The 132,163-nt window shown below is 44.6% G+C and overlaps 3 protein-coding genes across 7 annotated transcripts in view; 2 read left to right on the top strand and 1 right to left on the bottom strand.

Annotated features, from left to right (window-relative positions):
- Positions 1-10,848: 10,848 nt before the first annotated feature.
- LOC149305018 (potassium voltage-gated channel subfamily KQT member 4-like) lies at positions 10,849-69,644 on the top strand. Its single transcript, XM_089478461.1, has 14 exons — positions 10,849-11,397; positions 45,059-45,149; positions 49,868-49,994; positions 50,756-50,931; positions 51,824-51,949; positions 53,212-53,322; positions 54,093-54,188; positions 56,067-56,155; positions 58,625-58,780; positions 65,850-66,067; positions 66,854-66,956; positions 67,609-67,740; positions 68,179-68,314; positions 69,392-69,644. The coding sequence occupies exons 1-14, from the start codon at positions 11,060-11,062 to the stop codon at positions 69,608-69,610; spliced, it is 2,118 nt and encodes a 705-aa protein (XP_089334587.1). The 5' UTR covers positions 10,849-11,059; the 3' UTR covers positions 69,611-69,644.
- Positions 69,645-84,047: 14,403 nt separating this feature from the next.
- LOC149305017 (tubulointerstitial nephritis antigen-like) lies at positions 84,048-115,686 on the top strand. Of its 2 annotated transcripts, none has more exons than XM_089479506.1 (12): positions 84,048-84,166; positions 89,784-90,119; positions 92,672-92,735; positions 96,144-96,236; positions 98,223-98,337; positions 100,473-100,596; positions 101,789-101,939; positions 103,008-103,197; positions 103,981-104,026; positions 105,856-105,979; positions 109,315-109,360; positions 109,767-115,686. In XM_089479506.1, exons 2-12 carry the CDS (start codon positions 89,816-89,818, stop codon positions 109,911-109,913), a joined length of 1,404 nt encoding a protein of 467 aa, XP_089335632.1. In that variant the 5' UTR covers positions 84,048-84,166; positions 89,784-89,815; the 3' UTR covers positions 109,914-115,686. The 2 variants fall into 2 exon arrangements, with proteins under 2 accessions (XP_089335632.1, XP_089335631.1); XM_089479505.1 differs by lacking the exon at positions 84,048-84,166 and adding an exon at positions 85,146-85,801.
- An 11,463-nt stretch (positions 115,687-127,149) lies between these two features.
- Positions 127,150-132,163, bottom strand: part of PEF1 (penta-EF-hand domain containing 1) — an 8,047-nt gene continuing 3,033 nt past the window's right edge. For all 4 annotated transcript variants that reach the window (XM_089478423.1, XM_089478422.1, XM_089478424.1 and 1 more), the window contains exons 3-5: positions 130,899-131,054; positions 129,289-129,432; positions 127,150-128,127 (exon numbers count right to left, since the gene is read on the bottom strand). In XM_089478423.1, coding sequence (XP_089334549.1) covers positions 127,898-128,127; positions 129,289-129,432; positions 130,899-131,054 — 530 coding nt within the window. In that variant the 3' untranslated portion in view covers positions 127,150-127,897. The remainder of the gene's footprint in view (positions 128,128-129,288; positions 129,433-130,898; positions 131,055-132,163) is intronic.

Here is a 132,163-nt window from a genome sequence, read left to right as displayed (position 1 = left end):
CTTAGGAAGTGTGTAAGTTGGATTCCTTGTTTAATTTGCTGATTTTATCAGTGCGCTATAGCAATTCTCCCACAACAGGCTAACTCACCCTTCTGCACCCATTTGGAGATTCCTGCCACAAAAGGCACTCTTATCATATATACTCGACTATAAGTCGGCCTCATGTATATGTTGAGGGCAGGTTTGGGAGCCAAAATTATGGATTTTGATATGGCCTGTGGAAAAGTCGAGGGTAAAATGTAGCAGCACATAAGAAAGGACGTAAAGGCTGAAGTAAAGGAAAACGATGCTAAAGGTCTTTAAAAGTTTTGACAGGCTCAGCCTAAAGACTGAGTTTTGTGCTCAGCCTAAAGACTGGATGGATGAGATAGTAGAGGAGACTGACGCTTTTTTAAGGTGCTCCGAAAAGAGATGAAGCTCTCACCTTTCACCAGGGCATGGTTCCTTTTTTAAAAATAAGAATTAAAGTACAGTACTTACATTGACCGGTGGATAAGTCGACCCAGGTTTTTGGGGTCAGGTGTTTGACTTAAAATTTCTAGACTTATACATGAGTATATACAGTATTTTCTAGCTGCAGTTTCATCTGGTGACTCAGTTATCATGCAACTGTGTGTAATAAATTTCCTTCAGTATCCACATATCTTGTGTCATCCACTGATTCAGTCTTAAGGTATCTCATTTACTAAATGGATCTGCATTCATCTGTATAGCAACGAAACCATAAGATTTTGAAGGCACAAGGCCGCTGTGTCCACACCAACGTAGTAAATATCACAGCTCCATCTTTGAGGAGATAATTTCCACTCTTAGCAAGTGGGAATATATCTTTTGGGGTTATCCCCCACTGCTATGATGTCTTGGGTTTCTGTGATTTCTTTTAAGTCTTAAAAACCTAAAAACACAAGCCTTGCTTATAGGATCTCAAGTTTTTTTCTTTATAGCTTGGGAGAAGATCTGTTCAGGTTTACAGTTTTAATGGTCCATAGAGTCTGGAAGGTATTGTGCAAAGTATAAAACAGAGAAAATTCTTTTGAAGCCACCAGAGGGCCCAAGACTTTGGTTTCTCTTTGAGTTGGGATTTTGGATGTAGTAGCTAAGAAATAGTCTCAGACTTTTCCTGTCTCCTTTAGGTAACTGTGCAGCTCTGTGGTTGCTGAATCTCATGTTGTGAAAGAAGGTGTGTTTGTCACGAATATGTCTCATGTTTGGGATTCTTTCAAGATAAACTATCTGTCTTGGTGAGTCCAAACATGGATGGTGACTATGCCCTATCAAAGTTTGGGAAACACTGCTGTCTGTCCCAAGAAATTGTGGTGTGTTGGATGCATTCAACACCTCTACTCCATTTTGCACTTCACCAAAGCGCATTGAAACTGTATTTGGAAGGAACAGGTGATTTTTTAAATTTTTTGTGGGACCTGTAAACTACTCCAAACGCATGAAAACCAGCTACATATATGCCATCTTGACTGACTGTGAACTGGATGCAAAATGGTTTTTTCTCTCTCCCACCGAAACCTGTTTTTCTAGGGTTGGGGACCCCTTTTAATGTCAAACTGTGTTGCCAACTCACTGTTTCATTCCAAAACAAATGTGGGGTGGCATGAGGTGTTATGTATAAACTCAAGTAATGTGCAGTCTTATAATATGCATACATGGCTCATACTTTAACAGCATTAGAAGTGGATGGATTCATCGACGAGGACACGCCCCAGAGTTTGCAAGACTGGAGATCTTAGAGGTTTCTCATTCATAGGGTCACCATAAATTGAGGTCAGCTTGTTGGCAAATAACAACAACAAAGAAGTTGGGGTGCCAATAATGCAGCTCATGATGAGCCTTGGTGTTGCAGTAACCCGAGGAAATACAAGTCAGTGGTATGTGAACCTTCCACAAGTTATAGCAGGATCGGAGAAGATGATGTGCAACTCACTTGGAATACAAGGAGCAGAACTGTGGGCGATTGCTGTAGCTGCAGAATGCATTTTGCTACTTGCACAACTGCCACAAAAGTGTCTCCTGGCTGTGAGTTGTCTTATTAGTTGGTTAGCCAGATTTTACCTAGGACTCCCTTTGTATCTGTTTCTGCAACCAGTTGGTCTAAAATCCAACTGCCACAGTCTTTGCTTCCCCTGTGACAACATAAGGACCTGTCCAAGCTTAGATTTTGGACCTAAAATCTCAGGGAATGGATTGCTGGTGTCCTAAAAACTTTACAGTCTGCCCCTTAAAGGCTGGAAATCTTACTGAAATTCCTTCAAGTTCCTGCAGCTGTTTTGTCTCACGAAGGCCCTCCGGATTCAGTTCCAATTCTGAACTTGAGAAGGAACTTTGCATATCTCTATTTCCCTCCCGTCTTCTGCCCCGCGTCCATTTGTCCACTTGCGGCTCCTACAGAGAAACCTTACGTAACGCTCTTGGGCTATGCGTCCATCCTGGACTGAAATAACTTTGGAGGTTATTCCCTTTCCCCAGGGAATGCTGGGAACTGTAGTTTGTGAGGGGAAAGGACGGAGGTCATCAACAAAGAATGCTCAATATACCAGTTTCTCAGGATCAAACATTATAGCCAAAGTGATAGGAAAACCTATATAAAATAGTGCGAGCTTCGCAGTATAAATTAGGGATGGAAAAAACATGAACATGTTTTTAAAAATAGGTTTCTTTTTTAAAATTTAATTATTATTTTTTAAATTTTGGGCCACATAGTCTCCAAAACCCACAAAAACCTATCCCTCCGTTGTTTCTAATGAGTTGCTTCTAAACTTTCCAGGTCCTTTGCAACCTTTGGAATTGTGCTCCTATTGGCTGAGTGCCTCCTATTGAGTTGGACCGACTCTACTAATCCCAGAAGCGATTAGGGGCGAGCCCATTTAATTGCATTGATCTCCTTTTTTCTTGTTAGTGTCCTGTGGATATAGCCTCCCTTTTGTTCAAAGCTACCCCAGGGTCATTTGTCCACCGCTTTGTTTCTGAACTTGCAATGTTGAAATATGATTTCTCGGAGAGCGAGGGTAGCGAATTCCTTGGGTGATGTTTATGCAAACGAATATACCTCTTTGTCTCTCCTTTTTTGTCCCAGGGGTTTTTTTTATTTAAAGAATTGATTTGTGCTAAGTTGAGGAGAAATGTGGCGAGGCGGAGGAAGCGGAACGATTAAGCGATAGGGTTTTTCCCCTGAGATGAGACTGGAGCTTGAACGGGAGATCAGCAGTCTGAAAACTTTGGCCAGCGCAACATTTAGAGCAAAAGCAAAATCTGTGCTCCAAAGAAGCTTCACAATTGTTAAGATCCCCGCAGTGGAATGGCGACCCTGTCATGGGGTTTTCATAGCAAGATTGGTTCAGAGGAGGTTTGCCAGAAGAGGGGCATGAAAACTAGACTATATCAACATTTTTTGGCCTCTCCTCTCGATTATCTATTTAGTACTGTCTTTGCTGGTAGAAATATCTCCCTAACATTTTACTGGTTGAAGTGATGGGACTTAGGGATTTTGACAACGCTACCTAGATGAAACAGAGCCGGAGTGGTTTGAGCATCGGACTGCAACTCTAGAGATCCGGGTTCGATTCCCAGCTTGGCCATGAGACTCATTGGGTATCTTTGGGCAAGTCGCACTCTCTCAGACTCAGAGGAAGGCAAGGGCAAACCTCCCCTGAAGGTATCTTGCCAAGAAAACCCCATAATAGGTTTGCCGTAGGGTCGCTGTAAGTCGGAAACAACTTGAAGGCACACAACAACAGCAACCAAGATGAAACACATGGCTGCTTTTCCTCCTCTCCTCCAGCAGAGAGCAGCCTTTGCACAATGACCTATTCTTCCCATTTCTTTCATGGTCTACTAGATGGACCTTCTCTGTTCTTTGATCCTTGCAACCCACCCAGCTCCCTCTCTGGGATTTAACTTGGAGAATCAAGGCCTGGACTTTGGCCGGAGGAACTTTTGTTCCCATCCTGGTATTAGGCTGGCAAAGTGCCTTCTCACACAAGCCGGGCATATTTCCCCCTAATAACATTGGCCTATCTGGCGGGCACGGTGTAGTGGTTTGAGTGTTGGTGATCAGGGTTCAATTCTTGGCCAGGGAAACCCATTTGGTGACCTTGCATGAGTCACACACTCTCAGCCCCAGAAAATCTCATGATGTGTCCCTCTGTTGTTGTTGTTGTTGTTGTTGTGTACCTTCAAGTCATTTCCGACTTATGGCAGCCCTAAGGTGACCCTATCATAGAATTTTCTTGGCCACTATCAGTTGGAGTTGACTTGTGGGCAGTTAACAACAACAACTTTGTTGCAAGGGAACATAAGGGATGTCTAGTTTCTTACCAGTGCTGCATGTGTCAAAGCTCTCCTGAGATACGGCTGTGCAAACTGTCTCAAATGGAGAGTCCAAGGCAGTCTGTTCCATTCTCAAAAGGCCCTTGCAGTCAACGAAGTTATTCCTAATCTTTAGATGGAATCTCTTCCCTTGCCTTTAAATGCGCGGGTTTGTATTGCAATCTCTGGAGGAGCAGAAAACAATCTGGTTCCATCGACTGCATGACATTTAAAGATGGCTATCATGTCAATGCTCAGTCTTCTTTTCTTCAACAGACCCACTTCTCTCAGTTGTTCCTCGTAAAACTTGGTTTCCAGGCCATCTTGATCATCCTTTTGGGGATGTATTCCAGTTTTTCAATATCCTTCTTGAACTGTAGGGTGTTTCAGCAGATGAAACATTTCAGGGATGAAAACAGAGAGACAGGTGGCCAAGGAGCATGTGTCCCATACATAGTCAAAACGGCAAATGTTATGAATGAGGAAGAACACCCAAACTAAGAAAGGCTGCATCAGTTTGCTTTTGCCTACTGGAAAGGACATGATTCCACCTCTTCCTTTCTTCTCTGCAGTGCTGAGTTAGATGAGATGCAAACTACTTTTGCACCCTGAACTCAGTTTGCAGCAACTAACATGAAGATAAGTACTACTAGATAAGCAACTATTAAGATAAGAGCGGCTGGAGCAGTTTGCTTTTACCTCAGCCTACTGGGAAGGGCAAGATTTCCTCCCTCCAAAGTTTCATAGATGAAAACCATGACACATACAGCCAAGCAAGATCAGCACTGGCTTGCAAACTACTTTTGCACTCTGAACTCAGTCTGCGGCAACTAAAATGAAGGGCACCCAAGCTAAGAGGCTGAAACAGTTTGTCTGAGCAAGATTCCACTCTTTCCTTTCTCCTCTGCAAAGCTGAGTTAAATTACTCTGATTACTCAGTTTGCAGCAACTAAACTGAAGAACATCCAAGCTAAGAGAGGCAGCAGCAGTTTGCTTCTCCTTGAACTTACCGAGAAAGGCACAACTCCACTCCTTCCTTTTCCTTTCTGCACTGGTGAGTTGGCTGAAATTCAAACCACTTTTGCATTCTGAACTCAATTTACAGCAAATGTAAAAGGTGAAAGTGGGAGGAAGAGAGTGAAACCGGGACATTTTAAAAGCAGCTGAAAAAGTGGGAAGGCAGAGGATTATTCAGTTCTGTTCTGCTAAATTAGAACAGCTGGAAGGTAGAGAAGCAATGTTTTCCCCCTTCGGGACCAGCCCTCAAACCTGCAATGGGCCTGGGGCCATTGCACCGTAACATGACCCTGCTTATAGGAAGCTCTGAAATATTAAATTTCTGTCCTCAGTGCCATGCCAGGAAGCGGAGCCCGATTCCCAGGCGTATCGAGGGCTCCAGGCTTGGAGGACTCCCTGTTCTTATTAGCTCAGGCCTTGGAAAACCTTTTAAAAGTTTCATCAAGCGGAGGAGAGGAGTGTCCAAGCCCTCCCCAAGCAGACAAGGCGGTGGCAGCCGCCTTAAGGAGGGATGTGAAAGCAGCAAAGAGTGCGGCGGCCCAACTTCCCGAAAACCCATGACAGACCCTGATGGATACGTTGGTGCCATATTGATTCCGACTCTTTGGCTTTTGACCAAGATCAAAAAGAATGAAAGAAAGAAAGGAGGGGAGGAGGAGGGAAGCCATAACAAAATATCCATTCTCGGTTACGAAATTGATCTGCGGCGGTTTGTCCGTTCAAAAAGAGGCACGGAAAAAAGGAGTGGTGAACATTGTAAAAAGCTGTCATTCTTCATCATGGGGGTTACATGAACCTTTCTGGCAACCAGGTGCCAATAATGATGATGATGTATTTGTACCCTTCCACTCCCAGAAGATTGAGGCGGTTTACATACATAAAACATGTTACTTAATACAAAGTATTCATAAAACAACCAATAACAGGTGCCAAGGGGAAGGCATGGTATCTGGAGGTCATTGCCCACATTGCTCTTTCCCCTATCTCTCCATCCACCCTTCCTCCCTCCCTCCCTTTGTTTGTTTGTTGTTGTGTGCCTTCAAGTCATTTCTGATTTATGGCAACCCTAAGGTGAACCTATCATAAGGTTTTAGTAGCAAGATACTTCTTGCCAGAGAGAAGTGCCATGGATCGGACTTCATGTCTTACAGAGGGATTTTGAATTGAGAAACCAGTCTGTGGTCCCCAAGCCTCCCAGATTCAAGGCTGTGAACTTCTTCCTTTGGCATAGGACTTTATGAATTAAATTATTTCCCAGCATTGTAATTTATGAATGAGGCCCAGGAGTATCTCTAGGGACCTCTGGACACCCACCGGACCAGAAACACACAGCTTTGCTTTTGTTTCTTGCATCTTGTTTCTTCTAGGGACAGCAAGGCGAGGCTCAGAACAAGGGCTAAAAGCTCGGCTCTGGATTTCTGGAAAAATAAAGATTAAAAATAATCTGCGCCAATAAGGTTCATTTCTATGACCTGTATAAATTATGCACTTTAAGAGCTTTGATGTATAAAAGTGATTTTATGCAGTTGATTCTGCTGTTTTGTTTTGGGTTTTGCTAAGTTATGGAGAAAACACAAAACATGGCCTCCTGAGATGCCAGCAATCCTTATCTCTGTGCTTCACAACCATCAGGACTAGAAACTTGCTTAAATATGAAAGCTGAAACTCTGGCCAAAACCACATTCTTTGTTTTATCTTCTTCTAAGGAAACCCTCATATATATATATATATATATATATATATATATATATATATCTTCTGTCTACTGCTGCAAGAGTCTCTAGTTGTCATCCATCTTGCTTCGGCCCCAATCTTTCTCCTTCTAAACAGACCCTTGGTTCAGTTCAGCATCTGTCGACCCAGAAGTAATGTAAATGAGAATCTGGATTTCAGAGCCTGGACTTTTGGACTACAAGACCCAGAAGTATGGGACTTACAGTGCAAATAAGTGGCATTTCCAGACTCTTCTGATTTGGTGACAAATTCAAGAAGAGCCTGTTGGGGGTCTTCCCAACGCAGCAGCCCAGTGTTGCCCAAAACCTCTGCCAGATACTCCAAATGTTTCCAAATAAAATGAGGACGCCTTTGTGAGACACACCTATTCTCCTGCTGAGGTTCACCACTTTACTTTGCAGATTGCAGTAGGCTTTCCTCCTTCTGCGGTTGGCTGCATTAATTTACCATCGAACTCTCCTCCGCAGATTGAAATGCCAAGTCTGTGGGTTTGCCTTTCATTTGCAGTAGAAGATATATTAGGGGGAGACCAAAATAATAATAACAATAATTGCCTGGCATTAGGCTGTTGCAATCCATCCCAGTAGTTGCTTGACATTAGAGTCTGGGAAGTTTTGCTTTTATTTTCCTTTATGGATTCCAGAATCCTTTAGCTTGCACAGGTTCACTAGGGTTTGGAAGGGACATCTGGTTGGGAAAAGTCAAAAAGCGTGTCTCTTGCATGGGCTGGTGTGAGAATCTTTACAGGTTGGGACTTGACAACATTTCCAAAGAGGTAGTTTATGGCATCTGGAGACAAAGGTAACCAACACAACAAAGGGTCTTAACAGCCCAGCTGAACACTGCTTTGGTTTTAAGTTACCCATGCTCTGAGTTCAAGGGAAGGAAGGTGAACAAGGTTTTCTTGCAAGTCATCTCCATCATACTAAAACAAGCAAGGGAGGAAAGAAAGAAAGCCAGGCACAAAAGCTGTGTTAGTCTCTTACATCATAAAAAGGAGGAAAGGGGAAAGAAGGTAAGCAGGAGCATATTTAAGACTAACTGGTGTTTATTTTAGCATGGCTTTCAAGGATATTTTAGCATAAGGTTTCATGGCTATTTTAGCATGAGATTTCCTGGATATTTTAGCATGCATTTTTGTGAATATTTTAGCATGCACTTTTGTGAATATTTTAGCATGAGCTTTCCTGGATTTTTTAGAATGTGCTTTTCTGGATATTTTAGCATGTGATTTCCTGGGTATTTTAGCATGAGCTTCCGTGGCTATAAACCCACTGCTTCCGATGCAGAAGTGGGCTTATATCCACAAAAGCTCCTGCTAAAATAATGACCAGTTAGTCTTAAAGGTGCTGCTCCATTCCTCTTCGTACTTCTTCCTCCTTTTTAGGATTTCTCTGGAAGGAGGGTAGCCTCAGTCACTGGTAAACAAAGATGTTTTCAGATATGTGCTTCTTGATAACCTCTGTTTCCCCCTCCAGTTGTGGTTCTTTTGGATGCCCTGAGATTGCTTCTGCTCCATTTTCCCCTCCTAGCAAGCCCCTTTGCAGGGAGGGGAACGTAGGTGGCAGAGGTATTACTTATTGATGTTTTTATGGCCGGTGTTTCTAAGTGCCTTTGGAACACAGCGGTGCTCATTAGGGCTGGGCACCCGTGCCAGGTCCCCTCAACCGCGCGTTGAATAATTCACTAATGCTCAAGGCCTTTAATTTTCATTCTTCTGCCTTGTGGCTTTTGGGGGAGCGGTGGGGTCCCCGAGGTGCATTCGGAGGAAATGCCCTATGCATAGCCTAGATTGAAAGTTAGACCAGAGCCCACTTGGGACTTCTTTGCAACTAGGCAAAGGAGGGGAGTGACTACAAGCCGAGGGGAACGGACCAGGATTTAATCTGGATCACTCAATGCCCCAAGGAAGGAATTAATCCATATTCTCTTGCTCCAGCAGCTCTACTGGTTGCAGGCATACTTGCCAACATTTCACAGACTGGTGTGCCCAAGAAGCATCAGAATGTGGTCAAGAGGGTAAAAATTATGGATGAGGAATAACACACAAGGCAGGTGAGTCTGCAGCAGCTTGCTTTTGCCTGAGACAACTGGGTAGGCCAAGATTCCTTCAGCTCTACTCTTCTCTGTTCTGCCCACAATAAAAACGAAAACACCGTCTGCCTCCATATGCAACTACTGCGTGACCCTGAAAAAAAGTAAAACTGCTGGAAAAAGTAAAAAAGCACACCATTTGGACTCTAGGATTGGTATCTCAGAGGATCCAGAATCAACCCTAATGTCCTGTTATGTCAGTACTATGGAAAATCTTCTGAACTCAAAAGCAGTATCACGATCCTGACACGAAAACCCCATGCTAGGGTCACCGTTGGGCAATGGTTACCAAACTCTAGTCTTCCAGGTGTTTTGGACTTCAGCTCCCAGAAGCTACAGCTATGTTAGCCAATATAGCCTAGTAGTCTTCCAAGAGTTTTGGACTTCAAAATGCTAGTCTTCCAGGAGGTTTAGACTTTCAGCCTCAGGGGAAGGCCCTGGCAACCCCCCGCCCCCCGAAGAAATCCTGCCCAGAAAGCCCAATGCTAAGGTCACCTGTAGAATCCCCATGAGTCAGAAAGGACTTGAAAGCCCTCACTGGATGACCCTGGGCAGGTCGCACCCTCTCAGCCTCCCTCTGAACCACTCTTGCCCAGATAACATATTGATAGGGTCACCTTTAGGGTCTCCATGAGTCAGAAAGGCACCCACTGGATGACACTGGCCAGGTCACATTCTCTCAGCCTCAAGAAAAGGTGCTGACAAACCTCTCTCTGAAGAAATCCTGCCCAGTAAACCCAATTGTATGGTCATCTTTAGGGTCTCCATAAGCTGGAAAGGCCTTGAAAGCATGCAACAAGAAGGAGACCTTAGGCATCTCTTGAGTTGGAAGACAGGGGCCTTATGGAGATAAGTTCCAAAGGACTTGAAACACTCACTAGATGACCCTGGGCAGGTCCCACCCTCTCAACCCCTCTCTGAAGAAATCCTGCCCAGAAAACCCCCTGCTAGGGTCACCTTTAGGGTCTCCATGAGTCAGAAAGGCACTCAGGGATGGCCCTGGGCAACATCCTCTCAGCCTCAGGGAAAGAAAGACCCTGGCAAGCCCCCCTCTGAAGAAACCCTGTCCAGAAACACCAATGCTAGGGTCACCTTTAGGGTCTCCATGAAAGGCCTTGAAGGCATGCAAGAGGAAGGAGACCCCAGGCAGCCCTGGAGTGGGAAGAGGGAGCTTCAGCGTCCATCCATCCTATCCCATCCCTTGGGATTGGTCCCTGTCCTCCAATGCCACCTCCAGGCCTTGGAGAGGAGGGCTGGGAAGGGGTCCAGCAGGGAAGGTGGGGCTCTGGGTCCAGGAGCAGGAGCCCAGGTCCAAAAGGAGCCTGCTGCTTGGCGCTGCCTCCTCCTCCTCCTTCTGCCTTTGGGCTACGCTCTGCAAAGCGCAAAGGCAGCTGAGCCAAGGGGCGCCGGGCAGCAGAGGCGCCTGCCTTTTCTTCTTCCCTTGGAAACTTGGCCAAACAGAAGGAGGAGGAGAAGCAGAAAGGAGGAGAAAAGAGAAGAAAGCCTGCCTTATCTCGATCCGCTCCCCTTTTTATTTTGGGAGCCCCCCTAACTTGGCTACGATGGCTTGAAAAAGGGGAGCGCATCCTCCTCTCCAAAAGGCGTGCGCCACGAAGAAGGATCTCTTTTTGGAGAGGTTTTGCGCGCCGCGCCTTGAAGGAGAGAGAGCTTTTGGAGCCCCTTTGGGCTCTGGATCGGGACTTGCCCCAGGCTCAGCCTTCCTTGGGACCCTGGCTTGCCCCATGCCCAGCCTGGGCTTGGCTCCTCTTTCTTGGCTTGCCTTTCTTGGAGCTCCTCTTGGGCACCATGCCTCCGGGATGAAGGCTGCCTTCTCCTCCTCCTTCTCCTCTTCCTGAGCCTCCTCCATGCCTTGATCGGGTCCTTCTGCCCCCCAACCATGGCTGGGGTCCCCGGGGGAGGCCAGGCCAGCCTCCCCGAAGGCAGAGGAGGGGGAGAAAGCCAAAGCCGGGGGGAATTCGTGGCTCTCACCGCTGTGCGGACGGAGCAGGGCGAGAGCGCCTCTGTTGCGCATCACCATCCTGCTGCTGCTCCAGCTCCAGCTGCAGAGAATGCCAGTCCCAGGAGGCTGGGGCTCTTGGGGACCCCTTTGCCAGCCCGCCCGGGGGGCTCCGGGGCCCGATCCGCCTCCCACAAGCGCTACCGACGCCTCCAGAACTGCCTCTACAACGTCCTGGAAAGACCCCGAGGATGGGCCTTCATCTACCACGCTTTCATGTGAGTCCAAGAGCCCTCTCCAGACTCCAGCCCAGGTTCCTTTTTCCTTCTTGGGTCTCATTGGGTCTCTCCATGGTTAAGGATAGGATGGGTCAAGGGAGACCCTCAGGCACCTCTCTCTCCAGGCATCTTCTTCAGCCTTGGAGATATTGGGGATATCCAAGCAGGAGAAGGGAGAAGGAGGAAGGGCATGGCCATCCATCTGCAGAAATCTACCTTCCTCAGGGTTAATAGTATCTGATAGCTTTAGTACACTCAGGAATGGAAGTTTGGCCTCTTTTGGTGGAAGTGTATACTTTCTTGGGCAGTCTCTAGAAATTAGACACCCTGACCATCCACACCGTCCAAATCATGTCCACTCTCCAGCCAAAACTTCCTTCTTCTTGGGTCTTGAAAGCTGAGCAGGGTCCCTCTCTGGTTAAGGATAGGATGGGTCAAGGCACCCCTTTCTTCAGGCTTTCTCTTCATCCTTGGAGATATTGGGGAGCTCCAAGCAAGGGGAGGAAGAAGGTCATGGCCATCCACCTGGGGCTGCAGAAGTCTACCCTCCTCAGTGTTACTAGTATTTGATACCCAGGAACTGAAGTTTTGTCACTTTTGTTGAAAGTGTATACTTTGTCTGTGCATTGTCTCATTTCAATTTCAATTAGATTTCAATTAGATTTCAGCCACACCATCGAAATAATGTCCCCTCTCCAGCCCAAACTCCTTTCTTCTTGGGTCTGTCTTTTTGGGTCTTCTTGGGTTTTGGAAGCTGAGCAGGGTCCCTCTGTGGATAGGATGGATCAAGGGAGACCACCAGACACCTATCTCTTCAAGTATCCTCTTCAGCTAGTGCCTTCGAGTAGTTTCAGATTTATGGCAACCCTAAGGCAAACCTATCATGAGGTTTTTATTGCCACGATTTGTTGAGAAGAGTGCATCTACACTGTCAAAATGATGCAGTCTGACATCACTTTATCTGCCATGGCTCCATCCTGTGGAAACTTGGGATTTGTAGTTTGGTGAGGCACCAGCACTCTTTGGCAGAGACGGCGAAACATCTTATAAAACTCCCAATCCCAGGATTCCATATGGCACATAAAGGGGTGCCAAAGTGCATTAAATGTGTAAGCTGCTTTGAGTACCATTGTTTTTTGAGAAAATGGAATAATAATAATAATAATAATAATAATAATAATAATAATAGTAATTCTACAATATATATACAATGTATAGGGGCTTACCCATTCATGTGGACTCCTTTTAGAGAAACATTTCTAATCTGACCCATCCTTTGAGGGACAAAATGAAAGCAGATGCGCTTTAATGGAAAAATTAAGATAGCATCCCAGAGTCCTCCTGTTTCTTATAGTTATAGGAACTGGTGGGAAAAACAATAGGACAAAGGAACAAGTACATTCAATGCAGATAGGTTCTACTGAAACCTCAGGCATTTGTTACTCAGTAAATGTGGAGCAAAGATCTGTCTCTGTCCTGCAACTTTCCTACAAGGAGATTGCTATTATTCCCTCTCTCCAAACCCACTGATTCTCCACCTTGACTAGTCTTGGAAAGAGGAGAAGGAGAGTTTGGCAAGGGTGGGTCTATGTGTTTGTGTGCGTGTGCATGCAATGCATCAGATGGGTGTGTGTGTGTATATATATATATATTGCCAATGATGGCTTGGTGGATCTATGCCAAGTGGGGGCAACTCTGCAAAATGAGTAGCAATAAGCTGGAAGGGGTGGTTAATGGACCAAAGCTTCTTGTGTAGATGGTGTGTAGCTTTTGTCTTTTCTTCTGTCACCACACACCCACTTTTTGGACAAAGATACTTTGGTAGGGTTTGGGAATGTGCCATTCTTTGGACTAAACTTCCCAGTTTCCCCCACCAGCAGGGTTGGTAGGGGAAGATGGGACTCTTAGTCCAAAGGATGGAACATTTCTGCACCTGGCATCTTAGGTTCAGAGTCTTCTTGACTAGCTGATGAAGGATCGTTGTTGTGAGGTGGCTTCAAGTTCACCCTAACTTATGTTGAACCTCTCCTACCATTTTGTTGGCAAGATTTATTTGGGAAGAGGGAGTTTGCCATTGCCTCCTTCTGAGGCCGAGAGAGTGTGACTTGCTCAAGATCACCCCATGGATTTCATAGCTGAATGCAAGAGTTGAACTCTGGTCTTCCAGACTCCTAGTCCAACAATCAAACTCTGACATTATTTCATGATGAAGGATGTCTTCCTTCCATTGCAGTTGCAGGTGAGGGTTTCTCCTTTAGTTCCTCTCCTTGGTTGGGCTCAGAATGGGAGACCTGGATCAGAGAGAGATGAGTTTGAATTCTAACTGAGTCTTGAATGGCCTTGAGCTGGTCACCAACATTCAACATAAGAGCTGCCTCAATGGAGATGTTGCTTAAGATAGGATTGAGGTCCCTTCTGTGTAGACAAGATCCAGATTCAAGTCCTCCTGCTTAGTCATGAAACCTTTGGCCAGTTTCCCTCTCTCTACTTGGCCTGCCTTGCAGGACTGCTGTTAGGATAAATCAGGGAGGAGGGTAGATATATGCAAGAGCTCAACCTCTTGGAGCAAATGGAAGGGTGCAAATAGCTAATTCGCTGTCTAATTTTCAAAGGGGCAGCTGTGCCTGTCTATTGGGGCAAAACAACCAAAGCAAACCTTGTAACACCTTTAAGACTTGCAGATTTATTATAGCACAGGGGTTATAATCCATTAAAGTTCATGCTGTAATAAATCTGGTCATCTTAAAGGTGCCACATCGTGTTTGGAGACTCCTAAACAGATTTGCTTCGGTCCTTCTATGCCAGGTATTGCCATCACACGGCCTGGTATTTTCAAATGCAAATCCCATTAGTCCTCACTAGAGCTGCTGGGATTTGCAATCCAACAAAATCTGGGATGCTACGCTGGAGGAGAGTTCTGGGCATACCCTGGACTACCAAAAAGATGAATAAATGGAGCAAACCAAGCCTGAACTCTTCCTAGAAGTGAAGGTGACTGACAGTACTTTAGAGATCTCAGGAGAAAAGACAATACTTGGTAAGACTGAACATGGCAAGAAAAGAGAGAGAAGATGGAGATGCCTTTACAAGTGGATAGACTCATCCAAGGAAACTATGGCTGCCCTGAGATTGCAAGACCTGAGCAGAGCTGTTGATATCAGGGCGATTTGGAGCTGTCTCCATAAGTCAAAGGTCCAAAACATATTGCAGAAATAATCCAATTTGAGACCGCTTTAACTCCCCTGGTTCAGTGCTAGAGAATCCTGTGGATTGCAGTTCATTGTGGCACCAATAAATAGAGAAGGCTCACTGTCTCATAAAACTACAGTTCCCAGTATTCCCTAGCATTGAGCCAGGGCAGTTAAAGCCATCTCAAACTGGATTATTTCTGCAGTGTGTTTTGGACCAAAGTCAAGTTGGCAGGAGTTAACAAGAACAGCCAGAATCCTATGTCAGGGACTTAGGTCTAAAACGCACTGCAGAAATAATCCAGTTTGAAACTGATTTAATTGCCCTGGCTCAATGCTAGGGAAAGGGAAGGCTGACTGCGCTCATTAAGGTTTGCTTTTGGGAATTAAAATATTTCCAAGCCTTGGGTATTTGAATCCGCGGATAAATAATCCATGGATATGGAGATCCAACTGTAGACATCAAGATTTGCTTTGGGGAACTTAGACACTTTAGAAATATTTGCAAGCCATGGATGCTTGAATCCATAGATATAGAATCCATGGATATGGAGGGCCAACAGGTTTTTTCTAAGTGTCTTGCATATTTTATTCTTGCTGTGACTATCATGCATAGCAATGTATCAGGAAATTCTTGTTGGTGCCCTGATGCACACTTTCACAACTCAATAGTGCCTCTTCTACGTAGCTAAGGATGCATAAAGGTACGCAACATAAACCACTGTATAGAATCACAAGCCCATAATAGTAACACGACTCTGCAATTCGGATATCAAGTTTGGACAACCAAAGCCTTGAGGTTTTATCTAGCTGTAGTTCCTTTTGCCCAGCGGTGAGAATATCATAGACAATGGGATTCAGCTTAGATTTATTGTCTATGGCAAAGCGTCCATTACGAAACACTGTGTTCATACAACATCCTTGCTAAAATGAAGAGATGGCAGCTGAAACACCGAATCGTATAAGGCAAAACAATCCCAGGAAAGGTAGAGATTAAAAGAACATATTTTAACACTAATACAAATATTGCTACAGGCCAACAATGGAAAGGTCTACTTCCCAACCAGTCTCAAGAATGATAAAGTTCTTGCAGGTTTTGTTGGTTGTGTTCGCTTTTGTACCCTACCATGTCCATTCTGTTTTTAGGGTGGCTTGTAGCAATTTTTGGGAACTGAACTAGGGCTCTTTCAAATTGTTACCCCTTCCAATGAAAATTCTGCCCACCACCAATGAATTTTTTCTTCAGTCTCCAGATTTCTAACCTTGGAGAAAGTGAGACGTTGAAAACTTTGCATGCCAATGACTCTTCCATTTGCCGTGTTCACATGCCCTTGGTTGCTTTGTCTGGCTCTTTGCTTGCATGCCAAAACTATATTTCTAAATGCTTGGTGAACTTCGAAGTTAGAAATTTTGGACCCTGAAGGAAAATTTTCATTTGGAGGGACAACATTTTTGTTTTGGGGGGCATTGAGCCTTGCAGTTCCAAGACCCAATTTCCCAAAGACACAAAGAGACAGCTAGAATATTATAATGATAACAACTCTGTAACTACTTTCCAGCAAATTTATTTTAATTTAAATTTCTCCAAAGAAAGAAGTCCCAAGATCAAGGATCTTTTTGGATTGACCAAGTGCGATACTCCAGTGTGTATATTCACTGTAAATGGAAAATGCAAACTTATGCCCCTTCTAAAGAAAGGTAGAACTTCTTGACACCGAGAGGATGAGAAATTGCATTATAAGCCTTATGGACAACATAGTGGCATCTGTCTTTCATCACCACTTGCTTCATCTTAGCCAGGAACGGCTGGTGAGACCTGTAAGCTCAGAAAGGTTCTTGTTTTTCTCCTGTGTACTTTGTGTTTCAATGTTAAAGATAGTCAAAGAATGGGAGAAGGAAACTCTGAGAGTGTGCAGATGGTCCTTAGGTCTGTGTTGCTGTTTTTAAGCTATAGCGCTTCTGGCATCAGACAAAGGAGAGGCGAGACCCATTGATATTGGCACCGTTAGCCAAGTGGCACCTTGTTGCTGTTGTTGTGGTTTCAAGTCATTTTTGAGTTGTGGCGACCCTATTAGGGCATTTTCTTGGCTAGATTTATTCAGAGGCTGAGAGTGTGTGACTTGCCCAAGGTCTGGCACCTTCGGGTCTCCATTCGCCAAGGATTTGGAAATTCCTTGGTCGCAATGCAGGGAGGGTTGCAAGCCTGGCAACCATGCTTACTGTGAAGTCAAAGGCTTTCACAGCCAGCGTCCATAGTTATTTTGTGGGTTTTTCGAGCTACGCGGCCATGTTCTACAAGAGTTTATTCCTAACGTTTCGCCAGCATCTGTGGCTGGCATCTTCAGACAAAGTTTGCAAGATGCCAGCCACAGATGCTGGCGAAACATCAGGAATAAACTCTTGAAGAACATGGCCACATAGCCTGAAAATTTCACAAACAACTAACCATGCTTACTGTTTTTGTTGTGCAACACTGTTTTCTACATAGGTTTCTCAAGGGGTTGGGAACTCCAAATGTGATGCTCATCCGGAAATTGACGTTATTATCCCATCCCTATTGAAGACACGTAACAACAACAATAGCAACAATCCTATCCCATACTTTGGTCTTCCCATATGAGATGCTTCCCACTTTCTCCAGCAGCATGGGAACTGTAGTCCAGCACAAATGAGGATGCATTAGATTTGGGGAAGGCAGAAAAGTAACATCCTTTTCTGTGGCTGGGAGTAATACTCTACCCATCTCTGAGCATCTTTGAGATGTTGTGCATTGGAGCCGCAAGGATCATTTAATGTTCAGTACTTTTAAATCAGTGTTTAAAAATAGCATGCCCAGCGCTTGTGTGTTTTAGGCCGCACCAGTACTTCTATGGCTTTTACAGTCGCTGAGTTTTTAAAATTACTCGGTTTTATTGTTTTATGCTTCCATCTCGTTTGAGAGCAGCCTCTATATACCGCAAGCAAAATAAATAAAGATTAAAGTATTTGGTTAATGCTAAGCTGGTTTACGGCCGACTTGGAGACCTCAAGAATTCCCTTGTTGCCACTGATGTCTAGGATTCAGCAAAGAACTGGGTCAAAACGGGTGGCGGATTATTGATTTTCGGCATCTCAGCTTTAGATAGAACGAGTCCTCTGGTATTTGTGTATCCAGTTTTGATTTCTGTATCACACACTTCTTATTAGCCGGGGCAAGGGACATGGACTATTTATTTCCTGGAGTAAACTGATGATGTTGAGAATGCAGTTCACACATAACAGTAGACCAGGATTCCTGGTTAATCTTGGTTTATTGTGAACAAGCTGGTAGTTTATCATGACCACCAAATCCCATATCCTGATTTCTTTCCCCCAAACAAAGCAGGGTTTGAAACTACAAATCCCACAATTCTGCAGGGTAGAATCACGGCACTTAAAGTGGTGTTAAACTGCTTTCGTTCTGCTGTGTGGACACATGCTTTAGACTCTTCGCCCTGTCTGCTCTTTGAATCATGTTGATTCTGTTCTTAGCTCTTCATTTCTCAACCGTTGACTTTAGCTATTGCACTGTGGCTGCTTCTGCACTGCAGAATGAATGCAGTTTGACACTTCTTTGACTGCCATGGCTCCATGCTATGGAACTCTGGGATTTGTAGGTTTGTGAGACATCTCTGTCTTAGAGCACTGGTGCCCCAACAAGCTACAAATCACAGGATTCCATAGCATGGAGCCGTGGCAGTAGTGATGTCAAACTGCATTCATTCTGCAGTGTGGCAGCAGCCTGAGAATCTTATTATCACAATGAGACATTTACATTTTCAGATTTGCCTCTCTCTTTTTTTGGAGGGGGTGGTATGTTTCCCCCCCCCCAAGTTAAGACTGGTCACATCTAAGTTTTAATTTTGATCCACTTGGACTTTGAAAAGGCTGATTCTGGCAATGGTGGGCCTTTCTTGATATTCCTGCCCTTTGTTCATAGACACTGTTGTATCTGTGGTTTCTTGTGGGGTTTGGGGGCTATGTGGTCATGTTCTGGAAGAGTTTATTCCTGATGTTTCGACAGCATCTGTGGTTGGCGTCTTCAGAGAATGCTGGCATGGAAGAGAGTAGGGTGTGTGTGTGTGTGTGTGTGTACTATTTGACCCTGGTTTGAGAGGGAGTGATATACAGGTTAATCTCTGTGTTGTGCTGGTCACATTACACACACACACACACACTTTTAGTTCTATGCCACCATTCTCTGAAGATGCCAGCCACAGCTGCTGGCGAAACATCAGGAACAAACTCTCCCAGAACATGGCTAAACCCACAAGAAACCATGGATGCCGACTGTGAAAGCCTTCAACTTCACACTGTTGTATTATGTTGTTAGCATAATTAAAAAGAAGAGATTAGCTGGAATTATAACTTTACATATACCTAGCTATGTAACAGAGATGCTAAGAAACCCCTTTACTAAATTGTGGAGAGGTATAATGGGTCATTGTTAAGAGACTCTGATGCGCATTGGGAACTATGTGCATTGGTATGCAATGCACATTGGTGTGCAGATGCACATTGGTGCACAACCAGCATTGGTGTGCAGTAGACATTGGTGCTCATTGTACATTGATGTGCATCATGCATTTGTGTTCATTGTGCACTGGTGTGCATTACACACTGATGCATGTTGTGCACCAATGTGCATTAATCCAATATGGATCAGGCACTTTGCTGGCGCAGCTACGTAGTAGTGTAACATCAGTCCTGTACTGGATACGGAGTTACACAAGTGCACAATTTTAATTCTCACAGTCGTAAGCCCACTTACAAAGACATAAGTTCCCAACAGGATTATGAAGGTGGTTTGTTTGCAGATGATATTCTAGTCTTCAGTTCAGGGAAGAATATATTGGCCACTCCTTGTTCTTAAGAAGATCCAATTTTTCAGGTCTGAATTTGGAAATGTAGTTTACATGCTTAAATAAGATGGTTTGACAGTCTCCTGGCTTCTCCAAACGGGAAAGATCTAAGGCTTCCAAATCCAGAGCCATTTTTCCTGGGTCTCATTCCTCTCCCTCTTCAGTCAAAGACTCTCCTGACATTTCAGATAAGTTGAGGATCAACTTAAAGAGGCAAAAGTCTACTCAAGTCCAGTGAAAAATCCCCTTTAGAACGCAGGGGGAAAAAAGTCTCCTTTCGAACTCGAGGAAATGCTATTTATGTGAACGCGGCCAATGGACTTTGGAGAGGAGCTGATTAAGTTTAATAACAAAAGATTTAAATCTTAATCTCTTTCACGCTGCAAGACGTGGCTCTCTTGACTGAAAAGTTCATTCCACTTGAGGTTGTTTTTGATCTGAAGCTGCATGCTTGCAAGGTACTGTTTTTCGTGGGATTTACCTGGGAGAAAGGATATATAAGCTTGCAGCTTTGAAAAGTTTCAGTGTTGTTCAGGGTGAGTCCCAATCTGTAAAAGAAAAATCAATAAGTAATTGCCCCCCAACTCTTAAACTACATAACCTTTGGGAAGTTTCTAGATGGGTTTGTGCCTTAGAATGCTAAAAGCAGACCTTATAAAAGCAAGCTTTTAGTCCACATATTGGTGTTTTGGGCATGTCTCTTTGTGAGGCATATTGGTATACTGTGTGTCCACATGCCCTTGCAAATTTGATGGGTTTGCGCATCAAAGCAAGATTTTTAATTAAGTTTTATTCTTATTTATTTGCTAGCAATTGTGCTCTTTCGCTCTCTGTCTGTGTTTGAAAGAGAGAGAAAATCAAAAATCAAAATGAGTTAAAGACTACTATTAAAAAGGAAATGACCGTTTTGCAATATAGGCCCATTCTTCTGTCGCCGGAGAGATGCCGACACTAAGAAACAAAAGTCTTTACCTGTTTATGAAAAGACAGCAAGGCCTATACCTGACTGTGTTTAGTGCTAATGAAAAAGCCATACAGGTATTTATTAACAGTGGTCCCCAAATGCCAGAAGACTTGGACTTCAACTCCCAGCATTCCTGACCGAGTTGACTGGGGCTTCTGGGAGCAGATTTGCAAAACACCTGGAGGACCCAAGTTTGGGAACCAATGTTTCGTAGGTCAAAATCAGGAGGGCATAAACTTAGAATGCTTCAAACAAGCCAAATGTGTTTCACCATCCCGACTACATCAGCCGCATGTCTCCTTACATACAGTGGTTCCCAAACTTTGGTCCTCCAGGTGTTTTGGATCTCAGCCCCCAGAAGCCCCTGCCAGCTTGGTTAAGAGTCAGGAATTCTGGGATCCGAAGTCCAAAACATCTGGAGGACCAAAGTTTGGGAATCACTGCCCTACAAATGGCTTGATCCCTGTTAGTAGTCCCAATTAAAGCATAGGAGCAACGGGATTTGCATAAGTGGGGACTTACCATTCAACAATCGATCCAGAGTGACCATTATAAACAATAGGGTTCAGGGCCTATATCTTTTGTTGCTCCTATTGATTTATGTTATTTTTACCCAGTATTGATAAAGGCACAGCAATTAGTGTTAACTTGCCTGACTTCCGTTGCTCCAAAAGATTTAGAATGCAAATCCCTAAGCGAATGATGAAAGATTGGTAGCATCATGCTCCTGCAGCCTGGCTCCTTCTAGGTATAACAGTTGCCCACAGTTTCCATCATCCCCAGTCACATCACCGTTGGTTGATGGGAACTGTAGTCTAGGACGTCCAGAGGGCAGTGGGCCAGAAAATGGTGCCATGATGGCTAAGAGTTAGGCAAATATAATTTTATTGTGGCCAAAGACTTGCGCATAAAACGTACAATGATTATAATGATATTGTAAAATACAGTATGGGGCTCAAGGCTGGGGTTTTTTATGGTGCTCTAATCAATACAGGATTCACAGATTCACTTAACTTGCAAGGATCTCAAGCATGTCTTAGACCAGGGGTGGAGATCCTGCAGCTCTCAAACTGTTGTTGGATTGCAAGTCCCATCAGCCCCTGGCCTACCTATGTAGCAAGAGAGTAGGGGATGTATTAGCCCAGAGAGTGGGAATCTGGAAGTCCTTCAATGTTGTAGGGTTGCAAGGCCCAGAAGCCCCTGGATAGCCTAGCAATGGTGAGGAATATTTTTAGGGTCAAACTGAATTTTTTTCCTGTTTGGGACTTACTCTGCACAAAATTTGCATGCGATTGATTTGCGCAGACAACAGCGTTTTCTATGCAAGAAACAGCTTTTTCTGTAGAAAATAATATTTTTACAGACAGCAGCATTTTTAGTGTAGGGAACAGCTTTCTCTGTGCAGAAAATGCTGTTGTCTGTGCAAATCAACCCCATGCGAATTTTGCACAGAGTAAAGTCCCAACTGCAGCCTTTTCTGTTCAGGAAGCAGCATTTTCTGCACAGGAAAAAAAAAAGAAATGGATGTGTAGATATATTATTTTCTGTGTGAAAAAAAATGCTGTTTCTTGCACAAACCAATCCTGTGCAAATTTTGCATGGAATACGTCACGCATTGCGAATAGCCTTTTCAAATTGCATGGCTTTTGAAGACTTGTACAGTGGAAAGAAAATGGCTGAATTTATTTGTCACTACTTTTGAAGAATTACAGCCGGTTCTCCGCATCCACGAATTCGGTATCCATGAACTCAACTATCCATGGTTTGAACATATTTAATATATATATAAATTTCATAAAGCACACTTCGATTTTGCCATTTTATATAAGGGATGCCATTTTACCATGCCATTATATTTAATGGGATGTGAGGATCCACAGATTTTGGTATTCATGGGGGGCCCTGGAACCAAACCCAAGGGCCAATATATATCCTTAGCATTAAGTGATCTCCTGAATTGGTTTTCTACCAACAAATCACTGGATGAGTTGCAGAATAAGTTCCAAACTGTGAATATTCTGGTCTGACCTTTTTTGAATATTTCTCCAGATTCTTCCCATCGCTAATATGTAGGGCTTTATACCCACCACTTTGACTTGTGCCCACAAAGAGACTTAGTGGTGGAGATCTGTGACAGCAAGGGAGCCTCTCTCTCCACCGCTTTGCTAATGCGTGTGCCACGTACCAAGTGCATCCGCATTTGTTAATTTCATTAGTGAGCTCGTTCTTAAGCAACCTGCAAGAAAGGAGACAGGACAATTCATCAAAAGTGGCTGCGGAAGGGGAAGCAGCCTTAGAAACCTGTGCGCTAGGGAGCCTGCGAATGAGGCGTGATTGGGTTAGCGGAGAGCGGAGAGGGCCTTCCCCCTCGCATCTAATTGTTTTGTAAAGCGCACAAAAGCATCCAGGATCTATAAGTTAATCGCACGGGGTGGCATTTCTTTCTCGGGTTCAACGGAAAGGGTAATTAAACCGAGGGAAAAAAGGGGGACAGCAGGCCGAGGAACTTTGCAGGGTTCCCAGGGTGGGAGCAAAGGGATCGGTGCGTCGATGTAGGAGACATTGAGTCGAGGTACCCAAATCCACGATGACTTTCCTTCTTTTCCGCCTAATTAGATTGCTCATCCTTTTTTTGGAGCGTCAAGGTTGCGGCAGGTTTTGAAGAAAGCAGGGAAGCTATAAATCAAAGAGCAGGTGTTACGATTCCCCTGCGCTATGGGTCTTTCTCTAATCTCTCTCTCTCCATCTCTCTTGACTAGGTTATTTTCGGTGGAGGAATATATAAATATGCAAAAAAAAAATTCTACCCCCCAAAAGATGGTGCGCTGATTGTTGCTGATCTTTGCCCATTAATGTATAAACCGAGCTCCACATTGGGTGCTTGGCTTTGGTTGCTGGTTTTCAGGTGCATGAGAAGCTAAGTTTCTCTTTCACCCATTCTTGCCAAGTTGCTAGTCCTCATGCAAAGTATTGTGCATTTACAATGAGTCGCCCTTATCATCACTGTAGCTAATGGGGGTCTTCTCAATAGGCGTTGTGCCCCAAATTTCATTCAGACCCAGGGTCTTGAGATTTTTGATCTTTTCTTGTGGGCCGAGAGCCGAGACTGAAATAAAACCAGGTTGGGGCCACACTTTCTCCTATTTTGAGCAGCATTGTTCTGGCGGGATCACGCCCTTCTCTCTATCCAGCTCCTCCTCGGGTGATCGGTGATTAAATGTCAGGGACCCACCAGATATTTTTTGCCAGAGGTGCCTCTCTAATGAGCAAAAAGGTGGACCGGGTGACACGCTATTAAAGCTTTGTTCCCCTTTCCAGGGCGGCAACCTTGCTAAAAATACTGTTGCCATTTGGGAATCGATAACTCCAGTCGAAGGCTCTCGTTTCTGCTGCTCCCCTTGATCCTGCGGAAGATGTGATGAGGAGGTATTCCCCTCGTACACTTTTGCGTGAGGAGTTAATGTGGATTAAAGAGCTATTTCTCATTTGTCAGGCTGAAAGAAAGGGGCTGAGAAAGCCTGGTAGAATTATAGAGCTCTGGGGCACCTGCGGATGCGAATGAGAGTCGTGGGGCTCTCTATTGGTGTGTGTGTGTTTTTGTGAACTTTGCAGGAGCTACGCAATGTTCTACAGTGGTCCCTGCACATTCGCTGGGGTTAGGGATGAAGGATCCCTGTGAATGTGGAAAAACCGCAAATAAAAGAACACTATTCTTTTTACCTAAGAGAACACCTCTCTAGGAATATCCAGGTCCTCCAGTGCAACTCTATAGTCAACATCTGCCAGAGGTTGATCATAGAATCATGCTGGAGCACCTACAAATGCCTAAAGAAGTGTTTTCTCTAGGAACTCCTAGGTTCTCCAGCACAACTCTATGGTCAACTTCTGGCAGAATTGCGCTGGAGGACTTGGAGATTCCTAGAGAGAACAATATTCATCAAAATTTCAAATGATCAAATCCACAAAAGTCAAAGCTGCAAATATGAAGGGCTATCTGTATAGCCTACCCACCCCAAAAGGTACAGCACCTTGGATAGCTGTTTCAAATTGTAGTATTAAACCTGGAAGTAGGTTTACTACTCACCTTCTTTGGAGGTCTTTAAACCTAAGTTGGATGGCCATATCCCAGAAATGCTTTGCTTGTGTAGTCCTGCATGGTTGGATCAGTGCTTCCCAAACTTTGGTCCTCCAGGTGTTTTTGACTTCAGCTCTCAGTATTCCTGACTGTTGGTCAAGTTGGTCAAGTTGGCTGGGGCTTCAAAGAGTTGCTGTCCAAATCACCTAGAGGACTAAAGTTTGGGAATCACTGGACTTGGTGGTCTTTAGAGTCCCTTCCAACTCTATGATGCTATGATGATATGAAGCTCATTGGACAAATGTAGGCCCGCTCCATTCTCTTAGGCTGGCGTGCTTCATAGGATTGTTGGTTGTGAGGACAGGGTGACCAGATGTCCTAACCACAAAGGAGGACAAGGCACCACAAAATGTAGGGCATTCAAGAAAAACATAAGCCATTGCAAAATGAAAGCTACAAATGCTCATATAAATATAAAGTCCTGCTCAAAATGGAGGATATTTGAGACTTCTTCCTGGGAAGAAGGCTAAAATGTAAGACATGTCCTGGAAACATTGCTGCCCCATGTCCTTCCATAATAGAAAGCATTTCCAGCAAAACATTTTTTTCTGAATTTAATTTGAGATAAATATATCCCAAGATATATCCTGAGAGGCTGCAAAAAAAGTTGCCTACCCCTGGCTTACCTCCTTCCTTCTCCTTCCTTTTGGTGGAGGTTCACCTGTTGATATTATGAGGTCCTCTCTGTTCCTCAAAAATGTCTAGCAGGGTTTACTATTAATGGTTTTAAAACTGCTGGACATTGTGGCATAGGGAGACGGCCGGGGGGCGGCGGCGGTGGCGGTGAGGGGTCATGCGGAGAAAGACTTTGGCTCAGCAAAATTTCCTTTTCATTAAAAAGAGCAATTTGACTCCAAGCAAATTACCGAGAAGAGAAGCATAAGTCTTGCGACCCAATCTCCCTCCCTCCATTTCAATCCCCCCCAAGGTTTCCACGACCCCATTCTTCAGAAAGGGATTTTGTTCTCTCCCTGACTATTAGCGTTAAGGCCTGTTTGCTTTACAGTTTTTTGGCTTACCTTTCCCTCTCCTTGTTAACACTGATTTGATGCATGTATGTTTAGCGGGCCTCTTGTTAAAAAGTTCACCTTTTGGACTTTGGGCGTTCAGGGAGGGAGCAAATTAGTGGTCCCCGGGGGAAAATCTCATGCCTTTTTATTGGCGCATCTGTTACGTCGCTTAATGAAAGCCGCACACCCTCGCAAGCGCTAGCCATGCACCCGGGGGCTCGAGATATTAATGCAGCTCTGAATGGGCAAAAGTGACCAGTTCAGCAGATTTGGTTTTGGATTCTTGTGTTAAGGAATTGCTTCTCTTCGGGTAGAGAATGGGTAGGAGAGACTTGAGGATTTGTGGGTATTAAATTTTGGGCAGCATCTTCCAATCAAGTAGAAAAGCCAGAGATGAGCAATTCAGTCTGTGGGGCACAGTCTACCAAGATGTACTTTCTTCCCAAATTCTCATGGTGGTTGGTGGGAGACTGAATATTTGTTGTTGTTGTTGTTGTTGTTGTTGTTGTTGTGTGCCTTCAAGTTGTTTCTGACTTACGGCAACCCTAAGGCGACCCTATCATGGGGTTTTCTTGTCAAGTTTCAGAGAGAGTTTGCCATTGCCAACCTCTAAGGCAGTGGTTCTCGACCTTCCTAATGCCGTGACCCTTTAATACAGTTCCTCATGTTGTGGTGACCCCCAACCATAAAATTGCGGTGTCTCGGTCCCTAAGACCATCAGAAATATGTGTTTTCCGATGGTCTTAGGTTCGAGCCCTGTGAAAGGGTCTTTCGACCCCCAAAAAGGTTGTGACCCACAGGTTGAGAACCGCTGTTCTAAGGCTAAGAATAGGAACTAGTGGGGTGTGTGCCAAAGTGAGATCTAGGGACCAGACTTTGCCCACATTTGGACTAGTTGGTCCATGGGGTCCCTTCCAACCTTGCAATATAGTATAGCAGCTGGGCAATGTTCTGTTGTGAGTAGAAGAAGGAACATGCCACCTTGCAGGTGTACTGAGCCAAAGGTTCAAGCCCCATGTGGGGAAGGCGCAGCAGGAGGAAAGGGTCTTTGGAGCCACTGCACACATGCTTTTTTAGGAAGCTAAAATAAAAACCAGCTTACTCATCAGAACTGCCTTGAAAATGGAGCAGATCCTCCAGCTATTTGCGGGGAGGTGCCGCTTAGCATTGGAGGAGAAGGGTGTAAAAGTGCTGGACGGCATTGGCTCGCATGCGTTACAAGAATAGCGCGATGCTTAATTATAAAGAACCACCTGGTAGCGGCGGAACTGCCAACCGGATGACAAATGGGGCTACTGAAATCCCTTCTGAAAGAGCTATAAAAACTTTTATTCTCCTTCCATGTTCGGGGGAGACATCACCCAATGTGATCGTCCCATTGTTGCGACTTTGTACAAGATGGCAGAGAGATGGGCGCTCAGGGACGATGGTGATTAATGCCCAGAAAATTAACGAATTAATGCCCAGGAAAATGCTGGAAGTGAGGATTCATTCTGCATAAAATCTGGATATTGGCACAGAAAACAGTGTTTTCTATGCAAAACCCACCCAAAACATTTTCTGCATGGGAATTAATATTTCTGCATGGACATATTATTATTTCCCATGCAGAAAATACTGCTTTCTGGACAGAACAATCCTGTGCGAATTTTGCACAGAATAAGTCCCAGATTGCAAATAATCTTTGAATATGGTTGTTTTTGGAAATTTTCATGCATCAGGAAGAAAATTGCTGAAATTACTTCGAGAAGAAACTTAGTAAGGAATTATATCCTTAGTATGAAGTGCATGTTGGTCTTAGTCTGGAACTGAGGCCTAATATAATACATTGGCTCGAATTATCTATGTGATTTGTCCCAATGTGTATCAGTTGCAATATGCATTGATCACTTTGCTGGCTTTCCTATATAATCATCTTGGGTTTTTTGTAGTTTGGGACTTTTGTTGGTTTCCTATATAATAACATAACATCAGTTCTCTTTTGGATACAATGGTTGCAAAACTTCCCAATTCTAATTCTCATAGATGCAAGTGCATTTATGAAGACTTAATCCCCCAACTGCATTCTGGCTATTATTATATCACCTTTTCCTTGATGTCTACTTAGCTAAGTAGCAAAGGTGCAAAGAAACTCTGTACCACGCCGGTCTCCTGTGCACCTTCAGCTCAGCTAAAAATATAATAATAATAATACATTCGTTTTGTTTTATGGGGTTGACGCTTTTGATGGATGGGGGCAAGGATGAAGGAGGGAGCTACTCTGAATACTGGCCATGAAATATTTACACCGGGTGGCAGTTGGTCCCATCAGAGGCGGTGATTGAGTTTTCTTGCCAGCCTGTCCCAGGCCCTGCGAGGGAGCGTCGCTGGATGATGGATGGACGGATGAGATGCCCGACTGCCAAAGGAAAGGTTAATTTATTTATATATTTAAAATATTTATATGCCACCTTTCCTTCTGAATCAATGAAGCCACGTGGTTTCAGGGCAGCAGGTACATTTGTGGAGAAGGCTATCCATACAGTTCCCTTCTCCACACAATTTTGTGCTCTTGTGGGAGAGTGATGCCATGTCTAGCTATGACAGTGACCTCAACAGTGAAGGTTGATCTGTCCTGAAGTCTAATATTAGTCCCAAATAGAGTAGCCCATTGAACCAGTGTTGTGGACTCCCCATTCAACAATGGATTCAATAGGGGAGCATCTATATTGTAGATGTAATGCAGTTTGACACAACTTTAAACTTCAAACTGTCGCTCCATCCTATGGGATAATAGGATTTGTAGTTTTACAGGGTCTTTAGCCTTTTCTGCCAAAGAGTGCTGGTGCCTCACCAAACTGCAGTTGCCAAGATTTTGTAGGATGGAGCCATGACAGTTAATGTGGTGTCAAACTGCATTATTTCTACAGTGTAGATGCTGGTTCAGACCAGCTGAGAAGATCTTGGCCTCTGGCTTTGGTCCCCAGCATTTACCATCTTAGCATGAGTGCAGCCAGAGAGAAGGCAAAATAGCTCACTAAACTACAAATCCTAGGGTTCCATTGCATGGGAGCCATGGCAGTTCCAGTGATATCAAAGTGCATTAATTCTGCAGTGTAGATGCCACCTAGGTCTTGACTCTTGGGATTATGGCCAAGAAGGGCTTGCACCAGAGCAGAAGGCCAAGCGGCCTGCTCTGGACCTAGCCGGTGAGCACAGGTTTGCAGGTTTCCCCTTGGCATTTGGCGAACATTGGCGAGCTTTGGGTGCCCTGTCAGGCAGCCTGGAGAGGCCTGGAGTGTAACACCCGGCAGGAGAAACAACAGCAGCCGCCCAATGCCATGGTGACCGGGGAAAACAAATGCTGGGATCGTGGCAGCAGGGGTATTTATATCCTTTTGGAGCGGATCGGCTGCCTTCTCTCTGCTCTCCATAAAGGTCGGCCGAGCGAGGGATGGGTGGATTTATAAGACGTGCTGTTTATACAAGAGGCAGGCTGCCTTTCAAAGTCCTCCTGGGACTGGAGAGCTGCTTTCCAGGCAAGCCAGCAGAAAGAGAGAGAGAGAGAGAGAGAGAGAGAGAGACCCCTTCTTCTGGCTTGGGAATTGGAAAGCCAAATGTGGATTTTGGCTGGAGTATGCTTGAGCCCAAATCTTGGCCAGATTGACTATTTACTGGTCTCTTTCTGAACCACGCTTTCAGCCGCGATGGGGCTGGGTCTTCAAGGAGCCATTGACTGGCTAGCAAAGTGACCTGGTTTGTCCTTTTCGATCTAAACTAGTGGTTTTTAAAACGGTCTACCTCCAGGAGTTCTAAAGAACCATTGCATCCTAGTCCAAAAGCCAAGGTACATTTCAAAGGGTTCTGGGAATGCAGATGGAAAACTGGAGATGAGAACAGTGACCAGAATGATCAAGGAAGAATTCAGGGACACAGCCGTGCTGGTCTGGAATATCAGTTTCCAAAGGGAACTTGTCACAGCTTAAAGCTAACTATGTGAAAGAAGCTGTAGCACGAGCTTTCATAGACTTCGGTCTTCTTGCTCAGTAGACTTAGGTCTACTCCATACATCTGAGGAAGCAGACCAAGTCTACGAAAGCTCATGCTACAATGTCTTTTGCACAGTTAGTCTCCAAAGTGCTACAAAATCCCCTTGCATTAGAGAATGATCAAACCTCTGGAAACGAAGCCTTATGAGGAACAGCTTGTGGAGCTGGGTACCTTTAGCTTGAAGAAGAGAAGACTTAGGCTGCATCAACTCAAAAGCAGTTGTGATTTTATGAGTCTTGCACCTGGAAAGGTTGTGTTGTTGTTGTTGTTGTTGTTGTTGTTGTGTGCCTCCAAAGTATGGCGACCCTAACGCAAACCTATCCTGGGGTTTCCTTGGCAAGTTTCTTCAGAGGGGGTTAGCCATTGCCATCCTCTGAGGCTGAGAGAGTGTGACTTGCCCAAGGTAATCTAGCGGGTGTCATGGCTGAGCTGGAATTCGAACCCTGGTATCCAGAATCCTAGTCCAACACTCAAACCACTATGCTACACTGATGCAGAATAGAGAATTTCAGCCAGAAAATAGCAGGAAGAATTCCGTTCCTTGGAAGCTTCTGTTAGGTTCATGTTGACATCTGTGGATACTATATAGGTCCGGCTGTTCCATGCAACATGCCTTTCCTCTGACCTGCTCTTTGCCCCCGTTCCCACATAAGTTTTACAAATCTATTATGTGCTGTCACTGCTCCATAGAAAATACATCCAGATCTACTGTGAGATTAAACATTCTACCAAGTGTTCACTTGGTTGCTCTCTTTCTTAAAAAAGGAAGTTGTGTGACAACGGAGTTAGTTGGCTTTGGAAGCCGGGGAAAGCGAAAGCAGAATGTAAGAGCTGCTGCAATGAGCAGAAGGAGGGAGCTGCATTCGAGCAGTGGCCCTGGGTGCGAAAGATGCTTCATTGGTAAACTATCAATGAATACTAGGTGCTGTGGGTTTTTATTGCAGGGGAAGGAGCAGGCAAAACCACTTCTGAGTATTCTTTGCCTAAGAAAAATCCTCTTAAATTCATGGGGTCACCATAAGTTGACAGGCAACTCAAAGGTTCATACAAACAGGGTCAAAATCCCCCAAAAGCACCAGATCCTGTTGGAAGTTAAGCAGGGTCAGCCCTGGCTAGTACTTGGATAGGAGACTGCCAAGGAATGCCAGGTGCTATAGGTTTTATTTCAGAGGAGGCAACTGGCGAAACCACCTCTGACGATTCCTTGCTAAAGAAAACCCTTTGAAATTCATGGGGACACTATACGTTGCCTTGAAAGCAAATACACACATATACCCAGAAAGCACCAGAATTTGTCTGATCTTGGAGGTTAAGCAGGGGCAGCCCTGGCTAGTACTTGGATGGGACACTGTGTGTTGACTTGGTGTTTAAATAATCCCAAGGTTGTTGTTACAGCTAAATTCAACCTGGAACAACTGCCACCTCTCCAGCATCAATTCACCACTTGAGTTTGCAATCCCCTTGTATATGCAAGAGCCATGTTTAGTGTGTAACCCATCACACCAGCTTCCCAATATTTTACATCAGGACAGTTGCACTTGCGACTCCTGAACATAACTGAAGTTTGGGGGGGTCTGGCCAGAACCCAGTTTCGGTGGTACACAGAACGTAATGGTCATACGGGATTCTGCCGGCAATTCTTACAAAATCTTCTTGCAATGAAGGAAAACATGATCCAACTAATCGCTGGCTACATTGCAGCATCCCAGAGAGGGCAGAAATAATGATCTTGGCCTTGTTTAAAGATCGAGCTGATAATAAAAACTTTATTTCACCGTGGAACTTCCTTCTGGCAGCCAGATATTAATGGGAGAAATAGAGGTCATAAAGTTGATCAATGAGAAAGTTTAACCGCAATTCGAACCTCTGACATATGTATGCACCAAAAGAGACTGGTGGGATGGGCATTGGTAGAAATTTGGCAACCCCTTTTGTATCGTTTGGAAGACAAAAAAATTGAGGCAAGGCATAAATGCGCTCAATGGAGTGGTTTATTTATGTAACTTCATAACAGAACTTGAACTCTGTTTCCGACTGCTCTTCCTTACATAGAAAATAGCATGCAACTTTTTGGAAAGGTTAATCCGGGGAGCCAAGTTCATTTCTTTTAATATATTTACAGAACAGAACCTAACCGTTGATGGCGTTTTACCAATAATAATATTATACAGCTATGGGTCTGATAGAAAGAATTAAAACAAAATACCCAGTTACAGAAACATTGCTTATTTGCATATTCGATGCACAATTGTTTGAGGGATTTTTAGAGACTCAGAAGGACTTGCTTGCAAGTACTTATGCGTTGTGTGTCCGTCTGTAAAGCACTCTGCCATTGCTACGATGCCAAATTTCACAACAGATTGTGACTTACTGTGTATACTCATGTATAAGTCTAGAAAATTGGGTTTTAAAAAAGCTGGCTAGTAAACTGGGAGGAGAAGAGAGCAACTTGGACATTTTAAAAGCAGCTGGAAAAGTGGGAAGACAAATCGGCACAGTTGGAGGGAATGTCATACTTAATTTGCAGACGTTTCCATCTGGTCAAGAGGGTGAAGTGGAATGGGTTAGGGATATTCCTGTCCCATTTCTTTTGGGTTCCCAGTTCAGGAGCCCATAGATTTCACACCCGTCGGAGCAAATCATCAGCCAGCATGCTGTCTAAAACTCTGCTAATGAAGATGAATGCTAGAGACATGCTTTGCATATGTGTCATTCTTCTTCTCTTGGTCATTAGTTGTGAAAAGACCAAGGGGGAGAGGAATGAAAAGCAAACAACCCCAAACCCGGCTTTTCCTCCCCCAGTTCTTGGCTGGAGAAAGAAGGAGTGCTGGAGATCTGTCCCTTTGTAAAGTCTTTTCTCCCTATTCTGGCTGTTCTTTCTGTCTGACTTCACAGTCTCCGGTGTGGGAGGTAAGCATACAGGTCCAGAAATCTTGATATATGTACGTTTTGAACACTTAGTGCAAGATCATGAAGTGATGGTTTGGGGACACTAAGCTGGAGGAACGGTTGTTTTCCCCCACTGTAGCATGGAAATACGACTCTGGAGACCTGAGTTCAAGTCCTCGTTCAGCCATGGAGACCCATTGAATGACATTGGGCAAGTCACACTCTCTCAGCCTCAGAGGAAGGCACAGGCAAACTCCTTCTGGACAGATCTTGCCAAGAAAACCCTTTGATAGGTTTGTTGTAGGGTTGCCATATGTCAGAAATGACTCTATGTCACACAACAGCAGCAACATAGAGATATCAATTTTCTACGTATTGCTATCCATGGAGAGTAGTGGTGTCATTAAGGGGTCTGGGGATGCGGACTGCACCGGGTGACACCCTAAGATGGGGTGACACCACTGTTCCTCAAACATCTGTCAAATGAGTTAGCCCTATACAGTACATTACTATGAGCTGCCAATCTTTCCAGAAATACATTTCCTTGAAGTTGTTGTTGGCCATCAGGTTGGCTTTGACTTATGACAACCCTATAAATGTGAGACCTCCAGACTCTTGCAGACTCAGGATTGTGGTTTCCTCAATTGAATCAATCCATTTGCAGTGCAGTCTTCCTCTTTTCCTATTGCCTTCCACTTTACTGAGCCTTATTACCTTTTCCGATGAGTTACGTACAATGAGCCCAAATACTGCCGCCTCGGTTTAGTGATCTTGGCTGCTGATCAGAAGTCTGACCTGAGCTGCTCTAGGATCTATTCGATAGGGGATCCCAGATTGACATTTCATGGGGTTAGACTAGCTGCCCTTTGGGGTTCCTTCCAACCCTACAATCCTGTGCTATTCATAGATGATATCCTTAAACCTGGTGCGCGCGTTTAGGGGGCACATCGGCCAAGGTGCAGACTTGGTTTGTGTATCCAGGAGGAAAACCTTTCCTTCTTGGCATCCTTCTTTGCAACATCTGTGACTTATCTTCCTGCAGTCCACCTCACCCTCCCAACAACGCTGCCTGTAGTATCATTATTTTTTTTTCCATTTTAAGGCAAAAGTTCCCATTCGTTACCCATAGCCTCCATGTGACTCTTGGCTAAGCGGCTTAGAGTACCCTTCGCTAACTCGGCGTGCGTGTCTGCGTGGATTTAGGAGGGCGCAGTTTGAAAAGAACCACCCGGCAAAGGTTTTAGGACACTAATGCTTAGCAGGTGATCCAGTTAATGGCAGGATTCTCAAATGCCGTACTGTACTTCATGTGACCCTTTTTCTTGGGATGCTTAATCCCATGGGGCGAGGGACGAATAGACGGGAGAAGCAGAATGATGGGCGAAAGTCCAGTTTTGGGTCATTGCAGAGTCACACTGCTTGTAACTGATTGCTTTGGAAAGGTCTTTTAATGGAGGTGGCGCTCTGTTATTGCTAACTTTTATTCTTACTTCTTGTTGTTGCATGCCTCCAAGGATTCCTTATTCATGGATACCACTATCCATGGCTTAAAAATATTTTTAAAAACCCATCAACTCAACCCCCAAAAGTAAACCTTGAGTTTGCCATTTTATTCAAGGGACACCATTTTACTACCCCATTGTATCTCATGCAACTTGAGCATCCATGGATTTTGGTATCCACTGGGTCTGGAAGCAAACCCTAGCAGATACTGAAGTCCCACTGTATTATTTGTCTGTCTAAAATTATACACACACACACACACACACGTAATTGTTGATCACAAGTTGATCATGAGCAAGCAGTATGATGCTGCAGCAAAGAAGATGAATGCCATTGTAGCCTGCATTAATAGAAGCATAGTTTCCAAGTCAAGGGAAGCAATAGTCCTATTGTATTCTGCGCCGGTCAGGGCTCATGTGGAGTACTGTGTTTAGTTCTCGGTACGGCATTTTAAAGTTGTGTATCTCCACACATTGACTGGAAAGTGGCCTCAAACTGGATTATTTCTGCAGTGTGTTTTGGACCTCAGTTTTGCAAGCTGAGAATCTGCTGCCATAAACGAACAGCAGCCGGCCTGCTAAATTCAGCTATTCATCCCAAGTAGAGTAGACCCAATGAATTTAGTGGAACTTACAAAAGTGTTGACTCAATGCATGCTGCCTGGCAGTCTTCTTTGGTTTACCTTTCTGGGCATCTTTGCATTGCTATCCTTGGATATGTAGAGAAAAGACGTACGTAAAAACCAACCCTGAAATGCCAGTTGTGCCTCTCCATCCGGCGGATCGCAACAAAAATATCGATATTCTTGGTAGCTGAGTAGTGGCGCCTGAGTCCCTTTTCTTCTTCTTTTTTCATTTCCTTTCTTCCCAAACTTTGCTTACTAAGTTTTGGGATTTTCTTTATCACCTTTTGCTGCTGACGTCCAGAAGTCCTGAGCTCATCTGATTAAAAACCGAAACCGCCATTAAGTGCAATTGCATTTGCCTCTTAAACTTAACTATAAATGGAAGGCTTACCTGGCTGTTTTCTTAAAGGAACAAAAAAAACCCCCCTCATTTCTAAGAAGAGTAAGAAAAATAGGGGTGCATCTAAATTCTTCCATGCTTCATCCAAAATCTCTATCCCTAAACAATGCCTTCCCCATTCCTCTCTTTTTCTTTTGCATGTTGGCTTCGATTTTGCCACATTTTGGAAACTCTCTGTCTCATTTTAGGTCTAGAGGAGGTCTTTATGCCAAAAGTAGCACATGAAACCATCACAATTTCACCCCATTCGCATTAATAAATTATTATTATTTTATTATTATATTGAAATGACCAAATGCATCTGAGAAAGCAGACTGAAGGCTACAAAAGCTCATTCAGCCAACTTCTTTCTTTCTTTCAGTTAGTCTCAAAGGTGCCACAAGATCTCTTTACATACTGATTTTGCAGGCTGGATCTTTGAGTAGTACAATGGTGTCCCTTATACAAAACAGTAAAATTAAGATTTGCTTTTTGGAAATTATATATATATATATATATATATATATATATATATATATTCCCAAACATTTTAAAGCCCTGGATGGTTGAATCCGTGGATAAAAAATCTGTGGATAAGGAGGGCCGACTGTGCTTTTGCTCTTTGAACTCAGAACCATTTCCTGTATTGCTATGTATTGTATATGTATTATCCTACTTGAGAGTATGTATTTTCCCTGGATGAAGATTAACCTTCCATTTTGAAGCCAAGCCCTCCCTCCAGTCCATCTGCCTTGGTCCAGGCCTCGGAGGTAGAGAGGAACTGCTGGACCTCTTACCCTTTCCCTCCACCACTCCCTTCTCCTTCTGTGTCATGTCTTTTTAGATTGTAAGCCTGAGGGCAGGGAACCGTCTAATTAAAAAGATTGCATGTACAGCGCTGTGTAAATTTACAGCGCTTCATAAATAAAGGTTAATAATAATAATAATAATAAAGTTTGCAGCAATGGAAGTAAGGCGGGGACAAAAGGGGAAAGTGGAAAGCAAAGAGGGAAACCAGGACGTTTTAAAAGCAGCAGGAAAAGTGGGATAGCAGAGGATTAATTGGGACTGGTCCTGCTAAATCGCCACGGTTGGACGATGTGCAGTGTTGTCTCCCATCCCTGTTTGCACATGGGATTTCCATCTTCCCTTAATTCTTTCTGCCCACCCAGCTGCAAGTTGCCTTGTCTGCCTCCAGGCTCCTGTTTGGAAAGTGTTAATGCAAGAAATGCTGATTGGGAAGACTGAAGGGGGCTTGTTAATAATTGAAGAGGGGAAAAGAGAGTCCTTCTGCATTTCTTGGGGGAGCATTAAGCGTGCCTGGAGCTTTGGCCAAAGCTCTCGCCATGATGACGCGGATATACGATTAGGGTCCCTTCGTCTCCAGTCGTAGCAAACTATTTACAGCTCTCTCTATTAGGTAGGAGGCGAGAGGTTGTCATTTCTGGGAAAGGCAGGGTTGTCTGGAAGAAGGTGAATTTTCCAGGGTTCCTTTCGGGGCAGATCACCTTTGCTCAACTGTGGCGGGTCGAGGAGGGAAATGTCCATCCTTGCAAACTTGTGCTGGAGTTCAAGGCCCATGCGGTCAGCAGAAAGTCCAATCTGCAAGTGACTGGAAGTGACACTAAGTTTGACTGGGAGGGCATTGGCTATTTTTGGAGGCTGGTGTCTGTGTGTGTGTGTGTCTGCTGTGTGTGATTTGGAAGACCAACCACCTCTTCTGGAGGTTTCCAAGGATGAGGACTGGTTTTGGGTCCATTGGCAGGGGAGAAGAACACATCTGGTGGCTTTAAAAACGTCTCTTGTGTGGGGCAGATGTGGCCCATGGTCCACACATTCCCCACATTGGTCTTTGGTCAAACTGACTTTGGTTCTCTCTGCATTGACAGGGATAGTCTGGAGGCAGTCTGGTTTTGGAGTTTTCCAAACCCTTCCCTGTTACAAAGACCCTCTGTTCTGAAACTGGGCAGCTATTCATACCCATGTCCTGCTGTGCCACCTGGCATGTCTGCCGCCATGGCATGTTGCTTTGCTTTGAGAGGTGCCCAGCAATGATCGTCTGGCTGGGCACCTTGTTCTGACTTCAGAGAGAGCAATTGGCATGGAGGAGTTCAGCGGGACACCTTTTAAACATCTGGCGGGTGTTGGAACGCAGGGCTCTGGGAAGATCTGGAGCAAAACAGGGAGGTATTTTAGTACAGTTGAAGAGAGTTATACAGACTTAGTCCAGTCTGTTTGCACCAAAACCAGGAATTTGGGGCCATGCATCACCCAGTCTCTCCCTGATGACTGTTTTATTTGGCCCATGCAGACAGGGCCCTTAGCATTGATAAATGGTGTTGCATTGGCTTAAAGTATTGCACAAGTCACATTCAGCCTCAGAGGAAGGCCATGGTAAACCCCCTCTGAACAAATCTTGCTAAGACAATCCAGTGATAGGTTCTGCTTGGGAGGGTCACCAAAAGTCAGTAGCAATTGAAGGCAAACAACTTCAGTGGTCCCTCCACATTTGCTGGGGTTCAGGGTCAAGAACCCCCATGAACGTGAAAAAGCCACAAATAAAATAATAATAATTCTTTTTATAGGTCTTTAAGAGAAAACCTCTCTAGGAATCTCCAGGTTTTCCAGTGCAACTCTGTGGTCAACATCTGCCACAAGTTGACCATAGAATCATGCTGGAGGACCTACGCATGCCATGAGAAGTGTTTTCTCTAGAAACGTTTAGTTTCTCCAGCACAACCCTATGGTCAACGTCTGACAGAATAATCGACTCCACAAAAGTCAAAGCCGCAAATGTGGAAGGCCAACTATGCAACAACTGCATGCAGATGGTTCCAGGGATGTTATCAGACAAGGGAAATTGGAAGTATAATCCAATGGCAATCCGAACGCAATCATGGGGTTTAACATTATTGCGTGATAGACTACCACACGCAATTTTGAGCAATGGGAAGTCAGTCCGAAAGCAATCATGGGGTTTCACGTTATTGCGTGAGAGGTGATCACACACAATTTCGGGCAATGGCAAGCTATTTTCAGGCAATGGGAAGTCAGTTTGAATGCAATTTGAATTCAGGTAAATTCGCTAAACTAGCGAATTCACATGAATGCGTTCTTTTCATTCAAAATTAAGAGAAATTCCTCCCATGTGATAAACCTCCAGGATCACTCTAGGTTGGACTGGGAAAGGACCCTGTCTGAAAATCCTGCAAAATCGGTGGCTGCAATCCAGTATTGCTCAAGATATCAGGGCAGTTCTGCATATTAGGTTGAGCCATATGTCACCCTCTGAAGCCCCATTGCATAGCTATGGGGGGCTGGAAAAGCCAAGGTGTGAGTTCTGCCGCATGAGTTAATGAGAAGGTGAACCGGCTGCTGTTTTGCATCTCTTTCCACGTTTCTTGTCAAAACATAAATGCCAATACAGTCACCTCCCAAACCAACATATCCTCTGTTGCTGTTGGCGAGCCTGGCCTCTGTCTTCCCCTCTTGGTGCGTGTGCGTGTGTGTAGGTAGTTTGTTTTCCCGCAAACCATTTTCCATTGCTTCATCTCCTTCTACCATTGACACATACCTTCCCGCTACCCAAACACCTCTCATGTTTTGCTGACGTGACAAGCTCAGAGGAGGAGATCACGACCGTTTGCTTCTTTTCCTTCGTCCTTTTGGAAGCGAGAGGTGGTCTGGCTACAATAGTGCGAGGGGGTTGTCAATGCACACTCACAAACACAACACCCCCCTCACTTTACCCTTGAACCGTCGGCAAGGGCTGGAATCTCATCTCATGAAATTAAATGGCTGAGCCAGGAGAGAAACCCAAACTGAAAAGCCTCAAGCCCTAAGGGTGCAGCTAAGTTTAGTTGTGGGGTTTGTTTCTACCTAGATCAAAAGGGCTTTCCTGCTGGCGTTTAACAGATAGGATGTGTGTGTGTGTGTGTGTTGTGTGCAAATATGTGAGAGAAATATTAACTTTTCAAAAATAGATTAGGGACCAAGGAAAATAATTATGAAAATTAAGGAGATAATACTAGTTAAAATATTAATTGTAATGTGTTGGGACTCTTCTAGCTATTTGGTTGCTTGGCCTTTTAAACAGTCTGAACAGACAGGCCAAAATAAAGCTGTTTTGGATCACTTTGAGGTATGCTATTTAAATGACACACACATCTTAAGAGGTCAGAAGTTGCGCCAAAGTTCAATTCAAGTCCTTAGGACTGGAGCATAGCTTTAGTGCGGCTTCCGGCCTTGTAGGACACATGCATCATCTAAACAGCATACCTCCAAAGTGACCCAAAGCGGCTTTATTTTGGCCTGTCTGTTTGGGCCCAAACAGATGGATTCATCATCAATGGAAGATATTTGTGTAACATCGCAATTTACCTTCATATAGATGTCTTTTTTGATGCCAGTAAAGTGAATCATAGCATCATAAAGTTAAAAGAGACCTCAAGGGTCATCTAGTCTAACCTCATTCTGCCATCCAGGAATACACAACCAAAGCACCCCTGAAAGGCGGCCATCCAGCTTCTGTTAAAAAACCTCCAAAGAAGGAGACTCCACCACTCTCCATAGCCTGGGTGCAGCCACCGAGAAGGCTCTTTGCATGCTTTCCCATGTCTAAAAGTTCTGGTTAAGTCCAGAGATTTGAAAAGTTACTTCGTTCAACCACTGGCTTGGGGAAGGGGACATTGCTGGGAGTTGTAATCCCATACAAAAGTAACTTTTCCAAGCTCTCTCGGGAGTGCCAGGAGGGCTGGCACCTGAGGTCAGGAATTGTGCCGGTCTGAGCTTGGCACAAGGATGGCAGAGAGAGAGAAAAAAGAAGGGATTGGGAGAAAGGGAGCTGCCACTGGAGAGGTTTTCTCCACTCCGTCTTTCTTGCTGGGAGTTAGTTTCAGGCCCCTTGTTACTCCTGTTACAGCTGATTCGACTGGAATCCTTCATGTCAGCAGCAAAGAGAAGCTCAATGTCAGAAGAAGGGGGAGAGGGCTCACAATTGTTTTTCTTCCCATGGCAGAGGGGCGATTGGGATGGCATCTTGTCTCCTTCTTCTCCTCCTCCTCCTCCCTGCCACCCTTTCTCCCTCCTCGCCTGTCTTTTGCTATCTTTAGCAGGCTGATTGATTCATCTTGGCGGGTCTCTTTTGTTGGGGAAGCTGTTTTGGAACTCTCTCATTTCTCTCTCTCTCTCTCTCTCGGCTGAACTTGGGAAAGGGTACGGTGCAGGGAGCCTGAGGATTCTCAAGGGATGAATGCAACTACTCTAGCACCAAGCGTGTTCACTATGTGCTTCTGTTATGCTTTCTCTCTCTCTTGCTCCCATCTCCAGCCCAGAGGCAGGCCAAGTCTGGAACCCTGTTAGCGTATACACATGTAACTCTAGGTTAGGCCTGCACAACATATGGCCTGAGGGCTGCATGCGGCCCACTAAAGGATTTCAGGTGTGGAACTACTTCAAGGGTCCTCCACTGCCTGGCTTTCCCCCGAGGAAAGGATGGTTGCCATCCTGTTGAGTAACAGTCCCACTCTATTCCGCTTTGGTCTCAGGCCTCACCTGGAATAATACTGTGTCCAATTCTGGGCACCACAATTCAAAAAGGATGCTGACAAGTTGGAGCATGTCCGGAGGATGGTGAAGGGTCTGGAAACCATGCCCTAAGAGGACCAACTTAGGGAGCTGGGTATGTTTAGCCTGGAGGAGAAAAGGTTGAGTGGTGATAGCATGGCCCTGTTTAAATATTGGAAGGGATGGCATATTGAGGATGGAGCAAGCTTGTTTTCTGCCGCTCCAGAGAATAGGATCCAGAACAATGGGTGCAAAGTACAGGGAAGGAGATTCCACTTCAACATTAGGAAGAACTTCCTGATGGTAAGAGCTGTTTGACAGTGGGACACATTTCCTTGGAGAGTGGTGTAGTCTCCTACTTTGAAGGTTTATAACAGAGACAGGATGGTCATCTCTTGGAGGTGTTTTGATTGTGTATTCCTGGATGGCCCTTGAGGTCTCTTCCAGCTCTATGATTCACTCCTAACCCTAACACTAACTGGTGTGAATCTATCTGTGGCTACTGATGCATTGAGTGGCGTGAGCAAGAGTCAGTCTTCCAGCTGCTTTGTGCCCCATCTTTTGCAAAATGTCTTGCCAACCGCTCACACACGCCCATGTGCCTCCTGGTGTGGTTGCTGCCGCTGGCTCTTTGGGGGCAGAAAGCTGCCCTGGGAGATGGATGGTCTTTGCATTGCTGTTATGCAAGCCGGTGGCCCCAGTCTCTTTGCCCTGTTCCATATTTAGAATTGCTGGATCGGAGGGAAAAACTTTTTTTTTTTTGCACACATCCATTCCTTTGTCTTCAGCAATCTTTGTTTTCCTTTGTCTTTTTTTCTTCTTCTTCTCTAATTGTGCCAAAGCCTCTTCTGGCTTTTTTAAAAAGGACAATTGGGTTAAAAACAGAGAAAGAAAGAAATATTTTAAGTCACTTAGTTTTTAACACTCCTAAGCAGCCCAGTTTTGGAGTCTGTGGCTGTTTTGGGAAAGGCACCGTCCTTTCGGACAGTGTACCTCTGTTTGGCGGAGATGGTTTTACATCTTTAATTACTAATTATCAAAGATGCTTTGCGGTGGAACAAACAGTCCATGTTTCATTGTCATGAGCCAGAACAAAGCTCAGAGGTTGCTTTTTAAAGTTATTTGCTCCCTTTATGTAGTTCCAAAGGGCCCCAAACCTGTTGGTTGTCATTACATTCAACTTGTAAAAAAGAAGCAACTCTTCATTTAACAAGGGAGAGAGATGTTTCCAAGTGCTTTCTGGATGGTCTTTTTAAAATCATTTTTAAAACAAGAGCTTGTTTCAAAACAAAAAATAAAGATCATCTACAGGGCACTTGGAAACATATCTCTTGTCTTTGTTCTTTGTGTATTCCATTGCAGAGTGGTCTCCCAAATGCAGTGTGGTTCAAAATGAATTGTGCGATACAGAATAAGAACTGTTTTATTTTTGCACCCTTCTTTTCGCTCAATTGGTACAAATCTACCTGAGCTATGAGATCCTCTGGAGAAGCCTTTCTCTCAATCCCACCAATTTTAAAGGAGGGTGGTAGGTGTTGGTCTACAACCCTGGAGACCAGAGTTCAATTCCCAGTTTGGCCATGAAACCACTGGGTGACCTTGGGCAAGTCACATCCTCTCAGCCTCACGGGAAGGACATGGCAAGCCTCCTCTGGACAAATCTTGCCAAGAAAACCCCAGGATAGGTTCACGCCCAATAAGCTGGAAATGACTTGAAGGCACACAGCAACAAGTTCTGGAGCAGAGCTCTCTAGCAGGGAAGTCTAACCAGACACCTAACCAAACTCCAAATCGCACAATTTCCATAGCAAGGATGTACCCAGGATTTTGGAAATGGGGAGTCCAGAATAAGTGCCACCATTATAATGGAGCTTGGGTGCAGTGGTGCAGTGGCACACACCATTCATAGTATCTAATGGAAGGGGTGGGTCCAGACCCCACGGACCTCCCCCCCCCCCCGGCTACATCCCTGTCCATAGGATGCAGCCACAGGAGTCATGGAGTGGGATAAAACTGTTATAACCGGGTAACGTAGACCAGGGTGACCAGGTGTCCTAACCGCAAAGGAGAACAAATGCACTGCAAAATGTGGGACGTTCGAGAAAAATGTAGGGCCTGACCAAATAAAAGATGAAAACACTAATACAAATATAAACTTGTGCTTTTGAGTCATGCTCGAAATGAAGGACATTTTGGCATTCCTCCTGGACAGAAGGCTGAGATGTAGGACATGTCCAGGAAAAGGAGGATGTCCGGTTGCTCTGATGTAGACACACTCAAAGAGGAGAGGACTGTGTATGCTTCTCTCGGTCTGAACCCATCACCACAATCTTTTGAAATTTTCGGTAGACACTTAAAAAACAACAACCCCAAACACCTCTGTTTTCCGCAGCTTTGTCGCTGAGAAGATGAGGTGGGAAAATGCATCATGCAAAAGGATCACATTCTCACTCCTTGAGTTGAGACTCTGGTCACAAATCCTCCCTTTTGTCAGTTGGGAAAAAAATATGGGAAGACCTTGACTTATTTGGCTGATGCCTGGGTTTTCTCTCCTCCTTTTCTCTTTTTCTGTTCATTCAGTTTTTAGAAACCATCTGAATCGGCATGATTGAGATCCAGGATGCGGGTTACATTTCCAATACTGCCTTCCCAGACTCAGTGCGGTGCAATTTTCAAATCCTTTTTCTCTCGCCAATGCCTTTTGGGGATACACGAGCTCCAGTTTTCTGACTCTACAATGGGAGCTTTCCAAAACACCAAAGAATTGTCTGGCTTTTAAATGATCTCTCATGTTTTCAACTAGATGAACTCTGCACCCATAGCTGCAGAATATGGGTTTTCTGCCTATGAGATTTGCATCCCTGAAGATTTGAAGCCTCAAATCCTCAGAGATACAAAAGTTGGGGTGTCTCTGCAAGGCCTTTAGCCTTCTCCGCCAATGAGGTCTGGTGCCTCAGAAAACTACAAATCCCAGGATTATGAAAGATGGAGCCATGGTGATTTAAAGTGGCATCAAAGCTGCATTATCTCTACAGTGCAGACACACCTTGAGCGCAAACAGCTTTTGCCGTTCGAACTCAGTTTGCACCAATTGAAGTAAACTGGGGGGGGGGGGGGAAGAGGGAGGAGGAAAGAGAAACCGGGACATGGCACTGAGCCATGGGAGTTAAAGTGGTGTCAAACTGGATTGTTTCTACAGTGCGGATGAAGCCTTAGATGCAATTTTAGAAACCCAAGCCCCTCTTAAAAGCCACCTTTTATTTTTCCACTGTCCTGCTGCTTCTCTCCAACCTGGCTAGTTATCCTTGGCAATGCCAGCTATTCCTTCAGTAATGGAACGCCCTGCCATACAAATGCTTCCTTTCGCCGCTCCCTGGAGAGCTGCCACAAAGTTGTTATTATTATGATTTTAAAAAATAAAATAAAATAAAGCAATTAAATATTTAAAATCCTGGCACGATTCTGCCCGTTCCAACAAGCCATGAAAAATATTAGAGCCTCTCTCTGTCTCTTGGTGCTTCTCTGAAATCAGCGTTTTCTCTGGCCACCGTTCGGGAAAGAGCGGCAATGTGTAAAAATGGTCTTGGCTTAGTTTATTTTGTGTGTGTGTGTGTGTGTTTATTAGCCCCTCAAGATAGTGGAAAGGGGATTGGGCGGATTCTGTTTTTCTGAACCCTGCTAAGGGTCGAGGGAAGGCTAAGGTGGACCCAAAAGACAAGCTGTCCCTGTATCTAAAGAAGAGATTTATCATAAGACCCTTTTTTCACGGCTCACAATCCTAGCACTAGGATTCCTCTCCAATTGCCATGGTTGCGTCTGTGGAATCCGAAGGTTGCATCTGCACTGCAGAAATAATGTAGTTTGATACTGTTTGAATTGCCACAGCTCCATCCTATGGAATTTGGGGGTTTGTAGTTTGTTGGCAAAGTCCTTCTTGAGGATGCATTCTACAAATTGTGTGATAATAATTATTCACGGGATAATGTCACTTTGAACATGACGTCGTGTGAAAACCAATAGCACAATTGCAGGATTATCACAGGAAAATTCTTACCAAAGACAAACTGAAACGAAATCCGCAACCGTCCCTATAGTCTCCGAGTTTCTGTAGCTTCACTGATTCTTCTGTGTTGCCATCTGGTGACCAACTGTGCCATATGCAGTTCTGAGTAGATGTTTTGAGTAGATGCAAAAGCTTGGATTTCGTGTGTATGTAGTGAGTAGCAAATGGTCAGATGTGGGGAGTTCAAAAACTGTTGTCGTCGTCGTGTGCCTTCAAGTCATTACGGATTTATGGTGACCCTCTCATGGGGTTTTCTTGGCAAGATTTGTCCAGAGGAGGTTTGCCATGGCCATCCTCTGAGTCTGAGAGAGTGGGTTTCCATAGCCTAGCTGGGAATTAAAACAAGGGATAACCTGGTAGCCAGAATATCTTGAATGGTGGCAATCCTGGCATGTCCTAATGTGTGTGTCCCCTTCCTTTTGTTGTTCCAGATTTCTCCTGGTCTTCAGCTGTCTGGTCCTGTCTGTGTTTTCAACCATCCCAGAACATCAAAAATTTGCCAACCAGTGTCTCTTCATCCTGGTAAGGGGGGTGGACAGGTGGGCTTCCCTATCTCCCTCCTCATCTCTCCGACTCTTCCATCTTCTCACCCAAATCTCCTCTTCATTCCTGTATATCTTCTCCTTTCCCTCCTCTGCTTCCGGTGAGACCACCCTCTTTTATTTTTGCAATGGTTTAGCAAGCTTTTGCAATATCACTACACTGCAGTGTTTGAGAAAGTTCCTTCTTTTTGGACTACAGATCCCAGAAACTTGCAGCCAGTGGGAGATGCTGCACACAGTCCTCCAAAAAGGCAACTTTCCCAAGCTTTGCTGCTCTTTCATAACAACCCTAAAATCTCTTCCTTTCACTGGGTTTTCTTGCCAGGTTTCTTCAGAGGGGGGGGTTGCCTTTGAGGTCGAGAGAGTGTGACTAGTCCAAGGGCACCCAGTGGTTTCCAGGGCTGAGCAGGGATTGAAGTAAAGTTGTGCCACAAGTGCAGCTGTGTGTAAGGATGAGTATTCTCAGCCAACGCATCCCAGTCTCCCTCTGCTGGAACTGCAGTTGTATTGCTTTAGTTGTGCATTGGACTGAGCATCTGTTTGAGCATCTGTTTGTGCAGTGTTGCTGTTCAACACCAGCAAAATCAATGTTTAATTCCACATGTGGACATTTATACCATGCAACCCTGATCCAAGTTTTGATCAGAAGAAGACAGAGGCTGCATCTCCACTGTAAAATTACTTCAGGTTGAATCAAGAAGATCCGTAAAGTGTGTATCCAGTAAAGGGTGACAGTTAATGCTACTACAGAGATGAGCCAGCAATGTGACTAATACACATTGACCCCGTTGTGCATGAGTCCCGTTGTACATCATTTCTGTTGTATGTTGGTCCCATTGTTCATCTGTTTATCTGGTTTGTGCATTTGTCCCCTTGTGCATTGGGCCAATGTGTCTCAGTCCCATTGTGCATCGGTCCTGTTGTGTGTCGGTCCTATTGTGTGCTGGTCCTATGCATTGGTGTTTATCAGTCTCCTTGTGGACTGGTCCCTTGGCCCTGTTAGCCCTGTTGTGCATTATTCCCTTGGCCCTTTTGTGCGTTGGTCCCATTCTACATTGGACCCTTTGTACATCAGTCTCTCGGTCCCATTGTGCATTAGTCCCTTGCTCCCATTGTCCATTAGTCCTATTGTGCATTGGTCCCATTATGCATTGGTTCTGTTGCGCATCTGTCTCTTGGTCTGACTGTACTTTGTTTTCATTGTTTGTCAGTCCTGTTGTGCATTGATCCCATTGTGCATTGATCCCATTGTGTATTAATCCCATTGTGCATCAGGATACTAACTAGGGAATGCCAGTGAACCCAATGCACCTTGGGACACTCTTGCAGGTATCCTGTTACACATCTTTGCAATTTACTAGCATGGTTTCTTAGTGCCTCTGCCCCATAGCTAAGTATATGTAAAGTTGCGTAATGTACTGTATAGCATGATAATGGATTCCAACCATGTGTGTCCTGTTTAAATTATGGTTTTCGTCAAGCAGGTGCTTTAAATCATTTGTATTGTATGCTATCTTGAGGTCCCATGATAAAGGGATATGCATATTTTGATTGATTGATTGATTGTCTGTCCCTGTCAATGCCCTCCCTTTTCTCTTAGGACTGCAGCATTTGGGGAAAGTGCTTTAATACCTCTTCCTCACATTTTCTTTCTTGTGAGATCTTTTCTCCTTGGCTTTATCACGGGGTTTCTCTGTGCTTTTTGTCAAGATTGCATTAGGGAAGGAAAAGGTTAAACTACTCCCACCCCAATTCCTATACATCGAACTCCCAAAACAAATCCCTCTCCCGGCCATTCTTGTTACTTAAAAATAATAACCATCAGGTGGCTTTTCGAGATATGTTCATCTACGTGTTTAGTGTGTCCGTATGATGGCTTTAGGAAAAGATTTGATTTTTCGTGGAGGCAAGGGATCCATTAACTGCGATTAGCGATTTATATATGTATTTCTGGCCATAGCGCCGTCTGCATCCGTGGCGTTTTTGCAAAAAGCACAGGGTTGGCAGGTCCCTGGCCCAAGGGAGTTACCATCTAAAAATAGGCACAAGGGAAACAGGGGGAGGAGAGGGAATTGGAAGTGAAAAGAAGTGGAGGAGAAGAAATACGGGGCCCTTTCTGTTGGCTGAAAGCTGGCGGCTGGTGAATATAGGACCAAGATCTGGGAGTAGAGAAGAAGTCAATGTGAAGAGGGAGTCTTGCAGGGTGAGGGCAATGAGAAAAGAGATTGGTTTTGTCTGCTGGAGGGAGATGAGCAGATGGCATGGAGGCAACCAAAGACCAGGGACAGGACAATGGCAAGGCGAGAGACGAGCAGGGAATGGATCAGAGTCCTCCACCTGCTCAGAGGAAGAGGACTTTTTGCAGAAGGACTATAATAGTTAAATGAAACCTCCATATCTAGGGACAGGCTACCTTGAAATATCAACCACTGGTGATAAACTTCAAGAGAGAGTCATTGCTCCTCATTGCTATCTCCCTTGAATGTTTCTGCAGATGCAATTGATGGTGGGAATGGAGCTTGGAAAAGCTACTTTTGGGGACTTGAATCCACTTAGTAGCTCCTATTCGTAGCTCCAACTCGTTCATTCAGTGTTGAATAGTGGCCGCATTCCCACTTACAAATAAATCACTTTGCAGTCCAAACTGATGGATAAGTTCGGCAGTGGAGTGTGGTTCACACTACATTTGCCCCGACCACATTTTCTTGTTGCAAAGTAAAATAAAGTAACCCACTTGCAGTTCACATTGACAAATCAATTGATTCAAAATGGACCCACTCCTGCCGGCCGAAGGGCAAATTTAAATCGATTCCGATCCACATCTGGTTCATACTTGCGCAGAATCTATTTATCCAAAAAGACATGGAGAAAATCAGCGTCAAAAAGACATGGGTTAAATGGGTCTAGTGCATGGTCACCCCCCCTCCAAATCGCTTCAGCAATTCAGTTCAAGTACGAACCATGGTCATTTAAACCGATTCAAAGCTATTTGTGATCCGGTTTAAAAGGTAGTGGGAATGAGGCCAGTGAGTCTACTCTTCGATAAGTCCCATTGATTCTGTAGGCCTGTAGGATTGACTCTTTGGGTTACAGCTCCCAGCATCCTCCTACTAGCATGGCTGCGTAGTCCAACAAACTTTGCAGTTTGGATCCGGCACCAAAGGTTTCTGGTTTTTGTAGGTCACTCACTTTTTATTTTTGTGGGAAAGGCAAACAACAATGAGGAAAGAAGGCCGAATCCAGAAAGAAAGAAAGAAAGAAAGAAAGAAAGAAAAGAGAGAGAAATAGAAATAGAAAGGGAGAGAGAGAGAGAGAGAGAGAGAGAGAGAGAGAATTCTTAAAAAAGGCAACTTTTCCCCCAAACTGTCAGAAACGGCTGACGCTGAATTTCTCCCAACTGAGATGGAGACTAAATTAAGAAGTTCCGTGTGACTTTCCCCCTAGTAAGCAAAATAGGGGCTTGTTTGTCTGAAGGAAGAGTGTGTGTGTGTGTGTGTGTGTGTTGTGTGCACATGCATGGGGGGGGAAGGAGGCGACAATGCAGGACAAAGCTGACACTGCAGGAAAACATACCCGGAGCAAATTGGGCTTGGAGGGTGCAGGAAGGGGCACCATGTTGCCAGAAGCGTTGCGTTGACTTTCCTTGCAAAACTAGAAGGAGACACTGAGTTTTTGTTGTTGTCGTCGTGTGCCTTCCATTAGTTTCCAACTTATGGCAACCCTAAGCTGAGCCTATCATTGGATTTTCCTGGTAAGATTTTTTTGGAACAGGTTTGCCATTGCCTTCCCAGGAGGCTGAGAGAGTGTGAATTGCCCAAGGGCACCCATTAGGTTTCCATGGCTGAGGTGGGACCTGAATTCTAGTGTCCAGAGTCATTGTCCAAGACTCAAACCACTGTGCCATGCTGGTTGTATTTCCCCATATAGATCCAGCACATTGGAGCGCTACTTTAAATTTTAGACTAAAACCCAGAGTGATGTTTCCAGGTTATTGGTTATTAACCAATATCCTGTTATTAACTGTTATTAGCCAAGCCTTCTTTTATAGCAGTGTGACTTCCATATGCATTCTCTGAAGATGCCAGCCACAGATGCTGGCGAAACATCAGGAATAAACTCTTCTAGAACATGGCCGCATTGCCCAAAAACCCCACAAAAAACTAGAAAAGTATTCAATTTACTCCTTATTCTGTTTTTCATTGGAGGAAAGGAAGGAGTCAGTCTTAAGTGCGGTTAGGAGCTGGTTGGCCAAACCTCCATCTCTGATCAAGGGCTCAGGTTGGAGGACACTTCTAGACACTGGATGGAAGGAGTACAATTATGATTTCTTTGGAAGGAGTCCAGTTTTGGTTTCTTTGGCACATACTGCACATCAGTTTCATTGCATAACTACCCTTGCATTGTTAAATTCGTTTGTTGTCGTTGTGTGCCTTCAAGTCATTTCCGACTTACGGTGACCCTAAGGTATCCCTATCAAAGGGTTTTCTTGGAAAGATTTGTTCAGAGGAAGTTCACCATGGCCATCCCCTGAGGCTGAGAGAGTGTGACTTGCATGAGGACTCCCAGTGGGTTTACAAGTTTTTTAGCATAGTGGAAGGAAATATTCATTGGTTGTTTTCTACGCCCCGTTGCCTTGAAATGTCACATTTGTGAAAACCCATGCCTAATTTCTCTCTCTCTCATCTTCTCTCCTTTCAGGAATTCGTAATGATTGTAGTTTTCGGAATGGAATACATTGTCCGGGTTTGGTCGGCGGGATGCTGCTGCCGCTACCGAGGATGGCAGGGTCGCTTCCGCTTTGCACGGAAACCTTTCTGTGTCATAGGTAAGAATCGAAGGAAGTGGAAAGGAGGATTGCAATTTTGCCTTCTTAGTAGTTGTGAGGAGGAAAGGAAGAGGGAAAGGGATCAAAGGAAGGGTGCATCTACACTGTAGAAATAATGCAGTTTGACACCACTTTAAGTACTGTAGCTCCATCCTATGCAGGGATGTAGCCAGGGGTCCAGACTAAGGAGGGGTCCAGACTAAGTGCCACCATTATAATGGGGCTTGGGTGTGGCGGCATGGCGGCACACACCATTCATTGTATGTAACGGAAGGGGGGGTCTGGACCCCACAGACCCCCCCCCCCTTGGCTACATTCCTGTCCTATGAGATCCTGAGATTTGTAGTTTTACAAGGTCTTGAGCCTTTTCCAACAAAGAGTGCCGGTGCCTCACAAAACGACAAATCCCAGGATTTGGCCTGAGCTAAAGGCGGGTGCTAGATATCATGTCATGGTCAGTCATTTTATCTTACTATCTTAATTCATGGAAAGGTTTTAATAATTGAGTCCCCTGGTTGTGACAGAGTTCTGGATGCCAGAAAATCCCTGAAAGTCACCCCAATGCCTCCTGGATTGCCTGTGCCCCGTTTGGTCCTTTCTTTTGCTGAGTTGTCAAGTTCTCACAACTACAGGAGGCCTTGAGTGCCACCTACTGGTCCTCTACATTCTTACACACTTCACCAGTTTGCAGTTTGTGCCGCAGCCCTTTCCAAAGAAGAGGAAGAAAATTTAGACTTCCAGACTCTCTCTTTTTGGTCCAGATTTCATCGTCTTTGTTGCCTCCCTGGCCGTCATTGCTGCTGGCACCCAGGGGAACATCTTTGCTACTTCGGCACTGCGTAGCATGCGCTTCCTCCAGATCTTGCGCATGGTGCGCATGGACCGCCGTGGCGGCACTTGGAAGCTCTTGGGTTCAGTGGTTTATGCTCACAGCAAGGTAAGTGGGAAGCTGGGGAGACAAAAGGAAAAGATGGGGGTGACCCAATGAAAGCAAACATTGTGGAATATACACACAAATACATATCTCAGGAGTGGGCAACTGTGGGAGGCTAGGGGCCACATAAGTCACCTAGGAAACCTTAGAGAACCACACTCTGATTGAATTCCCCCCCCCCCCCCCAAAGTCCAAAAAATATTTTGCCCTTAAAATGCCTCCAATGCAAATATAATTTGAAAACCTCCGATTCTTGGCTTTCAGAGTTGGCCTTTAGTATGGTCCTTCTCACAACACACAATTAATAGCGCTGTGATTCAATTTGAATTGTTATGGCAGCATACTATGAACAGAGAGGTCTGGTGCTTCACCAAACTACAGATCCCAGGATTCCAGAGAATGCAGCCATGGCAGTTAAAGTAGAATCGTAGTGCTATAAGTGCATGGTGTGGAAGGGACCTAAGTCTTAGCTATGTCTCTTCTACTTTTGATGGCTCTTGATTGTACAGCATAGTTATGTTCCAAAACCCCTTCCCACCCTGGGGATAATAGGGAGATAATGCATATAATTGGGAACACTGCAGATACTAGGGAACACTATTGTTTTTTATGAGACGAATAACTTTCAGACAAAGCATAGAAGCACACTGGAAGACCTAGAAATGCCTAGAGAGAAATCTTTTCTAGAAGTTTTTAAGCTCCTCCAGCACAATTCAATGGTATGCTTGGGCTGGAAGTTGACCATAGAGTCACGCCAAAGGACCTAGAAACACCTAGAGAGAGCTTTTTCCCTCCCATATGTGAGTAAGTGAAACTGCGGATTCTGAATTTGCAGAGAAGGGGATTGTTCGGTACTGGCTAAAGTTTCCTCTTCTGGGCTGTCTGTTGTTGGCAGGAGCTGATCACGGCCTGGTACATCGGGTTCCTGGTACTCATCTTTGCTTCCTTCCTTGTCTACTTGGCGGAGAAAGATTCCAACAAGGATTTTCTCACTTATGCAGACTCGCTCTGGTGGGGTACAGTAAGTTGGACGCCTTTTTTGATTTCGCTTGAGCCAGATCTTGGAAGCAACATGTTGGAAGTAACAACATTAGTTGTGCCCAGTTGTGTTTTGTGGTGCCAATAGAATGAACAGAGGACTGAGAATATTGTTAGCATGCTGGTGTGACTGGCATTTTTACTGTGATTGATGTGATGGGCATTATTGGCCAGTTTTCTGTTTGTAACTTGAAAAATAAAATCCTTGACATTCATAGAGTAGCGATGCATTATTAATATAAAGTAATGAGTAACACTGTTTTCTTTTAAAGGTGTTGAGTTTTTAAAATAATTGGCAATATTACTCATTGACTACCTAGTTATGTATGTGTAACTAAGTAGCCAGTGCAGAATATTGGTGATCATTGGGGCTAGGAGATACCACTTAGTTACATACAGGTATGTAAGTGACATGCATAATGAACACTCAGTTTTAGCTTCATTCAAATAACACACATGCAGACCAAGACATGCAGAAGAATCCTGTGGTGATATGCATAATGAATATCCACTTGTGCCCCATCCAAAAAAGACATACACAAAACAAGACATAATCAAGCATCCTGTTGGTGTCATGCATAATGTATATGTGCTTCCAAACATGACACACATAAAACAATCACTGAAGAATCCTGTTGGTGACATGCACAATGAATATTTGCTTGTGTCTCATCCAAACAAGACATACAAAAAACAAGACATAGGGTCTGAACAGACAGGCCAAAATAAAGCTGCTTTGGATCACTTTGGAGGTATGCTGTTTAAATGATGCATGCGTCCTAAGGGACCGGAAGCCGCGCCAAAGCCACGATCCAGTCCCAAGGACTGGAGTGCCGCTTTGGCACAGCTTCTGGCCTCTTAAGATGTCTGTGTCATTTAAACAACATACCTCCAAAGTGACCCAAAGCAGCTTTATTTTGGACTGTCTGTTTGGGCCCATAGTCAAGAATCCTGTTGGTGCCATGCATAATAAATATGTGCTTCCAAACATGACACACGTACAACAAAGCATACAGAAAAATCCTGTTGGTGACATGCATAATGAATATCCCCTTGTGCCTCATCCGAACAAGACATACACAAAACAAGACATAGGCAAGAATCCTGTTGGTGATATGCATATGTCGCCAACAGGATTCTGGCCAGTGTAAAGCAAGGACTGTTTGTAGAAAGCTGATCAGGAGTGGAAGGAAGGGAGGTTTGCTGGAAATGAACCATAATGACATCTTCCCTTGCTGCTTTCAGATCACGCTCACCACCATCGGCTATGGGGACAAGACCCCCCACACTTGGCTGGGCCGGGTGCTGGCAGCCTGCTTTGCCTTGTTGGGCATCTCCTTCTTTGCTCTACCTGCTGTAAGTGGGGAATGTGAAATGGAGGGGGAGCTCTGGGTTGCCTAGGAGGAAGGAGCAGAATCTGTGGTGCCATCCATCACAATGGGCTAGTAAATCCATTTCAGGTTTTCATCTGAATTTTGAAAGAGTGGTCTTGGATGCTGAACTAATTTGTAGGAAAGGGTTCAGCACCTTGAGTGAATAATGCATTTAAAGTTTGGGATCAAACCCAGGATGGATTCATTGCCCCACTGGCATAGAAGCTACCATCTATTATTGAGTCGAATGTCCCAGACCCTGGAGGTATTTGAGTCTGCTTTAGTTGTTATTTATTCATTTTTTATTATGTATAGATCTCACTTTTCCTCCATTGAGCACAAAGAGGCATGCATGGCTCATCTCTGCCCTATGGTTTTTATTCTCACAACAGCCCTGTAAGGAAGATCAGTCTGGAAGTGACTGATCCCAAGGTTGCAAAGGGGGTATCATAGTTATGGATCTCCCCCAAAACAAGTATTAGATCCACATAAAACTACCAGCAACAGAGAGTTAAGATTAAGGATTTAGACTTGTATATATTTTAAAATATAAACATAGTTTTCTATGGCTTATGTGTTGTGTTGTGCAAAATGGAAAAAAAATCAGTTTCAAATATTGGATCTCCAATATTTTGTGCAAAAAACTGCAGAATTTTGGGGAAAAAATTAGGATTGTTAATGGAAAAAAAATTGGAAGACAGAAATTAGAAGATATGGTTAAGTGGTTTATCCTTATTTATTTGTCCCATGCAGGGTATTCTGGGCTCTGGGTTTGCTCTCAAAGTCCAAGAGCAACATCGGCAGAAGCATTTTGAGAAGAGAAGGACGCCGGCAGCCAACTTGATCCAGGTGCGTGGAAATTCTGGCATTTTCTTAGGCCTAAACCCAAACTCTTGTGCTAACCTGCAGCAGTGGGTGCTTTCCATGTTGGTGGATAAGGAGGTATTGGAAACTTCCTTGTGCAACACTGGAAGACAGTAGATATGCCAGCATAAAGCCCAGTTACTCCAGTGTAAAGTGCCAATAGGATCTTGGCCCTTGTTCTTCCTCCAGGTGTTCTCAGAACACAATGGATCGAAATTTAGAGCTCTTTGTTCCCAACTCATTCTGTTTTATGTGACTCTGGAATGGTGGTGCAGGTCATTTTAGTAAAGTCTCCAGTGGGAATTAATGCCTGGGGGAGAAGCAAGCAGGCAGCCATATCCCCATCTTCCATCTGCTGTGGAAAGCAGGGTCTTGTGAACTGGCCAGTGCTAAGAGTCGTGGAGGACACAGGCACCTTGCACACCAGCAAGATGGGGGCAAAGCAGCACCTGACAGATTGCATTGTGAGCAGAAACAGGGAGAGGCATCCCTTTTGTCTCATCCGCTGTTCCTTTTGAGTAGTTCTGCACACTGGCCTTTCAGCCCCGGAGAGAGGAATGGCAACAGGAAGCTGCATTTAGCTGTGCCAAGCTGCCAGGCGGAGATAGCAGCAGGGAGACGTAATGGAGGGTGGTGGTGTCCCATTTGTCACAGGAGCCCTCTGAACCAGTGAGATAAGAAAGGAGTCAAAAGCGACTACAATAGACCTTTCTGACTGCAATAGGAGACAACCCATCTTGACACAAGGCTGATATGCCAGGATTTGCCTGGATGAGAGGCCCTTTATCCTAATGGCCAGAAGAGTAGAATTGGTAGTCGTACGTTCCTGCGGGGAGGAGAAGGAGGGATAGTGCTAAGAAAGGAGGTCACAGATGGGACCAGAATGAGTAGGAGAAAAAGATTTCTGCCTAAAATATAATAAGCAAACCCGTGGATTTCAGCCTTCTTTGGATGGCTGTGTCTGTCTGCCATTTGTCTTTGGGAATGGGAAGGAAAGCATCCCATGTTTTTTGGGAAAGTAACCAAGCTCAGGGGTGGGAGAACATATCCTGTATGCAAAAATATCCAATGTTCAATCTGTCCGATGCTCAACCTAGGGCTATGCCAGTGTAAGTGGGGTTTGCTCCCAGACATTATGCAAGGAGATATAGACCTCATTCCACTACCTTTTAAACCGGATCGCAAATCAGCTTGAACCGGTTTAAATGACTCTGGTTCACATTTGAACTGAATTGCTGAAGTGATTCAGAGAGGGGGGCCATGCGCTAGACCCATTTAACCTGTGTCTTTTTGACGCTGATATTTTTTCAGTGTCTTTTTGGATAGACCAATTCCGTGCGAGTGTGAACCAGATGTGGATCGGAATTGATTTTAATTTGCCCTTCAGCCAGATGGAGAGGGTCCATTTTGAATTGATTCATTCGTGAATGTGAACCAAACATTTTATTTTATTTTGCAGCAAGAAAATGTGGTTGGGGCAAATGTAGGGTGAGCCACGCTCTGCTGCTGAACCGATCCATCGATTCAGTTTGCAAAGTGATTTATTTGTAAGTGGGAATGCAGCCGTGCAATGCCTCCTTGCACAGTGTTTTTTCCAAGACCGGATAGGATTTGGGTATAGCTGTGACCCCTAATCTGAATGGCTGCTGGGTTGGCTCTAGGGGGGTGCCAGGAGTTCTTCTTCACATCATTATCTGAACTGCAGCTATGATTCCTCCTACACTTCCAACATTATACTGATACCTTGAGTGAATTGGGGAAAGCAAGATTTAATTTATTATTAGTAAAGAGTTGGCTTACTGAGGTATGTCGTAGAGGTATCCCTCTCATTCTCTTCCTCTCCCCTGGCTCCGATTGCTCCAGGCCGCTTGGCGTCTTTACTCAACGGACATCAGCCGGGCGTACCTGACGGCCACCTGGTGCTACTATGACAGCATCCTCCCATCCTTTAGGTAGGTGGACTGTTATCTGTTATGCAAGAGCATGAATGGAGTTTGGTGGCCGCGCCAAGGATTTCCAAACTCTTTGTGAATAGGGAGAACGTTATCTGATGGACATTGTTGAGCCGATGGGGAGGATAATGTATGGTTCTTGGTAGAGCTGGGGGAAAAATAATCTCAATTTTTGACTACAATTCCCAGAATTCTGAGAGTTGTAGACCAAAAAATGAAGATTTTTCTCCCCAGGCATTGATTCTTACATTTTGGTGCTGGTTCTTTGGACCGTATCTTCCTTTGAAGTGCCTTGTTCCTTCAGGCTGGTTTCCACTTTTGGAGTGAGTTTCCTTCCACAGAATAGACGCAAGACAGAGTGAAAAAAAGTATGTATATTTTTGCAATGGTTGTAACAATGGTCTATTATTGTTATTTTCAACCTGGAGGTAGATTTCTAAGGAGGATTATAGTCTGTTTCTTTTTGCTGTGTTTTCACAGTTAGGCAAAAGTCCTGCTGGGGGTAAAACTGAAGGTATTCCCCCCCCATAAAAATTCAGCCCCCTCCTTGACTCCTTAAATTTCTAGCATTACAGTAGAATTCAGAGACACCTGAGGAAGTCGACCAAATCTACAAAAGCTGCAATTTCTTTTGCACAATTAATCTCAAAGGCGCTACAAGATCCTTTTGCATTCTAGCACTGCAGTAACTTAAAATGTCAAGCTTTTAGAAATGATGATGATGATGATGATGATGATGATGATGATTTATATCCTGCTTCTCCAAACAGATTAAAGTGGCTAACAGTAAAAATAGAGTTTAGGTCTCCAAAAAAAGGGGGAAGGTAAGGTGACCCAGGGGATATGAACCCATCGAATAAAAGAGGTCAAGGTAGGAGCAATTTCTGATGCCTCATTTACTGCAATGCTAGGAATTTGGGGACTGAAGGATATTTCACATGGGAGAATTCTTATGTGGGGAAAAGAATGCTCTGTCTTCTGGGTTCCTTAAGAGGGGAAAGCTAATGGCTGTAGATTATTGTGTTTGCGGATTCCACACCCTGATCCCAACTCATCCCGACTCCATCCTTGTCACTCATAACATGTTGTCCTTCTTCCCCCATCAGCATTGGGACCATGGATAGGCTCAAAGACCTGTGTAGTTGGTGGAAGCTGCAATGGAGACTGAAGGAGAGGTGGGGTCTTAGTGGTACCAGGAACAGCGGTGGTGGGATGCCAGTGGGGCAGGATGCAGTGGGAAAATCTGGACTCCTGGTGCTCACCATGACCACTCCTGGAGCCACACCTCTGAGGAGAACCATCATGTAAATAGAGATGGTAGTGGTGATGATAGTAGTGATATTGAGGAAGAGGAGGAGAAGGAGAAGGAGATGGAGAAGACTTCTCCATAAATCCAGGCAAATGTGTTGATACATAACTTGTGGGTCCTGTTGACTTTGGTGTCATGGGTGGTGGAAAATCCACTCTGGATTTCAGTATGAACTTTAAAGGAGCTATCCAAGAATAGGTATTGTTCTGTTTAAACCTCAGAGTAGATTCAGAGTCCACTAATATGGAAGCTGTTGTCCATTGTTTATCCAGAATATCAGACATGGAGCTTTCCCAGTCCTATCTGGATATTTCAGAGATTAATGTTTGGAAGCATTTACAGCAGTTTCTCTGCCTCTGAAGTGTGGACCTTCTGCTCACAAGAAAGTAAGGTTCCAGTCCTCAGGGTTCTAAATAAAGGACTTGTTTAGAAAGTAACACAGAAGACAAACATCTACCCATGCCATGGGTCCATCTTACTCAGTAATGACTTGTAGAGTTTAAGTCAAGAGTCTTTCCCAGTCATACCTGGAGATGTCAAGAGCTACACATGGGATCTTCAGTGTGCAAAACCAAAGAAATACATATATGGTGGACCTTGGGCAAGTCACACTCTCTCAGCCCCAGAGGATGACAATGGCAAATCCTCTCTGAAGACACTTGCCCAGAAAACCCCTTGATAAGTTTGCCTTAGGGTTGGCATAAGTCAGAAATGATTTGAAGGCACACAGTAACAAATATGGTGGCATCTCAAGTTCTAACACCAAGGAGGAATAGCATAGCCATCTTCAAATATTTGAAGGACCATCACATCGAACATGAACCAAGCTTGGTTTCTGGGGATGTTGGGCATTATTGTCCATCCCATTCTGAGGGCTCCAGGTTGGCTGTTCTCACTCAAAATGTACAGACCTTCATTCAACATGCAGCATTGGATAATTCATACCCCTGGAGATACCAGTGAAGAGAACACAAGGAATTGTGGAATACCTTTTATTTTCCTTATTTTTCCCCATGCTCCTCTTTAAACCCTCTTTTGCAGATATTTATGTTATTTTGATACTGTTTCATTTTCATTTACTTGTGTTCTCCCACCCCTTTTTGAAACCTTTTAATTTCTCCATTATTATTGTATATTTTTTTATTTGAACCCATCCTTAGAGAATTGGTCCTTATGTTTGACCACTTGCACCGAGCTCGCAATGGAGGGCTTAGGAAGCCTGAGGTGAGGAAATACCCCGATGGAGCGCCACTGCATTATCACTGCTTCATCTCTGGCATGAAAACCGCCGGTCCTCCCTTTTACTCAGGGGAAAGGTAGGGTCCAAGATGTTTCCTCCTAAGTCTTCTGTGCCCCTGGTGTGTCCTCTCTCTTGCTCTGTGGTGTGCTGCCTCTGTGTCTTCCTCGTGATGGTCCCTTGTGCTGGTTTCTACTCTTTTTGTTGATATGTGATATGAGTCAAGTTGGCTTCCTTCTGATCTGTGCTGATGCATTGATGGGTCTCTCAACCAAGTGTAGAACTTTGTCTCCCTCTGCTGGTTGGAGTCCACTATTATGTCCCATTGCCTTGATGGGTTTTTAGCGGGGTATGCTTTCCAAGGAAAGATTCACTCTCCATAAATGATACTATCACAGTCCTGACTTGTCAATAGGCTGTGTACAACTTGGGTCCGATTTTCTAGCACAGGTTCTGGTGTCCTTGCAGGGTTCCTGACCACCAACATTTTCAGGGCAGGTTTCTTTAGGTTGTGAGGGTCTCCACCACTGATTCTCTAGAGTGTTCCCATCCTTCATGTCTCCTTTGCAGTCTCTGTCTCATTTCATCACCTTTCTCTCTCTCTTTCGCCCTTCTTCTGTTCCACCCTTGATTCCGCCTCCACTTCTCCTCCTCCTCCTCCTTTCTCCACTTTCCCATCACTTCCACCGTGTCCCATTCATTTCTGGAAGCTGGAAAGAAGACGAAGCTCCACCTCACAAGTGTTTACGCCTAAGGTAACCTTCTTTTCCCTTAAAGCCGCCGTGTCTGCTTTTTATTCCCCCTCAAAAAAGAAGGAGATCTCAGGAAGGTAGGTTTTCCTTCAGAGGTGATTTGCAGCTACTGCTGGAGGAGAGGTCTTCATAATGAGAATAACCCTGATGTATCTTTCTTTTTGTGTTTGTGTGTTCACACAAAGGGGGAAGAGAGCATCAGAAAACAAAAACCATACAGGCATATCATAGGACTAAGCTTGCTCAATGCAGTGCCCGGCTGATGTTTTGGACTGCAACACTCACCATCCACAGCCATTCACCATGCTGGTCGGGCTGCTGGGAACTGTAGTTCAAACATCTGGAGGCCACTATATTGGCAAAAGCTACTGTAATGGATCACTTTTTCCAAAGGCAACCTGGTTCCTTTTGTAAGGCTGTATTGCTGAAGGATGACCATCCATCCAAGTTGGTCTTCTTGTTGGCCTGGGAGTTTAGGATACGACCCATAAGTGTTGCACTCCTTCATTTATGATTGGTCATATCAGTGATAAGTAGGCATAATCAATGGTAAAAACTAGACTTTTCCATGGAGGTTTGCAATGGGATGGCAGGTGAATGAGAGAAAAAGGAAAGAAATCAGTTATATAGAATGGCATCAGAACATCCTATCCATAGTTGGTTATGCGGCACACTTTTTCCATCTCCAAGTGATTGTGTTGTGAACAGAAATTCATCCAACAGACTTTGGTGGATTTGCTTCAAGGAGGGATGGATAAACTGAATCCCAAGAATGAGTTAGAAGCCCAAAGAAAAAAATAGTGCTAATTCAGTTGCATTTGAATCGGGGGGCAATCTGTCCCACAGGTGCTGGCCTCAGCATGGCTAACCTCTCTCTTCTTGGACCACCCTTCTAACTTTTCTTTCCATATCCACTCCCGCCACTAACTTTCCCCCTTCTTCCTTCCCCCCCGCCTTTCCTACCTTTCTTCTTTTGTCCTTTTCCCTTCCCATCTCTCTAGCCAGATCTTTAGTAGTAAAAGGAATTTCTTTCGGATTCACACCGGCTGGAAACAGAGGTACCAAGGCTTGGGATCTGCTCCTCAGGAGATGTTTTGGGACTGAATTGATTTGATGGCCTTCTTGTTGCATCTGTGTTCTGTTTCTTGTCTTCTTCTTTTTTCTTTTTAAAGGAAGGGCATGCGGAGGCAGGGTGCCATGGAGATGTGCATGGTGGGCTCCCCACATTGGTATCTTGCTATGAAACCCTTCCTGGATGGGAGATAGGTTTGCTCTCCTGTCCCCGGATGGTATATCTCCAGCGCGGCTCTACCAAAAGAAATTGTGTCCATTTGGTTACCAACAGTGAACACCTTTGATGGATGGCAGGGTCCTTTACTGGAACCCCCTCAGAGTCTCTACTTCCCCAAAACCAAAAATGAAAGGAGGAGATGGAATTTTCTTTGACAACTCTTAGAAACCTGTGCTGGAGACCTACCTACCACTGACTACCATTGGGTTCTGGAATAACTCTTAGGGCCAGCACTGACCCCAGGTAGACCACTTCTATAAACGTTGTTGGGTGGTGGCTGCCATGTCTATGGGGATGGTGAATCTGCTCTTAGTTAGAACTTGAAAAGACCTATCCCAAAAAAGACCTGCCCAAAAATAGGTTCACCATCTTGGACGCCTCCTTTGCAGGTCAGACTGACATGGAAGCTACCAGTCGTTACGTCTATAGACATATACCAACTTGTGTGTGCAAACACACACACACACACATTCCTGGTGAAGTGGTTCCATTAGCATGGCAATGTCACCACTTTTGACAGGTGTGTGGATTCCAATGTGAATACATTTGCTTGTGCGGCTGTGTCACACTTTCCTTTCTGCAGGCTTGGCTAGCTGTCGCACTCCACCATTATAGCACTTTGGTACCGCTTTAATTGCTGTGGCTCCATCCTATGGAAACCCGGGGTCTGTAGTATTTAATAGCCTCTGCCAGAGAGCTCTTGTTCCTGACAAAAATACACATCCCAGAAGTCCGTGAGATGGAGCAAGGATGGGTAAAGTGGTATAAAAGTACTACAATGGTGTAATATGTAAGAGACCCTGGAGATTCTGGAGGTCTCCATTACTCACAATATTAGACATACAGAAAACCTTGGGCAAGGGTGATTTCATCAATGTCCTTGGATTTCTTTATGCTTGCATTTTCAAATGCTGACAACGTGTCACAGATGGGCATTGGGTTGAACCCATTTCATTTTATTTTTTTAACCTGAAGAAAGAACTCAGGCTTGTCTAAAATTTCACACAAGTGCTGGCTCTGAAGTTATTCCATGTTTTCTTGGTTGAAGAGCATGGGGAAAAGAGCGGAGGAACAGAGGTGGCCATGGAAGTTTGAAAACTCATTGGTGTAACCCAAGAAACAAGTCAATGGGCTGTTTTCCCCTGACCCCTGGATAAGGCAATGCTTTTCAAACTCTTTGTGCAGGAATGCTGGGTGGCTTGAACCTTCAGAACCAGAAGATCACTAAAGTTGGAGACGCTTCTAAGACACCAATGTCAAGTTCCAGCTGTGGTGTCTTCTGTGGTGGTGCATCCACACCAGGTTTTAGCTCTAGACACTAATAGAAGCTGGTGTTTTCTGTGGTGATGGATCCACATCAGGTTCTAGTTCTAGACACTAATGGAAGCTGGTGTCTTCTGTGGTGGTGCACCCACACCAGGTTCTAGTTCTAGAAACCAATAGCAGCTGGTGTCTTCTGTGATTGTGCATTCATGCTAGGTTCTAGTTCTAGATACCAATAGTAGCTGATATCTTCTGTGGTGGTGCATTCATGCTAGGTTCTAGTTCTAGACACCAGTGGAAGCTGGTGTCTTCTGTGGTGGTGCACCCACACCAGGTTCTAGTTCTAGAAACCAGTAGCAGCTGGTGTCTTCTGTGGTGGTGCATTCACGCCAGGTTCTAGTTCTAGACACCAGTGGAAGCTGATGTCTTCTGTGGTTCTGCACCCACACCAGGTTCTAATTCTAGAAACCAATAGCAGCTGGTGTCTTCTGTGGTGGTGCATTCACGCCAGGTTCTAGTTCTAGACACCAGTGGAAGCTGATGTCTTCTGTGGTGGTGCACCCACACCAGGTTCTAGTTCTAGGTACCAATAGCAGCTGGTGTCTTCTGTGGTGGTGCATTCACGCTAGGTTCTAGTTCTAAACACCAGTGGAAGCTGGTGTCTTCTGTGGTGGTGCACCCACACCAAGTTCTAGTTCTAGGTACTAATGGCAGCTGGTGTCTTCTGTGGTGGTGCATTCATGCCAGGTTCTAGTTCAAACTTTGACCGAACTATCCAAGCTGCCAAATCTAAAGTTATAAGAGATGTTTTATCCACGTTAGATAGTACCTTTAAAGTCTGGACTCAAACTTGGAGTTTCTGCCCCACTGATACGGAAGCCACTGACACTGTCTGAAAGATAACTTGCCGAAGAAACAGAAAGGTCTAGGAAAAAATACATTAAATAGGTGCAATGACAAAGAATTCCCTTATATCAAACATATGCATTGTGTATTAATGCATTTGGATATGAATGTATTTTCTCTTCCCCATGCATATTTGCACAGTGTTTTGCATTGTTTATACACAATGCATATGTTTGATATATAAAGGAATTCTTTGTCATTGCACCTATTGAATGCATTTTAGACACTAAAATTATTTTTATGTTTTATTCTGTTAACAATTTTCCCCAGACCCTTCTGTTTCTTTGGTTGCTTTATTATAGGTTTAGGGCTAACACTTTGTTGTTTTGATCCGAAAGATAACTTGGTCGGAACGACTGGTCTCCCATGGACAGCTGCGGGAGAGATTTGATGTGCCTCAAGATACAGATGTTTTGCATGTCTGTGGCAAGGCCTCTTTGCAAAATGTCAGTCTCAGAGGCAAGGACAAACAACCATTTTCCTATTCTCTTAAGTCCTCAAAAACTGCTTGAACCTGAACTGAAAAATCCTTCCTACCATCCTTTGGAGGTGACTCAAAGGCAGATGACCACAAAGGAGGAGAAAATCTCTAGACGTTGTGTAAGATGACTTAGTTGGTCGAGGGACTCACAGGGAAAACTGATCATCCTTTTGGTGATGCAGTTGGCTTGGCTTGGGTTCCTATCTGGACAGATGTTCTTGAATTTTTGAAGGGGGAAAAAAAGCAAGAGCATTGTCCGAAATCACCATCGTATTTTGTGCGAACTCCCCCTGCCCTCTTGAACATCCAAACATCTCCTCTGCAGGCATCCTTCGTCCGGTGGTGTCTTTTTTTCAGTCTGTTTACCTCTTGGTTATTTTAATGCATCAATGTCTTGTTTGTTTTGCTTGTTTTCAGCCTTTTGCCGTAAGTATTTCCATAGTGCTCTGGAGTGTGAGAAGAGTTTGTTGCATGCATAGATTCCACCCCTCTCCTACTGTCCTTTGTTTGAATATTAAAACATGAATGGTGTATTCCTTCTGGGTTTAGGATGGACATGCTGCAATGATATATTGGAATAAAATTTTTTGTAGTCATAAGATAACCCACATTTTACAAGACATGGGATTCCGCAACCTTATATGCGCTAGGTTCACTGGCTGAACTCCTGTTTGCATCCTTCATTCTGCTTGACAAAATGAAAACCTAACCCATGACCACTGGAAATCTGACTCAGAATTCACTAGATTAGGTCAAACTCTGGCTCACCGGATGTTGTACTCCAGTTCCCATCAGCCTCAGCTAGCATGGTCAGTGGTTCAGGGTGATGGGAATTACTGTACAAGAGCATCTGGAAGGGAGATACTCCCCAGCCCTGAACTTTCGTTTCATGAATGCTTTCCAATTCATCATTAATAAGGACTAGAAACCTGTTCTTGGAAAGAAAGGGAAGAACTGTAGTTCTTAGGAATTGGAGTTCTGATGCAATTGTGGAATGTGCAAAGGCTAACATTTTGGGCAGAGGCCAGTGGCTTTCAAGCAAATGACACTGATTTCTAAGGCTGCATCCGCATTGCAGAAATAATTCAGTTTGACACCACTTTAACTCTCATGGCTCAGTATTATGGAATTCTGAGGTGTGTAGTTTGTTGTGGCATCAGAGTTCTCTGACACAGAAGGATAAATGCCTTACAAAACTGCAAATCCTAGAATTGCATAGACATGGAGCCACGGCAGTTAAAATGATGTCAAACTGGATTATGTCTGCAGTATGGATGCAGCCTAAGTAAAAACGGTTTGGGGGGCATTCTCCCAACAGCTGGCCCTATTTCGCCTTTCTAGATGAAGCTGAGCTTAATTCTGACTCAGCTGGGAGAAATGGTCCCATCCCATTTTGCAACTGAAAATCTGTTTCTCTTCCTGAACCGTTGGTGCTTTGGTTTAGTTTTGACGCTAGAGGGAGAACTAGGACTCCCGAAATGGTTCTCAATAAGCAGGGTTTTTTTTTCAGGAACAGAAAAAGTCATTTTTCTTTTACACAATTTTTCCTTTACAATATCACAAACGGTGCAACCTGTTGTTGAATGGAAGCAGTCCAAAACACGTTTTGTAGCCTTATTACATATATAAAAAGGCCACCAGATAAAATGCTAGCATTAATTGCAAATACTGATTCAGAAATATCGCCAACACCTACAAACTGGGCATGCCTACTCTCAAGAATGTTTGTGTTATCAACACTAGTTTTTGTGAATAGCTTGTGGTTGCTGTCAGTACCTTCTGTTTCTTACTTCCCTCTGTCCCTTTAAGCTTATGTGCTACATATATGTGTGTATACTGGAAAGTGCAGGTAACGTTTCATGCATCTGATAAGAGGGGCTGCAGTCCAAGAAAACTCCTATTTTAATACATTTGTGAGTCTTTAAAATGGCACAAAAATGCTTGGCTAATAGCCATTTTTTGTACACTAGGGGGTGCATCTACACTAGAAATAATGCAGTTTGACACCCCTTTAAGTGCTGCAGCTCCATCCTAGACTAGAGGGTTCCAAATTGTACCCTAAACTACAAATCCCAGTATTTCATGGGAGGGGGCTATGGCAATTAAAATGGGATCAAGCTTCTATCAGCCTTGTGGTGCAGATGCAACCCTTAAAAGACCCTTTCGTTCACTTTCTGACTATAGGACTTTGCAAAATGTCTTGAAATCACTGGGATTTCACTATTTTTTGGTGCAGAGAGAGAGGTGAATTTACCCAAACCTGAGTCAGAGAGACAGTTAACATCAGATTTTAGGGACAGTTAAGCCAGCTCCAACCAAACCCCAGTTTCTACTGGAGGTCCATAGTGGGCAGATGGTAAATGTGGGCAGATTTCTCTCTAGTGTAATCCTCCCCGGAGCAAGGGTTGTCCACTTTCTAGTTGATTTCTTCCTTCCTACTCCGAATCCTTTGCAGCAATAAAATGGGCATCAAGGACCGCATCCGCTTGAGCAATTCCCAGAGGCAGGGCAGTCGAGGGAAACAGCATCTAGTGCCGCCTCTCCGCCGCTCACCCAGCACCGAGAACGTCAATGAGGCCTCCAGCCCCACCAAGGTCCAGAAAAGCTGGAGCTTCAACGACCGGACACGGTTCCGGGCCTCATTGAGGCTGAAGCCCCGGATACCTGTGGAAGGTAGGTCTTGGGAGAAACCACAGGGTTTCCATAGGGTTTGAACCACGTTTACAACCTGCTCAGAACTGCAGTTGTTTGGGTTTCAAAAATGACAAATCCTGCTTCAGAGGCATGAGTTACTTTACGACGACAGAGCTGCAATGACAGTTGCTGGCATGATATACAATCCTGTTAGAGAATTGCCACAATGCACACTGGGACGTTACACAAGATGTCCTATTGTGCAACGTGGGCACCCATTGCAATCTGATGCACCACATTTCCTGATCCTCACCATGTCCCAATGCTCAGCATGTCCTGATAAGCAGTGTGTCATGTTGTGCAACGGGACACATTTGTATTGGGAAACGTAAATCAATTTGTTTTTTGTGAGGTTTTTGGGCTATGTGGCTGTGTTCTGGAAGAGTTCATTCCTGGTGTTTCACCAGCATCTGTAGCTCTCAAGATGCAAGCCACAGATGCTGGCAAAACGTCAGGAATAAACTCTTCCAGAACATGGACACATAGCCCAAAAAAGCCACAAAAAACTATGGATTCCATCCATGAAAGCCTTCGACTTCACATTGTAAATCAGGTCTTTTGCACAGTGGCCATGCTGATGGTTCTGTTTGATCAATGGTCCAGAAGATGTAGCTATAGCACTGCTCCCCTTCTCGGAATATGAGCATTGTGCAAAATTCACCTTTATATGATTCACCTTTATGTGATTGTAAGTCAGTTTATGATGAAATAAATACCTAATAGTATCCCAGTGGGTATTCTTAAGATTTTTTTCCCCATTCACAGTTGATGGTCCTGCAGAGGAAAGCAGTGAGGAGAAGACCTACCAGTGCGACTTAACCTTTGAGGATATCATGCCCGCTGTCAAGACTCTCATTAGGGCGGTCAGGTGAGCCCTATGGGTTAAGGGTAGGAGAACTTATCAAACTGGTGTCCCTGGATCAGCTTCTGTATTTCTAGTCCTCTATGGCAGGGGTTTGAATAAGATATCTCTTGTGGTCCTTTCCAACTCTAATATTCTGTGATTCTGTATTCTTTGTCTGGGTGGGCCAATTTCTCCATTCTGCATTGAGTTTCCTATGAGACCTATGGATGAATCCTTGGGATGGTATGAGTCTACCTGAACTTTAAGATCTTTAGGGAAAAGGTGTTGTTTCCATCCCAAAACCATCACAGGTGTGGTTGGTGATGACACAGGAAAGAAAGACGGTCAATTTAACTTCTTGGGGGTTGCTACCACATTGTGAAATTACCTTTCATGGTAAGTTAGGTTGGTCCCCTTTGTAATCTCTTTTTGTAGGCAAAGACCTGATGATTTATGTAGGCCTTCAGTTTTTAACTGGATATGGCAGAAGGATCCATGTTGACCTTTGCTGTATGTTGATCTTTTTATATGTATTTTAAGTATTTTAATAGGATGGTCCATTTAACGATTGTTGAGGCTCAAGGCCAGGCCCTGGTTCAGCATTGGGTTGCTTCATTTCTTCAGTGGTATGGTTCTGATCTGGATGACTGCACTTTCATTTCATTTTTTATCACAGAATCCTCAAATTCCTGGTGGCCAAAAGGAAGTTCAAGGAGACATTGCGTCCATATGATGTCAAGGATGTTATTGAGCAATATTCAGCCGGCCACCTGGACATGCTGGGAAGGATCAAGAGTCTTCAGACCCGGTAACTAGAACTTCAGGAGCCTTCAGCGTCAGTGAAAACGTGTTATGAATCCACTCCAGATTTAAGTGCAGACTTTAATGGTCTGAGCTAAATTCAGTTACAATTTTAAAAATCACTTCAGTTTTGGAGGATAATGTTCAGCACTATGGAGAACTCTTTTAAGCCTGGGTTAAAACCAAGAGTAGATACACTGCTCCCTTCCCCCCGATTGAGGGCCATTTTGGCTGTAGGGTTCTGAACATAGTACGTAGTCCAAAAAGTAACTTCTCCAAGCCTTGGAATTCTGGGAGGGTATCACTTCCAGCTGTTAGAGAGGCTGCGGCTTGGACATGGGAGTATTTTTGGATTTTGGAATTCTAGGTAAGGGAGACTTGTCTTGTAGTAGTTTGTTTTTTTTCTCCTTCATTCTTTTTATTCCTTGTTCCCATTGCCTTGAAGGGTGGACCAGATTGTGGGTCGTGGAGCCATCGCTATCGACAAGAAGGTGCGGGAGAAAGTTGAGAAGTCATCGCTGGAGATGGAACTGGTGGATGAGTTCAGTATGCTGGGAAGAGTGGTCAAAGTGGAGAAGCAGGTAGGTCTGGGTCCAGAGGAGGTCTTTAATATTCTCCTCGTGCACCCAAGCCAAAGATGGAGTTTTTCCTACAGTTCATAGGAACCTCAGTAAATGGCTCTTACAGATGCCATCTCAGGGCCCTAAATGGAGTTTAAAAAGAAAAAAAAGAGAAGTGAATGCAGTTCTCCAAGGTCTCCAGCAGAACTTGTATACCTCATGATTAGCTGCTCCTTTCAAAACTGGAGATGTCAGAACTTCACAGTGGTCTCCAAACCCTGGTCCACCCTAGTCAGGAATTCTGGGGGCTGAAGTCTAAAACATCTGGAGGACCAAAGTTTGGAAATCACTGTGTCAGAGGTTGAAGGATATCTGCATCCACCTGGGTACCGGTTTCCAGGAAAGCAAAGGGAGAGGTCATAGCAGCCTAAGCAGCTCCTTATACTCAGGAGTTTCTCCATCTAGGCCAGGACTCTCTGTTCTGACTGGCAACAGCAGAAGCTCTCTGGGGTTTCTGGCAGAGGGTTCTCCACTACTTGTTACTGATGAATTGGGCACAACACAATATTGGGGAAGTGGTATGAACCTCACCGGAATCTTCTTGAAAGCTCAGTGAAACTCTAAGGTCCAGGATAGGCTTCCACTGCTGACATGTCTGTGAGGACCCACCTCTGTGGAGGCACATCTCTTAGCTGTGACTCCATGTTTGTTTATGGAATTCATCCCTAGTTGAGTTTTTCCATCCCTATCTGAGTTTCCCCTAACTGAGTTTTACCATCTGTAGCTGACTTTTCTCATCCTCAGTTTATTTTTCGCCATCCACCATTGAGCTTTTCCTAGCTGAATTTTCCTGTTTTCCCAACAAGCATTGAAATTTTCCATAGCTGAGTTTTCCCATCTCTAGTTGATTTTTTCCCCCAATCCCTCCTTAGGTTTTCCCATCCCTAGCTGAGTTTCCTCATCTTCAGTTGATTTATTCCCTCATCCTTCATTGAATTTTCCCTAGTTGACTTTTATATGTTTTCCCTCTAGTTGGCCTTTCTTCTTTGACCCAAAGTTCAGCTTCTTCTCAACCTCTCGCTCTCTATATTTCTGCAGGTACAGTCCATTGAACACAAGCTGGATTTGCTGCTAGGCGTCTACTCGCAATGCTTGAGGAAAGGCTCCATCAACTCCATCAGCCTCACAGCCATGCCCATCCCTACAGGAGAGCCAGACATCACCTCAGACTACCACAGTCCTGTAGACCATGAGGACATCTCTGTCTCTGCTCAGACCTTGAACATTTCCCGGTCAGCTAGCACCAACATAGACTAAGGTGGCTCCCAGTCTAGCTGTACAACAGTGATACACCAGCCATATTGGGGAGGGGTGAGGAGAAGGGGAGGGGATCTTCCTGCTTCCAGGGCAGGGAGGACGGCAGACAGCTCAAGGAGATAGGACTCCTCTAAGCCAAAACCTTCTTCAACCTCACCATGTTGACAGAACTTTGGTGGACACTGTACCCTCAATGCACCGTAAGTGTTGCCTCAACTTTACTTGAAGTCTTCCAGCTGAGGACAGATGTTCCAAGAGCAACATGGACATCAGACCTGCAGCATGAGCCATCGTGGCATCATTAATGGTTTCCTAAATGCAACAGCACCCATCAGATATAACTGAGAAATGCCTCTGTAGGTTGTATACGCTGGTGAGTAGGACATTAATGAGCAGAACTCAGATGGTGGTGAGGAAGCCATCTCAGCCTAGAATGAATTTGTGGGGTGGGCTCCTCTTTTGCCCACCCATCCTCCTATGAGTAGCACCTACCATGGTCTTCTGCTACCTTGCAGCATCTCCAGGGGCATTCAATTTCAGAGGAGTTGACACTAAGATTTCTCCAGATCTGAAGGGTCACCTTCTTGGCCTTTTGAGTCTCAACAATAGCTCACTGATCGAGCCGACCATATTGGAGGTCCCAGCTGCTTAGCAACTTTTCTCTGACAGCTGTCAATTCCAGACTTCTTCCTTTTGGGGGAACTGGGTTGGAGATGCTACTTAACAGCTATGCAAACGCTAGGGCCCCCTTCCTTCCTTCCTTCCTTCCTTCCTTCCTTCCTTCCTTCCTTCCTTCCTTCCCATGCTACACAAGGGACGTAGTGACTCAACCAAGTGTGGTTTCTTGTCTTTGCATCTAGAAGAAGATGATACCTGCCAATGCCTCACCCTGCTCCTGGCTGCCTTTAAGCACCTTTGCACTTCTTCTGTATATCACCTCTAAACCCACTCCCTGCCCCCCGTGCCCTTGATAGGCATTGCTCTATGGCCCAGATATCATAAGCACAGTGTGGCTTCCCCCGCAAGGGGAAGACATGTTTGCAGGGGAGTGGGTGGGTGGGCAATATGATATGCAACTAACCTTGAATATGCAATCTGAAATGAGTTTTTCCAGTTTAGCAAATGGGTAAGGAGTCTTCTCTGCCCAGGAAGCTAAGAGCAAGCCAGGTGACCTCTGGGAGTCTTTGTGTGCTATGGGGGCCTGATCTGGATGGCCAGGAGCAGCAAAACTCCTGTGGACCTACAGGAGGCTCTGTGCCCCATTTCTGTCTCAGTCTTAGCCTTGTCCCAAACAAGGTTGGAGGGGAGCTTGTCTTTTCCGTTCATCCAATAACTTTAGAGGAATCAGGAGTTTCGGTTCTGTTCTGGTTCTGTCGATGGATGAAGGTACGGTGCTCTGGTTTAGCTTTACACCAAAGGTGTACAACTGCATGGGGAACCAGAGGCCAATTTATCCCCTTGTGGGATACATTGTTGCCGCCCCCCCAGCAGTCCAAAAACCTTGTGCATCGGTCACTTTGTTGGCTCCGCTACATACTTATGTAACATCAGCCCTTTACTGAATATGTATGTTATGGAATTGCCCAATTCTAATTCCCGCAAAGGCCACTTACAAAGACATAAGTAAGGATTCTGGCTGACATTCCTAATTCTTTGTTGAACCTGTATTCTGTTTCGGACCTGGAATTGCTGATGCGCTAAGTGGGTGATGTCGCAAACTATGTTCATAGTTTGGGACTGCCATGTTCTTTCCAGCTGTCTTTTGGATATCTGTTAAGTGTTTTTGGTGGGACAGGCTGAGATACCTTGCTCCTGTCCGTTTTCTTCCCCTGCCCCTTTCCTTTGCATGTGATTTTTTTGCACATGGGTCAAATGGCCATTGCCCCTCCACAGGTGCCACCTCAGGCCCAAAGGAACTTTTCCAAACTCAATGTCAAAGGAACTTTTCCAAGCTCAGACCCAAAGGAACTTTTCAGGCTCAATCCCCGCCACACCCAACTTGAGTATCTTCCTTCTCATCTCCACCCACCCACCTACTGCCACATGTATGAAGGAGAAAGAAATAATAATAATAATAATAATAATAATAATAATAGTAACTGGAAAGGCACCCCATTGTTATTTTCTGCTCACACCAAGTACTCCACCAGCACCCAAGAGGTTGAGTTGTCTTGCAGGGGAAAAAACATCCCAGGTATTTGATGCCGGAAACAGGCCACCTTTCACCCCACACCTCTGTAGGGTGCATGCCATGCCAGCCCTTCTTGCCCAAATGCGCCACTGCCTGCCCCTTCCCTTTGCATGCTCATGCATGTGTCTTGAAGAAACAGCTAGGGCCGTTCCCAACCCTTTCCTCACAGATGCCACCCTTTGCCGCCTCTCCATGCACTGAACACTGAAACATCTTTGGAGAGTGCACCCAAGTCTTCCATTCCCACATGGATGTCTCCCAAAGCAAGGAGGGGTTTGCATGGGGAGGGCGGGAGGCAAAGGGAAGGGAAGGGAGCAGGGAATGGCTTCAACCAACTAACTAAGGACAGCGAGGTGGAACCTTCTGGCAGGTGTCCCAACCAACCTTTGTTTCTGAAGCAGTGAATAGTTACCTCACTTTATTAACTTATTAACTTATTTGTTTCATTAAAGTTTTCAGTAGACGGTTGCCTGTGTGCCTTGTGACATCTCTCCTTTGGGGGATTGAGGGTAAGGTGTGGGCCATGGTTGAGGTAGCCCCATCTTGAATGGTCATAGTGGAGCTTGATGTTGGAGAGCCAGCGTTGCATAGTAGTTTGAGTGTTGGGCTTTGGCGATGAAGGTTCATTTCCGAGCATAGCCACTGGGTGACCTTGGGCAAGTCACACTCTTTCAGCCTCAGGGGAAGGCAATGGGAAACCTCCTCTGAAATCTTGCCAAGAAAGCCCCATGGTAGGTTTGCCTATGGGTCACCATGAGTTGGAAATGACTTGAAGGTACACAATAATAACAACAACAACAACAACAGATTGATATCCCCCCCCCCCCCCCCAATCTGCCATAATCAAAGTGCCCATCCTAAGGTCACATCGTGTTGTTGTAGTAGCCCTTGCACTGGCCATTTTGTGACTGATGGAGAGAGAATTGGAGAAGGGTCCATCTTCTCCCTCTACAACACACTTTGCTTTCTCAATGTGAGCAGTTTTTCTCAGACCAGTGACATTATCTATTGAGACCTCCATAGGATGCCAGTGGATCTTAGCCAAATTTGTCTTCTGTCAGTCTGGTTGTGGGACTGTAGCTAGACATTTTCCAGATCCCCTTTGCTCTCCACCAGTCCTGGAATGAGAATAGAGATGCTATTACAGAAACCCAGAGAATCCTGGAGCTGGTGACAGGGGAGCCATAGTGGAGTTCCACATTTTTACACAACACATGCCATGTTTGATCTCAGCCTTAGCATCGCAAAGTCACTTTTCTCATCTCTGGCCTTTGTGGGAAGGGGACATGAGATGCAAAATTTGGCCCTGGACAGAGGGAATCCTACTGATGGCCAGCTATGGGTGCACCTTGAAAGTCTCCAGGACTGTATCCAATGCAGGCAGGTTTTGACAGGCAAAATGTGAACCCTGGCTGTTCCTGCTAGCTGTCCTTAAGTGGAGCTGTTGCCCTTTTTTCCCTGACAAAAGAAAAGCTACTGTTTAGGCTGGCAAAGGCAAGCCCTGGAACCATCAAGACTGAAAGAAGAGAGGAACAGAGGGTGGTGGCTTGGACAGCATGTACAATCCTTAGCAAAAACAATTCCTCACTGAACCAGAGAAACCCATTGGTTGATCTTGGGCAAGTCACACACTCTCCAAAGTTGGAAATGGGACCCCCCAAAAAACACAACAACCCTACATACCTTGTCCTGAGCAACTTCCAAGTATAGTTGTGTATGTCTGTGGTTATTAGGTTTCATATCCATACACACACCTCCTTCAAAAAACAACACCACCTGACATCTGTGTCTATCTGTTGGCTCAAAGCACATAAGAAATACAGGCGATGGGACCTTCTGGTGGAGTCCTTTCCTCAGTGCAAAGCGCTAAATAGCCCCATCTCTGAAAACCATCTCTGTCTGGTTTGGAAAGGAGAAGGTTGAAACACAAGTATGTTGCTTGCTTGCCCGGTCTTGTTCCACCTCCAGGATGTAAGAAGACCCTTGGCCTGTATCAAGAAACATCTGCTCTAGGGCAGGACGTCTGCTCTGGAAGAGAAGAGGCTCTTGCGACATGGTTTGAGATCTGGACTAGACTCAGATATCCTCCTCCGCTGCCCATTCAACTGTCCATTCAACTGCACACAAAATTCATTGCATCTTGAGCATTTGGAAATATATGCTTGTCCAGACCTTGGAGCTTACAATCCTTCATGGTGAAACACCCCATTAATCCCACTTCTGTGCTGCCACTTCTAGAAAGCCTTCCTCCAGTGTAGGCACCAGTGAAGAAGACTGGGAGCTGATGGCCAGTTGTGGGGCAGGCAGAGGCTTCCATGTTAATGGGGCAATGAATCCATTCCAAGCTATAAAGGACCTTTCCAAGGTGCTGAACCTATGTTGGGATAGGACTTAGCAAGCTGGATAGACTCTAGAATAGAACCTACAGCAGAATCACTGTGCTCCAGAAATGGACACATTTGGGAACCCCCGTCCTACAACATTTAGTGGTCTGCCCTGTGCCCCACTACAGCTGCCAAGCCCTGGGAAGCGTTGATCCTGCTCTTTCTTACCAAAGAAAAGGAGGGAGAGATTAATTGTAATGGGCAGCACCCACCCAGCCATCTGCTCTCAGAAATGTACATCAGAGGAGGACAATGGTGGGATTTGTCCGACCCCTCTGTGTATGGAGATGTGAACTTTCCCTGGGTTTCGGGAAGAGAACAGAGCTGTTGTCTGTCTGAAGCTCAGAGTATCTGCCCACAAAGACATGGGAAACCCCCCCATGGATGTTTTGGTGCCCTTGGGAGCATGAAATGTGCCTGAGGGGGGATTGCTATGTGCCGTTGTGCAGGAGGGGGTTGGTAGAAATGTGCCACGAAGGATGTCTTTCCATTCCGTCTAGCTCCATGTGCAAACATAATTGCATGTACACATCTGAAGGCGTTATTGAACTCTTTCCAACTGGAAGAATCATTATGGGCTGGGGCAGAATTTGGAAATGATGATCATGTTGTCAACTGAGCAGAGGGAAAAACAAAAAGATAACAACTCCCAGGGATTTAACCAGGAGTTTGATATGCAATACTCGGCCGGTGAAGCTTTTCATTGCCTGAAGCTGTACCTTGGAAGGAAAGCTGCTCTTTATTTCTTTCCTTTTCCTTTTCTTTTTCTCTGGCTCTTGAATGCTAGAAGTTTTCTCTTCCAAAGCCACATTTCCAAGCTCTTTCAGCTTACAGTTTAGCGAGTCCAAGCTCGGCGTTGAACACACAAAGATTTGTGAACGCTGGAGTCACTTGGACTGCATCTACATTGTGGGATTACTGCAGTTTGGTGCCACTTTAACTGTCACGGCTCAATGCTATGGAATCCTGGGATTTGTAGTTTCATTGTCTATTTAGGCTTTTTCGTCGGAGAGCTCTGGTGCCATCACAAACTACAAATCCCTGGATTCCACAGGATGGAGCCATGACAGTTAAAATGGTGTCAAGCTACATTAATTCTGCAGTGTGGCAACAGACTTAGTCTCCTGCTCCTTTCATTGTGCCAGACTCCAGACTTGGTGAAACCTTTTTGCTTGCTATATATGGAATAACCTCTGGTCTAGATGCCAAGCAGCAGGTTCCAGGGAGTTAAACATTTACCAGGATGATGGCCGGCTGGGACTAGAAATGTATGGAACGCTGGGGAGGAAATGTGAGTCATGCGCAGCCATGTGCCGAGTGCTCCTTTCGCACTCTTATCTTCAAGAGCAGCGACAGGCAAAGGAGGCTGTGCATGAGGGAGGGAGGGAGACCTTGGCTTCCTCTTGCTATGGGGTCAGTGCCAAGCCTTTCTTATGTGAATCATTAACCTTCATATAGTCCAGCACTGAATGCGTAAAAAGTCTGTGAAAGGAAACTCCCTAGAAGTTGAGATCTGGGAAGGACAATCGGTTCCCTTTCTCTTAGGATATACATTTTGCACTGGAGCGTTAATGCACTTTGACACTGCTTTAACTGTCACGGCTCCATCCTAATAATAATAATAATAATAATAGAATATTGATTCTACAGACCAACAAGGCTATATCTTTGAATTATAGCTTTATCCAAAATTTACTCTCTGAAATTGTTTTAAATATTAAAACAATAGATGAGTCACAATTTCTGTTGCTCCCATTTGCAACTTTTCAAACTAAGGATGGTTCCCCCAGAAATATGACGTTTGGAGCTTTGGCATGAAATTTCGAGCAATAAGAAAAGGTGACTGGAACAGGTTGCTTTAACTTGCCAAGTTTTTAAGCTCCTTCTCTGTTTGACTGACAACCCATGAGCAATTGTGGTTGGTACGTAATGCATAACACTTGGCAAAAGCACCAGAGGCCATCCCTAAGCCTCAGGTTTTGGCCTGGAAACTTCAGAGATGATCCTACATTGGCAATCCTTTCTGTGGTTTATTTGGCAGCTCAGCCTGCAGAGAGCTGTCAAACCATTCCTGTCTCAACTGATCAGGACCTGGAACCGAATCGACCCAAACCTTGGGAAAGTTTCTTTTTTGGACTGCAGCTCCCAGAATCCCCCCATTTGGAGGTTGCAGGGGGAATGCTGAGAATTGCAATCTAAAAAGCAAAATCTTTCCAAACTCTTCAAGGAATGTGTTTGGGACAGTTCCAGGGAAGCTTCAGTCCCAAAGTGGAATCAGGGACAAGCTGGAACTTGAATGGAGAAAGCCTTTCCAGATCGGAGCTAGGATCGGAGGCTGACAAGCAAGAGATGGAAAAGCAGAAAAGCAGATAAAATAGATAAAAAGACAGAGTTCTTCATTTCCTGCATTTTACGGCAAAGCAGCTATTAATAAGGAGCAGCAAAGATGCAGCATAAAACAGTACGTTGTATGAAGAAACTGGGAGTAAAGTGGGATATAAAACAGTGCATTGAATGAAGAAGAGATATTGGGAGTAAAGTGGGATATAAAACAGTCCATTGTAGGAAGAAGAGAACATGGAAAACTGGAAGGGATGTCAGCTGCTGTGTCACCTTTCCAGGCAACCGCAAGGTCTCCCTGCCAACTGCCATGGCTCTAAATTGAAATAAATATCCATGTATTTATTTACTCTCCACCCTTCATTTTCCCTTTTTTACAGCCCCAAGAAGGCCCTTTGCATAATGCCTTCCCATGGAAATAACCTCAGTTTCTTCTTGAGTCCTGGAAATCAGAGGAAATCCCGAATGGTGTTTGTGAGTCAATGCCTTCGCTCACAGGAAACCCAGGTCTTTGTGAGTTGTCCTCTTGAACGCGGGGATGACTCACAGTCCAGAGACCCCACATCTTAGAAAATGCCTCCAGAAATAGCCTCTGAACAACAAGCTGCTTTATTCTCCTTTTCCTTTCGTCACTCCCATTTCCTTGCAAGTTATGCCTTTTAGATGGTAAGCCTAGGGTAGTGATGGCAAACATTTTAGAGACTGAGGCGGGTTATAAACCGCCACTTTGAGGCGGTCTGCCGCCGCCGCCGCTTGCTCCGTGCAGGAGCCGCAGCAGCCACACTGCGCGGCTCCCGCACGGACCAAAAAAGAAGTTCCAAAATGGAGCTTCTTTAAGCGGCGCCTCTGTGACGTCGCGATGCGCCAGGGGCACATTCGCGACATCACAGACGCCGCGAAATGTTTGGATGCACAGCGGCCGATATGTAAAGATGGCACCAGCCATGTGGAACGGCCGGCGCCATATTGTACGGACAGAGTCCGTATTAGAGCCAGGGGTGTCTAGAAGAGACACCCCTTTTTAAGTGGCGGTTTATAACCCGCCTGAGTGTTCAAACTGCAACCCAAAACCCACTTATTTATTGCAAAGTGCCATGTCCCTCTGACTTTCTAGCAACAAACTCTGGTGAACTCTGTGCTGGGGTGATGGCATGTGTGCTCACAGAGAGGGCTCTGAGTGCCACTTCTGGCACTTGTGCCATAGGTTTGCCACCACTGGCCTAGGGGCTGGGTGGCTCTTGTTTCTTTGGGTGCAATTTAAGGCCGCATTCCCACTTACAAATAAATCACTTTGCAATCCGAATCGATGGATCAGTTCAGCAGTGGAGCGTGGTTCACACTTCATTTGCCCCGGTCGCATGTTCTTTCTTGCTGCAAAATACAATAAAATAACCCACTTATGGTTAACATTGACAAATGAATCGATTCAAAATGGACCCGCTCTAGCCAGCCAAAGGACAAATTTAAATTGATCCAATCCGCATCTGGTTCACATTTGCACGGAATCGGTTTATCCAAAAAGGCGCCCCCCAAAAAATCAGCGTCAAAAAGACACAGGTTAAATGGGTCTAGAGTGTGGCCTCCCTCTCCGAATCGCTTCAGTGAATCAATTCAAGTGGGAACCAGGGTCATTTAAACTGGTTCAAACCGATTTGCGATCCGGTTTCTAGAGTCTAGAATGTTATTTTTTTTGGAAGGGGGACTACATCTCCCAGAATTAGGGTTACCAGGTCAAGGCTATCCCAGGGCATGAAATTTCAGGGCCAAAGCCCCCCCCCCCCCGTGACATCCCAGGAGGCAAGCCCTGGTGATGTCACAAGGATGATGTCACAAAGGGGAACCCTTCAACGATGTCATTAGGCCTGACGCATTAATCATCAACCACCATTACACAGAATATGCAAATTAAAGCAAAAACCTTAAGTCTAACCAATGAGGAAAAATATACGTGCAGGCATTTTTCAAGGCAGCGTTCTCGCCCTGAACCCTGGAGAAGAGAAGATGGGTTCTGAGATCTGCCAATCCTGCCAGAACCCACCAACACATGGAAGAATGATGAGATTTAGAGTACCAAAAGTAATTCTTTTGAGCTCTGTGGTGTACTTGGGGTTGGGAGAGGCTTGTCTGTTATTGGCTCGTGCCAAAAATGTCCATGCAGCGCATTCCACCAGAGGCCTCTTTTGTTGCAAAGACCCTTTGTGTCCCTTGCTTCCTTTTCCTCCTCTGCCCCCTCCTCAGTTCCTGTCCTCTTCATCCTCTCAAATCTGCTCCATCAAGCTGGAATTTTAATTTTGGAAGAACTACTGTGCATGGTCTCTGGAGAGAAATGTAATGTGATCTCTGTCTCCGTCCCCTTATCCCCAAATTTTTCCAATGGTCAATGCTGGTACAGAGAAAATTCTGAGAAACTGCATCTTCTGGAAAAGTGGGGAAAACACAGACTGGGAGTTTTGGCAATTGCCTGTAACCATTTGTGTGCTAAACCAAGGTCCAGGGAGAAAGGACACATAATTGCATGAGGCTCTGGACAGGGAATGAGACCAGAATTGCAACAACTTCTTCCACCGCATACTGCATGATGTTGTTGTTGATCCATTTTTAAGCCATTGCTCTGCCATTTTTATAGTGCAACTATGCCTTCGTAAGAGATACCCATGAATGACCGCACAATCCTACATTTGCCGATCTCTGTGGTGCCACATTATCCACATTGTAAGACAATAGGCTTCGATCATTCGCCACATTTCAGTTACATCACACCACTTCTGTTCTTTGTCCTGTGGTCCGAGGAAGGGCACATGTATTATTTGATCTGTGATATTTTGATTTTAACCTCCACAGTGCCAAGGATCTGCTTTTTCTGCTGGTGACCCAATGGCTAAAGATGCTCACGTCAAGTGGAGGAAAGTCCCTATTAGTTCTCCCCCATAGCCTCATGAGAAACACATGACGCACAATGGATTCCCATCCACTTTGTCACCAACAAAGTATGCGCGCTGGAGACGCTGGGTCTCTGCATGTCCGAGTCGACCTTCCTGACACCCCAACCAACGCCTTGTGTTCTGTCCTCTGAAGGTAAGGTTGCTACCGCCAGGAAGCGGGAGGCATGCAGGAGCTTTTATTTCCCCAACCAGGAAAAGAAACTTAGATGGATCAAAAATGTCCCCAGTTGCATAAACATTTCTTAAGTACGACAAGCTTTTTAAAGCAAAAGTCTTGATGGAAGCAAGAGAAGCCACTGTGAGGCTGGCCAGTTTCATATTCCAACATGGGTATTTGTGAAGTCGAAGGCTTTCATGGCCAGCATCCATAGGTTTTTGTGGGTTTTTTGGGCTATGTGGCCATGTTCTAGAAGAGTTTGTTCCTGACATGGATATTCGTGTTGGTGGAAAGAGTTATCCCCAATCTTCCTTATATCAAGTTTGATCAGATGAGGAAAAAATCTAACTAGCAACTGGGTGGACAAACGACAGCATAGTCAATCAATTGATCGATCAGTCATCTTTATTTGCAGTCAATAGACCATAAAATCTTCAGATGAAGACAGAAGCAATGGTAAAGCATGCAAAAAACACAATAAAATGCCTACACTAAAACAACCAAACAATTCAGGTAACACAATAAATGCAGTTTATGTTATTCTGTCGTTGGTAAGCAAATAAGAATGGTCAGATTTAAAAGCCAAGCTACCTGGTCTGTTGTTTGAACCTTTGAGCAAAATAATTAAAAGGCATTGAAAGGCACGGTCTGGAAAAAATGGAGTAGTTGGGAATATAAGGTCCTTGATAGGAATTGTAGAAAAAGAATACATGTAAGGGAGTTTCGACTTCGATAGTGTAACAGGGACAAAGGTTGAGTGGTGAAGCAGAAAAGCACAGGTTGATGGCTAGATTTCTCCATCATGGTCTATGTTATGTGACTTTACACATACTTAGTTATGTAACAGAGGCACTAAGTAACCCTATTAGTAGGCTGTGAAGATGGAAAGATGCATTTTGTGACATTGGTAAGAGCGGATTAGTCCCGCTGTGTGTCAGTCCAGTTGTGCATTGGTCCTATATAATAAGATAACAGCAGCTCCTTGCTGAATGTGAACATTGCCAAATGGCTCAATTCTTTTTCCTTTAGACATATGTCCACTTAAGAAGATTTATGTCTCCAAGTGAATTCTAGTCTTATTACTTACTTACTGTATATACTCATGTATAAGTCTAGAAATTTAGGTCAAAAAATTGACCCCAAAAACCTGAGTCGACTTATCCATGGGTCAATGTAAGTACTGTATCTTAACTCTTATTTAAAAGAAGGAACCATCCCATGGTGAAGTCAACAGTATAATCTGCCCTGAAAGCACTGACCTCCTCTACTTTCTCATCCATCCAGCCTTAAGAGTGAGCACAAAGATTTAAGTCTGCTTAAATTTTGGAAGTTATTTGACATTGTTTTGCTTTGCTTCATCCTTTAGATCCTTTGTTGTATTACCCCTAAATTCTACCCTCGACCTATCCAAGGGTCATATCAAAATCCATAATTTTGGCACCCAAACCTGCCCTTGACTTATACTTGAGGTCGACTTATAGTTGAGTATTCTTAGGTGGTGTGAGGACATAAACCACAGACTGTCTCCAATGGGGTGATGAACCTGTCCTGGGTTTTAATGCAGAATTCAACAGGCTAAACTATCCATGGTGTCTAAACTATTTTTGGGACATGGTTCATTCAGTACCCTGAAAGCTCCTTTAAAATTCACACTGAAACTCAGAAGAGCCCCAAGGACATGGAAGGCACCAGGTAACAGGGATCCAACCCCATTGCAGAAAGATGAGCCCTATTGTGCAAAACGTTGACCAGGCTGGAATGAGTCAAAGCCGTGACCAAACACTGATATCTAGCAAACATGAGCGCTGATTTCAAGAACACCAGCCCAAGAATGACATCCCCGGAGTAGGAAATTTCCTCTTGACTCAGCCGATGACCCACTGGTGCCTTAAAGTATTGTTCAGATTGCACAGGCTTGGACAGCTTCCTTTTTGCTGGAGTCACCGCTGCTGATATTGCTAACAGAAGGATCCTGCCAAGGGGCTGAGCCCCTTTCAGTTGCAGTTGGAGGATAATTGCACATTTGTTTCCTTTGAAGAGTTGGAGATCTGTTGCCTAAAGATTAGCGGTGGTCCAAAGGACTGGCCTGTACATGCCCAAATGAGACCCAAACTTTGTAGCTGTGCATTTATGAGCTCTACCTCTTGGGGCAGGAGGGGTGGATGTTGTTGCGGATCCCAGAATGGCATTTGACATTTCAAAATGAATTTTGAAGATCCTTGCTTGACTGAGGACTGTTGTTGGACTGTAACTCCCAGCACTGTAGTGGTGAGGGCTGCTGGGAGTTGCAGTCCAGAAACACCTGGAGTGTTGCGTGAGTCCCAGTACTGATATAGAAAAGATGAGAAATATATTCAATATTTACATTGATAAAGAAAGATGTTGAGAATTATCCCCAGCATGGAATCTGTTCTGCTTTAGGGAAGAGCTTCCCTTTTCTATTACTGTAATTCATTTTCTATGTGACTCTAAGTATTAGTTTCCTCTTTTAGGTTTCATAAACCTATCAGTTAATCCAGTGAGAACAACCAGTCACCTGTGGCAAATAAAAGTTGCTTCTAGACACTCAGAAGAACTTCTTTTTATAAAGGAAAAGAACTGGATCTTTGCTTGCAGACCACTGAAATGCCACTAGAGCTGGCATCGTTTTAGTGGTATACATAGTTAACCTTATGCAGAGCATCTGGCTATGTCCCTGTAGCAATATGCAAAAGGATTACACCTCTGAAGGATCCCATCAGATCTCAGAGGACAACGCAATTGCTTCACGTCTGGCTACTGGGACATAACCAGATGCTTCTATGATCCCCATCCCACTTTCCACCAGGCACAAACTTGCTGGAGCCGGGGAGAGACTTCAGTCACTTTATGACAGGCCTGAGGGATGGTAAATGACTCAGTGTAGCTTTGTTCCACATCCGGAACTACTGTGCACACTACACTGAAAAATGCAGGACTACAGGTATGGGAAGTGCTATTTCAGGGTATATTTTCTTGCCCAAGGTAAATATGTAATAGATGGGGTGGAAACTGGTGGAATTTAATGTATGGAGTTAGCTGCCATTCCTGGGAACTGGGGGTACGATGCTGCCCAGAGGGCAAAAGCTTTACATTCCTTCAACTCTGGGAATCCGGATGATCCTTTGCAAAGACTCCAAAATAGCCCCCCTCCATATACCCACCCACATTTGCGACTGGGACGGAAGCGTCACTTATAGGGCAGCTGACCCCACAAACGTCTGCATTGTTTTCCAGCTGAGAAGAAATAATTTAAGTGACACATCCAGGGTGTGTGGCAGTGGGTTATGCCTCAGCATCACTTTCCCCCATTTGACCTCAGGGTCACTAGTACCCTTTCTGCCACCCTGGCATGACTCAGTGGCGCTTACTCCATATTTCCTATTAACTGCGCACTTTAAAATGTGGTCAGCGCAAGATGATTCAGATATGGTGGGCTTCCTTCCCCCTTCCCCTTTTTTGCTACCTTTGCCATTTTGTTGGAAGAGGGTCCCCCGGCCTTTGAATGACATCTTCTTTCAGTTCTCCTTATTTTACCCTCCTGTGCAAGAATTAAAGATGTGTCATTGTGCAACAGGAACTCCATTGTGGTTGTGTAATGGGACCCTGGCAGGTCAATGTCAGTACAGATGGTGCAGAAGAAAAGGCCATGGTCTCTCTGCCAGGCTGGCAGGAGGTGATGGGGAACCCTTCAAGAAAGGCCAGCCAACTGGCTCAATACTATGGAATCCTGGGATTGTTAGTTTGTTGTTGCACAAGAGCGCTCTGATCAGAGGAGGCTAAATAGGTCACCAAACTACAAACCCATAAGACTGAGCCCTGGCAGTAAAAGTGCATTATTTCTGCACTGCAGATGACATCCTTGCCTCAAATTGCTTCTCTTCATGAGTTCCTGCACTAAGAGAGCCACTTTCCAATGATGAGGCCATGCTTTGACTAGGGACTCACACAGACAGAGGTCCTTCTTTTGTGATCGCTTCCATGTGCTACAAAAACAGCTCCCCAAACCCTTCTTTTCACTTGTAGGATGAAACGAGGTGTGTCAGAAATTGGGATTTTCCCTTCTCAAATAATCTGAGCCCTAGTGGGACTGTGGCTGCGGTTCGGCCTCACTTCTCTCCCAGCCACAGACAGACAGAAGCAGCTTGCAGGCCTTAATTCCCATCTCTTTTCTCGCCGACTTCCTGAGGTCAAACTGGGCTACATGCCCAACCACTGTGGCTCATTGTTGCTCTTTTTTACAACATTGCAGAAGTCTTTGATTTGGCTTGCCGTGCCCATGGGCAATTTGCCATTGCGGTTTTGGCACCGAATGGTCCTGAAGTGGCACTCTGAGGACACCAATGCTTTGCAAGGGTGCAGCAGGATGGCAAGGGAATCCTCTCCTTGCCACTCAGTTTGCTCTTTGCTGGCTTCTCCAATGAGGCGCTGATGCATTGCTTATCTTCAATAGGATCCAGCCTTGACTTGGTGCAACTTCTCATGGGTGCGGAGAAGAGGAAAAGGGGAAGAAAAAAGTCAAAGGTCTGTCTATGCTATATAGCTGTAGCATGTAAATGCCAATTTTAACTGTTTTGCCTCTACCCCGTAGGATCTGTAGTTTGGGATTTGTAGTTTGGTAGAGTACTTAGAATTATCTGCTCACTCCAGTGCACTCCCCTGAAGTATGGTTCTCTACAGTGAGAGCTAAGATTAAATTTGGAGGCTCTGATGATGTTGTGTATCATCAGAGAAAATCCCACTTTCATTAGTAAACACAAAGCAATGTTTCTTTATTAAACACAGGGAAATGTTTCTTTATTAAACAGAAGGAAGATGTTTCATAATAATAATAATGGCACTAAACATATAAACGGATTGTTCTCATCTTTTTCATCTGTTGCATAGCAGCTTGATGGGCTGAGAGATAATAAATAAATATTCAATAATAATAATAATAATAGCCTTGGGGGGGGGGGGGGCTCTTCATAACTGTAGAGCAATGACCAGATCCATTGTAGGGTAGTGGTTTGAACATTGGACTATGACTCTGAAGACCAGCGTTCGAATGTCTGCTCAGCCATGGAAACATGCAAGGTGACCTTGGGTGAGTCACACACTCTCAGCCCCAGAAAACTCTATGATAGCTTCAATTTAGGCTTAGGGTTACCTCATAACTTGAAGGCCCATAACCAGCTTTTCCACACTATATAAATAAAACAGTTTGACCCCACTTGAACTGTCAACCCTCCATCTTGTGGAATCCTAGGAGTTGTATGTACTTTGGTACTGTATGCAGCCTGGTCTGTCAGAGAAATCTGGTGCCTTCCCAAACTACAGATTCCAGGATCTTGTTGGATAAAACCAGGGTCCAACATTCCTGCAGTGTGGACACCCCAGATACCAAATGAGAAACTGGCAGGGAAGTTGGGATTCAACCAAGGGATAGTATGGCACCTCCGGAACCCAATTCTGGGTGCCCAGGCTGGCTTCCCCCCATGTGTAGCCTCCATAAAGGGTCTTTTGGCCCCTGTGCCCTGGCCAGGTTGACCAGAGGTCCTCCTTTTCCAGGAGATGTCCTACAATCCCACTTTCTGTCCAGAAGGAATCTCAAAAAGTCCTCCATCCAGGGTGACCAGAAGTCCTCTTTTCCCAGGAGATGTCCAACCTTCCCACCTTCTGTCCAGGAGGAATTCCAATAGGTCCTCCATCCAGGGTGACCAGAGGTCCTCCTTTCCCAGGACACACCCTCCATTTCCAGGCGGAATGCCAAGAGTTCCTCCATCCAGAGTGACCAGAAGTCCTCCTCTTCCAGGAGATTTCCTACTTTCCCTTCCCACCTTCCGTCCAGGAGGAATCCCCAAAGGTCCTCCACCTGGAGCCTCAGTAAAGAGCCTGGCTTTCCCCTTCTAGCAGTGGTGTGGGTCCTCCTTGTCCTGGCCCAGGGCCCCTCTCTCCTTCCTTCCCTGGTGCCTGCCTCCAAAGGGGCCGGAGGAGAGGCGGACCAGGGCGGGCCCTTCTGTCTTCCAGGGTCCCTTTGGTGCCTGGCTCTGGAGCTGGGCTACCATCCCTACATAAGAAGCAGACCCACCTCCGCGGAGCCCAGGACCAGAGCAGCCTTGGCTTTCCTGCACCTCCAAAAGAGGATCCTCAGCCTTGGAGCCAAGTTGGCCATGCCAGGTGAGACAGCCTTGCGCTCTCCTCCTGTCTCCTCTTTTCCTCCCCCCCTCTCTTTCCCCCCTTTCTCTTTCTCCTTCTGCTTTTCCCATTGGCTTCTCTCCTTCCCTGGGCTCTCTCCTCGGCTTCTCCAGGGATTGCATACCCAACTGGGCTCTGGCTTCTGCCCTGGGCAGCTCCTGATGTCCAGCCCGGTGCCCTCTCTCTGGTGCGCCTTTTTACGCACGAAGCAGGGCTCGCTTGGCACCAGAGGGAAGGGAAGCAGCCCAGGAGGAGCAGGAGAAGCAGGATGATGATGATGATGATGATGATGATGATGATGATGATGATGATCTAAATAAAAATCATTCTTATTATTCTTATTCTTCTTATTATGATGGCGATGATGATGATGAGTATTATCTCCAAGTCCCACTATCTCCAAGATGATTTGTTTCTTCATTGCTTCATTTCCATACACCAAGGAATTTGACTTTGAATGGACATCCTCACATATTAATGGCATATATATATATATATATATATATGGGGCATTGGTATGTGAGGGATGTCAATTCAAAGTCAAACTCCTTTGTGAGTGTCTGTGTGTATGTTTGTCCCTGGTTTGCATACCACTAGTTGCATCTGAAGAAGTAGACTTTAATCTATGAAAGCTCACGCTGCCAACTTCTTTCTTTCACAATGGTTCACAAACTGTGCCCTATAAGAGATTTTGGACATTGGCTCCCCAAAGTCTCAGCCATGTTGGCCAATAGTCTGCGAATAATAATAATAATAATAATAATTATATTCTGCTTTTTCACATAGGAATCAAAGCGGATTACAACAATATAAAATTACACCATCATACAATTTTAAAAATACAATTAAAAAAAACCCAAACCCCCAAAAAGGATTCTAGGGGCTTATGTTCCAAATCCCTTCAAGAGCACAGTTTGGGGACCACTGCTACACCACTGCTTTCCACATACTATCAGCTGCATCCACACTGCAGAAATAATGCAATTTGCCACCACTTTAACTGCCAGGACTAAGTGCTATGGAATTCTGGGAATCTTTTTTTGTTAGAGAGCTCTGACCAAACAAACTGGAACGCCCAGGATTCAATAGCGTTGAGCCATGGCAGTGAAAGTGGTGCCAACATGGATTATTTTCTGCAGTGCAGATGCAGCCTTTGTGTGTTTATTCAGAGCGCAAGTCCTGGGAATGTTTTGACAGCTGGGAGAGACCCACAAAATGGCAGGGGTTTATGGCCTCTTTATCACCAATACATTTTAATAAAGGTGCACCAGGGGGAAACAAAAGAGCTATATTTAACCATATCTGTTAAATTTAGAACCCGCTGCTCATGTTTGTGTTCAGGGTGGCAACCAGGGCGTGGATTGCACCCATCCTATGTTGTGGGAGGGACATGCAATGATCCACATACAGCCCTTGGCCAAAATGTTTCCAGTTGCCTCTCCTTTTTTTTGCATCCCATCTCTCCGAAACTGCGCTTACGTAAGTTGGACCAAATTATCTCTTATCATTCAGTGTTGTCTTTTTGGAGATCTGCCAGCCACCCACTTTGGCTATTGAAACGCTTCCAGCTCTGGGTTTGAGCACCTCAAGATCCGGCATGGTGCAGTGGTTTGAGCATTGGACTAGGACTCTGGGTATCTGGTTGACACTTGTGCAGAATCAGTTTATCCAAAAAGACATGGAAAAAGTCAGTGTCAAAATAACGTGGGTTAAATGGGTCTAAAGCGTGCCCCCCTTCTCTGAATTGCTTTGGCGATTTGGTTCATTTGAAATGGTTCAAACCAATTTGCAATCCAGTTTAAAAGGTAGTGGGAATGAGGCCTTAACATGTGTGCAACATGCACAACACCAGTTTTCCAGGATTTTCTGATGTTCTCCCTCCTTGGATCGAGGAGTTGTTTCGTGTGTGTTTCCATGGATTTTGTTGCATGAGGGTCAGAGGGTGGCAGTTAATCACAGCAAAGGTCAGTTTTTCTTTTGCTAGCATCCGGAATGGCCAAACAGGAGTCCATGGGGAGAGAAAGATCATCCAAATTCCTCGGTTGCCTTTTTGACCCTGAGTCCCATTCTCCTGAGATTCCTGCCGCTATTGCTGCCAGGAATGGAGAATACGTTGCATTGCAAAAGTCTGAGATCATAGAAGGTGTCTTAACTCCAGGTGGCACGGAGGAGGTACCAACCATGTTCTCTTAATATTGGCAAGGAGGTTCTCTCTCAAAGGACTGGCTGGCACAGTGAACACCGGTAATTGGTGCTTGACTTCTAAAGGAAAGGATACATGTGCTCTGACCTTGCTTTCAAATCCTAATTTCCTTTCTGGTAGGAGGTAAGTCTCCACTAAGTTTCTTCTTGAAGGAGGCAGTGAATAATTTAAGCCATTTTCTATCCACTGTGAGGAAATCTCCAAAGGTTATTCACAATAGGGGACTTATTCGGCACAAAATTCACACATTGTTTGATTTGCACAGAAAGACATATACAGTAAATGACATTTTCTGTGCAGGCAACTGCATTTTTTCTGTACAAAGAAATAACATTCCGATGCAGAAATATTACTTCCTGCACATAAGATGTTGCTTTATAGCAACGCAACCATATGTGAAGTGAGGAATTTCCATATAAAAAGGTAGCTTTCACCTCCATACTATGTTAGGTTGCAAATCCCTGTTCAGCTGCAAAGCTTTCTCTGGGCCATCCTAAGCAAAACGCTGTCTGTTTGCTGAACCTGCTTTCCAAAACTGAAGCCAACAATGCTGTCCTGAGCTCCTTAAGAGGAAGGGTGGTAATACGTGACCATTATATAAATAGCGATAGCATGTCAGATTGTGTTTCCGAACACAACATACTGTGTGAACAGGCCGTGTGATGGTGTGACCCAGTCTTCCTCTCCATCTCCTTTCGACAGACTGCTTTCGGCCCATGAGCAAGTTCAAGGTTGCCGGCTACCCATTTTCTTTCTGTTTCCATCCCAAGGGCGGCGCAAACAGGAAAATGTCCTGAATTACATTCTTGGCCGCTATGTACAAGCGAGGGAAGCCTGGGTTCAGGGTGAACACGATGAGGACAGATATATATCTCTGTTTTGGCTGGGCCTGGCTGGCGATACGAGACATTTATGGGTCAGTCGTTCACAAAACATCCACCTGTATAGAGCAGTGATACGTGCAAAACTGGACAGAGTTCTCCATCATGGAAACATGAAATGTGGGTTCAAGAGCAAGGGAGTTTCTGAAGTGGCATCTTTCCTTTTTTTATAGGGAAAGTTAAAAATCACATTCTGGGGAAATGCTTGAGTTTTGATAAGACTAGCCAATTTCTTTTTTCCATGGAGAATGTTTCAAAATTTCTCATGCCTATCCTGAGACATTTCTTATCTTTCTGACTGCAAAGTCGACTTGTCTATTCTTGGTCACAGCTCAGGAAAGTTGTTGTTGTTGTTGTTGTTGTTATAGTGAAGTCGAAGGCGTTCATGGCCAGCATCCATAGTTTTTTGTGGGTTTTTCAGACTATGTGGCCATGTTCTAGAAGAGTTAGAGGAACTCTTCTAGAACATGGCCACATAGCCCAAAAAACCCACAAAAACTATTATTATTATTATTATTATTATTATTATTATTATTATTATTACAACTCTCATGGTCCTGCAACCTTGATGGCTAAAAGCGGGGGGATTCCAAAAGGAAATGTTTCCAAGATTCTTCTTGTTAATCAAGGAGGTTCCTAAAAGTGAGAATCCACTTTACGAATCTCTCCATTTTTCTATTTCTCTTTTCCCCTATCCTTCTCTAGAACCAATAGATTTCAGAAGACAGAACGTCAAGGTGAAAAGAGATTGCATTCTGTGATTTTAACCTTTTGTTCTTGTTCTTTGTCAGATCTTGCAGATTTCAGAAAGCTAAAAGAGAGGATGAAATGGTGTTCTATTCTGCAATGTTAATCTCCCCCCCCCTTTGTTCTTCTTCAGAATCTGCAAATTTCAGAAGGCCAAAAGACAGGATGAAGGCTTTCTGGACACTTGTGGCCATCCTGCTGTTACCAGATGAAGCTCTTGTTGTCCGAGTGGCTCGGACGCGGAGGGAGCTGGCTCCAAGTTTGCATGAGCGAGGAATCCGGGACGCGGGGGGCTCTTACTGCCAACGCCACGATGCCTGCTGCAATGGGAGGGATGACGACTGTACCGTGCCTTACCTCGACACCATTTGCTACTGCGATCTCTTCTGCAACCGTACGGTATCTGACTGCTGCCCAGATTTCTGGGAGTACTGCTTGGGCATTGAGCCTCCCTTCTCTGTCCAGAACGGTGAGCTATTTTTGGAATAGTTGGGAGTGCGAGTGGACAGATATATGGTGCTGGGGATGAGTCTCAAAGGATGGAAGGGGTTTGATCCATTACTTATGGAGAGATGGATTGGGATGAATAATGGAATCTTAAGAGTTGGAAAGGGCTTCAAGGGCTATCTAATCCAGCCCCCTGCCATGCAGGAATATACAATTACATCACTTCTGAAAGATGGCCATCTTAAAGGCCTCCAAAGAAGAATACACCATCCTCCAAGACGTTCCACTCTACTGTTGAACAGATGCTACAGTAAAGAAATTCTTCCTAATGTTTAGGTGGAATCTCTTTTCTTGTATTGGTGTTTGTGGCTGTAATGTCTTATCCTCATGGGTTCTATATAGCAGGTTTAGGGGCTATACAGATGGCCTGGATTGGGGCTGCGGCAACCTCATGCCATGGCCCTGATCCAGCCTCTGGAGAGCGCAAAAAGCAGCTCCTTTTTGTGACCTCCACAGGGTGCCATAGCTGTAGTGGTGCGGCTTTATGATGCCCCTTCAGCTCTGCATCATGTGGATGCAGCGCCAGAAGTGTGTCATGATTGTGTATGCCGTCTGGACCGGTGCATGCCATCATGGTGCCATGGGGGTGGAGTTAGGGCATCCAGCATCAGGACACTGCGTCCTGACTCTGCCCACAGGCCAGCGCTTTCTGCCAGCCTGGATAGGGCCTTAGACACTGTTAAGACCCCAATACAGCAGAGGCTAAATTTGTATCTTAATATTTACTGAGTGGCCAAGAACCGACATCTACCATGATGGTATTTTGCACTTTTTGACTGGTGCAATAAAGGGTACATCACAAGATGGACTTTTGATTTTCTTTTTACAAATATAAAATTGTACAGTAATTTAAGAGAGCCAGCACAGTGCAGTGGTTTGAGTGTTGGACTAGGACTTTGGAGGGTAGAGTCTGAATCCCTGCTTGGCCATGAAACCCACTAGTTGACCTTGGGCAGATTGCACTTTCTCAGCCTCAGGGGAAGGTGATGGCAAACATCCTCTGGACAAATCTTGCAAATAACACAACAACCCTAGGATAGGGTCACCATAGATTTGGCTTGAAGGCACATGTAGGAGTGGTAGTATTGGTTGAATGAGGGTCTCATGTTGGGGGTCACCTGTTGAGTCCCTGAACCTATTTGTAGCCTTGTTAGACAGATGTGCCTTTAATACAGCCATAGTTCTCAGAGACCTATTCTGGATATCATCATTTTCGCAGCAGCTGCAAATCCCTCTTGATTCTTTCCAAGAACGATGGGCCTTTCTTCTTCAGACACAATAGCTGTCTTTCTCTTGGGGCTGGTCTAGGAAGGATGGGGAGGGGAATTCCTAAAATTAATCGTTACATCTTAAAGAGAATGAGTGCAATTAGTAAAGAATTACATTCCTACTTGTTGTGGTTTGGACCCTTGAATAAAACCAAGGTTTCACCCTATCCCCTTGCATCAAAAAACCATCCGATCGAAATCATGTATCCTGATGAACAATGTGAGATTTTGTTCCATGAAGTTCAACCTTTATTCCTTCCCTCTTCTCCTCATTCTGAAGAGGTTAAAAGGGTAGCATTTCTCCCATACTTTCCATGTATATTTGTAGCAGGGGTGGAGATGCTAAACACAACTTATGCGGTTGTGGGAGGTAATTCATGGAGAGTAAATCTGTGTGTGGGTTTCCCCCTGAATGCATTATGAATTTAAGCAACCTAACCTCCTCCATCTGCAAGGAGTTCCAAGAACAACACTGCAGGTCTTGGCCTGGATGAGAGAGCTCTGGCGTCTTAAGATGTCCTTTGTAATACTTTATTTATTTACACATATACAAGTAAAAACAGTAGGGTCAAATGCACTCACATATAAACAGGCAACTGATCTGTATCAGATGCCCAAAGAAAGCAACTACTCCTTAGAGACGCTTCATTTATCTCCTGTCTCTTACTCTTCTCTGAAGCTTCATGGTTGACTTATCAGCTGTATCTTTGGGTGCATCTATACTGTAGAAATGATGCAGTTTGACACCACTTTAACTTCCCTGGGCTCCATCCTACAGACTCCTGGCATGTGTAGTTTTGTGAGGTGCCAGCACTCTTTGGCAGAGGAAGCTAAAGACGTTGTAAAATTACACATCACAGAACGTCTGCCTAAGAAACGTATTGGAGCATTTTGCAAGGACTATTAAACCTTTGCAGGTTGGAGCCTGTTGCAGAAACTGATAATTATTATTTCCAATGAGTATCGGACTTTGATTTCTATTGCATCCATTTTATGTTTCTATGGAAAGTTTAGTGTTCATGGTATATGGTTGTTTTATCGCAATTTGAATATTAGATATATATTTTCAATATCCTTTTTATAGTTTGTATTACCAATACCTAACTCCTTTTTTTTGTATTTACAAATAGTTTGTATTTACAAATACCTAACTCCTTTTTTCATTCTCGAGTGAACATCTTCACCATGCTTCTTAGAGATCTATATGAAGTCAGTTTCTCATCCAAGTTTCCTCTTTCTTTCCCAGCCTGCATCCGCAATGGGAACAAATTCCCCGGAGGCGCAACCTACAGGGACAACTGCAACCTCTGGTAAGTCAGTTTCTGGAGCAATAAAGCAACATGCTATCGAAACCACACTATCCATGAGTATGTGCAGTTATAGCACTTGGATACCACTGCTATATCTCATGCCTCCAACCTTTGGAATCCTGTGATTTGCAGTTGGCTGAGAGACTTAAGGTGCATCTACACTGTATAAATAATGTAGTTTCACCCCACTTTAACTGCCATGGCTCCATCCAACAGAATCCTGGAATTTTCTGAGGCATCAGCACTCTTTGTCAGAGAAGGCTAAAGACCTTGCAAAATTGCAAATCTCATGTTTCCATAGGATGGAGCTAAAGAAGGTGGCAATGGAAAATCTTCTCTGAACAAAACACGCCCAGAAAACCCCATAGTAGGGTCTCCTTAGACTCACCATAAGTTGGAAGGGACTTGAAGGCACACAACGAGAACAAAAGCACCCCTAGAACAGTGGTTACCAATACCTGTGGTCCTCCGTTTGTTTTGGACGTCAGATCCCCAGAAGCCCCAGCCAACTTGGCCAACAGTCAGGAATTCTTGGACCTGAAATCCAAACATGTCTGGAGGACCAAAGGTTGGGAACCAAAGCCCTAGGATGAAAACTGTTTTGAACAAATTCATCTATAAAACCAGCAAACAAACAAACAAACAAACAAATAAATATTGCACACTATTTAAAGGCATTTTAAAGCTCTCCTAGTCCTCTCGCTCTCCTTATCTTCCCCATGCTGTCCCCAAATGTTCTTTAAAATCCTACAAAAGGAACTGAAGCAAAGGGACAGATCTCTGCCCAAAAGGGTTAAAGGACTGGGATGTTTTGCCAACCCTGCCAAGGGTGTGTATGTGTGCATTTATGGCTTTGGGCAAAGAGGCAGTTCTTTCTCTTTCTTAAAAAAAAAAAGAAATGGGATCGGAGAGGGAGGAATTTGACCTCTGCTTTTTCCCACTGCCCCGTGGCTCCTGTCTGCGCTCTATAGCGTGGGAGGAGGGACCACACAACTAATGAAAAATAGAGGCCAAAGAAGAAGGAAGGGACGTTTATTGGAACGATCGCCCCAGAAAATAAGTGCATTTGCAGGACAGAATGCAAGCCTCAGGCGTTGGAGACCGAGTATGAATCATTTTGCTACACTTGTTTCAGGTGCAAAAATGCTTCTTAAAGGCTGGGAAGGTCATGCTGACTAGAGAGGGGGGCAAACCTTTGGGAGCTGTGGCCCAAAGAAGTAACGTTTCTAAGGTTTGAGCTTGGAGATGTTCCCTTCGAATGAGGAATCAGACCTCTTACTTGTGTACATGTGTGTCTTCAAGTTGCCTGTCGACTTATGGCGACTCCACAAGTTTCATAGGGTTTTCTTAGGCTGCATCTGCCGACAAACAATGCCCCTTCTCCCAAATGAAATCTTCCTTTACTCTCCGAATTTCTAGCATGGACAAGAATGAGACATCAAAAACTATTCATACCCGGGACTTAGCTATTGGCTGTATTCACATTCCTTTGGTCGCTTGGCCTGCCCTTTTTCTTTGGATACCTAAATGTGTGTGTTTGTGTATACATGGTCCTTTAAGTCACCTGTCGACCTATGGCAACCTCATGAATTTTCTATGGCAAGGGATCCTAAAGGTGGTTTGGCCAGTTGCTTTCTCTGAAATATATCCAACAGCACTTAATCTTGTTGGCAGTCTCCTCCAAGTACTAACCAGGCCTGACCCTGCTTAACTTCCAATTTCAGATGGGATCTGGTGCCTTGAGGAGTTTGATGCCTAAATGGTATCTAAAGGGGTCTTGGAGCCCCTTTATTACAAGATCCCTTTACATACTGATTTTTCCGGCTAAGGAGATTGGGAGTTTATCCCATGAATATCCCGGGGAGGAAAATCACGTAATTACACAAAATGATTTCACATCCCGCCGCACAAAATCCGCCATTAAAGCGGTCCCAAAGAAGCATTAACCCACATCTTTTTACTTTCGGGATTTCAGCGATAATGCATTTCTGACATCACTTTATTTGCGCAATTGTGTGTGATAATCATACGCGCAATTCCTCGCCATTTCCGCTTCATTTGCGGGATGCTTTAAATGCGCTTTAATCTCTCTTTAATGTTGGAACCAGCCCCAGTGTGATGTCTTGGGTGCCGAAATAGTTCTTCGAAATCTTTGACTGAGATTTGAAGTTAATAGGATGCTAGAAATCTGAGGACCGAAGGACAGTTTCATTGGGGCAAGGGAAGCAACATTCTTATTGGAGAGGACAATGCTATCGTTTTGTCCTCTCCCCATAGATACACATCACTGCCTGTTCTTTCAGTGTTGCATTTTGCAGAGGGAGCGACTTCTCCTCTAGTGATAAAAAGGGTTAAAAGATGTGAGTCTCTGCTGATCTTTTCTTTATTGCTCAGCAGGTCCTGGCAGAGAGCAGGCTTTGACTGGGGAATGCTGATGCTGACCAGGTCCCTAAAAGGAGAAAATGTTCAGGATGGGGAAGGAAAGGGGTGGAGTGCAAGCGGGAAGGAGTATTTTTTTTCCAGCTGAGAGAAAATACCAAGCGTTGTGTGAAGTGTAGCTAATGTTGGGGCTGGCATTTCCTGAGGATTTGAAGAAAAGGGTGATGGGTCGTACCTTTTTGCTAGGAGCGTTGTGGTTCTGCACAACTGAGGATGCATCCACACTGTAGAAACAATGCACTTGGGATCCACTCTATGGAACCGTGGGATTTGTAGTTTTGTGAAGCACCAGCTCTCTCTGGCAGAGAAGGCTGGATGCCTTGCAAAACTACCCATTCCCGGATTCGGTAACATGGAGCTACAGCCCTTAAAGTGGGGTCAAACTCCCCGACAAGAAGAAACCTGAACTGATGAGAATCTGCACAACTGAGGATTTATTATGCTCACGAAGATCATGTGGTTGTTTTATGCATAAAACAGTATTCTATGCTGTTTTCTGGACAAAAGGATCATGTGCGAATTTTCCGCAGGATAAGTCCTGAATTGTGAAAAACTTCAATAGCTGCATGGTTTTTCAAAGACTTCCTTACTGTGAGAAGAAAACTGTTAAAGTTACTCATTGGTACCTTCGAGAAGGAATCTAATGAAGAATTATATCTGTAACATCCAGATTCTGTAGGCATTACCCCTTAGTTTACTAGTCTTTGGTAGAGCCAGTGTGGTGTAGTGGTTTGAGCATTGGACTATGACTCTGGAGACCAGGGTTCAAGTCCTTGCTTGACCATGAAACCCGATGGATGATCTTGGGCAAGTCACACGCTCTCAGCCTCAAAAGAAGGCAATGGCAAACCTCCTCTGAACTGATCTTGCCCATGATAGGGTCACCATAAGTCAGAAATGACAGGAAGGCCCACAGCAACAACTTTGGTGGGTCCATAGGTGATGTCTTCTTCTGTCTTCTCTTCTCAGCACTTGCCATGCAAACGGACACTGGGTGTGTGAAGACCACGCATGCCTCATCAATGGAGACATGATCGATGCCATCAGCAGAGAGAATTATGGGTAAGGAGACAAACCATGGCTTGTTGGGTTGAGCGATCGCATGAAGGGTGGGACAGAGAAAAGAAGCTGGCCAGTGGGAACAAATGCTTGCTTCGGGCACCTTCACCCCAGTGCATGGATTCTGGCAATAGTGAGGAGTGGCACCAGGGAACCTCCATTTTGTCGCTGTAGCAATGGGGTGGGATTGTGGGCAGTGGCTGATGGAAAGGCCAAAGCAGTGAGCAATTGCAGGGTCTGGCCTCGGGTCCAGGGATGGAAGAAGTTGGCAAGTCTAGGACTGCTGTCTGGAGGACATGCCTAATGTTGGCGGATAGGAGTCTGTGGAATCTGAGCCAAGACATATACATGGCGGTGTCACTAAAGGAGTGCGGAGGCTTCAGGCTGCACCTTGTGAAAGCCCAAAGGAGGGTTAACACCATGATGGACTGTTGCCCATCATCTATCTTAACCTCTCCAATGCCAACCAGGGCACCTCTGCAAAAGGGGGAGATGCCCCCATTGCAGATCATTACCCTGCCTTTCCTTACTACCCCTGGAAAGCTTCTTCTTTTTTTTTTTCCCAAGCTAGAATCCTGGAATTTGTTGTTTTATCTGATTTTTTTAAACACAATGTTCCAGGTTTGTAAAACTTTTGGAGCAATCAGTGAAAGTTTGAAGTGGTGAATAAGGGGTTGCTCATACCTTGCAAGCATGTGTGTACACAGCAGTTAAGTGCAAGGAATGCACACTTGAGCGGCACAGAATCTCCTATTGGCATTCCATCTTCTGAGCTGAGGAAGAATGTCAAAAGGAAAGGAGACTCACCTATTTGCAATACAGTTGGCCCTCCCTGTCCATGGATTCTGCATCCAAGGATTCAACCATCCATGGCTTGAACAATTAAAAAAAAATCCAAAAAGTAAACTTTGGTTTTGCCTTTTTATATAAAGGGCACCATTTTACTGCACCATTGCATTTAATGGGATTTCAGCATCCACAGATTTGGATATCCATGGGGTGGGGGCTTGAACCAAACCACAGCGGATACCTAGGGCCCACTGTATATACCCAGCATTTGACCCAAGTCATTTGGCTGCCTGAAACAGAGCAGCAAATGGTATCTGAGCTCACTCCACTTCAAGTCACCCCAGTTAAGGTCCATTATACTTGGAACCAGATACATTAAATTGACTTATTATTATTATTATTATTATTATTATTAAATTTATTTGTATCCTGCTCTTTCCCTAGAACTAGTGACCGATGAGGCAGAGCATTCAAAGCCCCTCACCTTCTCTGCCTATAGTAAAATCATTAGTTGCTGATGATGCCAAGTTCCATGGGGCAAAAAATTCCCTTTGGATTTTAGGCTGAATTTTAAACCAGCTTCCCAACTCTGAAGATGGGTTCAGTTCCCCGATCAGCCATGGAAACCCACTGGCTAACCCTGGGCAAGTCACACTCTCTCAGCCTCAGAGGAAGGCAAAGGCAACTTCCTCCCTGAACAAATCTTATATAATATAGTATAATCTTTTAAAATTAATTTTATTATCTCTTTAGATTATATGATGTAGGCAGGCTTTTATATTTTAAATTGCTTTGCTTTGTAAAGTGCTGTGCAAAGCCTACGGTAGTCTATAAAATAAATGTAATAATAACAATAATAATAATAATAATAAATAATCTTGTCATGAAAACCCCATGATAGCTTTGACTTAGTTGGAAATGACTCGATATCACAGAACAACAAGGACTCGAGGAAACCAGAGTTCAATTCTCTACTCAGTCCTGGAAACTCACTGGGTGACCCTTGGTGAGTCACAGCCATTTCTCAGAGGAGAACAATTGCAAACTTTCTTTGAATAGATGTTGCCAAGAGAAACCTAGGATGGGGTTGTTCTAGGCTGGAATCATCTTGGAGGGACCTAGTACCAACAAAACCATGGAGGAAGGGGTTTCTTTGTGAGAATGGATCTATTCTTTTACTGGGTTCTCCCCCGTCTTTAGATGGAGAGCTTCAAACTACAGTCAGCTGTGGGGCATGACACTGGATGAAGGCATCCAATACCGCCTAGGGACCATCAAGCCTCCCACCTCGGTCATGAATATGAATGAGCTCCAGGTAAGTTTCTCTTAGAGGTAATATTTCTAATAGCATGGCCAGATCATCAGTCATCATCATCCCCCAAACCATTGACCCTCTTTCTTAGTTTTGCTGAGCACATGATCAGGGCTTGTGAAAGTTGTTAATTTTAGGACTATTGTGCCCAGAATCCTCCAGAACAGTAAAACAGGTGGAAAGATGTGAAGCACTGTTTCCCCAAAAGTTACGTTCTCAACCACTGCATAAAACTGTGAATTTTAGGGATATACATGTGTGTATATCACGCTATGCTTGCGGGACCAAAAAGCCACCATTGCACAATGGATGTATTCTGATAATATTGCTGGAGGCAGCGTTGCATGGAAAGCATGATGATCCTCTGTGCCTTGTTTTTGCAAGTTGCACATTGTGCATTACATGTTGTGGTTCTGCTTCCTATACTTTGCTTTGCGGTTGCATATTTTGTACTTTGTGCATTGTACATTGTGCTTTGCGCACTGGCACCTAGTCATTGACAGGTCTTGCACAATGTTGTTATTCTGTAGGAGGGTTACATTGCCATCATGCAATGTAACCTTGGGGATACTTACGCCACATTCAAGGGATGTTGGACTGCATCCGGTATATGTTAGGAATGTTGCAAAATCCAGTAACTGCTTCTGTTCATGGAAAGGGATGGACTTGCCCTTTGCTTCAGGCTACAAAATATCTTGGGTCAGCCCCATTGATGACTGTTTAGGTCTTGTTCTTGCTTGCTCTTAACACATTTTAGGCCAAAGAATGGAAAGAAGGTCTTTCCAAAAATCTGGCAAGTACAGTGGGTCCTTCATATCCATTGAGCTTTGGTCCCGGGGATAGCAAAATCCATGGATGCTCAAGTCCAATTATATACAGTGGCAGAGTAAAATGGTGTCCCTATGAAAAATGGCAAAACCAAGGTTTGCTTTTTGGTGTGTGTGTGTGTGTGTGTGTGTGTGTGTGTGTGTGTATAGTAATATTTTCAATTTGTGGACACTTGAATTTATGGATAAAGAATTTGTGGATCCAGAGGGCCGACTGTGCTGTGATGTGGAATAGAAACTTGAAATGTTGACATACAAGGGAAAGTTGAGATTTTCAGGAATTGTTTTTTCCAACATCACTTTCTGGGACCGTTCGGATCCCAATGGAATTAGTTGAAGAATAACACACACACACACACACAGTTTGGAAAGCTTACAGTCTATTCATGATAAGGGAGATTCTGCTTGTTCATTTGGGGAGGATAGATGCATGGCTTTCCGAAGAGAGGAGACACTGAGGGCCTTGCAGACTTTTTCACACAACTGCAAACTCAGCAGCTTCTGGGATTTCAGTCCCTGGGGGTCTGTGTGGAAGTTCTAGGGGAGAGATAGCCTTTCTCTCTTTCTTTGACCGTGTTGTTTTTTCCCACTGCTGGGGATGGCTAGAGCCCCTAAGGACATTGGCAGAGTCAGCAGAACCAGAACCCTGCTGTGAACGTAGTGCATTACTCCGGACGTAATCTGCCCCAACAACTCCAACAGTCTAAAGCAAACACAAGGTCAAAGGCAGGCGGCAGCTGAAATTTCAAAGGAAGCAAGCCAGGAGCAGCCCGGACCTTCCTCTATTCCTGTTTTAGAACAAGGAAAGGGAAGGGGCCAGACTTGGGCATCCACTGGGGACTGTAGACTCAGAAAAGCAAGAGGCCGCTTGTCCCTGGGAAGGAGGTCTTGTCTTATCAAACTCGGAGCACGAGAGCCATCAGTCAGTGGAAGGGGGCTTTGTTTCTTTCATTGTTGGAGAACTTGATTTGGTTTTGCTTTCTGGCCAACTTGGAGATGAAGGTTAAATCAACTGGGAAAGGAAGAGGCGGAAGTAGGTTGGAGGCTGTAACCGACTCCCATTGTACTGGCTCCTGTTTTGGTGGGGCGGGGAATCCAGTCCGGGGTTTAGTTTGACCTTTAGATGAGCTATCTAATGTCTGGAGCCTAATTTGGAGCTAGGATCCGGAACTTGTCATCGAGTCCTACCCTAAGCAAAGGGAACGAAACAAGCTGCATGGTATGATCTGGGGTGCTACTTCTCCGGGGAATTTTGATAATATATTTCTGTGACTGACCGGCTGCCTTTCCTGTGTCCTCTGCTTTTCGTAGGTGAACATGGATGAGAATGAGGTGCTGCCCCCGTATTTCAATGCTGCTGATAAGTGGTCTGGGATGATCCATGAACCCCTGGACCAGGGCAACTGTGCCGGATCATGGGCTTTTTCTACTGCAGGTAGATAAACTCATGTGTGGAAGGAATGTGTCACATGAGTGAGAGAACTGGAAGAGGAGTCCATCTCCTCCCTTAGCACATAATCTCATATTAATTCAGATAGTCAGTTGAGCCCAATACTGCCTTCACTGACAAGTGTCTGCTTCCCAGAGTTTCCAGGTCCTGTCCCTACTGGGACATGCTGGGACCATTAGCATGCAAGTCTCTTTCACTGTAGTCCTTTTTCTGAAAGACAGAAGCCGATCTGGTGGGTTTGGAGCAATTTGACTCACTGGTGAAGCTTGGAACCCTTATTTATTTATTTATTTATTTATTTATTTATTTATTTATAAACATGTTTATATTACTTTTCCATAAAAGGGTCAAGAGTGCTCATAATGGCTGGCATGCTATTAGCAGACAGATAAAATTAACCTTATGCATTTCATTTTGGTCACTGCAAAGGCTGATACTCCCTTCCTACCTTTGCAACGATGAAAGCTCTTCTGCCCTGGGCCTACCTCCCCTTATTACTGTTCCATATCTGATCAAGGGTGGTACTGGATTGGAGAAGCATCTGGCTCTGTCCTTGTAGCTAGGTGCCAAATTATTATCTTAACTGCCGAGATCTCCAGAGGACCCCAGCAAAGTGCTCGGAGGAGGATATAATCATTTAACATCTGGCTATGAGGATGTAGCTGTACAATGCGTCAGGGAGGGAAAGGTTTTGCATAACCTTATCTGAATGAGCTACACTGGTTTAGGGATTGTAAGAGCTGCATTCTGGAACTTGTGGGCCACAGATTAGGGAAAGCCGATCTGCAACATAGCTTTGTTATTCCCCTTAAGTTGAAGGGCTTGAAAGCCATGCCAGTCACCTAGATTTACTTCCCCCCCACTCTCAGGCTTGGGCCCTGGATACTTATGTACTATCTCCTTGTCTTTTTGCTCAGTGGTAGCTGGTGGGTCCCATGTCAGTGTGGCTGTGAATCTGTTCCAGCTTTTAGCTAGCTTTAAAGGTGTCATCCAAAGTGTTGAAGCCATTTTGTAGAGATGGTTCTGCACCTTAGATAACTCCCTTCAACTAAAATCTGGCGTGGATTTACCACCTCACTGACCCAGGAACTACCTGTTGCCACTGATTCTGCCAGCAAATAATATGATCAGCATTGTCTCACCAGACGTCTAACTGCATGTGTCATCTCCTCCTTAGCGGTGGCTTCAGACCGGATCTCGATCCATTCTATGGGGCACATGACGCCTGCCTTATCCCCACAGAACCTTCTTTCTTGCAACACACGCCACCAGCAAGGCTGCAACGGAGGCCATCTTGATGGGGCCTGGTGGTTCCTGCGCAGGAGAGGGTGAGTTGATGCAAGCAGAGAGTAAACAGAAGGTAGAGGTAAGTAGGGAGGCAGATGGGATGTAAGCAGAGTGTAAGTAGAGTGTGTGGGGCTATTCCCTAGTCTTTTGTGCCATGTCCAACACCTCCCTCTCTGGAAGCTGTCAAGCCCTGGACTTCATTGCTGTTTGCTGGTGGAAGAAATGAGGGTAGAGGCAACTCAGAGAAGGATAAAGTTGCTGATCTTGGCTGCAAGAGGGAATAAAATGAGAGTCTGGTCCTTCTGGGAGGCTGCCCTCATTTTCCTTCTCCTTATAGCCTAGACTAACATTTTCTGCTTCTAACTTGCTCCCACCCCACTGAGGTCTGTAGACCACCATAGCAGCACCTCATGAGTCTTCTTGACAGATGCCAGGGTTTGAGAAGGGCACAGAAATGTCAGTCGGCTGCTCCCTGTAGTGGAGAATGGGGGCTTTCATGGTCCTTAGGTAAAAATGAGGGGCTACATAGGAACCATGAATACATAACTGTCATGAGTGTTCAAAGGGATTTTGTAGCACCTTTGGGATTTTGTAGCACCTTTCACTTGAGTGAAAGAAGTTGTAGCATAAGCATTTGTAGACTTTGCATCTGAGGATATAGGCCAAGACTAAGAAAGCTCATGCTACAATTTATTTTGCTCAGTTATTATACAAGGTGCTACAGGATCCCTTTGCGTACTGATACTGCAGACTAACCTGGCTATGTCTCTGAATTCTAGTCATGAGTGGGCAACGTTTGTAGTCATGGGTTCCTAGTCATGAGTGTGTAACGTGTTTGTAGCTGTCATAGAGGATTCTGGGCAAACAGAATCACCCCACATGTTGATATGTTCTGATCTTCTAATTGTTACCCCCCCCCCCCCAGTGGCTGCTATTTTTCGTTTCCACCCCGTGAAGATACACACAATGCCATCCCATAGGTTTAACATCATGTGTTATTTGTGCTCTGGGAAGCAAGCAAGCAAACTGCCAAGTCCCCAAATTATTTCTTTTTTAAAAATCATTCTCTTCCTCCTCCCCGCCTCTTCCCCTCCCATTTGTTCCTCCAGGGTGGTGACAGATGAATGCTACCCTTTCAGCAGCCAAGAAAAGAATGGCTCCCCCCCTGCACCCCTTTGCATGATGCACAGCCGCTCCACTGGCAGAGGGAAGAGGCAAGCCACGGCACGCTGCCCCAACCCACGGACCCACTCCAATGAGATCTACCAGTCGACTCCCGCCTATCGCCTCTCCTCCAATGTGAGTTCTGTAGATACTTAAATATACCGGGGTGGCTGTATTGAACATAGAGCAAAGTAGAACAAAACCCCAAATACACACCCTGGTGATACCTCAATGAGGCTAACCAAAGTACAGTACAATCCCTATAGCCATGGATTCAGTCTCCACAGTTTCACTTATCCATGTCTAAAAATATATGTTCTCTCTAGGTCCTCCTGTGCAATTCTATGGTCAACTTCTAGCCCAAGCATACAATAGAGGACCTACTTGAGGACCTAGAAATGCCCAAAGAAGTGTTATATCTAGGCATTTCTAGATTCCCCAGTGTGATTCTATGGTATGCTTGGGCCTCACTGAAAATAATAGGATTCCCTATTATCCATGATTTCAAGGATCCATAGGGCTCTTGGAATGTAACTCCTGCAGCCATGGGTCATACACTATGTACTTTCAAGAGATGTGCTGGGGGCAATTCTTCGCTTCTTTTCTTCTTTCCTTCCTTCCTACCTTTTGTTTCTCAGAACAGGGACTTGACACTAGAAAGCTGCTTTTCAAATATAATTTTCCAGACCTTGGACTGGACCAGATGGCACTTGAGGTCTCTTCCAGATCTGTGGCTTGACAATTCTAGAGGACTGTGTCTAGTCAGATTGTTCCTGCTTCTTCCCTGAGGACTGAGTGGCTCTCGAGAGTCCAAGAAGTGGCCATTCTTGCTCTAATCTAGAGGAAAGGAAGAGGAAACCATTCCACTGTGGGCTCTCTCTCTCTCTCTTTAAACTGATCCCTGTCTTTTGCTTTCAGGAGAAGGAAATCATGAAGGAGCTGATGGAGAATGGGCCAGTGCAAGGTGAGCAGTAAAATGGTGGATAATTTTGTTTTACTTTTGTTTTCCATAAGAAATTGCACATGTCTCCATATCCTTTTTGGGGAGAGGAGCATTGAGGATGAGAAGGCGAGACTGAGATTATACATCAAGGTGGCAGAGTATAACGTTACACTCACAAAGTTTAGCTGCGGATGGACAATGACACACAGCAGTGCCATCATCCATGGGGACCCCTGGAGCATAATGGTTTGAAGTTACAGGAGAGTAGATTTTGATTGACCGTTAGAAGGAACGTCTTGACAGTAAGAGTGGTTGGGCAGTGGAACCAGTTGACCAGAGAATTGATGGGGTATCTTTCTCTGGACGTTTCCAAAAAGAGGCTGGATAGCTACCTGCTTCTAGGGATGATTTAATTAGTGATCCTGCATTGAGCAGAGGGTTGGATCTGATGGTCCATGAGGCCCCTTCCAACTCTGCGATTCAGGGCTGAGAACAGAAAAGAAAGATCCCAGAATGGCTGGACAGTTAAATCATTTCCTAAATTTGCACAACCAACTTCAGACAACAACAGTGGCAAAGAGCCTAGCGGTACCTTAGCAAAGAGTCTAGGAGCTTCCAATAACAGCAGCAGCAGGAAAGAGTCCCTGGAACTAGCTATATTTGGCAGAAGCTGCAGTCCATGGCAGCTTATGCCGAATAAATAATTCACTCTTCACAATGCCACTCGACTCTGTTGTTTTCGATGTGGCAAACCCCCACAGCTGAATCAATGTGCCTCTTGAAATCTCTGCTTCAGGAAGCCACGCCATTCCTGTAGCCTCCGGAGGGGAAGGTCTCCGTGTTTAAAAATTCACATTTGTTTAATCATTAAGGATCAACTTCCATTTAAGCCAGACAAAAGTTGGTGGGCCACTTCCAGCATAAACCCGATCAGGACTTGGTCCTTCATTAGGAACTTGTCAATGATTAATCTTGGGCAACTTGGACTCCAGCCTTCAGAGGCTCAGACCTTCCTCTCAGTGAGTGAAACAGAAGTCTAAAACATTGTAATATTTCTCAGAGGAGAGGATGTGCACCATTCATACACCATGAATGTGCTTGATAGTTGTACCATTCCACCACGCGGACTGGCTGAGCTCCATGCGGTCTGCATATCCAGCACATGGAAGTAGCAGCTTGATTCATGGTAAAGCAAGGATGCCTTCCAGATGGTGTTGGACTGCAGCTCCCATTTGTATGATCAGTGGTGGGGAATGCTGGACATTGCAGTCTGAAAGGCTGCACAGTTCCTACCTCTATTAGTACATGAGCCTAGAGCTACTCTGCACAGAGTGTGAGCGGAGGAATGCATGTGTTAGCTGCTTTAATGGTTGTTGTCTTTTCCCAAGGGATTCTGGATAGGAAATCAGTTATACAGGTCGAACATCCCTTATCTAAATTTTTTTTGGAACCAGAAGTATTTTGGATTTGTTTGGATTTTGGAATATTTACATACACATAATGAGAAATCTTGGAAATGGGACCCAAGTCTAAACACAACATTCATTTATGTTTCATATACACCTTATACACGGAGGCTGAAAGTAATTATATACCATATTGTTTAATCATTCTGTGCATGGAAGAAAGTTTGTTTACACTGAACCATTAGAAAGCAAAGATGTCACTATCTCAGCCACCCATGCACAAAGTTTTGGATTTTGGAGCATCTTTGATTTTAGATTTTTGGATCAAGTGGTACATATGTCTATAGTATAAATGTATGTCAGAATGCTTGACAATGAAGTTAATATCAGAGGTGGGATGCTTCTGCTTTTTGCTAACCCAGTGTCCCTTTCTCTCTCATACAGCTATCATGGAAGTGCATGAAGACTTCTTCATGTATAGAACTGGCATTTATCGGCATACGCCTGTGGCAGCTGGGAAGCCGGAACAGTACCGGCGGCATGGCACTCATTCAGTCAAAATCACAGGGTAAGAAAAGAGGACTTTTTCCTTTTCAAGAGGAGGAGGTGGTGATATTGGTTGAAGGTACATTGTTAGTGGCAGCCAAATGCATATCACATGGTATTCCTTAACTACCATTACCATTACCTAGACTTCAAGTGTGGATTGGAATTGGGAAATTTAGGGAGTTATAGTCCAAAAAAGTACCATATCTCCCAGGCTTTTTTCTTTAGTGTGTGAACATGGGGGTGAAGATTGCAAGTTGCTGACCCTGACATGGGCCAGTCAGATATGGCAATTCCATGCATGCTTTTTGCAACTGAACAGTCCATTCTGCCACCTGATTCTGATGCACTATAGCCATGGCAATGAACCAGTGGAGGACAGGGGCTCTTGGAGATGTCTCATCCACAGGGTCACCATGAGTCGATGTCGACTCGAGAGCAGCTAACAAGAACAATGGCAGCAGAATTTGGGGAAGGAATGTCCTCATTTTGCTGCCTTCCGTCGCTGTAACCCTGGGAGCAAATATGTTCCATTTCTGCAGAGGGCTTCCTCTCCTCACTCCCCCTTCCCTTGTCCTCTGCTTTGCTCTCTGGGTACCAGCTGGGCAGCTGTTAATGGAGTTTGATGCTTGCCAGCTCACTGCTGCTTGTGGAATGAGGAACAAAGACTGCCAAGGGAGGCCCTTTGTGGGGAGACCGGAGGCTCCGGGAACACAATTTCTGCCCGATAAGGCCACTTTCCTTGGGGGAGGTGAAAACGTTCTTCTCTGACGTCAAAGACTCGTCGGTGGAGTGAAAAAGTCATTCTTTGGGTTCCTTGAGCACAGCTGGAGCATCCGCCTGCCACCCGCCATTGCACCGATGCACCTGCAAGATGCAACTGTTTTGCAAATGCAAGGCGTGAACACTAACCCCTTTCAGCAAAATCAGGAAGTCATCTTCCAGCAACTTAAAAACTTAAATGGATTTACGATAGCAGATGGTTTTCTATGGACACAGCAGGTGTCTGAAGAAATGGGTTCCAGACCATGAAAATTCTTTTAAGAAATTTTCCAAACCTTTAAAGCACTTTCCCCCCTCCTTCCTTGTCTAGTTGTAATTGTAAAAGTTACTTGTTTGGAAACCGGCTTACAGAACACAGTGTGGCATAATGGTATGAGAGTTTGGAGATCCTGGGTTCGATTCTCAGCTCGGCCATAAAATCCACTAGGTGACCTTGGGCAAGTCACACTCTCTCGGCCTGAAGGGAAGGCAATGGATTGGCCCACCTCCTCTGAGCAAATCTTGCCAAGAAAATCCCATGATAGGTTTGCCTTAGGATCGTTATAAGTTGGAAATGCCTTGAAGGCGCACAACAACAACAACAACAACAACAAGAAGGCCCCTTTGGAATGTTCAGGATCAGCATCTGGACTGGCCCATCCTGATCCAAGGCCAGGTTGGAGGAAACACAAGCCTTTTGACCCATGTATACAGGCCTTTAGGGACAGGTTTTGCATGCCAACCTCCAAGTCTGTTGAGTGGGCCTTGTGTCCTCATGAGCTGAGGAATTTGCACTGGCTTGGAACAAGCCAGGAAAACAGCAAAAGTCTAAACAAAACCTTGGCACCATCGTTGGGCGACCCTCTGAGCCTTTTACCTTCACTTCCAAACTGAAAGTAAACAGAGCTGTCGCCACAGCAAGGAGCGCATAACACGCGAGAGAGAAGGGCAAAAGCATTTAATTGGAATGAAGGAAAAAACTGAACTCGGGGTCAAGCCAAAGAGAAACAAAAGAACCCAGCCCAAGAGTGGATGCTGTATTTTCCACTCAAGCGCTGTTTCCTTGAGCTGTGCCTTGCAAAGGGAAATGTCAGGCCAGATTCTGAACTAATCTGCTGGGAAAGAAATGGGAATCCAGACACCAGCACTTGATTTTTCTCCAAGACTTGAACAAGAACTTGGGTAATGTTTTCTTCATCTCATATCAGACAAAGTAAGGCTCATCTTCACGGAGATGGCTGCCAAATGTGGTGGTTCTGGAGAACCCATTAGCTCTGATGGTTTTAAAAGGGGTTTAGACATATTTGTGGAGGAGGAGATGTCCGGCGATGTCGGCCAACCTTCATGTCCTTTTTGTGCATTTCCCAAAACATTTGGTTGCCACATTATGGGAAAGAGGATGCTGAACAAGAAAGAGAGAGTCTATGTGCAAATTTTGCTTGGAATTGTGAAGATTCCCAGGATTCTCCTTATCAGGGTTTCCTGACACTCAAGAAACACATTCTTGACATTTTGGGGGAATATTTTAAAATATTGGCCTCACTCCCACTTACAGATAAACTGGTTTGCGATCCGAATCGATGCATCAATTCGACAGTGGAGCATGGTTAATACTACATTCGCTCTGATCGCATAAAATAACCTACTTGTGGTTCACATTCATGAAGGCATCGATTCAAAATGCACCCACTCCAGCCGGTCGAAGGACAAATTTAAATTGATTCTGACCTGCATCTGGTTCACACATGTGCTGAATTGATTTAGCCAAAAAGACATGGAAAAAACCAGCATCAAAAAGACGCAGGTCAAATGGGTCTAGCGCATAGCACCCCTCTCCGAATCGCTTCAGTGAATTGATTCAAGTGGGAACCAGGGTCATTTGAACCGGTTCGAACTGATTTGCGATCTGGTTTAAAAGGCAGTGGGAATCAGGCCATTCTTTCCATCTCTAGCAAGCAATTCCTCAATAATCGTAGGAACTGTCCATTTCTGTTACATAGCTATAGTTTTGCTTTTCTGGGTGAACTCTATGCTACCAAATGTTTGGTGTAACCAAGGTGTTTGGACAGATAAGAGTATAACCAATGTGACTGCCCCCATATTTTTGGCCATGCTTCTTTTTTGGGGGAAAGTCACCATCTTCCAAAAATGAAGGCTGAAAAAGTGCTTGAGATGCTTGGCATCACCATGGAAATTTTGCCCCAAGCAGCATAACTGATGTAAACCCTGAAGTTATTTTGAGACAATCCCAGTTTAGATAAAACAGGATTCCTTTCAGTGGAATCCTGTCCCTTTCACATCCCTAAAATGTCCAAATCCCTTCCAGACAGTCCAAACCCATTTTGGCATCCCACTTATGTCAGGAATGTAGAAGTTGTTGCTTATCACGTTTTTAGGGAGCTGGAGGGAATGTTTTCCCAAACCTTCACCAAAGGCTAGGACTGAATTTGAAACGTTTCCTGCAACCTCAGAATCAGAGATCTAACTTGCAGGGCGTTCATTGCTTCTAAAAAGGTTGTGACACATTTTGTTTTTCCATCATCATTGCTAAGAAGGATCTCTCAGCTAAACTGTCCCTTTCCTTTTGCAACACAGGTGGGGAGAAGAACAAATGCCGGACGGGTCAAATCAAAAATACTGGGTGAGTGCTACCATTTCTTCACCAATAATGGCCAGAAATTCACGTACATTTGTGGGTTTGACTTTTGTGGATTTGATTATTCATGGATTATTTGCTACCACCTCGGTTGCTGCCCTATGTCCTTTTTGTTAGGGACTGCAAAACCTTGTGAGACCAGGACACTGCAAATGTGTGGTGAGGCTTCTAAGGACCTGTTAAAAATGGTCTAGGGCAACCCCCAAAGTGGCAGCAAACCCTTACCGGGCTGGCCTTACTGAAATGAAAACTCTAAGTTGCCATTGCTTCCTAAAGGATTCTGACCAATGTGTGCATGTGTGAACCCTGCATAAAGATTAAAACATGACTGTGTTGGGTGTCATTTATGGTTAATGGTGTCTTTGTTGCCATTTTATCTCCCTGCCTTCAGATTGCTGCCAACTCCTGGGGCAAGGACTGGGGTGAGAATGGCTACTTCCGCATCGCCCGCGGCGAGAACGAATGTGAGATCGAGACTTTTGTGGTTGGTGTCTGGGGCCGGGTTGGCATGGAAGACATGCACCACCACAAGAAGTGAGGAAGTTGGAGAGGGCCCACTTTCCGCTTCATATCGGGTCACCAGAGAGAACTTCTTTTGTCCTGTTGCCCTTGTCTTTTTCGTCTCCAAAAAAAACAAAGAGGTCTGGGATCTGGATCAGCCATATGACACTCCACAGCCAACTGTGTCCATCTCTAAAGGGAATGAGGTTTGGCCACCATTTTGAGGCCTGAGTAGTGCCAGGTTATGCCTCAAAACTGTGCTTTGAGGTGCGGGATTTGCAATGGGCGTTGGTGGCCCTTCCTTCAATGGCTGGAATCTTCTTGAGAACAAAATGGTGGTGAAGAAGGAAGCTTTGTCAGAAGGGACCATGGGATAGTCATTGGGTCTTCATCATCCCTGAACTAGTTCTCATGCTCAAAACCAGTGCGTCAAAGAGACACCCAACAAAGAATACCATATTGAGACCCCACCACCACCACCAAACAAGGGGGACCACATTTCTTAAGAACAAGGTGATTTGAAGAATCAGCTTCAAGGGAGGAGAAGTTAGCCTCTTGTTTTATGTATGTCTCCTGTCATCCCTTGAATTCTCACTGGTTCCTCCTAACAAAGCCATTCCAGCCATCTTTGTTCCTCAGACATGACCTTCTCCCAGATGTCCTCATGAAGGAGCAGCCAACTTTGGAGAATTTTTAAAGCTCAGCCATTCTTCAATTACGAGTTGGAAACTCCTCTTATGTCAAACTCTTCCATACCTCAGGTACCTCCCACTAAGTGCTTTTCCCCATATGCAAGTCCCTATGGAGACCACACAAACCCAACCAGGCCTCACAGATATAACTCCCATACGTTCACTCTTGCAAGCACTCCCAAAGTTTCTTATTCCCTAGTAGCCACTCTTTATTCCCGTTCCTTTACCTTAATCTCTGCTTTTTCCATGAGGAGGACTGCTTTATCCTATGCCCATACAAGAGGAAGAACCACTCCAAATTGCAACAGAGAAAGGAGGCAGCCATAGCTGCTGGAATTTGAAGGAGGCATTTAAACAACTGCCTAGATGAGTCCATCATTGTTGGACTTCCAATCCAGGAATGAACATGTCCAATTATGGAGAAAGCAAGCAAAGTTAAGGCTGGGGCCGAGTGTGGATAGAATTGCCGACACTGGAGTAGAATCTTGGGCTATGGCAATCTGCACTGGAGAAATAATGCAGTTTGACACCACTTTAACCGCCAAGGCTCAATGCTGTGGAATCCTGGGATTTGTAGTTTTGTGAGATATATATAGCCTTCTTCGTCAGAGAGAGCTCTGGTGCTGCAAGAGACTGCAAATCCCAGAATTTCATAGGATGGAGTTAGGATAGTTAAAGAGGTATCACACGGCATTAGTTCTCCAGTGGAGATTAGACCAGATCCACTCCTGACTGATGGAGAAAACTGCAAAGCTCATTTTTAAATGGTTGCAAAGCTGATGATTCCTGATGGTCACTGGTAGTGAAGGTTGAAGACCCACAAAGGTTTTGGAGAGAGTAGAGGACAGTATAATAGAGGTCTTGTTCCCCTGCATGTGAATGCTTCTTCTGCTTCTCTATCAGCTCTGATTGAATGAGTTTCACAGGGATTTCAAACTCGACACATGACTCCCAAGTGTGCAAAAACCATCAACAGAGGAGAGAGAAGATGCATTTTGTAACAAATACGGGGACAGATGTCGTAAACAGTCCTTGGCCTTAGTTCTCCATCACTGGGCCCTTGACACCAGTAAGACGAATGTTTCCCTGCCCCTACTAGTGACCAACAGTGATCTGAAGCAGAAAAACAGAGTGTTGATGCCAGGAGTACAGAGGGAAATGTCATACTAGGCATTAGTATGTTGTTATCACAGGGGAGAAATTGTACTCCATGTTCCCGGAAGCAGAAACAGGAACTCGGCACAGGGGTGCTGTGATTCTTACAATGTCTTGCTTTGCTCTGAAACAATAATGTTGTGATCTTGCATCCCATGGAGGACAATAACTCCATCGTATCACCTGCGGCTATCCATAACCAAGCTTCCACCTTCTGCAAGCCGGTTTATATAAGCACTCTTTCTCCGTACAATGCTGGCTCTTATCTTTTCCAAACAAGGAAACACGAGGAAGCCTTTCCACAATCCTATCAAAGGTGTGTGTAAGGGAATAAGGATTCTTCTAAGCCTGGTTCCTGGCTTGGTTCTCCGTAAGATCAGAAACCTGTGTCTGAAGCTGTTACCGTTGCAGACTTCATGTGACTTTCTTCTCTTGCCCTCCAACCTTTAAAAAACAACTCATACCGCTTTCTCATTCCCCTGCAGTATCTGTTACAAATTAGGAATGGAAAGAATATTCATTTCCCAGGTTGTAAAACTGGTTTTTGGAGAGTTGGGAAGAGAGGTGGATGAGCAAGAACCTTGCATAATTTTCTCCCAATGTTCAAATGTTCCAAAGTGTTGCAGTGGAGTTACTCTGCATAGAAAAACACATCATTTTTCTTGCACCAAAACTTTGGTTTTCTGCACAGAAAACAGAATTCCTGTGCCCAAAAAGGGTTTCCTGCACAGAAAAACTGCAGGAAACTTTTCTTCTGTGTAGGAAGCCTTTCTTCTTTGCAGAAAGCACAGACTTCTGTGCAAAAAGCAAGAAACCCGGATATGTTTTGCTCCGCCGACTAATTCACCTGCAACTTGTGAAGTTGAAGGCTTTCGTGGCCGGCATCCATAGTCTTTTGTGGGTTTTTTCAGGCTATGTGGCCATATTCTAGAAGAGTTTATTTCTGACGTTTCGCCTTCATCTGTGGCTGGCATCTTCATTTGCAACTCTTTGGGGCTTTTGGAATATAGAGGGAATACTGTAGAAGAATATTGGTGTTCTCTCACAACCAGGACAAAACTATGTTTATTATGTGTCCTTACATGGAAGGATGAAAATAGTCAAGACTTTACATCCCTGTTACTAATGTGGCGTTTTGCTGACGCGAAGGAACGGGTGCACCAGCCCATGTATTATCTGTACTGAAAGCATTCATGTCTCCCCCTGCCTTGCTCTGTCCCATGCATCGTCTCCCTTTCTTCCCTTTGGATTTTATAGGCCTGCCCCTGTGCCCCCTGTTCAGGATGCACAGGGGGTCTTTTTGGTGCGTTAATCCCCCCTGGGCTTAACAGAGCAATTGTTAGGAACCCGGCGCTGTTGAAAGGGGACTTTAGCTAGACATCGTCGCGCCCAGTTTTTGCAAGCTTCACAAGTGTCAGTGTAAACAGGGTGCCGTTCCCGTTCCTGTGAAAGAAGTGGACACAGAGTGCACACATTAAGGCAGAGCATATTTATGCTTGGCTGCAGCAACAAGACTTTGGGGTGAATGTCCCGGACGCTAGTCCGAAAGCACTTGGAGACTGCAGGCGTCCTGGCTTTCTCCTTCCCAGCTCTGTCCCCATTTCCCAGCCTCAAAAACCTTTTTCGTATCAAGGGCATCTCTGTGTAAATAGGGACTTCCTAGATCTGTCAGAGAGCTCTGGTGCCACAACACACTTCAAATCCCAGGATTCCATAGCACTGAGCCATGGCGGTTAAAGTGGCGTCAAACTGCATTATTTCTGCAGTGCAGATCAGACTTTTCTCTGTTACCACTGCAGTCTGCTGACTGCTCAAAAATACATGTTTGAAAGCTAAAATCACTGTATGTAGAGCACTGGCATTTCAAGGAGAAGGGAAGACTTGCATTCTTCTCCTTGCTACTTAGTTTTTTAAATGAAGAGTCTTGTCTTTCTTTCTGCCTTTACTTGGAAGACTATTTCTATGACTCTCCATGTATAGCAGCTGTGGTCAGTTTGGTTCTGGTGACCAGGGTTCAAATCCCACTTTGGCTATGTAAACTTATTGGAGACCTTGGGCGAGTCACACTCTCTCAGCCTCAGAGGATTGCAATGCCAATCCTCATCTGAACAAATCTTGCCAAGAAAACCCCATGATAGGGTTGCTTTAGGGTTGCATCAGGTGGAAATGACTTGAAAGTACACAACAATAACAAATATTGTTGGACTGCAACTTCCATCATTTCAAGCCAGCACTGCCAGTGCTGAAGGATGATGGAAGCTGCAGTCTAGAAATCTCTGGAGGCATGCAAATAGCTTGCACTCAGCTGAGCAGAGATGAGACAAGAGAGATAGGAGAATCTTACCCTTTCCAATAGATTTGACAGGGAAAATAAAGCTGCAGTATCTTCTAGCTTATCTGTTCTTTGTCATTAACAATTTTTGTCTTCATGTCCACATTCTGATGTTGCTTGGCCACCTGTATCCCACTTTTCACCTGTGAAATCATGGAGGGCTTGTCCCTGTGGTGCTACTTTTCTTCTTGCAGGGAGTTTTATACCTAGCAGAGCACTCTGTGGGATCTTCTAGCTACTGTCTATTGCAAGCCACCCTTCGACCTCAGGATTCAACCTCTGCTGCCTGTATGCTTGGCTCATATGTAAATTTATAGGATTTTTGTTACTTACTTGTCCCATTCAGCTTAAAATAAGAGGGTGGCTGAATTAACCGGTGCAGGTTGAAACATGACTAGTCACATCTCAAACCCAACTGCCATGATCTTCTGGGGGATGCTGGGAGCTGTAGTCCAAAGAAGTAAATTATCTGTTATCTTGGTTTCCAAAACTCCCACTGCTTTTCACATTGCAAAGTTGGCAGTTTTATTATCTCTTTGCTACAGGTCTATTTTCAGTGTGCAGCATAGCATGCACTGAACAACAGATGGGTGTGTTAGTGCAAGTTGTAGACCAAGCAAGCACAAAAATGCAGTGATACTACACAGACACATCTATAACACCTTTCCCCCCAGTTTCTGTATACCAGTTTAATAGTTGTGCATTCCCCCCAACAACTCCTGGGGACTGTAGTTTGATAAGGACCTATAGTTTCCAATCTGGGAAGTGAGACACATGTAGATGCACCTGTAAATCTCCACCAGATTTGGGCAAAGCATTGTGGCCCTATAGATGTGTGCAACTCTTATCATTCCTCACCATTGGCTACACTGCTTAGTGCTGCTGGGATTTGTAGTTCAGCAACCTCAAGAAGGCCACACGATCTAAAATGTGGTTTCCATAATGTAGGGATGCAATTCTTTGCTAATTTCATTCTCAAAGGAGTCATGTTAACATTTTCCCCCTCCCCGCTCCAGGAAAGTACTGTAAATCAAAAACCGTGCACCGACTTAACTCCGTTCAGAATTTGCACATACATTTTTGTGCTGAAAACAAAAGTATTGGTGCAGGAAGTAAAGAGAAAAATAATGATTTCTGGACAGAAATATTTCCAGGGCAGAAGAAGATGCTGTACCTGTGCAGATAGTATTTCTATGCAGCAAACAGCATTTCTCCCGATAAAATAGCTGATATATTTTCTGCACAGAAAATGCTGCAGAAAATTCTAGGTTCTGCACAAAAAAGGTGCAAATTTGAGAAGTACATTTTTGGAACCATTTTTGGGGGCATCATTTCAAATATCCTTTCCATCCATGCAGAATAGAGAAAAATCTCCCTGTCTGTTAGTAAATGTTATTCATGTGGCTAAAGCTTGGCATGGGAAAAGAAAGAAAGAGAAAAACCCTTCCAAATTATGATTTACATTCCAAAGAAGCTGCCTCTGATCAAGCAGAGACTAAATCCATATCCAAAGACAGGGAGCAATAATTCCTATCTTGTCTTCGCAGAAGGGTTTCGTATTTCTGGGAGCCTTTTTTAAAATATTTATTTCGCTTCTTATTATTTGTAAATAAAGTGCATCAGAAACACCGGCAAGGACTCGGCGTGCCTCATTTCCACACTCCCCGACTGCATCCCTTGTCGGTCTCTTGGGCCTTATTATGCTGAATATCGGTATCTCTGCTTGCACCATTTAAATCTATTAAATTCCAGTTTTTAAAAGCTTGCGTAATGGGTCCAGTGGAAGCGTTGGTGCAGAGACACTGTCTCGCGGCTTCTGCAGAGCAAGGCGGAGAGTCCTCCCAAAGGCACTGGAGTCTGCAAATTTCATTAACGCGGAAAGGGAATTAGAATCGAGAAGAAAAACAATCCTGGATAACACGTCTTTAAAATAAAATTGCAACTTCAAAATATATAAATAATAAGCTTTTAAACAAAAGCAGACCCTTAATCCGAACGCAAGTCGACAAAATGCACTTTCGGAGTCGAAGGCTTCCATAGTTTTTTTGTGGGTTTTTCGGACCATGTGTCCATGTTCTAGAAGAGTTTATTCCTGACGCTTCGCCAGCATCTGTTGGAAGATGCCAGCCACAGATGCTGGCGAAACGTCAGGAATAAACTCTTCTAGAACATGGACACATAGTCCGAAAACCCCATAACAAAATAACACAGTTTTGGAAGTTCCTGAAAATAAAAAGGAACGGGTTTTGGCGACGTCGTGTTTGGAGTAACATCACGTTATTTTTCATTGGTGCAAACGTCATCTGAAAAACTACCCACTTCTGCGGGGTATTTTTCATTTCTGTATGGGTTAATCCTGAACATTTCCCCCCCACTTTAAATCAAGTTTCTGCACAGGATCCGTCCTGTGTGATTAAACTCCCTAATAGGGAAGAGAAATCCCCGAATATTGTCCACATCCCAAAGCTACACTCCTGTCTATCTCACTCCCCTGGATCCAGTGTTGTGGAAGGAGATGGCTTTTGAATAGAGATCTCTGCAAGCCACTTTAGCCCCCATCTCCATTGGGGTCAAGGAGAGGGTTGGAGGAGGTCAGCACTTGGGAAAGCTGGTTGGAGAGATAAGGGCCCTCCGGCCATTGTCCGCCTTCCTGTTTTGCTAGGACTTGTTAACCTTTGGAAAAACCTTCCTCACACCAGGTCCCCTTGCCAGGAAAGTCCAGGGCAGCCGTCACACCACTCCAGCCGGCTGCGACTTTTGACTTCCTTGTGTTTGAAGGACAGGGGAGGGAAATCACTTTCTTTCTGAATTCAAAGATATAGCCATGCTTATCTGTAGGATCAGTACGTAGAGAGATCATGTAGAACCTTTGAGACTCACTTGAAGGAAGAAGTTGGCAGCATGAGCTTTCCTAGGCTTAAGCCTACTTTCTCAGATGCATTTAGATGCAATAGTGATGATGATGATGATGATGATGATGATGATGATGATGATGATGATGTAGAGAGATCTTGTAGCACCTTTGAGACTCACGGAAAGAAAGAAGTTGGCAGCATGAGCTTTCCTAAGCTTAAGCCTACTTCCTCAGATGCATTTAGATGCAATAGTAATAATAATATGTAGAGAGATCTTGTAGCACCTTTGGGACTCACTGAAAGGAACAGGTTGGCAGCATGAGCGTTCCTAGACTTGTTCCAAATGCATCTGAGGAAGTACTGTATATACTTACATATAAGTCTAGACATTTTAGTCAAAAAATTGACCCCCAAAACCATCCATTCTGCTGAAGAAGACTTCTGGCTAACTGTATAAAGGTTTTACACGCACAGGGAAATTTAGTTAGTCCTACTGGTTGGTGTGAGAGCCGGAGCGGTGGAGTGGTTTGAGCACTGGACTAGGACTGGAGACCAGGGTTCAAATCCTGGCTTGGTCATGGAAACCCATTGGGTGACTTTGGGCAAGTCGCACTCTCTCCGCCTCAGAGGAAGGCAAAGGCAAACCCTCCTCTTGAACAAACCTTGCAACAACAACAACAACAATCTTGTGATAGGCTCACCTTAGGGTTGCCATAAATTGGAAAGGACTTGAAAAGGCACACAACAACAACAACCACAGCAAAACCTGTTTGCAGGCTTTCCTATAATGGGAGTAAGGAATGAATGCCACCTTCTGTCAACGCTGGGAAAGTGCAAGGGCCCACGATAGCGTCAGTGTTGCATTTATGAATGGCAACTTCATATTTTATTTATTTACTCATTTTTAAAAAGAAATGTGATTTCACTGAGTGTGAAATGGAAGACAGTTTGAGAAGAGACCAAACTTAAAAGACAGCAGCACGGTTTTGACATCCGCAGACTAACAATGGAGACTGACAAGGTTTATTAAAAATGATATATGCTAAAATATACTACAGTCAGACTTGAGAAAGTCTGTATCAATGTGCAATCAGCTCTGGCATCTCAAAGAATAGTTTGGGTTGGTGAAACTATTCCACATTTCACAACAAAAGAATTAAGTTCTGGATGCATGTTGAGGGATAAAATAAAAGATTTGATCCGTCCAGACTGCCCAGCATGGGACCGAATGAACCAAAAGCTGTAGGGGCCAATGCTGAGCTGCCTCCAAATGGAAGGGATTGTCCTTTCCAAATGGAAAGGACAGTCAAGAACAGGTTCACAGATCAAATGGGAAGACCAATGTGGAAAAAAATAAAGATAGGACATCCGAGCGTAATGTCACACACCAGAATTTGGATCAAGAAACAGAAGAATATCCTAAAGCCCGACCAGCAAACCAGAACAAAACGTACAAAGCAACTGAGGAAGCTAACCTCAAAGTCAAGAAAGGACCTTATCACACTAGATAAGTCCCGCTCACAGATGGGATTTTAGAAGCAGAAAAGCCCCGCAACTGCAGGAGCTTTTTCACACAACGTTTCTGCAAAACAGGAATAACGCGAAAATAAAGCGAACGTAAAGGGGACCAAAAAGACACCCAGGATTCCATAGCATTGAGGCATTGCAGTTAAAGAGGTGCCAAACTGTGTTATTTCTGCAGTGCAAACACGGCCCTTGATCCCCATTGTAACCCAAAATGTGGGTTGAAGTGGGGGCTAGAAGCTGAATAGGCACTTGCCTATTGGCCTCTATTGAGGAGTAGGTTTTTTAGTAATGCTAAGACCCATGATCTTTACAAAAGACCTGTTCCTGGTGAAGATAAATACTACTAGAAATGCTTGCATTTATCTATCTTTGGACTCTCCTTTGAGATGTAGCTACAAGGACTGTCAGGATGACAGGCTGCTCTTCAGAACTGACCGTTGCACATTTGCATGCCAGATTTTGCAAGTTATAACTCTTTGCTAACCAGGGATTTGTAGTGCCACAACCACCTGCGGCATAAGGCCATAAACGATCCTTGTTCTTGAGAAAATGCAGTTGTGTTTCAGTCCAGGAGATGGCACTAGAAACCCACTGAAAACCTCTCCATAATTCCAAATGTCTCTCTTGGAGAAGAGAAAGGAGAGTTTGAGGGTCCAAAGCAATGTATCTTGCAATGTGGGGTTCAAACCCCTCTGAAGATGAACATGTAATGAGAAGTGGAGTTGACTCAAAAGCAGAGGAGATGCTCATCTACCTCCTTCCTCACATCCCAGCCTTCAGGCCATGATTTCACACAATTGTCATAATGTTGGTTTTCAAATATCGGCAGGCCTGCAAGGCAAAAAGGCATACGTTTTAGAAGAAAGCCCTAGGACACAAGCAGACGGAAGCGGAACCTTTGGTAGCCCCATTGGTTTTGATCAACCAAGAGCAAAGATAGGAGAAACTATAGTATTTTTGTAGGTATTTTGGGCGATGTGGCCATCTTTGGGAAGAATTCATTCCTGACGTCTCTGTGGCTGGCATCTTCAGAGATTAGTGGCATGGAAGTGAGTGGGGCATATATACTTATGAGACCCTTGGTTGGTAGGAAATGGTTTTATGTTAATGGTGGGGTGCAAACATGCAAACCACTTCCAAACCAAGGGTCCCATAGGTGTATATACCCCTTCACTTCCATGCCACCAACCTCTGAAGATACCAGCCACAGATGCAAATGAAACATCAGGAATGAAGTCTTCCAGAATAGGGCCATATCGCCCGAAAGACCCACAAAAAACTATGGATACCGTCTGTGAAAGCTTTTGACATCCTATAAGAGAAGCTGCTCTTTTTAGAGTGCCATTTCCAAGCTAACAAGTCCCAGTTGCCATTCTGGTAACTGTAGTCCCAAAAAGAAAACATTCAGCGTCTCAGCGTCTCTGACCATAAGGCACCTTAAAGCCTGAAAAGTGTTATGGGCCCTAAGTTTTTTGTTAGGCATTATGGATTAAAGACTGGAGAGTATGATTGCTTCTTCGATATCTGAGAACAGCAGCAAGGATATTGTTTGCTCAGTCTTGCAAATGGACCGAAGCACTGGCGATAGAAGAACGGATGGTTAAGCTTGCTGAGTCAGTCCAAATGCCCAAATTAATGTGGTTTCTATGGGAAAATCCAATTCAAGACTTTTTCAAAAGACATGAGACTTGTTTATGGACTTTTTGAGCAATAAGAAATCTATAATAATTTGTGGTTATGGTTTTAGTGATCGTAGCAGGATTACTCAATTGGATCTATAATGGTACAATAACATTATTTCCCCCTTTTCATTTCAATACGGTTAGGATTCTGGGCCGGGGCTTTATGGCCCATTAGATATATGTCTAATATATCTAATATCTAATATGTTCATCCCACCCCACCCCCTTTTTATCTTTTCTGCCTCTTTATTTTCTGAATGTACATTTGCTTTGCTTGCAAATTAGATTGTGTTAAAAATTAATTTAAAAAAAATATATATATCTTGACAAAGCAGGGAGAGTTCAAAGGTCTCCTTTGGCCCATAGGATGCACTTCTGACTTTCCTGCCCCAAACAACAGTATGGAGTATATCACACGGGGCTTTTGGGGGGATTTTGGAGCTCAGATCTGGGGTGACTGTGGGTCCACAATGCGAATTCACGTTATAACTTGAATGTGTTATCAGATGCCATTCCTTTCTATGGGAGCTCCTTGTGAGGTGCTTCCGCAGTGATTCCAAAGTGACCCCTCATTTTGGTAAAATCGGGAAAAAGTGACTTCACAGAATTCGCTTTCAAGCTCACTTCAGTTTCACTTCAAATTGGTCTGGTGTGGAGGATCACTCTGATGTTACCCCCCTTGCCCCCCTGCGTCCTGCTCCTCCATCCTCCTCCTCTTCCTTCATGCCATCTCATCCTCTCTGCCACCCTGTGACCTATCCCATCATCCCCTGCCTTCTCCAAACCCTGGCCCCAGTGACCCCCAGCGGCCTATCCCATCATCCCCTGACTTCTCCTGCATCCGAACCCTGGCCCCAGTGACCCCCAGCGAGCTATCCCATTATCCCCTGCCTTCTCCTGCATCCGAATCCTGGCCCCAGTGACCACCAGTGAACTATCCCATCATCCCCTGCCTTCTCCTGCATCTGAACCCTGGCCCCAGTGACCTCCTGCGACCTATCCCATCATCCCCTGCCTTCTCCTGCATCTGAATCCTGGCCCCAGTGACCCCCAGTGAGCTATCCCATCATCCCCTGCCTTCTCCTGCATCTGAATCCTGGCCCCAGTGACCCCCAGCGAGCTATCCCATCATTCCCTGCCTTCTCCTGCATCCAAACCCTGGCCCCAGTGACCCCGTGAGCTATCCCATCATCCCCTGCCTTCTCCTGCATCCGAACCCTGGCCTCAGTGACCCCCAGCGAGCTATCCCATCATCCCCTGCCCTGGAAGGGTAATGGAAGGGCAACTAGGTGTGATAAAACATTCATGTTACAATGTGAAGTCGCATAGCTGAACCAGGAGTCATCCCGGATCTGAGCTCCTAAAAGCCCCGTGTGATATACTCCTTTGTCTCCAAGGAAGAGGCAAAAAAATAGAGGGACAATTCGGTACCTTGCAAGATTTCCCTAAGGAAAGGTCAAAGGGATGCTAAAACCAACTCAAACAGCTTCTCTTTGGCTGTCTTAAGGCTCCAGTTTAACTCACTACACTTTCCCAATCCATCTCCCCTCCCCGCCAGCAAACAATTTGTCCTTCTCTGATGTCCAAACTTCCTGACATTGCTCAAATCCATTTAAGCTACCGGCTCAAATGGTCCGGCTTTATGTCTCTGGCAAATGTAAGGCTGTGGCCCCGAGCCTCCCAAAATGATGATCCCATTAAGCAAAGAAGCCTGAAATCAGCAATTCTTTGAGCACTGGGGGGGTGGGGGATCGATAGCCTAGAAAATGTATCTCTTGCTTTTTCTTCCCCCTTTGTAAATATGAACCTCTTTGAAAATAGAGAGGAAGAGCAAACACTAATTTTCAGTTCCAGGAGCAGGCGAAGGAAGAAAAACCCATCCAAAGCACAGTTAAAAGGAACAGACAATAAGAAGCCACATGCTATTAACTTGAGAAACGACTGTCTGGAATGGGATTTAATTTGGAGATTGGGGACCTTCCAACATTTAACAGAGAGGAAAACTGGGACATGCGCATCAGGCTCTGGTCAAGCAACAGCCGCAACATCAGAATCCGATTTTGGAAAATACTTTTATAATTTTAATTGTTCGCTTTGGGAGAAAGCCGGGATAAAAATAAAATACAATAAACAGCAAGAGTTATTAATGAGGAAGAACAGACCAAGCTAGGAGGGGCTGCAGCAGTTTGCTTTTGCCTGAGAGGAGGACAAACTCCTTTTGTATTTTGAACTCATTTTGCAGGGACTGAAGTAAGCGGAGGAGAAAAGGGGGAAGCGAGAGGAAGAGTCCCCGTCTTTTCAAAATCTTGCTGGAAAAGAATGATTTTAACCCATCATCAAAAGGAAAACAAAGAAGGAGGCATCCTATCTTCCCTAGGGAGGGAATTCCAAAGTTTGGGGTCAGACGTTGACCTGTATTCCCACCTGCATTTCCACCAAATGTCCCTGTGAAGGCGGTGGGAAAAAGACAAGTGCAGATTTTAAAGCTCATATGTCTTGGTGTAGTGGTCTGCGTGTTGGACTATGACTCCGGAGACCAGGGTTCGAATCCCAGCTTGGCCGCAAAACCCACACCTTGGGTGAGGTCAAACTCTCTCAGCCTCAAAGGATGGCCATGGCAACCTCCCCCTGAAGAAACCTGCCATGAAAACCCTGTGATAGGGTTGCCATAGAGCAGTGAACTCTGGTCCTCCAGGTGTTTTGGACCTCAGCTCCCAGGAGCCTCATCCATCTTGACATTGGCCTTGGTCTGGGATTCTGGGAGCTCAAAACACCTGGAATGCCAGAGTTTGGGGATCACTGCTTTAGGGTCTTGACATAAGTTGGAAATGACTTGAAGGCATGCAACAACAACAACAACAACAACAACAATATCCATGTGAGGAGATCCATGGAACAGCTCCTCCAAAATCTGGAGAAAGGCACTGCCATCCAAACCTGGTTTGCAGGTGGCCATCAGCCTTCCTTCTAAAGCCGAGAGACAATGACTGACCTAAGGTCACCCAGTGGATTTCTATTTCCAAGTGGGGACTCTCTCCATTTGCAGCAACTGAAGGAGGATGAAGGAGGAAAGCAGGAGAAGGAGAGAGAAACTGAGACATTTTAAAAGCAGCTGAAAAATTGGAAAGTCAGAGGATTAATTGGGAATGCCTCTGCCAAACTGGGACACTTGGAGAGTATGACATTGGCCGATGTTTGCAAAATGTCTTTGCTTACGACTCGGCTTTGCAACTTCTTTATTGTGTTGTATGCTTTTCTTAATATTATGTGCTTCTTATGCTATGTGTTGACCTATTATTTGAAAATACTATACTTTGGAGGGGGAACACTTCGTTCAATGATTTTTAGCGCATCTTACTTTTTCATTGAACGATGTATTTTTCCTCCCTTTGCTTCGTCCTTAAATTTGCGGTACAAATTCACTAATGAGTGGCAGCAATTCAAATCTTTCCCCATTTCGTAATATAAAATCTTAATCATATCCCCTTTTTGGTTCAGGGGAGACAAAAATCCAACATGTCTTTTTGCTGAATTTCCTGTGCTAGAATTGCAGGACCGAGAGGCATATTTGCATGCTATAGAAGCCAAGAGCCTAAAATACCCCCCTTCTTCTCCAATTATTAGAAGCACAACCGTTCTGCAAATGAGGCCACCGAAAACGCTAGCGCATGGAAAGCGTTTGCTGCCTTCTACCTGGCATTAGCGCTTGCGACTCTTATCAGCCTCATCCTTCCATGACAACCCATTCTGTGGCCACAGCTTGAGGGCCGAGTGCGAGGAAATGAGGTCCTTCTTTAATGGGGTTCAAAGGATCTCTGGCTGGGAGTTGCTGCATAACAGATGGAATTAGGCTCCTTCCCACCCACTCCCTCCTTTTTTTTTGCAGATTTAAGCAGAATTTCGCTGCAAAAAGCCTCGGTGTGATGGATACAGCAAGCCAGAGAGGGCCACCCACAGGTCACAAAGCACAGCTGAGGCTGCAAAGTTTCCTTTTTCAATAGCCAAAGTTGTGCTTTTAGCTGCTCCGAATCTGGAGCAGAAATCCATTCGTTTCCAGCTAGGGAGAAAGCTGGGCACAAACTATGGCTACGTTCCCACTATGATTTAAAGCAAATTGCCGATCAGGCTATATGACCTTCGTTCCCATTCGAAACCGGTTCCGTTCCTACTGCGATTGGCTTCAAACGTGACGACGCGAGACAAATGCAAAAAGCTCTGCTCTTTCCTGACACTAGTTCTTTGGTGGTTCTTTTGGAAAGAATCGATTCCGAAGCGTGTTCAATAAGTGGGAACGACGGATCCGAATCACAAAGCAAGCAAATTATTGAAGAAGTTACTTTCTCAAACTACCCAGCCAACGGGGGCTTCTGGAAATTGTAGTTGAAGAAAGTAACTCTTCTAAACTGCCCCAAATGATTTTACTTTTACGCAGGTTTAATCACTTAAGAACTATGTAATTCAGTCAACCAATTTCTCAAAATATGAGTGAATATTCTAATCCCAGTAAGTTGCAAAAGGGATGATTAGACTTCTTTCGCGCCTCTTATTTATTTTCCTCTGTCGTCTTCTTCTCCGAGCTCCTTTTCTATTTGCTTTTAGTTCCTGATTTCACTTCGGAACGTCTGTGATCCTCATTTCAGATCTCAAGATGATGCATGATAATCTAATACACTTTAAAACTAAGAAGACACTCCGCAGCAGAATGAAAGGGAGGATGGACACTTAATAACAATTTCCAGTCTGAGAATTGGGTATTTTTCTCCATGTTAATTCTGAAGAATGCAGCAAGGGCTGCTAAGAGCTGATGTGCCACAACATCTGGATGGCCACATGCTTGCTCCAAAAGTAAATAATTAAAATGGTGATCTGTCGATCCATTTTTAACCGTCCCTTACAGCACAAGGATGCTGTTGTTGCTATAAGTATTTTAATAAACATTAAGTACATATAGGGTACGTGTGGATATTTTTGCATGTTTTTATGCAAGGGGGGGAGGGATTTCTATGTTGTTTGGAGATGGACAGCTCCAAAATTTTAAAGCTGGGGGCTTTTGGGGCCATAAAAGTGAAGTTTGGGGGGTCATCTGGTACACAGGGCCACCATGGTCTAACCTTGACCGAAAGAAGAGAATGACAAACATTCAACAGAAAACTGCACACTTCCCTAAGTGCATAGATTCACATGATGTGGGACCACATTCCTGGTCTACAGGCCTAATTCCACCCACCCAATGTTTTCTCTCCTTGATCAGTTTAGACCAGTGGTCCCTAGTATGGGAACCACTGGTTTAGACTGTATTATTCTTATTTTATTCTTATTTTTTTGCTACTTCAAATCCCCCTTTTTTGGGCCAAGCCAAGGAGAAGAAGGAGGAGGAGGAGAAACGCAGGCAAGAGGTTGCTTTTTGACGTACGTCTGCAGGGAAGTGACAAACAAACAACCCACAGCTGGCAAGCCGAGATGTAAACCGCCACAACTTCTTGGAAACACACCAGTGGGAGCTATTTGCTCTGTTGCAAATGCAGCGATTTTATGCTAAACGCGCAGCTCCTCTGACTACAAGGAAAGCCAAGTGCTTGGCGCTGTAGCTGGGTTTGCACACCGTGCCTAATGAGGAAGCCGCTCGTTAAGAGCAAAAAGGGTAATTAGCGGTCCAATTTTCTTCCAAAGCTAAAAGTTAATCTCATCATTTGCATGGTGGCTTCCTCCTCCTCCGCTCGCTCCCCTCCGCCCGTTTGTTTTTGCAAAAGACATTACAGCAACAGTTCCCTGCTGTTTCCATAGCAGTGAAATTTCCTATCCAGAAGGTATTGAAACTGATTTGAGAGACGTTTATCATCTCTCCAGAAAACAAACAAACAAATAAACAAACCCTCCCAACTACAGGTGCATGGAATTCAGCTTCACAAAGACATTGATGGAAGCTCCAAATTGAGAAGACACAAAAAATGTCATCTGACTTGAGGCCTGCCAGCCATGCTTGGAAATGCTCCATCTTGAGACTGGCAGGTTGGACATCTTTACTCAGCCAAAGTTTCTGTGTTAGTAATGGAAATGGCAATATGTGATCGGCCAGAATGAATTCCATCAACTGATAAATAATATCTCAACTACAGCAAATGTCACCAAATGCTGGTCATGTACCCATAGTACACACACACACACACACGCACAGAGTACATATGTACATAGTACATAGAACATAGTGTGTTCCTCTTCTCTAAAAGGAAAGCTGTTTTTAAGCAGTTGGTCCAGTAGTGAAACATTCACTTTTTGCGCTAATTGTTAATTATTTAATTATTAATGGTTGTTTTAATAATTGATAATTTAATTGTATTTTATTATTACTGATGGGAGGGGTAGGGTTATAATGTTATGATATTGTATTTTATTGGTTTATTGTAATGCAAGCTGCTTCGATCGTTCGGAGGAGCGGGATATAAATAAATATTATCATATTATCATCATTATTATTTCTGGTGAGCCAGACAGGAGTCAAACCTAGACTCTTCCTGGGCTGCTTGGCTTCGTCTTTCTGGAAAATCTGCAATTTTTGAAATAAATTGTCCAGATGAACCCAGTCCACCTGCATAAAATGGGGCATAAGATTTCACCCGCAAGGATGGTGCCTTGATGCTCCAACAGAATCCCAAGGGGAAAGCCTATCTTTAACATGTCGCCTCCAAGTCAAGAGAGACTGGAAATGGAAGCAAGCAAAGGCATCACTCACTCCAGAAAACGACAACCCACAGCCCTCCAGATATTTTTGGGACTGCAATTCACATGGCTATGTTGTTGAAGGATGATGGAAACTGCACCCCATGAACACCCGGTTGCCGAATGGGTCATCTTTATACATTTCTGCCCAAGCAGCAGATTTGCTGGATGATCTGCTTATAAGTATATTTTATTAATCTTAATAATAGCTTAGCCTTTCTTGGGTGGTTTTATATTAGTTCATCTCTTTTTTTTTGCTTACACAAGATTCTGTAGAATTATGATGCAGAAAACAAAGAGCAAAACACATCTCTCAGTGCTCTGGGTCCTTTATTGAAGCATTTTACCTAGGTATAGACTGACACATTGTAATTTATGACTTTGGCCCCTACAAAACTCACAAGCAAAATGTTGGCAATTGGGGAGAGAGGGAACTAAATCAGCTGTTGGCAAGTCAGCAGTTGTACTTTAGCACTGCAAGGGGAAAACCAGGGGAGGGAGAGGAGCACCCAAACTTCCAAGAGAAAGGACCGCCAAGAAATAATAAAGAGATCTTGGCTCATGCTCTTACTATCATTGAATGGCAAAGAGGGGGAGCTGAACTTGGAATGGATGTCCAGAACTACTTTGGCGGTTCGTGATTGATGACAAACCCCAGAAAGAAAACTCAGGAGCAAGAAGGTCTCTTCCAAATACCTGGCAACCATAAGAACCCTAAAATGTGGGATGAAGATTCATCTTACTGAGGGACAAAGGAGGAGACTCCTTTAGGGAAAGAGTTGTGGTGACCATTGTCCAAGGCCATGGCACTGACATTTTGGCTTGGTGTTTGCTGTCTGCCTGTTAGTGGCTACACAGGGCATCAGATTCTTGGGAATCAATCATACAACCACGTCAAAAGAAGTCATCCCAAAGTATCCACCATACACAAAATCATTTTCCTTCACAGCATAGATGCCCTCTAGATAACTGTTTTTCTCACTAGTTCTTCCTTCTGGGTCTTTTGTCAGTCTCCAGCAAGACTGCCATCATTATCCCTTCTTCTCCCAGAAGGAAAGTCCTCACAGTATGCGAGTGGTTGACATCATGAGGAAGTCTTCATAGTTGAGCCGGACGTTGCCCGTCATGCCCGTGTCCTTCTCCCGGAATGCTTCGGTCATTGACTGGAGCAGTGTGCAGATCTGAATGAAGCGGTCCAGCTGGATGCCAGGGTTGGTGGCCTTCTGCGAGTAACGGGACAGCAGCAGCTGGGAAAACTGGGGGCTCAAGTTGTACCCCATTTGGGAAAGAGCTAGCAGAATGGCAAAAGAGAGAAATGATCAGAAGATAGAGAAGAGATTCATATAGCCATAGGTGCAAACCTCTAGTGTTCTCTGCACTGCTGACTTCCCAAATGCGGCATTAAGGCAAGGCAAAACACTCTATGTCCGCCCCCCCCCACCAGTTCCTGCTAAACTTTTCCATTCAACCACATTTCACCACATTAAGATTCCTGGAGAGGTTTGGGTTAACTACTATCCATCCTAGCCATTAACCATGATGAGACCCTCCTATAGCAGATCTCCCTTCATCTCTACATTCAACCATCAAGTCTCAAGCATCCACATTCAATTTTAGTCAGTTCAACCATGCCAAGTCAATCACATCAATTGGAATAGGAAGCCATCTTAAAGTCATTTCATTGGTTTAGCATCTCAGTCTATACTGAATGGGAACATCCCTTCAGGATTTCAGGTAGGGCTCTTTCCTAGCATACTACGGTCCTTCCCCACAGAGCCATATGACTTTCACAAGACATGGTTCAACCACATTTGTTATCTGCGATGCTGGAGGTTCACTTCCTTGGCAGACACTCAGTAAGAAACAGATAACGGTAGTTCAGTCTGATGCAAATCTAAACTAAGATAGCTTCACGTAGCCCCCAATTTAACAGGTGTTATCATATCCTTCTCCTAATGCAAAAGGATCTTGTAGCACCTTTGAGACTAACTGAGTGAAAGTAGTTGTAGCAGAAGCTTCCATTAGACTTCCTCAGATGCAAGTAGACCAAGTCTGTGAAAACCTATGCTACAACTTCTGTTGCTCAATTAATCTCGAATGTGCTACAAGACTCCTTTGCATATTGATATTCCAGACTCACATGGGTACATCTCTGAATTCTTCTCCTAATGCGTTATGGGATTAAGTCCCTTAACAGTTGTTGAAGATTTGGACTGAGCAGGTGGAAAAATTTATGACTGCTCAGTGCAACTTGGCAAGATAAAGCTTGGAGAGGTGAGTGTTTGGTTGCTGCCAATCACTGAAGAAACAGCAACTGATTCAGGATTGCCTTGGAACAGCCTCTTGGCCTGAAAACAGTAATCTGAACAGCTCTAGTCTTAATGGCAGCTTGTCCCATTCGTGATTATTTTCCTGAGCACCAAGAATCCCTTTCCTCATTCTGGGGTCTTACCTTGGTGCAATTCATTACAGTTAATGCATCCAGATTGGTCGCGGTCATACTGCTGGAAGAGATTCCGCCACTGTTGGATGAAGCGCCACAGGGCTGAAAAGCCATAGAGATCCATCCGCCCAGACTTGGTTTTATCAAACATGTCTGCCAAGACAGGAAGGAAAGAGAGAGAAGGGCACTGAACGGTGGAAATGGTTGAAGGCACTGCTTTTTAAGGTTGGGAAGAGAAGCAGGTGTGAGAAAGGCACCTAATTCCACTTTTGCCTGTGGTTGATCAAGGTTTGAGGATCCAGGAGTGTTTCAAAATCCATCGGACCAAAGGAAGAAAGGAGCCAAAAAGTGCTACAAGTGCCAAGAAGTTCTTCTCTAAAGCACATTTACATGCCATTTTTCTGACAGCAGTGACAAGTTACAGGGGTTCCTTTGGGGGCTATGTTGCAGTTGGGAAATTGTCCCTTAGGAACGGTGCCACAACTTAACAGCAGGCCATGACTTTTAAACTGAATTACTGTTACAGCATTTTTTTTAAAAAAAATTATCACTTGTATTGACTCTTTTTGTCTTGCGCTACCAGCTGCTGTAACAGAAGACAAAACAGCAAGTGCTCCCCCCACCCGTTTGTATGGTGATAGCAAAATGTGATATACAGCTCCATTCAAGGAAGGCAAGCGTGACAGCACATGAGCTTCAACCACAATTAGATTGCAATAATCACCCTTAGCATTTATGCAGCTCATTTCAAATTGTTCAATGCTCTGTGCATAGATTATGCGGCAGTCCTCCCAAGGGGTCACTGTCATTTCTCCACAATAAATTTTGGGGAAGGGTGGTGGTGAGACAGAGAGAAGAGCCGCTTGCTCAAGGCTGTCCCATGTGTTCAAGACCAAGGTGAAATTTCAAGGAGGACTTCCAAGCTTACACTGTTTGTTATGTTGGGATATGCAAGGGCTCCCACTATTGATCACACTGGCCACTGGAAAGGCCCAGGGTATCATGACGCATCCATCCTGTTTCCCAGTTTTCTACCTATGAGAACTCACATCTGAAAAGGGTTGAACGAGCAGAAAATCATCTCTAGAGCTTGATCTCTCCAGACAATCAATGACTTTGTGAGAGATATTTTGTACTGATCTTTACTGTGGTTTCAAACTCAAGAGAGTGCATCCAGTCGACAAATCTTCTCCAGCAGGTCATTCCACAATCTGTGAACAGCTGAAGAAAATGTCCTCTGGATAACAGTTGTTAGCCTGGTTTTGGCTGACTGAAGTAAATGTTCTCCAAAATGATGTGACTTTATGGGGAAGATTATATGGGGGAAGGCAATCCCATAGGTAACCTGGGCCCGAACCATGCAGGGGGATAAAAGTAACACCCAATACTTTATACCTTGCATGGAAACTAACTGGCAGCCAGTGGAACAATTTTAATATTGATGTAATATGATCACTCCTACATGTACTAATAACCAGTCTTGCATGTTTTGAACTAAGTGACATTTCCAAACTCGGTAGAGAGATAGCCCAACATAAGGCACATTGCAGAAGTCCAGCTTTGAGGTTTCCAGCACATGTGCTACCAGTTAAAAACGAATCTCCTCAATCCAGACTCACTCATCATCATCATGCAAGTTTCCTCATTGAAGGCGGACCAGTTGGAATTGACAAGAGCCTGCCTGAGCTCTTTGGCTGAGATGTGACCGCTGTGGTCTGTGTCCACGCTCTGGAACCAAGCGAAGGCTTCGGGGTCCACGCCAGGGGGGATGTTCCCTGCAAGGGGAAACAGCAAACCATTTGTCCCATTGCTATTATTATTACTAATACTATCATCATCATCATCATCATCATCATCATCATCATCATCATCTCCTCCGCCTCCTCCATTTATATCAAACCTTTCCCTGAAACTGGGAGAATTTAAAGCAAACCCAATACAGATGAAACATTTCAAAAAAGAGAGCAACATTAAAATGGAATTAAGCTGTACACAACACTAAAAACAATTTAACACACACACACACAATTGAATACAATGAAAAAAACTCTTTGAAGACAACACAATTAAAGCAACCCCCTCTTGAAAATGATTTCTTTAAAAACGTTCCGCTCTCAAAAGACATGGCAGGTACCTGTCAACACTCACAACCACGGCATAGCTCAGAAGGCTTGCAAGTTACTGGGCATGTAGGAAGGGGAATTCTCTGAAGCTCAGGAGGATTTGGCTGCACTAGAGAAGGATTACAAAGAGGTTGGGCAAGACTCTGGTCAACCTTGCTTTTCTGGAAAACCTACTTCTGTGCTTCTTATTTTCCTATTAATATCCAAAATATTAATCCTATGGCAAAAATCTGAATTGCAATACAAAATCTGCAAGCAGAGAATGAAAATGAATGGAGAACTCCACAGATAGTTTGTAAAGTGGAGAGCAAACATGCGGAAGTTGTGTTGTTTCAGCAGGATGCAAGGGCTAGCCTGTTACAGGAGACAGATGCACAGCCATAAAGTTTTATTTCCCCCTCTCAGGGTGGCCGCTTCAGGGCTCCTCCGTTCCCACCTTGGAACCTTAAATAATGCAAGAGGGATGCCTTCCTGAGTGTCATTCTAAATGGAGATGAATAATTCAATTAAGCGACTGTCTTGCCTACCCTGCAGTACAATGCCTGCATGCGTCAAGGGCTCCAGATGCACACGGAGAGGCCCTTTAAGTGATGGATGCTGAAGACGGATGACTTGAGTCTATGAAGCAGTACACAGGTAGCAGAGAGTGAGTGCTAAGAACTCTGGCAAAGCCCAGGGTTTCTGGAGATCATACTCCTCTTAAGGGGAGGGGGATAATAGGATGCCTGCTCCAAAAACACTCTATACAACCTCGCAAACCA

The sequence above is a fragment of the Sceloporus occidentalis genome, unplaced genomic scaffold (assembly GCF_023333645.1).
Source record: "Sceloporus occidentalis isolate IW3139 unplaced genomic scaffold, rSceOcc1.0.p SCAF_13, whole genome shotgun sequence".
NCBI classification, from domain to species: domain Eukaryota; kingdom Metazoa; phylum Chordata; class Lepidosauria; order Squamata; family Phrynosomatidae; genus Sceloporus; species Sceloporus occidentalis.
This window is presented reverse-complemented; position numbering and strand designations above follow the sequence as displayed.

Excerpts from the sequence above, each read along its gene's own strand:
- LOC149305018 (XM_089478461.1), top strand. The coding sequence starts at position 11,060 with ATGGCTGGGGTCCCCGGGGGAGGCCAGGCCAGCCTCCCCGAAGGCAGA. Across the intron at positions 45,150-49,867 it reads ACCAGTGTCTCTTCATCCTG|GAATTCGTAATGATTGTAGT; the intron begins GTAAGGGGGGTG and ends CTCTCCTTTCAG. Across the intron at positions 49,995-50,755 it reads GAAACCTTTCTGTGTCATAG|ATTTCATCGTCTTTGTTGCC; the intron begins GTAAGAATCGAA and ends TTTTTGGTCCAG.
- LOC149305017 (XM_089479505.1), top strand. Across the intron at positions 90,120-92,671 it reads TCCCTTCTCTGTCCAGAACG|CCTGCATCCGCAATGGGAAC; the intron begins GTGAGCTATTTT and ends TTTCTTTCCCAG. Across the intron at positions 96,237-98,222 it reads ATCAGCAGAGAGAATTATGG|ATGGAGAGCTTCAAACTACA; the intron begins GTAAGGAGACAA and ends CCCCGTCTTTAG.